At 42.2% G+C, this 142430-nt stretch overlaps 7 protein-coding genes across 8 annotated transcripts; 3 read left to right on the forward strand and 4 right to left on the reverse strand.

The window, feature by feature from the left end:
- Nucleotides 1-8583: 8583 nt before the first annotated feature.
- On the forward strand, nucleotides 8584-84394 carry LOC111221615 (low-density lipoprotein receptor-related protein 1-like). The gene is made up of 89 exons (XM_022745068.1): nucleotides 8584-8593; nucleotides 9272-9394; nucleotides 22101-22238; nucleotides 26150-26269; nucleotides 27028-27156; nucleotides 27270-27533; nucleotides 35752-35914; nucleotides 37038-37260; nucleotides 39361-39550; nucleotides 39681-39824; nucleotides 41001-41237; nucleotides 41777-41957; nucleotides 43064-43286; nucleotides 43791-43980; nucleotides 44128-44253; nucleotides 44994-45134; nucleotides 45599-45724; nucleotides 45817-45933; nucleotides 46061-46141; nucleotides 47142-47309; nucleotides 49245-49427; nucleotides 49523-49720; nucleotides 49877-50122; nucleotides 50936-51133; nucleotides 52520-52724; nucleotides 52879-53043; nucleotides 53158-53402; nucleotides 53573-53704; nucleotides 54606-54833; nucleotides 55875-56049; nucleotides 57961-58055; nucleotides 58159-58308; nucleotides 58493-58633; nucleotides 58863-58988; nucleotides 59128-59259; nucleotides 59442-59576; nucleotides 59926-60055; nucleotides 60188-60314; nucleotides 60401-60552; nucleotides 60710-60834; nucleotides 61036-61410; nucleotides 65601-65790; nucleotides 65888-66092; nucleotides 66308-66500; nucleotides 67772-67897; nucleotides 68183-68311; nucleotides 68400-68519; nucleotides 68623-68736; nucleotides 68833-68982; nucleotides 69263-69385; nucleotides 69496-69612; nucleotides 70054-70182; nucleotides 70331-70453; nucleotides 70578-70718; nucleotides 71070-71257; nucleotides 71365-71548; nucleotides 71630-71715; nucleotides 71828-71947; nucleotides 72143-72330; nucleotides 72559-72764; nucleotides 72857-73045; nucleotides 73157-73305; nucleotides 73400-73493; nucleotides 73599-73715; nucleotides 74164-74283; nucleotides 74886-75008; nucleotides 75346-75471; nucleotides 75605-75721; nucleotides 76445-76551; nucleotides 76643-76775; nucleotides 76908-77030; nucleotides 77144-77266; nucleotides 77465-77602; nucleotides 77704-77841; nucleotides 77958-78077; nucleotides 78192-78457; nucleotides 78542-78723; nucleotides 78848-78954; nucleotides 79076-79195; nucleotides 79355-79531; nucleotides 79672-79812; nucleotides 79929-80102; nucleotides 80257-80418; nucleotides 80580-80763; nucleotides 80888-80995; nucleotides 81099-81172; nucleotides 81347-81440; nucleotides 82392-82536; nucleotides 82644-84394. The coding sequence occupies exons 1-89, from the start codon at nucleotides 8584-8586 to the stop codon at nucleotides 82782-82784; spliced, it is 13581 nt and encodes a 4526-aa protein (XP_022600789.1). The 3' UTR covers nucleotides 82785-84394.
- On the reverse strand, nucleotides 62011-64068 carry LOC111221544 (delta-type opioid receptor-like). Its single transcript, XM_022744985.1, has one exon. The coding sequence runs from the start codon at nucleotides 63383-63385 to the stop codon at nucleotides 62342-62344; it is 1044 nt and encodes a 347-aa protein (XP_022600706.1). The 5' UTR covers nucleotides 63386-64068; the 3' UTR covers nucleotides 62011-62341.
- LOC111221543 lies at nucleotides 84375-88676 on the reverse strand. Of its 2 annotated transcripts, none has more exons than XM_022744984.1 (8): nucleotides 88621-88676; nucleotides 88257-88311; nucleotides 87999-88049; nucleotides 87084-87270; nucleotides 86736-86899; nucleotides 85438-86646; nucleotides 85104-85321; nucleotides 84375-85002 (listed from the first exon to the last, which is right to left on the reverse strand). In XM_022744984.1, exons 2-8 carry the CDS (start codon nucleotides 88293-88295, stop codon nucleotides 84933-84935), a joined length of 1938 nt encoding a protein of 645 aa, XP_022600705.1. In that variant the 5' UTR covers nucleotides 88296-88311; nucleotides 88621-88676; the 3' UTR covers nucleotides 84375-84932. The 2 variants fall into 2 exon arrangements, with proteins under 2 accessions (XP_022600705.1, XP_022600704.1); XM_022744983.1 differs by having other exon boundaries at nucleotides 87084-87291.
- Nucleotides 88677-89547: 871 nt separating this feature from the next.
- On the reverse strand, nucleotides 89548-108309 carry LOC111221941 (extended synaptotagmin-1-like). Its single transcript, XM_022745536.1, has 52 exons — nucleotides 107625-108309; nucleotides 106339-106380; nucleotides 105179-105313; nucleotides 104994-105067; nucleotides 104813-104885; nucleotides 104558-104647; nucleotides 104321-104376; nucleotides 104034-104154; nucleotides 103755-103931; nucleotides 103433-103515; nucleotides 103162-103210; nucleotides 102972-103061; nucleotides 102741-102836; nucleotides 102147-102218; nucleotides 101943-102029; nucleotides 101674-101823; nucleotides 101027-101140; nucleotides 100761-100937; nucleotides 100536-100621; nucleotides 100411-100459; nucleotides 100109-100198; nucleotides 99928-100023; nucleotides 99760-99831; nucleotides 99500-99586; nucleotides 99248-99394; nucleotides 98766-98872; nucleotides 98491-98668; nucleotides 98219-98395; nucleotides 98050-98132; nucleotides 97612-97660; nucleotides 97433-97522; nucleotides 97149-97244; nucleotides 96760-96831; nucleotides 96229-96315; nucleotides 95972-96118; nucleotides 95753-95889; nucleotides 95471-95597; nucleotides 95287-95381; nucleotides 95001-95142; nucleotides 93978-94154; nucleotides 93782-93864; nucleotides 93461-93509; nucleotides 93259-93348; nucleotides 92953-93048; nucleotides 92786-92857; nucleotides 92600-92686; nucleotides 92331-92477; nucleotides 92079-92227; nucleotides 91501-91632; nucleotides 91292-91394; nucleotides 90821-90870; nucleotides 89548-90324 (listed from the first exon to the last, which is right to left on the reverse strand). The coding sequence occupies exons 1-52, from the start codon at nucleotides 107985-107987 to the stop codon at nucleotides 90297-90299; spliced, it is 5526 nt and encodes a 1841-aa protein (XP_022601257.1). The 5' UTR covers nucleotides 107988-108309; the 3' UTR covers nucleotides 89548-90296.
- A 718-nt stretch (nucleotides 108310-109027) lies between these two features.
- Nucleotides 109028-113710, reverse strand: zc3h10 (zinc finger CCCH-type containing 10). The gene is made up of 4 exons (XM_022745538.1): nucleotides 113517-113710; nucleotides 113121-113269; nucleotides 111287-112582; nucleotides 109028-110007 (listed from the first exon to the last, which is right to left on the reverse strand). Exons 3-4 carry the CDS (start codon nucleotides 112433-112435, stop codon nucleotides 109495-109497), a joined length of 1662 nt encoding a protein of 553 aa, XP_022601259.1. The 5' UTR covers nucleotides 112436-112582; nucleotides 113121-113269; nucleotides 113517-113710; the 3' UTR covers nucleotides 109028-109494.
- A 66-nt stretch (nucleotides 113711-113776) lies between these two features.
- LOC111221944 (dnaJ homolog subfamily B member 9-like) lies at nucleotides 113777-115422 on the forward strand. The gene is made up of 3 exons (XM_022745540.1): nucleotides 113777-113879; nucleotides 114182-114431; nucleotides 114900-115422. Exons 2-3 carry the CDS (start codon nucleotides 114191-114193, stop codon nucleotides 115205-115207), a joined length of 549 nt encoding a protein of 182 aa, XP_022601261.1. The 5' UTR covers nucleotides 113777-113879; nucleotides 114182-114190; the 3' UTR covers nucleotides 115208-115422.
- Nucleotides 115423-115508: 86 nt separating this feature from the next.
- LOC111221943 (sorting nexin-6-like) lies at nucleotides 115509-121108 on the forward strand. Its single transcript, XM_022745539.1, has 14 exons — nucleotides 115509-115725; nucleotides 115923-116033; nucleotides 116183-116290; nucleotides 117059-117119; nucleotides 117246-117370; nucleotides 119042-119125; nucleotides 119213-119287; nucleotides 119395-119425; nucleotides 119635-119722; nucleotides 119856-119895; nucleotides 119987-120073; nucleotides 120210-120299; nucleotides 120508-120573; nucleotides 120724-121108. The coding sequence occupies exons 1-14, from the start codon at nucleotides 115720-115722 to the stop codon at nucleotides 120859-120861; spliced, it is 1110 nt and encodes a 369-aa protein (XP_022601260.1). The 5' UTR covers nucleotides 115509-115719; the 3' UTR covers nucleotides 120862-121108.
- Nucleotides 121109-142430: the final 21322 nt, after the last annotated feature.

The following is a 142430-nucleotide window of genomic DNA, read 5'->3' on the forward strand; positions in this document are numbered from 1 at the left end:
TTTAAAGCTTTAGACAAAGATACTGTCAGAGCAGTGAGAGTGAACCAAAACAGTAAAGCTGTGGCGGAGAAAAACCAAAACAATGAGCTGAAAGACACTTTAAAGCTCAGTAGAGCTAAGGGGAGCTGCAGAGATGGGTGATCATCAGCTGTGGGTTCATCACTTTGAGCGGCCTTCTTTCTCATACAGGTCATGTTGTCAATTGTCAATATAAAAATATTGGTTATAGCAGCTTTAAATTTGTCCAAACACACCAAATCCGAAACAATGAGGAAAAGTATTTTGTCTTCTAGCTGCTTTGGTTAACTTATTGTTAGTCTAAGTGTGAAGAAATCCAATTACTTTGGTTTTTATTACCATAGCTCACTTGAATTTTTGTGTGAAAAGCACTTTAATATCGAACCTGTGCACTTTTCTTTGGCATATAGTTAACAGAAGAAGCAACAGACATTGCAGTTACAGTGTTACAGCAGCAGCCATTATTATCTGTCTGGGAATTATCTATTTAAGAGATCATACTCCCTTGATAACCCAGCTGATAAATTTGTATCTGCATGAGTAAATATTTGTACAAGCGAGAGAGAGGAAAGGTGTATGTGCCTAAAGAAACTTAATTAGTGATGAAGCTGTTACTCCTGATCACCAATGTGTCACATATACTGGCCTTCTTCCTCAGGTGAAAGTGATTTCAGCAAAGTGTGTTCTTTAAGCTGCTGTGCCACAAAGACCTTTGTGAAATGTCCAGACACAGCTGACTTGTTTTTCCCCACTTTCACACATAAACCGTCTGAATGACACAGGACAATGAGCACTCATTCAGCCCACGTTTGAGCATTCAACACAACCCAGTGGTCATGATTAAAAACGTGGCACCGCCATATTCATATAAGGCTTGAGTTAGCCTCTAGTGAGTTCTGTACACGTCACTTCTGATACTCAGACATTGTGCAATTTTGTCAGATTGAAGGGTGTTCTCACTTTTGCAATGCTTTTATACTGGACATTCAAAGATTGTGCAACTTTATCTTAAGTATCCAATGTTCACTGATTCATGCTGAAGCCAGGCAGTGTCAGGGTCAGGTCGGCTGACGTGTGTTGACCTGTTCACACCAACAGCAAACATGGGTTTAACTCAGGCCTCTGTGTCAGTCTGAAAGGACTTCTTGTGTTGATGATTTGTGCATCAAGCTGTGACCCTCATTTGTCAGGTTGCTCTTACGTGTGGCACAATGGGGGCCGTGTGACATATTGCTGCTGCATAAGATCGAACCGATGAATTTATTCAGATCAATGAATGCACTGGATGAATCCCAAGCATCATATTACTTGCTGTGGAAAACATTGTTGAGCTTCAGCACCAGATAGAAATTGTCATTCCCTGTTTATAAAATGTTTCCCATCTTGGTTCCTCCGCCAGATAAGCTCCAGTCTATTTTCAGCATCTGCCCATACAACAGATGCGTTCATTCACATCCATTTAAGCTTCTGCTACAGGATTTTTCACTGACATCCTTTTTTTTCCAGGGACAAAAGTGTGATGCAGAAGACTTGTACCTATTGTAGATTAAATGTGAATTCATTCCCTGTAGAAAAATTGAAGCAAACAAACAGGCCCCATTCTTCCCCACAGTACTTCCTTATAAAGCACTGTATGCACTGTATCTAGTCCCCACAGCTTCATCGTGGTGAACTTTTCCAGACTGCGAAACTCTGACATTAGTGGTCATTATTCATGCAAGGACATTGATTTAGATGTGTTTCCAAATGTATAATCCTTAACACAAAGTACCCAACCCTAACCTTAACATAAGCCTAATTGTAACAGTAATCCTTCAAGCAGGCAGTCACCCTTCACTCGGGGGCGAAAACCTCCTCACATGGCCTGAAGTGGACCCACTGCTGTTATTTCTGCCTCCTGCTAGTGCAGATGAGAGATATTTTTAGGTCAATACTTGACAAACATTTAAAGGTGATATCACAACCAATAAACCTCTATGAATATCATTGTGAATATTGCACACCGTTTTCAGGCAGTCAGGCTTTTAGTGTGGAGGATTTCCCACACTCAACTGCATGTGTGTAGGCAGTGTGGACTCTCTGATTATGTGCATTGTGTGCTTCTGGGAAGAGAACGGGCGGCTGCTTGCTCTTCTATTATTAGCCGACACGCACCATAACTAAATGGAATATATTTTACAAATGTTACGGAACATTATTTGAATATGGTGAATGTGAATGTGTGTATCATCCTCTCTCCTATCATCTTACTTTCTACCAGAAAGTGAATAGGCTTTTTTTCCCCCCTAAATGTCAAACTATGCCTTTTAATAGAATTTAGGCTTATTGGAAATATAATGTGTAAAACATCTGTCATGGCAGCAAAGGTCAGGCTCGGATTTAAATCTGTATAACATTATGCACAGTAATCAGTGATGGGATGTCTTGTTCAGCATCACAAATTCATGGTAAGGAGCCCTATTCCTTAGCTGTAGGTGTCATTAGCAGTTAGAGGTGCTAAAGTTGTTTCAGCACATGGATAGTGAATGTGAAAGAACGTTCTAGAGATTCTAGTCTTGTTCCATGAAACTCATGCGTCACACTGAGACTTGGAACTTGTACTGGTCTTATGAAAAGGCACTAAAGAATTTCATATAATCTTCTTTAATATGTTTCCCTCAGTGGCATGCTAAGTAGGCTTAATTGTCATTTTTCTCCCCGTGCAGCTACGTACGGCGTGTGCTCTGGCGGTTGGTGTTGCAAAAGGGATTTGTCTAAACTGACTAACTTGATAATGGCGGATCGCACCTATGTGGTTTTCTGCTTCGTCCCCACTCCTCCGCCGAATTTGATTTAATCCATATGTGGAAGTGAAGGAGGTCGTAGTAGCCTCCTCTTCCCTCTGAGCTCCAACACTGAGTCTAGTACAAATAGCAGTCATGGTTGATTACCACTCCGGGGTTGCGACATGGTGAAATCTCAGTCAGACATCCAAATAGCTCTTAATTAAGTTCACATTTGATTACTCTGCTTTGCCTAATAGGTTCTGCCTCTCAATACCACAAAGGCTTGTGTAGACTAACTGAGTCTGACCTGTAAAATCCAAACAATCGCTGTTGTCCTGCATGACGGAGCTTCATTTTACTTGGCAGCTATCGCCAGACATGAGCACATTCCTGATGTTAATTCTCCTCAGTTCTAAGTGTATGCATAACACACACTTATGTAGACTTACAAGCACACAGACTGTCTTAGAAACTCACAAAGTGTCTCATAAAAATAAGATTCGTCCAGGAACAGCCAGGCGGGTACACAGGCAGACAGAAACATCCTCAAACTTTCACTCATGTTGCTATTTTTTTCCAAAATATTGATATAATAATGTGGATGAGTTCTATGAAAACATGATTATGCTTTGTCATGTTCTCTCTTTTGTCAATCCATATCTAAATTCTGTCTGAATCTTTGTTCTCTCATATCACCATTCAGTCACTAGTGAATAGACTTCCACAGCTCCTTCAAACTCTGCCGGAAAGGTTTATTTAAGAGGCACAGCTGGGGCCTCTTTTTCTCTGTTTTGTAACATGACAAATTGGAAAACTTTTTTTCCCTCCCTCTTCTTTCTTCTCACTCTCTTCCATTACAAAATCCCGAAGCGTTCGTGCCTGGGCTGTGGAGGAGGATGAGGAGGTGGCAGGCCGCAGCCAAACCAGCAAATATACTGTAGACTCTTCCCTCATTTTTGGCCCTTAGCAAACACCCCCCACCCCCCCTGTTCAGCCGAGAGGTCAGGAAAATAGACTCCTGCCCCTCGCTGTCTTTCTTCTTTACCGCCCTCTCTTCCTATACGTGCTTGTTCTGGCTGTTTGCTGTCTCATTACTTTCCAAACTCGGTCTCGATGAGTGCATTGTCTGCAGAGGGCTGTAATACCCCTGGACACGTAATATTAAAAACACATTTCCCACGTAATGTTTTTCATGTCTGAGTTGTTTGTCATCAGTTTCCGTCTGAATCGCAGATGTTTTGTTTTTTTCTGTTGCGTTCTGTCAAGATGTTTAGTCAAGTCAGTTAAAATGGTTCCGGTCCCTGGATCTCAGTAAAGTGTGTATCAAGGTTTGACCCAGTGGATGTCAATGTCGAGATAATTTACATACAATTCAAGCTGTTTATCTTGCCCTCATATAAACCTCCCTCTCCTGAATATTTGAAAACATAAAGGAGCTTTATCCCTTCCAGCAGCAGAGAATTTGGGACAGTAGGACCATCCTCACCCCTTCACAAACCCGTGAAGTGTTTTATTGGCGTGAGTACATGCTATCTTCGGTAGACTAAACTTGATGTTTTTTCTCCCAGCAGACATTGCAGTAGTCTCTGTAAGCATTTTGAATAATTCACTATGCAGGCACTTCAGCCAGCACACCCACCTGGTGCTTTTGTGTGGCCTGCCAGTTTTGTTATTCTCAATAGTTTTGGATGAATCAGCAGCACCAGTTACGATTATCCAAAAGCTAGAAATCATCACCTCCTCAGATCAGAGGGAATGTAGCCTGAGGAAGTTCATCCGGTCTGTGTGTAGTAAAGGAAAGCAGCTGCTTTCATGTTAAAGCATGAACTTTACGCAAGCACAAAATATTCTTATGAATATGTTGTATTTCTCCTCCTCCGTCCTTTTTGATCTGTAATAGTCATACTGACGTATGCACAGTGTGGATGTGAGTGACTTGAGTTCACTAAAGCCAAGGGAAAAGCCAGCTCAAGCATTTCACCGGTAGATTCCAGATTATGAACTCTTTGCTCTTTGAATTTATGAGCACTTTGTAACTGTTTTTGAAAGGTGCTATATATATAAAAGTTATTATTATTATCATTTTGAGCATGCTAGCATGTAGTGCTTAGCTCAAAGCACCGTTGCACCAAAGTTGAGCCCCACAGAGCTGCTAGCATGGTTGTCGACATTTAGCCTCGGTATACTGAGGCTGATAGATGGTTTGCAGACAGTTAACTGATCCCTGTTGGTCTGGTTTCTGGTGTGCCTCCACTCTGAGGACTGAGGGCTGGGTAAGTTACAAAACAGCAGATCTAGAACTGGTACAGATTGTCTTGTGCAGGGGAATTTGAATTGCGGCTGTCCGGTTGAAGGAACGTCTCCCTGCGCGGTACCTTACACGAGCCGGCTTTGAAGACTGGATTCCATACTGCTCAGGCCTCCTTTCAGCACCACTGTTGACACCACTTTAAGTCCGCCTTCAGCTCCACCACTGTTGAGTGGTGTGCGATGAGGCGGTAGTCTCAGTGTCTGCTGGAGCTTTGTAGTGCCCCGGTTGATCTCAGAGGGCAGACGGCCAACTTATTTATAGCTCTGATGTGGGTGTTGGAGGAAATGGGGCTGTGGCTGGGGGCGAGGCTTGTGTTTGCCTTAGTTGAGTACTCTTCTTCCCAACAACACTGAGCTCATCATGGAGCACTAGCAGACAGGGGTGGGGGCAGAGTGCAGTGGATGTGCAACCTTGCCCAAATGGCGGTGACCCAAAGCATTTTCATGCTGCCTCCACTTTGGTAAACACACAGACAGCTCATTGATAGCATGTGTGACATTCCTCCATCCCATCTCAGTATCCCAGCCCAGCTCAGTCTGTTCTCAGGTCCTCAGGCCTGTCCCCAGCTGTGAGAACCCCCCCCCCCCCCCCCCTTTCACCCCTTCACTTGAAGTTAACACCCACCTCTCCATTTGCTCTCATTGCTGCAGTTCATCTACTTTGTTCTCCTATGCCATCCTGCGTCATATCCATCTGTTTCCCCATTTTCTTTGCTTCATCCACTTCCTCACTGTATCATTTCCTTTTCAAACAAAAGACAAATACCTAAGAGATCTGTTGTAATGTGCACCACATCATAAAACCTTGAAAAGTCAGACAAAGCCTAAGTTATGTTTCGCTACAGTACAGATATCACCTGGATGTAGTATTTTTAACAAGATAAATCCAAAGCTAGCTAGATAAATCCAGCCAGGCAAGCTTAGCTGTGTTAACTGCAGGTCTGATTAAACCATAAACCGCTTTCAACATTTATCTTGTTTCATGGTCTGCCACAACCTGCAATACAGATAATGTTAAAGAGCAGGAGAGTCTCTTGTTACTCAGCAACATACATTCTCTGTCATTATCATCTGGGCTAGACTTAAATCACGCAACACAAAATCAATAAATGCAGATGCAAAAAATATATATATATACATGCACCCAGTGTCTGAACAGTAAAGTCCACTTACAAACTGCCTCCACACACTGTAAAGACAGAATACAGTTTTGTGATGCAGGTGTGGATATTTGTCAAACCTTTCATTTTATACCTAACAGCGCTGGCTGAGGAGTAACGGTACACGTTTGCGAATACAAACTCCAAGGCATCAAAAGACTGCAGAGCCGTTGAAGCTGACTATCAGCTGATCCAGCGATGATCTGGCCGTGCTGTCGTCATCAGAAAAGTGATGGCACTTTAGATGACGGCTGAGAGGAAAGGATGTCTCATTTCCTTTATTTTTCTTCCCTTGCTAATTTACCTCGCATCTCTCCTCACATCTCGTGTGGAAGACAGTAAGCACCCAGAGTCTGTAACTTGCCTCCCTGACCAAGCAGTGTGGTTTGTTGCTTCCTGGAATCTCTGTGTTTGAGTTTTATTTATTTTTTTACAAGTGAAAATCAGACAAGGGACATAAAACCAACAGTGGAAAATCATGTGCAGGGAGAGGATAAAAGGCCTAGAAGAGATTTTTCATTACCGTTGCCTAAATTGTATAAAACAGTATTCACAAAGTTGAACAGATATGCATTTACGTTCATTACTACTGCATATTTTTAAGTCTAGTTGTGATTGGATGACATGGGACTGACTTTAATGGCAGGTTTGAACATGGCCTTTGTCTACAGCTAGCTGAGGTGGCAGTACAGTAACTCTTCCTGCTGCATGGCTTCACCTTCAGCTAGCTAACCTCCTAACCCACTTCCCCTGTTCACTGATATCCTCCTGTCAGCATCTCGTGGTTAAGTCTGAGGCAGGTGTGCACTCCTCCCACAGCTATTATGAAAGCGAAATTAACAGCGCGTTGAGTTCAGAGCATGTCGGCGTCTAAATAAACAATAGACAATAGACAGATGCACCACAGCTACCTGCTTGCTTGCTATGGCTGGTGTTGATATGTCTAAACAAACAAACAAATACACAGGCGCGCACGCACCAAAGAAGAAGGATGAGGAGCAAAGAGGAAACGCTTTAACACAAGCCTGGTTGCATTTCATGAATAATTCAAAACCTTGTGACTTCTGAGACACACACACACACACACACACACACACACCGATCGCAGCGGTACAGGGAGGAGGATAAGTGAGGAGTGTGCGAATGTGTGCAGCAATATGTCAGGTTGAATTCATGGTATTTAGGTTGAGTTCCATTTCAAGATTCCTTTCACTGCTGAAGTTGGAGGCCAGCTTCAAATGTAAATACAGTCATCCTGTTTATCCTACTTCATCCCATCATCCACCCCTATTCTACCCCCCCCCCCACCCCACCACCCCCACCACACCCCCCTCGTCAAGCTGTATGCCTAAATATTCTAAAGGTTACACTTTCAACACTCGTCTACTCACCGCACTTCGTGAAATAACAATAAAAATGTAAATGATCAGTCGTATCAGAGGGCTGAGGGTCGGTGGAAGAATAACTGCTGATATTCCCGCGTAATGACGGGGATGAAAGAAAAGAATGGGAGTCGAGTCTTTATAAAAAGTATAAAAAAAAGTCCTTTTGTCGGATGTAGAGGGAGAACAAGGCGCAGAGAGAAACATGAACTCAGATGATACAAAATTAGTTCACTCACGTGTTAATATGTTATTAATGTGCCTTTGTAATGTTCAGTGTTGGCTAGTAACATGCTAAATAACATATTACAGTATTTCTTCTTTCATGAGTGCTGAAAAAAACATACTGCAAATCACTGCAAGTGTTGGTCAGAATGATAAGCAGGACTACAAAAACCAACTTCCTGTCCACCTGCATGCACCTGTCCTTTTCACCTTTTCACAAGTCTCCTGTGCCTCCTTTGCAGTGTGAAGTGTTAGGAACACAGCCTAACATTTGGTAGGTGGAAGCCTCCCTAATGGCACAAAAAGTAGCTTAAACTATACTAACCCACTCAAATCCATTTTTACCCACCCAGTTAAAGAACAAGTACCGCAGTCTGGCTACACTGCCTCCAAACCGTAGGCTGGCTGTGTGTTAAACCACAAGAAATAGTCCCATCTGTTTGACATTGCAGGAGTTACAGTTGTTGGAAAGCACCTATAGAGCTGTTCTAATAGAGAGTTATTACTCCTGCTGATGAGATGTTAATAAACCTGTAGTTTAGGGCTTGTTTATGTAACCAGCAGAATATGAATAATGAAGTCTATGTCTAAGTATCCACTGGTGTCCTTGCTTTTCTTTACTTTTCATTGACGTATGTTTAAACGGACAGTTTAGAGGCTCAGATCTGCTCTTCCATTTTCCACTCGAGTTTGTAAAACCCCAAGTTCTGAGTTGAAAATATAATGTACTCAGGTAAATCCAATTATTATTTTCTCTCTCTTAATTTTCTTGTCACTGTTTTTTTTTTTTCCTGACAGAAAGTGTGAAGTAAGACGAGTCACCACTCACCAGTAGCCTCCCCTGAACACCTCTGGGTGACTCAGCTTTGTTGCTTGTGTGGAAATGTGTGTGTTGTTCTGACTGGACTTGAATTACTGTGGGTTCGAATACACCCCCGCCACCCCCCACCCCACCCCCCTTGCCATTTGGCTGTGGATGGAGTGCGTCACCCCCACCCACCCCACCCCCACCCCCACCCTCTCTGGAAGGTTGGATTGAAGGGGAAATACATGATAGGGGGGAAATTCACTGAACAAGATGTTCTTTTATATCTTCCAGACGTGCTGCATCACTGCAAATGGCCTGGGAACACTGACCTGGATATTTAGGTGCAGCAGGTTTATGCAAAGCCTTTCCAGGCCTGCATGACCGTGTGTTTTGGTTTTTGTGTATCCATTCTCTATGCTCTCTATCAAGTCGCAAACTTTCCGGAACCTAATTAAGGCCAGTGAGGGCCACTATTGGCTCTGAGCACAACAGATCCCGCTTGCTAATGAGACCTCAGGAATAAAGATCAATGACACAAAAGGGTTTTTCTTTTTTCAGATATCTCTCCTTCATTATTTCACTTTTGTCTTTGTCTCTTTTCAGCTCCAAAGACCTGCAGCCCAAAGCAATTTGTGTGTAAAGACGGGGTGACGTGCATCTCTAAGGGCTGGCGCTGTGATCGGGAGAAGGACTGCCCCGACGGCTCTGATGAGGAGCCTGATGTTTGTAAGTCTGTCAGAGTTGAAATAGTCCAGTGTATTGTATCCAGATGTTGCAGGTTACCATCCTGTCTACCACGATTATGATTCTGTTACATCTGACTCCACAGCAGAATGAAGTTTGGCTGACGTTTAACCATTCAGGGGGGATAATTGAAGCCTAGAGGGAAAAAAAGCTTTTATTTATATATATATATATTACATTTATATATATATATATATATGTCTAGATCTGTGTATCATATAATCTGAAGTGCCCCTTGGCAAGTGGGGCTAGGACGCTTCTTTTAAACATCATGTAGTAGATTTTTTCACTCATTCAAGTCTTTAAATTCAGTGGAATAGGAAAAAGCTCTCACTGCTTATCTCCTCTGATATGAATGGAGGAGTGTTTAAGGCAGGTTCAGATAGGGAGCATTTTCCAAAACCAGTATCAATTTAAATGTTAGCCTTTGATTTCATTCATTACAAAAAATGCAAATTCATAGTTGGGTCATGTAACATCTTCAGCCTATCTGTGCAGAAGATGTTCTTTTAGTAATGTGTAAAATGTGTAAAGTGGTTAGAGTTGAACATTATTCAGCAGCTGCCAGTGTTTGAATTTGAATTTGAATTTTTAAAAGACTTTTTTTGCAATACCATGGCTGTGCTAATACTTTATTGTAGCGTTTGATCCCTCCATAGAGACTCTAAAGGCAGTCATCGGCTAACAGACTGAGATTGATGGGCAATTAGATTTATTTGGCTAACCACAGCCAGGCTGGAGAAAACAATGGGGTGTTTTATCAGCTAGCGAGAGAGGTCATTTTGACTTCAAACAGTCCTGTCATGCCTAATTAGGAGATTTACAAAGTTTGTCTTTCTTTGTTGAATGTGATTTCCTTTTGCATTCAGAGCCACAGAGGATGCAGTCATGAGACAAAACCAAACTGAAAGTAGCACTAAAAAAAAAACAAAAAAAAAAAAACAAAAAAAAACAAAAAAGAAAAACGGCTGTCTTAATTAGAGTTGAGATGCTTTGAGGCTGATTCCCTGGGAAGTGAATGAAAGCAGCAGTGTCTTTTTGGTCAAGCTCTTAGACTGAAACGCCTGTAGTTTTCTAAGAGGACAGAGGGCTCTGGGTGGGGGGGTGGAATGGGGGGACAGTTTGTGTGTGTACACGAGGCCGGGTGGTAGAGTGCTATAGCTGCAGACTAGATGCAGAGACTGTATGAGGGTAGGTCTGGAAGTCATTAGAGACTCGCCCAGAGCAATGCAGAAACCTGCTGTTTTTCACAACCTGCTCTTTCCCCTCTTCTCTTCTACGGGCCAGCCTCCTTCCGTGTCTGTATCTGGGACAAAAACACAGTGACTCCATCTTCTGTCTCATGCTACTCCCTCTAGCTTATGCCAGATCCTCTCAAAAACAACCAGTTATGGGACCTGTGCTCTAGAGGGACCTGTCTTTACACAGGGTCAGTGCAGTAAACCCGAGTCCAAGTCCAAGAGACAAAATAAATGCCAGTTTGATCTTAGCTTTTTTTTTTTTTTTTTTTTAGAATTCAGGTTTTTGAAGATTGACGAGATTGTTCTTGAGGAAAGTTGCCAAATGCATTACAAAGGTGGGAATAAAAACTTTTATCTGCTACTTTAGAGTTTGACCAAGCACAGAAGTCAGTCCAGAGGGTTAGATAATATATAAGGGTGGTTTTAATTGGAACTGTGGGATACTATTGGAGAGCTGTCCTTCATTAGATTTAACGGGTAAGTCTGGTGATATTCTGTAGTTTTCTCTTTGTCAACAAATCTCATGAAAAGATCAACACCAACAATGAATTCATTATAACAACCAGCATTGTCTGAGCAGCCAAAGCCTCTCACTCGGTGCCATAGAACTCTATGGTTTTTCAAACAAAAAACCTCTATGGTTGTCTCTTCATTATGATGGGAACATGGGAACTGCAAATAACAGTTACTAATGCATAAAAATCCAAAGTGTTACGAAATTATTTTTGAAATTAAAGAATATATTTGTGACCTTTTTTATAAAAAGGTCCTCTTTGGTAGGAGCCATTGGCCTTGGGGCTGCTTGTCACAGACAGGAAAGGAAATTTGAAAACAACTAAAAGATGGACAGATGCTTGGGATTTGCTGACAACTTAAGAATGACATCACCAGCCTTGTTCTATACAACTGCTGAGGCATCCTGGTGGACAACGCTTTGGGAGGCATGCCACGTAACCACCACATCTATCATTCAATTCCAACCTTTGTCGCATCTCTTTCCCCAAGTTTCCTATTGCTCTCTACTGTCAAATTATCCAATAAAAACAAGATGGCATTTGGAAACAAGTAAAAAAAAAAAAGAAAAAAGAAAAAAAAAGTAGTTTTTTTACAGATGTTGGGTGTCGAAGTTGTAGAGCGCTAAGTGAATCTCCACCCAGTTAAATGAGGTTGATTTGCATAGCTCATCATATGTATAGGCCCTATGTCCTACAGAAGAACTTGAAATCCACTTTTGTTACAAGGATGGAAAATGAACACTGATTGAAATGCCAAGCTGTCCAATGAAAACGTATCATACATATGTTTGTACACCACCCATATATTGAGTAACATTTGTAGTTTAATTGTTGTGATAAAGGCGCTTTTGCAGATGCTTCTGGTTTTGAAAGATGCATGAGAGAGGTTTATTTATTCACTCATGTGGATGGGGCTTCACAGTGGCCTTTGTTGGGGTGTTGGCTATTGCCAGTGAAGTCAGCCACTGTCCAGTGCAGCTGCTTTGCCCTGCTGTGTAACCCCCACAATGCTGTTCTTTGTACCCCGGCGTGCTGGGTCAGACTGGCATAGAGGGATGCTGAAAGAGTAAAACAAAAACAAAATGGTTGTCTGGGCATATGACCTTTATGTAGCACTTTGATCTGGATTCCTAATCAATGAACAATTGAAAGCCATGTAATGAAGATAAATACCCCTGTGCGTAGCCTTGGGGTAGGGTGTAGGCTCTTGTAGAGCTGCCTTCTCCCTGGGCTGTAGACTTTATTAGGGTTCCTGAAACATTCCCACATGCAGTGAGTGTGCCCTGGAAACACAGGAAGTGTGTAACGCTGCAATGACGTCCCCTGCCCCTGTCCTTTAATAAGGGCAGTTTTATAGACAGTTCCCACCTAGGCTGCAATTAGCCCTTTAGGAGATGAAGCACTTTTGTAACGGCCACTTTCAGAGTGGAAAACATAATCTTTTATGATGTAATGTACATCTCATTGCCTCCTGTCAAAAAAATGAAAGACTGCCTTGAGAATAAAATGTAATATAAAGTGTGTATTTGTTTTATCATTGATCTGTTTGCTCAGAAGTTAGACCCACAGCAGTCGTAATGAGCCATGAGGGGGTTTATTGTTTGGTGTGTATTTTTTCAGTGGTTTCATTTACCAGCCAGTTGACCCAAAGCCAGTGGTTACGCAGTGCAGATATGGAGGAAGTGATCTGTTTGATCCTGCTACTGTCTCCTTAAAGCAGCCACCACCCAGTCCAGATAGCCATCAACATGTCAAGGAAAACAACCCTTGCGCAACATGAAAGAGTCTGTCACCTGCCAGCACCTTGTTCCTGCAGGTGTGAGTGCGTGTGCAGATTTCAGTCTGCTCTCTCTCCTCTCTCTCTTTTACACTCGTTTTGTTTTTCTGTGCCTTTTTCAATCAAAGATGCTTTAAACTGTGTTCTTGAAATGGCGTTCCCCTAGTAGTCACTAACACACACACATAAACACAAATATCAGTGTGAGCATTACATCACACACCTTCAGAGGAGAGGGCTTGTCACCATGAGTGTGCAGTTCTCTGAAACTCATCAGCCCATGTGACATGAACGCCATATATTTTGGCAGAGAGTGGGGTTTGCACTAAATTGGCCACAAAATGTGATACATTGTAGTAAGTTATGTGTCAGATTATACTTTTATTGAATTAAAGAAGTAACAAATCCAGAATACTGAAGCCTTAAAAGTAAGAGGAACTATTTATAAAATGCAGTGATGCGCTCTAGAACTATTATTTTATTTACTGAAATGAGGAAATGTGTCCAGAATACTTTAAACCTGCATTCATGGATTTTTTTTGTCAGCTCAACAAGCTGTAAACATGAAAAATGACATATCTTATGAACGTGTTGAACGTGTTAGCCAGCAGTTGACTATTTACACACCCATAGATAGACAAACAAAAAACATCAACACTTATTAGAGTTTTGTTTCTTTCTGGTGAATTTAAGTCCAATATTCATTCTCCTTTTAGCTCTGTTTAGGTCTCCACCGACTCCTGAGGGACATATGAAGCCTATATCTGGCTCTTCAGCAGCTACATGCTTCATGTGCTTGTTAGCTGGCAAGTAGCTAGTCGCAAACTTTGCTGGGCAGGTACTCTACAGGTGCTTTACCAAAGGTTTTCCTTTGGAGCGCTCTGGTAGCCGAATGGTTACTGCGCACAAGTACACAGCGCCTGTGGTTTGATTCTGGATTCACTGCATGTTACACCCCCGTCTCTCTCCCCCATGTGTCCTGTCTGCCTCTATAATGGTGACTGTCAAATAAAGGCAAGAACCTCAGAAAAATAAGACAGTCCAACGGACACTGCACACTTCTGGGTTCCACGGACACCGACCAAGGAGGACGCCACTTCTCCAGATAAGGCACACAAAAGCCCGCTTGGCCTTTGCAAATGATCATCTGGACAAAGAAGAAGACTTCTGCTCTTCTGTTTTATGGTCAGATGAAACAAAAATTGAATTGTTTGGCCACAATGATGTATCCTTCATTTGGCGTAGAAAAGGAGAAGCCTTCAACCCTAAGAACACCATCCCCACTGTCAAACATGGTTCTGGGAACCTAATGCTTTGGGGGTGTTTTTCAGCCAATGCACCAGGGAACCTAATCACAGTAAACGGCACCATGAAAAAAGAGCAATACATCAAGATTCTCAACAACAACATCAGGCAGTCTGCAGAGAAACTTGGCCTTGGGCACCAGTGGACATTTCAGCACGCCAACGACCCAAAACACACAGCAAGAGTGGTGAAGAAATGGTTAGCGGACAAAAACATTAACGTTTTGCAGTGGCCCAGCCAGAGTCCTGACTTGAATCCAATTGAGAATCTGTGGAGGGAGCTAAAGATTAGGGTGATGGCAAGGAGACCCTCCAAGCTTGAAGAGTTCGGAGCTTCATCGCTAAAGATGAATGGGCAAAAATACCAGTGGAGACATGCAAAAAGCTGGGTCAGCAATTATAGGAAAGCGTGTTTATTGCTGTAATAGCCATAAAGGGCTTTTCTATGATTATTGAGAAGGGTATGAAATAATTTTGGACATGCCACTTTTTGTTCAAATGTAAATAAAAAGCTGAGAAATATTTTTTACACAATGATGCGTCTTGTACATCGTCTTATTATCTTCTGGAGAAAGCCTGTGTCATTTCGGCGGTCAAAAAAAACAGAGAAGTTTGAATAAAAGTAACTTTAAGTAAAAATTTGCCAGGGGTATGAATAATTTCGGGCTTGACTGTAGATATATATATATATATATATATTAGTCTATTTAAGGGTGTGGAGAGCCGGATGGGATCCACCAGTTAGCTGTTTTTAGATGAGGAGTTGAGGCCGGGGCAGAAGAGAGGGCAAAGCAGGCTGGCTCCTGAAGCAGGACAGGAGAGTCCGGCCTGTGTTCAGCCAAGAAAAGCGTGTCAGGGGTTTAAATTTTAAAAAGAGCATTATGTAATCTCAGCAGGGCTCTGCGCAGAAGGGGGTGGGGCAAGTCAGAGGCACCCTTTGTGGGGTGGGTGGGGGGGGGACTAGGAGCAAGCCTGGGACAAGAAGAGAGATAGAGCGGGGTTTATGATGTGGGAGAATGAAAGACACGAACAACAAAAAATATGAACATTTGGGTAATCGAAGCCCCCACCCATGCATCGTGAAGGTAGAGGCTGACAGATGTTGAACACCTGTCGTTGCCTCGTGGCTAATCTTTCTCTCTGTATGATGAACCACCTTCTGTCTGATTAGTAGCAGCAATAAATTACTACATCCCGTATGTGAGAGTGCATTATTGAAGACACAGCTTGTCTCCTGCATCGGTGGTTTGGTCTCCTCAGGTTTCTTGGCTCTTATGATGACGACCACTCTCATCCTCCGCTTCGACCCCCTCAGGCCTTTCCTGTCATTTGCATAGCTGTTTTTTTATGCGACAATTAGTTGTCTGTCCTTTGAATTAGCTTTCTAATGCCCTAACAAATGAAAATGACTTTCTGGAGAGCGGCTCGGTGCTTAATTTGTGACGATTAAAGTTAGTCTCTTGCTTTCTTCGTAAGAACTCTAAGCCAAAATAGACTAGGTGCCTTTCAGATATTTAGTTATTCTGGGGCAGCAGTATGGCTGCCTCTCCTCTTTTCTACAAGAAAAACTTGCACAGTACTAATAGTTTTAAGTTAATCCTCAGTCCATTGTGAGGAAATAATCGGCGAATGAATCAAATAAAGAGTATGTTCAGCCTCAGAAATAGAGTCACTACTTAAGAACTTTTTCCAGTAGGCAATAGGTCTATTTTTCTTCTCTCATCTGTGTGTTTGTAAGACAAAGGAGGAGAAAGAGACGGAGAGAGTGTGTGTCTGATTTACATGGTATGTGTGTGAGAGGTGCTATTGGAACTTTTTGTCATCTGTTCTTTTATGCATAAGCTTAAGGAAGCAGGTGTGTGTGTGTGTGTGTGTGTGTGTGTGTGAGATGAATGGCAGAATATATTTATATATTTATGTCTTTCACCAATGATTTCCTTTCTGTGTAACTTTACTTTTCCTCTTTCATAAGCAATACTGATGTAGGTTCAATCTATTTCTTATTTTGGGGTGTCTGGTGGTGTTGTCCTATATGAATCATGGAATTTACTTTGCTGATAGAGCTGTTTGCTCAGTGGTTTCTCTGCCCTCAGGAGCAGTGGCGCTGCTGTGTTTGGAGAAAGCTCAGTTTGTTGTGCTTTCGAGAGCTGGATTTAGCCTTCCTGCTTTGCTTGTCACCCTGCCAGCCACCCCAGAAGCCCCCCAGGAAGGAATGAAAATGTGGTGTTGATATCTTGGAAGGAAAGGGGTGAGCAGAGAGCCAAAAGACCAAAGATCCCACCATCAAGTGCAGGGTGCAGAGGGGTCACACAGTCTGCCACCAGAGTTAAAGCCAGAGAGATGCTTATAATTAATTTAATTTATGATGTGAATTTGTATATAATCACTGTCATACTGATACTGTGTGATGCCCTGGACAAAGGAAATACAGGTAGCTGAAAACAAACTCCTGTATTTGTGAGGCACCCACAGCTGCCACTGGAGTGGCAGGTTAATGTGTTGTTTTTCACCTGCAGAGTGTTTATAGGATAGCTGTCAGAAATAAACAGAGCTGCAGTGCAGGCACTGTTACCCTCAGCACTCTGCCGCTAGCTGTTGCTGCGCCTGCTCTCTTTGCTGCCCGTGAGCTTTCTGACAAGACTGTGTTGAGTAGCAACATCAAAACACAAACTCCCCATGTTAGCCGCTCTGTCCTCTCTTAACCTAAACGGAACTCTGCTGTTGTTGCCTCTTGTTTCCACTGCCGTGTCCTAGTTGTTTGGGGGTTTTGTTCCTTTGGCAGGGCAGACCATGGGGGGAGGTCAAGGGGTGCCTCGGGGGGCTGCTGGGTCAGGATTCAGGGGCTCCGTCCAAGAATGTGTCATGTGGGCCAAGAGCATCACAGAAAGGGCCCGGCCAGCCTGTGGGGACATCAGTGGTCAGAGAAGCCCAGTTTAGTGTGTCACTAAGAGCTGCCGGCAGTAAAGTGGTGCGCCGATATTTATTCATGAGGTATATTTATGGATCAACATATTAAATTATTCATCTGCATCTGGATGGTTGACGTCTGTGAAAAGTGTCAGGATTATTTTAATTATCGAATGCTTGACAGTAGAATGTGCTGTGTATCCACTATTGTTTCACATGCTGAAGCCTCTGCAGTATTTAAAATGAAACTGCAGGCAGTGGGTAGCCTCGTTGCTCTCTACAGTTGGCCTCATTCTGGCTCACATAAAGTCCCTTTTATGTTTTTGCTCTAGCACTGGCAGCATCTTGTTATTTGTTTGCGTGTTTGTTATTGGTTGAATGAGCATTGTGCCGACTAGCATATGGAAGGGAAGCATAAACTAGTGAATGGAAAATCCCCACAGCCTAACAAGCTTTGGGCTCAGGGACAGCCAGATCCAGACCCAGATCTTGACTCCTTCTCAGTCAGCTGGGCCTCCCTCTCCTACTGGAGAGGAAACACAGATGAAGAGACAGTTTCCACGATGAATAATTCTGCAAAAATGTTGCTGGTGAAAGAAAAGGCTCGAGAGTCTGAAAAGTGGGAGAAATCCGAGCAGATACAATTACTAAGGAGAATGTGTCTTTAAAATATTAATCCTGAAACAGCACATAATTAGAAAGAGTCACCCCCCCACCACCCCTCCCCTTTATCACTGTGCCCCTGTGGCCTTCACCATTTCCCCCAGCTCTCCCTCCATGTGGCCGTGCCGCAGTTCAGATCAGGCTTCGCACGTGACACTGCTTACAACACCGGGGCTCAGCCAAGCTTTGTAGGGGGGCCACAGCCGATTTGTGTGATCCAAACAATGGCCTTAGTTCTCTTGTCCCCCCACCTCGCTCACCACCCGCTCTGCCCTCACTCCCTCGGACTGGAAAAGTGCATGTGATATACCTCTGTGTGTAGCGGCTTAAAGGCTCCGCTCGTGCAAGGTGTCTGAAATCCAGCGTGCCGCAGTATTGTTTTGATAGATGCTCAAAGAAGAAAGGCTTTGTTTGGCTCTAGTGGCGACTGGGACTGGAGAAAAGTATTCGTCAGCTGCTACTCTACATTCAAAAAAATAGGTGGTTAACAACCTCTTTAATGCACTGCAGTTTTAGATTTGAAGTAGGGCTGCAGTTGTTGTTTGTACATCCTCAGGCAAATTTTTGAGTCAGACAGATCTATGGAAGAAGTGAAGAAATCTGTCCCAGTATCTGCTCACGTCATTGTGATGTTTGTAGCAGAGAAATGAAACCTTGGAACAACCTATGGTTCACCACAGGAAAAGAACAGTCAAATCACCAGCGTCGGTCTTCGACCTGCGGCACTCTCAGAAGGACAGCTTGAATGGGTTGATGACGGAGATAATTTTCCTTTTCCCTAGATGCTCTGATTGAGCTACAGAACAGAGCAGCTGAAGCTGTACCAGCCCAGCCTGTGTAGATCTTTCACCGAACCAGTTGACGACCTGCATAGAGGAATAGAGCAAATAGAAACTTGTCAAAGAAAAAAAAGGGTTTGGGCCTGCTAACCTGGCTCCCTCACAGTAGAGGAATGTTGAATAAAAGACCCTGTTTAATTCAAATTAGCAATGCCTTTTCCACTGCGGCCCCGCTGCCAGCTCGCACAAGAATGAAGCCTTGTGGGGCTCTGTCCACTTCCTGTGGATGAGGTGTTCCACTCGGTCTACTGTGTCTCCTCTCTGCTTTTTCTCACTTTCTCTCTCTCTCTCGCTCTCTCTTTCTCTCTCTCCCTCCCTCTCTTTGTCTCTTACAGTCTTCGTTTTCCACATATTCCTCTCACTCTCATACAGTTACTGTAAATGGGTCAACAGATGTTGGGAGGAAAATAATGGGAAGAGATAAAGAAGGAGAGGGAGTGATTTTGGAGGTGGGACAATGGGACAGTTTGACGTGCCACATAGGCAGAGAAAGATGAGCCCTGTAGAGGAGTGATAGGTTTCAAATAAAGTTCATGCGTGGGAAAAAGAAGGGGGAAAGAAAAGACAAAAAGCATCATGCTGCATCTTGGCTCTAGTTTTCAATTAATGAAAACTGACTAACAAGACAAATGATCTATCAATATATCTCTCAACTTCTTACTATGTCTTTTAGAGAAACATCCCATTATCTGCCACGACTCAAACACACAATGCAACAAATTGGTTTGGAACAGGCAAATATTTCACGATTCATAACTACAATCCAGCCATTGTGGTTGATCATCTTTATAAAGACATAAATGCTGTTAAACAAAATCTGCTGTGGTTAACATTATTGTGAATTAGCAAGGCAAAATTTGCAGTTTGGCAATACAGCACAAGGTTGTGGGCAACACATCGACTGGACAGAAGCTGTGCTGAGTCATTAGTCTTTTTGTGGATGAAAGTCTGGTCAGAGTCACGAGGCAGGAGACTTCATCCAAGAAAAAGAGTTCAGTAATAAGGTCATTAAGGAGAAAAGCCCTCTGTGCTAAGCAAATGGTTTTAGCAGTATATTCACTTGTATGGTGAGTTCAAGCTGCATAGATTTAGTGTCTTAGAAGAGGAGGAGGAGTTTTAGGCCATACGCATATTCACCCAAGATGGATATGTTTTCTTACTCAGTCCTACTACTATACCAGGCCTGCATGCCAGGACAGTGGCGGGCTTATTGTCAGTGTTTTGCCTCTGGGATGGATGTGTGTATGCTGTAGACGTAGTGAAGGTAGTCATTTGGCTAGGCCCAGCTAGGATAATGGTGTGTTTGTAGTTCCTGCTAGTTTTCCCCAGTGGCCATCTTATGCTGCCACAACGGTTCTTTGGATTTCTGCCTTGTGGTTTAGCCTGTTAGGTTGGCAAGAGGAAAAGATGAATGTAAATCCACGATGGATGAGAGGGGAAAGGCAGAAGAATTGGGAAACAAGGTAAAGGAACCAAAAAGCTAGCTTTAGGAAAGGAGGGGAACAGAATACCTGCCTTTATTGAAACAAATGGCTTCATTTTAGAATCTGAACTGTCACTGACACATGGAAATGAATTTGTCTTACAGAGACACTTGGTGAAAACAGACTGGTCTGACAACATGTTTCCCAACTTGAAAATCAGAAGAAAGTTTTTTGTTTTCCCCGACGTTTCACATGCATCTCTGATTAATTACTGCGAAGTGACAGTACGATGTGATTGATCAATCACTGTGCTGAGCCAGACACATCCTGACGTACATTGTCTCATTATCAGTGTAGTCACTGGGTGCTGCTCTCAACAACTTCCTCCCTCATTTAATGACCAGCCTTTGTTGTGTGATTACAGTGCATCTGCTCTTGTTCCCGAGGGTTCATGTTATATTTAATGAAAGTGCAACGAGACGTCAGATAGCTGGGGTGGTCTTTATTTCAGGCAGGGCTGTGAGACACCCTGGTGAAGAGGACGGAGGGATTACACCGGTTTGTTCACCTGTTGATCAGGAGCGGCTTTACCATCTTGAGCATCTTTGTAGGAATGTCCCTGTTGGGCCACTGTAATTAATTGTCTGATAATATTTAAGGTTTCTGTCTGTTATTATGCCTAACTAAGTTGGCCTATTGACTCTCAACAATGCTAAGCATGAAGGGTATTTCAAAATCAGTCTTAATCTGTTTTTAGTGTATTCATACAGTGTTTGCTGCACAGCCGCTGCAGGTTACCTCTGTCTTGTATCTGGGCGCAGGATGGTTTGTGATGAGACCCACCACAGTGCTGCCATCCACAGATATTAAGGAACAGATAGCTGGATGTGCACTCACATATCGAGACGGGAGAGAATCATTTCTGTGTTGCAGCGGTCTGACAAATATGTTGTCAGCCGCACACGTAGAGCCTGCTGTCTGTCAGAAAGTCTGTCATCCACTGACAGAATGAAAGGGCGGTATTTTATAAAGATTGATTTTTTTAAGCATTTCTGCCTTACTGAGCAGTTTGTAGTCAGGGCAAAATGGATGAAAGAGACAAAGAGAGAAGGCGTATGAAAAACAGCCCAGGGTAAACTCAATCGTAGGAACTCACGGCTGCACGGTACAGTAATATATGCGTCTTCATGGCCCCAAAGAAATCTGTTTGCAACAGGGTGTTAGGAGTGGCACAGCTGGAGCTGTGTTCACAGGGAAGGTGGTGCAGTAATATCCATTTTGCTCTGACATACTGTTTGTGTTTCTGCCTGCTGAGAGTGGTGCAAATCCGAGCAGAAAGAACAATTTTAGTGACTTTCATCGACAGAGTTGCAGACGGACCTCTGCGAAATTCACAGTAGCCTTTTTTTGGAAAAGCATTTTTACTTTGATATACAGCTCCATTCATGTACACATTAAATATACATCAAATAACAACCATCTATGTGAGTAAGGATGAAACTCTATCTGGGTTGTATTAATGGGTTGATTATAGAGCTGCAATGATAAGCTGAATCATTCATTTGTTTGACTGAAAATGAATCCGCAGCTATTTTGACAATTGATTCATTATTGAAGGATATTTTCAAGCAAAGGCAAAAAAGATGAATCCATAATGAACATAATCATTAGCATTAGTTGATTATTACCAATAATTTCACCCACATATATCTAGTCATCTTGTGTAATAACACACATGTCAAACGGCATGTATAATCAGTAGATCTGATAAATAACCAAATGAATAGTTAATCAAGGGGAAACAATAAAAGAACCTGAAGTTTCTCATGTAAAATTTCTGAGGCTTTCCATAAATTTTGAAAACTGAACAGCACAACTGACAAGTAGTTATTTATGTGTTGGAATGTTTCAGGAAAAAAAATAAGGGAAAGGAAAACTGCATTTGAAAATAGCACAAATTTGGTTCTTTTCCCTTTTCAGTTGACCGTATTCATGTTTGTTTGTTTTTTTTTTCTTAGGTCCCCACAGTACAGTGTCACGGTGCCCTCCCAATGAATACCAGTGTGGAGGAACAGAGCTCTGCATCCACATGAGCAAACTGTGCAACGGGGTTCCAGACTGCACTGACGGCTGGGATGAGGGCCCACACTGCAGAGGTATCACTGTCACATTCATCCATGTTTGACTCTCTGATCACTTGAGTGTAAAAGGGGCTTAATAATACAATTCCTGTCCTAGAGCATCCTGTCTGTGTGAAGTCTGACTGGATTTTCTACTGTACTATTCATTATCGTACAGTTCTCACCCCTGAAATCTTCACACTGTGAAATAACAGTGAAGTCACGGTAACAGATCGATTTATCACATTACGTGATAATATTGAACTGTGCTGTGTTCTGTGTTAAAACGGGCTGTATGTGTTGTTGTTTTTTTCTCCCATCAAGCCACAGCTCTCTGTGCTTTATGGAGACACAACCAACTGGATGTTTGCCATTCTGTATCTTTACCCTTTAACCTGTTTACTTGAAGCCAGACAGTCATGAATTCATTCTGTTCAATACACTTTTAAAATAGAGAAGTTGTCATTCTGAAACCCAGAAACTAGGAAGTCATTTATGATGAGCCGAAAGAATGTAATCTCCTATAAAAGAATGTGCTGATGAAATACGTTGTTGTGCAAAAGACCTAAATATCTTCACTGGATGGATGAATTACTCCAGTGCAGGGTGAGGGTCTAAAGGGAACTTCGGTCCGTCTGTTGTTTGACATGTCTGTGCAAAGGTTAGCCGAGGAGCACAAGTGATGATAGTTCATCAGATGGTGCCCATTGAGCTGCTTTGATTCTCAAAGTGGTCTGAATCCTGACACAAGACCCATAAATGTTAGAATATCCAGCAGAGATCATTACCACTGCAACATTGATATATACCCTGAAGTGTACGTTACACTTGAACAACCTTGATTGGTATTAATAGTAGATTTTCATTTGGCTTGATACATAAAAAAAACTGCCAGATACCAGCAGCTAAGAGAAGGAATCAAAAACAAAAGATTGAATTATTATTTATTCCAAGGCTTTGGGATTTTCTTTCTAAAATTAAGAGTTAAATATTAACCTGACCATCTCTTGCTCTCCTGAGGTGGGCACCTGTCTTTTCCATATCTGTTTTTTTTCCCATCTCTCCACTAAAAACCTCTCCCTTTTTAAAAATGAGCTTGAATTAAATATTTATTAAAGAAACACGGAGAGAGAGAGAGGCATTGGAAAGGACATCAAATTTTAATGCACTTTCAGGCTGGCTGGACTTTGAGGTGAGAGTGGTCTTCTGTATGCGAGTGTGTATGTGTGTGTGTGTGTGTGTGTGTGTATTCACCTCATAGTGAGGATGAAAATCTGCCCACATGTGTGGGACGTAGCAGCTTACTGGAGACAAAAACATGAGGCTCCACCAAGGTGGACCAATTATTTTAAGGCCAAGACTCTGTTTTAGTTAGAACTAAACTGAAATGTGTGTGTGTGTGTGTGTGTGTGTGTGTGTGTGTGTGTGTGTGTGTGTGTGTGTGTGTGTGTTCGTGTGTTCGTGTGCGTGTGAAACATAGATATCTCCCCACAACATCTTTTGTATTCCAGGGGCTGTCAAGTATCTCATTCAGGGTCATCCAATTGATATGAGTGGTTTGCATTCTGAGCCAACACAGAACATTTTATTTGCTCCAAAATAAATATTTTGTGGTATGTGCCATGGTAGGTTGTTTACATTGTTGCCTATGTTGGTTTTCTAAACACATCTCGGTTGTTTGGTGCTCAGACTTGTTTTGGAAAATTCCGGGCACGTCTGTAATTTGAACTGTGGTTGTCCCAGCAAGCCTCTGGAGAGCAGCAGGAAAACTTAGGACTTGTTGCCCGTCTGTAATATTCATAGCGTTGTATGGGGGTTGGCAGCAGTGCCTTATAGGTGTTTGGAACTCCTCTGGCTCGAGCTTAACTTAATGATTGATTTGGGAAATTCATTTGGTCAGTAGTGCAAAAAATATGTACAGTACAGCAACAGAACTGTGGGCCTTTCTTTCTTTCAGTTTGAAAGCGTGGCGCCTCGAAGGAGAGATTCTCGATCCCGCTCTGCTCCTCTCCCCCCCGGAGGTGTTGTGTTAGTGTGAATTGTCTGCCAGTGTTTCTGGGCAAAGTGAATCATTTGTGACCGATAGATCTCAGCCTAGCTTGACATGGCCGTGTCTGTTTGACTATGACTCACTGTGCCTTGATTTATATCTCACAGGATGTGCAGTGCACCGTTAAAAAGTCTGCTGAGATTCCATTATGCAGTCAGTCAGCTGACTGGAAGGTGTGATTGAAGCGTCTGTATGCAGCCTTGGAGATGGTCGGGGTTTGTTTGCCTTCCACTCAGAAGTTTTCTATCTAAAATTTATTTGACTTAAAGGACCAATCCGTCTTAACATCACATACATAACATAAAACTTCAGTGATATAAAAGACGAGAAAATGAATGTGACATTTTGATGTCAGTTACATAGAATCAAAGAACTGAAGTCTTTCTAGCCAGACTCATATTTTGTACTGACAATCAGCAGCTGCACACACAAAAATCACTTATAACAACCATATCAGCTGATGTAACGATTTGTGCAGCAATAAGCAGAAATTATAAATATTGCCGTTGTCATTTTATGTGAGATGAGCTTAAGATGTCTAGGAAGGCTTATTATAAAAAATCGCTTCACTAAAGTGGGCTGAGTTTTTCTTGGCGTCGGACTTCACTTTGCAGCTGTATTAACAATAATCACAACATTATACATTTCACTCATTATTATTTTCTGTCCGTTTATATTCAGTTGCCACACTTTAAATACATAAGTGCAACCTGAAATCGAATGTATCTGAACTTTTGGTAAAGTTTGGCCTGGTGAGGTTTTAAGACTGCATCTAGCTCCTGTTTCTCTTCAGCAATTCTGTGAATGGTATGATGATCTTCATGGGTTCATTTTTCATTCACAAATATCTCAAAGGTCAAGCAGGCACATCCGTGTTTGCCATTATTTTTACTCGGTATAATGAGGATAATGTAGAATGGTGGTTGTTTCCTGTAAAGGAAAGCCCTGCTTATGGGTGTGATGATGCATTAGATTGACAAGCTGTAATTTTCTTCAAAGCTTCTGAAGATTTCGCTTCTCAGATTCTTCTCAGTCATCCACTGGGCAGGGCCAACATTTGGTCTTCAGTAAACAAAGATTTATGGTGCAGCCCAGCTGGATGGGTTCTGAGAGCAGTAATGGATGTTCACTTGTGACCAAAACAAACATTTAATCATGAGCCAAAATCCCTCACCCGAGGCTAAATGTGAAAATGTTTTGTTTGTTAGTTCTGTATCTTTAGCACCATTGTACTGAGCTGTTGTTCTCTTACAATTTCCAACTCAGAACACATCGCTCTCACCAATGACTCATTCTGGTTGAATAGATGTTTTTTTGTTTTCAGGGCCGGCACTGTATCTGCGAGGCTTTCGGTTCCTAAAATGCTGACATGTAGTCTCACTACATTCGACCACACGTGCTGTAGATCACATCTCAATTTTTTTGCTGGATTGATGAGTAACTGAGCAGAATCTGAATCTTTTAACATGTGCCTCATTATCAGGAGCAGGCTGCAGAGAGTATTAGTTAAAAAATTTAGCCTCACACGTCAAGTATTTATGCCTCTCAGCCCCCCGCGGTGCTGTAAATATTCTCCACAAAATGAACAATGGCAGCTTCAGCAGCATCTGCTCCTGATACCTACAGGCATGCCATAAGCTTCTGTGTCTTCTGCCAGATATGAAGGAGGATGAGTGAAACCTGAGTGATCACAGTATGATCTGTGGCTTTATTGTGGTGTGTTGAATGGATTATTACATAATTATGCACAAATCTACCCCCCATTAGAACAGTATGCAGTGTTTTCAGCCCAATAACAATGTGGACAACAGGGGGAAATAATGAATAAACATCTCTCCCGTGCCCCCCCCCCCCCCCCCCCCCCCCCCCCCCCCCCCCCTTGTCTGTCTGTCTTCAGAGTATATCTCCAACTGCTCGCTCATGGGTTGTCAGGAAAACTGTGGAGTGACTCCAGGAGGGCCTGTTTGTTACTGTAAAGGTGGTTATGAGATCAGCTCGGATGGAAAGATGTGTAAAGGTGAGTTCCTCCTGCGGTTTAGTACATGCTGCGAGCATAGAATCAATAAGCCACGATGGAAGAATACCAGATGATTCATCTTTATGTTGGTATATCTTTGTATTTTATTCCTGCTTTAAAATGACAAACGGCTAGCAAATAACAGGATAAGAATTACCACTGGATGTGTGTAAAATGTAGTTTGCTATGCAGCATCAACAACAACAAACATAAGCTTACGTGGCGTACATGCTTTCCCCTCCAGTAAGTCCACATCAGTGCTGAAGTTCTTCCAGCATCCAAAGCTGCACCAGTGTTTACTCAGGTTTTTTCGAGAAACTAAACCAAGTGCAGAACACACAGTGGGTAGTTCAGGGGACGTGGGAGTGTGGGGCATTTTCTACAAAAGCCCGTTTGGAAACACTGAAATCTCAGGAGCCACTGAGGTTACAGAGGACTTACTGGAGTTGATGAGCAACACTTGCAAACCTCACTTATATAATGGTGTTTTTGTGCAACAAGCCAATAAAATATTACACCTTTTAATGAATCACAAATTCAACATGGCAAAAATAAACCAGAGATTAAATGCAGAGTCACATTGATGTATTTGTTAGTTAAAGAAAGTGAATACTCACAATCTTATACACTTCTACACGTTATCTGTGGAAGGGTTTATGTTTTTATTTTATCCTCTGTTTATGCTATTTCTGAACTGAAATTAGTTGTTTTTGTACTTTCACCAAGTAATAACACCGTCTGTGGTTTTTGTTATTCAGATTTTGATGAGTGCACTGTGTATGGGACCTGCAGTCAGTCCTGTACCAACACCGAAGGCTCCTACACCTGCTCCTGTGTGGAGGGCTACTTGTCCCAGCCAGACAACCGCTCTTGCAAGGCCAAGAATGGTGAGTACCAGCTGACAACAGCAGGACTGGATCACTGACTGAGGCTGTAGAGATGTTCTGTTCACGTTCCTCCTGTTTTACCCTCAGTTCTGTCCATCATGTTACATTTCCAGTGCCAGTAGACCGTCTGCCTGTCCTGTTGATTGCCAACTCCCAGAACATCCAAGCCACCTCCCTCAGTGGCACCACGGTCCACAGTCTGCTGTCCACCAGCACCAAACAAACCACAGCCATGGACTTCCTCTATGCTCAGGAGACAGTCTGCTGGATCCATGTAGGGGACTCCCCCTCATCCACACACCTCAAATGTGCCAAGATCCCCAACCTGAAGAGCTTCACAGAGGAGAGAGTCATCAACATCTCCCTCAGCCTGCACCGTGAGTACACCACAACACTTTGTATTATAAATCACACTTCAACCGCCATTCACTGAACAAGTAGCACTGCAGCTTAGAAGTCAGCACAGTATGATCTGCACAGGCCAGAGTACACAGCAAAATGACAGAGCCCAATTCTCCACACATAATACATAATACTAAACGCAAAGCAGCTGCCTCACACTGCGGCACGGCAAAATATTTGGGTGTGAATATCCTCATTTTTCAGGATTTTTTTTTTATTCCTGGAGGCCATACATAACATCAGTTGCCACTGCAAATTTCATTAGCCTAGGCGGCAAGTGCTGCAATAACAGCACAAAGGCCGGGGGCACCGTATATCACCTGTGGCTACGCAGCAATCTGTCAAACATCTCATCATTTTTTCAGGCTGAATCCTCCACTTTTGGTTGTGGAGTGGTTTTTGTACACACAGTGAAAAACACCCCCAGACTTTGAACCGTGCTCCAGAGAGAAAGAAAAAAAAAAAAAGCATTTTGAATTTTGATTTGTACATCACTCACACTGGATCGTGTCTGACAAGCAGTCACACTTTTTCTCTTGCTCCGTATGCAAAGGAGGATGATGAATTCTGTATTTCAGTTCAATATCACTCAGAAAAGTATGTTCCATGCTTCCATTATTCATGCAGGTCAGGCTGAAGTGAAACTGAGAAGTGATGCATACAGCAGCTGCATAAACTACTGCAGCAGAAGGACATTGATGCTATTAAATAAGCTGGTTACACATTTGTTTTGACACACACACACACACACACACACACACACACACACACACAATTAAAAGAACATGCCCAAACTGTATTTTCTAGAAATTGGCCTTTACATTTTGTGGTTAAGAACAGTAAAAACTACATTGAACCAGATGTTCTCAGGTCTGTTTTAAGTCCTGCTGCTATCTGATGTTTGGAATCCGACGTCATTCATTTTACAGCTCTAAATTTTAAGATAGGGGTAGTAAAGCCCAGCCATTGCACACAGATCCGGGCTGATCCTTAAATCAGAATAAATAGGTTTGTCTTATTTGCATCCTTTGTAGATGGTGATTTGGCTCGGCCTGTTGCTCTCAAATTTTCACTTTTGAAGTTGAATGTAAACAGGTGGAACAAAAAAAAAAAGAAATGCAGAGAAGTGCAGCCAAAAGTGAGCCGAGCATCAATAGCTGTGGAATAGATGTGTCCTTAGGTTCTCTATGCTTGTGCACAGATATTATGGTAACACATTAAAAGCAGCTGTGTTTTTCCATGGGTTAAGTTTCGTTTCAGAAAACACAGAACATTCTTTTGTCTTGGAAAAAAGTTGAAACTAAGTAAGAGGCGGAGATGTAAGTGGAAATGTAAGGAGCTTGATTGAAGGCAGACGTGTATACGTGCGTGCGCCTGATTGTAGACAACCTGCGGGTTTAAAGCTGCCACACCCACGATCTGCCTCCCTTTATCACTCCTTTGCTTCACGCCTTGTGTTCCCAGCCAAGTCACGGCCTGGCTTTTGGGCAGCTTGTTTTCAGTGAGTCAGAAGGAAAGCAGCAACAGAAACAACAACCTCATCCTGACAAAGCCAACGGGGACGTCTCATTGTACTCTGGTTCTGGGGAGTTGGTTGACAGATGGTTTGTTCTTTCTGCACTGTCATACTTATCTGCAAACATTAATTAAAGAACTCTTGCCTTGAATCAAAACAACGCTGCACTCACTCAGTCATTATCTTCATATTCTCTTCCCTGTGCTTCTCTGGTTCTCACCGCAATCCCTTAACTTCAATTCTGATCTCTACACGAAACTGAAAAACTGTGGTTGTATGGAATAATACAGCTCAGTTTTACGCCTCTTCTTTCTGTTCCTCTGTTCTTTACTCATAAACATTGCGACCGATCACATTCTGTCAGTGTGCAGCAGCTTGTCTCCATTCACGTCTTTTTTCCATGTGACTAAAGAACGCATTAACATGACAGAAATGACTTCCTCAATGCAGGCCATCAGAGAAAATGGAAAGACCGAATGATGACAGTCGGGCAGCTCTGTCTTCCACATGCGAGCACAATGTGGTGTAGCTGTCATTTGGAAATAATGTTCATTTCAAACCAGATGATATCAGACAAGCTCAGAACATTGAAAATTATGCATGAGGCATTTTAGCATCCTTCACAGTAATAAGATGAAGGAGGCTGATGCACCTCTCCGTCTATTTGGAGCCTCGTAAACACCAGATCTGTTATTATTAAATTATACAGTACATCTCTTAATCAATGAGGCTCATGCAGGAAACAAGATGATATAAGACCCATGTCAAAATCACTGAAATAGTACCACGATGATATAGAGATTTCCTATTAGGAAAAATGTGTTTGTGCTTAATAATTATGATTAGAGTCATTTTTAAAAAGAATGTCGTTGTCGCTATAACTGCGCAGCTGTAACTCAGCTCACATTGGACTTGGCAATTTTAGGACCAGAAGAATTTGCAGGAAATTCCAGCAGCTTCAGTTTGGTCCTCCACGCCTGCCCCCCCCACCACCACCACCCCCCCACACACACACACACACACACACACACACACACACACACACATTGCAGCGCTGATATGTGTGCATGTGTGCGCACACATACACACACGCATACACACACAAAATGGAGAACTAGCTGCAGGATCCTGACAGGATGTGCATGACAGATGATGACAGATTAGAGCTGTATTGCAGAAATAAAGGAGGCAATTGAGGGGCACTGCACTTCCTGTATCCAAGCGGCAATGTTACTATTTTCATGTCGGTGTGTGTATGAGTGAAATAAGAAAAAAGCCATAGAGATGCCATATGAAGGCATTTCAATTGTTAATGAGGCAAATCAAATTGACAGAGAAAATTAAACCAGGGTTGTTTCTGTTTTGCAGAATAAAAGCGACCATATTTAGTACAACAGGGTGGATATGATACAAAACATGGGAAAAAGTATACACCTATATATTTATGATGACTTAGACAGGTGGTGTCTGGAATATCTGCGTCCTCTGACCACCCAGCGGACCTCAAACAACATGCTCAGTGTCAGCAGAAAAAAAAAATACACAATACAAAGGGCAGATTTTTCTCATCTGTTCCAGTCCATAATGTAGAGCGACTGCCCAGACAGCAGAGTTGATCTGTTGGACAGGCTGCTGGCGTGCGAATGTGACAGAATAGGAGGAGCAGGTTTATGCTTACAGTCAACATGGAAGGAACCAGCAGCAACCAATGGCAAGGGGTGAACATACAGGAAATGATGCGCGTGGTTTGGGGTGACTCAATGACCGCGTTCAGTAATGTCCAACCAGTGAGTTGTTCAGGATGTGTCCACCCCCCCCAAGGTGTCGACCACCCCCCCCCCCCACCTTCCCATCAAACTCTCACTCTCCCCCAGTTTCTACTTTCAGAGTTCATGAAACATATACTTACTGTCATTCTATATTTGACATATATTTGCCTGTCTCTTGCCATTGCAACGATTGTGAAACACATGAAAGTGGTGATGTATCACCTCTGTGTGTGTTATTAGATTAAAATGTAATTTATTTTTCCACTAATTGTAGCTTTTATTTTAAAATCTTATCACTTTCAATAGCATACAACCCATTCTAAATGAGTTGTGCTTGTCAGACATCATTTATTGTAACCTGTGGTGAGGAATGCCTTATTGAAACAGGACGCAAACAACCTCTGAGTAAATCTAGTCCAGGTGTAAATCAGTTTGATCAGTTGTTTCGGGTGCTTAGAGCTCTCCCTATAGGGCGGAAACTTGGAAAAGAAATAAGGAAAGATTTACATTCAGTAAAAAGTAGACGCACAGGAGGAGGGATCCCAGAGCTGCCACTAAGCCTCCCTTCCCTGCTTGTACTGTAAGAGCTACAGTACCTGCCCCTACCCTTGCACAGTGAGCTGCAGTGTGCTGCTTAACACAGACACTGGCCTGAAATCTTCTTAAGAGGTCATGTGCTGTTAAAAGGCAAGCAAGTCAGCACATTTTCAAATCTTCTCTCCATTCAAAACACTTTAAACCTCTCTCTCTCTCTTCCTCTCACTCACTCACTCACTCTCTGTCTCTCTCTCTCTCTCTCTCTCTCTCTCTCTCTCTCTCTCTCTCTGTCTGTCTCTCTCTCCTCACATACATTAACCCTGAACCTTGTTTCATTTGCATTTCCCTTTGTCCTATGCCTATAGTGGGCCTCAACAAAACCACGTTTAGAACCAAAAAAAACAGTTTGTTTGTTCTTTTCATTTCATTTTGTCATACTCCCCCTCTGCCCGTGTTTTTCTGCTGTGACGCTTTCTCCAGATGGGAGTGTTGTGGGAGCGTTTTGGAGTGAGGGAGGTTGGCGAGGGGAAGTGGGGGTTGGGGTGTATGAGCACTTGGTGTTAAAGCTTCAGTCACAGTTTAAAAGTGACAGATCAGAGAAACCAAAGCCATATCAGCTCCATTAAAGGTAACGCTAGTGATATTACAACGCTATTGATCCCCTGTGTTATCAGCGTAGTACTAGCAGTGGGCGCCTGTGAAGATGTATGCCCCTCTCTTCTATTCTTACATATATTACTGGAGTAAAACTCTACCCAGAATTGCTCCATTTACCAATACATTATCTCGACATCCACTTGGCTGTTGTTTTTCTTAGACCAATAGGGAGCACAGAGATGAACAAGAAAACGTGTAGAAAACAAGTTGTTTAGAGAGAGGAGGGGAAAAAACGAAGAAGGCAGCCGGTTCTGTTTTTTCAATTATGCCGTGTTGTTTTGTATAGCATATTTTCAGCCAGTCAGAGCTGCAGTTAATGAATCCAGACTGTTTTCCCACCTCTGGGGAGCAGACAAAGGGGAGGGCCAGGAGGATGGTGCATGGAGGAGGAGAGAGGGAAGGAGAATGGGAGGAGATAGAAAAGTCTCCGGCTTTGCAGGAGCCATCTCTGTTTAGCAGAAGTGGAGGAAAATGGAGAGCAAGCGGTGTCAGAGAGCAGGGGACGGACATTTTTTTTCAGGGCTTTCAGCACACTTTTAGAATATTACACAATCTCCTCTTTTCTCCCCCATTGTTTATCCATTGCTTAATCAGTGAATCAGTGTGTTGTGGGGCAGCTGGAAGTGTTTAAACAGAGAACTCTGTGTTAAAAATTAAGAGCACCTTTGGGAATACGGCCCCTGATTCCCATAAACCTCAGAAATGCTGCAGCACAATGGCCAAGTTTCCCTAGTGGAAATCAGATCTCTTTCTCTCGCTCTCTCTCCCTTTTTCTTCTCTTCTCTGTCTTCTTTCTTTTTCTTTCTCACTTTTTCTTCCTCTCCTCTCTGTCCCTCTGCATTTTACTTTTATCCGTTTTCCACTTTTACCCGAACCCAAAATATTTGAAAGTGTGCCATTTCCCTCTCTTTGCTAGTCGTGCTCCTCAGAAAAAATGTGTCAGTTATTCTAAACACAGAGGGCTCCTCTGGAATTACAGCCAGATTTATTGGTCCATGGCTGGTAAGCTTTCAGTGTGCGCACTTTTATTGCTCTCTTATTCGCAGGAATCTGCTTCGTCATTTCCCCCACCCCGTTTATTCTTTTTTGGAGAAATCGATCCTCCTCTGCTTTCCCCAAAACAGCACAGTGACCTTATCACCCTAGTAAACATACCACCACATTAGACCTCCACCCGTAGCACTGAGCCCTGCATGATCAAGAACCCCTGCAGCACGACTTTAGTCCTATATCTGAGGTGTTTGTGTACGTGTGAGGACAGTTCTATGCAAGACAGAGCTCATTGCAGCTGTGAAAATACAAGTCTTGTCGTTTGTGAGGCCTTATCCCTTCTCTCTCTCTCTCTCTCTCTCTCTCTCACTCTCTCTCTCTCAATTTATCTCTCTCTCTCTCTCTCTCTCTCTCTCTCTCTCTCTCTATCTCTCTCTCACTCTCTCTCTCTCACTTTCTCTCTCTCTCTCTCTCTCTCTCTCTCTCTCTCTCTCTCTATCTCTCTCTCAATTTCTCTCTCTAGCTCGTATGCAGCTACTTTTCATTCTCCGTGCTAAGATTAATATTTAAAGGCACTACAGTCAGTTTTGGAAGAGGTATTCAGATCTTTTAAATAAGTAAAAGTAACAAAGTCACAGTGTAAAAATACTCAGATACAAGTAAAAACCTGCATGGAATGCATTCAAAATGTTACTTAATAATCTTTATTTTTATATTTGCATTGCAGCACATGATTACCACAGATTATTAGCTTCTGACTCTACAGTTCCTCTTAGCTCTACTCAGCAGTTTAATGTTCTGGCCACAACTTCCATGTTTTGGTTGAATGTCACTGTAGTTTTTGGCCACAGTGGGAAGCAGGTTTCTTTTTTCTTTTTTTTAACAACTTTAAATGAATGCTAATGTGTCCCTGTGTTGCTGGATGTGAAAACCAAGTAACTGTTTGTAACATACAATCTTGAAGGCGATAGTTGTGTTCATCTTGTTTCCACTTCCCCCAATTGGCCAAAAAGAAAAAATAACCATTTACTAGTGATGTATTGCACTATTAGCAAAATGTGTTGCTAATAGTACTTTTTGCTATGAGTTATATTATTGGATTGTAATTACTGATGCACTGTGTTAGCATAATTTTAATGTAGCTGGTCTAGATGGAGGGAACTGTAACTATTTCTATATAATGTTGGAAAGTTTGTTTGTTAATATTCTATATTGGTAGATTATCAGTTATTGGCTACCAGAAATTAACAACATATTCATGTTAAATATATTTATTTAATAAAAACCTCAATTAATATTAAAGTTACCCCCGGGGCACAGCCAATATTGACGCCTCCCTTACAGAGTTAGCCGCTCAATGCTGTCAATGCTCTGTGGCTCCTCTTGCTTGAAAAATCAGCTAGCAGACTTTGAGCAGTAGGCGCTGGCGCTTAATTAATCTTGTTCACTCCTGATTAGGAGCCAAGGGCCTCAGCTGGGTTTTGGTTGCCTGGTGACACCTTGGGTCACATGTCCCACAGTGACCAATACTAGCTGGTTGTCAGGTCCGTGGGTGGGTTTCACATCCAGGTGTGAAAGGTGAAGGATTCTGGGAGACAGAGTTGAAATGGCCCCCTTTGAACAAAAGAACTTGTGGTCTCCACCATTTGAATGGACTGAGGTCCAACAATAATAATGAATCATTTAAGTTCTCAGTATGCAAATTAACTAGTAACTGTAGCTGTCAAAAGGTAGTGGAGTGAAAAGAAAACAATTTCCTCTAAAATATAGTAAAGTAAAAAATATATAGTTAGAAAATAAAAGATATAAAGTACAAGTAGGATTATACTCAAGTACATGAATAAATATACTACAGGAAATTCATCATTCTGGACCTTTAATAACCTCACACCTCCTCTCCTTGCGCTTTAACAATAGTTTTCTTTCTCTGATCCTTGGCTCAGACTCAGCATGGTTGAGCTGGTGTTTGAGGAAAGGAAGGAAGAGGAGGGAAAGAGAGAACCAGGGAGAGGGGTACATTAATGTCTAATGTTATTCTTGTTCACTATTTTTCTCCTCTGTCAGACCCTCCCTCTGTGCTCTTGCACCACATTCAGAACAGTTCAGGGGTACTCTAGTTTTTCCTTCTCCAGCCTTGTCTATGTTGCAGGCTGTAAAAGTTCCAAGTTCCTACCTGTGTGGTGCGATGTACACGCATCCAGGTGTTTGATTTTCATTGATGGGTGGGGCGCTGGTCTTCCCTTTGAGCAGAGGCTCGGTAAAATAAACCCAGCAGAAACCACACACCCGTCGTCGCTTAGCTACAGCTACGGCAACATCACACTCCTCGAAGCAACAAACAGCCTGTCTCATATTCTGTCCGTCTTAGTGACTTTTGAATGACAGACACATTACCTTGATATGTAATAATTGGACTTGGCTGTAATCTCGTTTGTCAGTCAAGGAAACTGCCCCAAGTCCAAACCTAAGAATCTCGTCTGTGCGTCAGTGTGTATGTGAGTGTGGTTGAGACACAGAGAGCTGTTGAAGTAGCTGCTACACAGTATTGCTGACTAGTTTACTTATCACATGAGTATGAGTCAAACCTCTCACTCACCATCACACGCTCAAGTTCTGTGCCAAAAGAGTCAATTCATGTACTAGCAACACTGTTTTTGCTTTCCCTTGCACCTCCTGTGTCCTATCTTACCCCCTCCTCACCCCTCCTCCCACTTCTCCGTCCAGATGTGGAGCAGATGGCCATCGACTGGCTCACCGGAAACTTCTACTTTGTGGATGACGTGGACGACAGGATCTTCGTGTGTGACAAGGACGGGCAGACATGTGTCACCCTCCTGGACCAGGAGCTGTACAACCCTAAAGGCATCGCCCTGGACCCCACTATGGGGTCAGTTTGCAAATCTTACTTTTTGTTTTTCACATAAAGACACACAGATACAGAGACAGGTGTTCTATATGTATATGTGCTAGTTTTCTAAATGCGCTGTGTGTTTGGAGCTTGTGTGTTTGCACAAAAAAAAAAAAAAGAGAGAGACCATGATTGTGTGTATGTGTGTATGTGTGCACACATTTGCTCGTAGGTACATACATCATTTTCATCCCACGCAGTTTCCTCCGCTGTAATTGGTTCTTCCAGGAACAAGGTCAGGTAGAGTCGATGTAGCTGTGTTTTTGTTGTAGTCTGCACTGTCATTAGAGGAGGAAAAACACAGCAATAATAACAATATGACTGCAAAAATCATCCCTTGTTGTGCTGTTACATTAGTGACCACAGAGCTTTCCAGAAATCCCTCACTGACTGTTGAAATAAGTCAAATTGCCAGAAAACAGCATTGTTATATTTCTGTTTGGCTTCATCTACTGGGTACTGATTGTGGTATTGTTTTTGTATTGTTGTTTTTCCAGTTTGGTTAAGGCACATTTTTCAAAAAAAAAGAAAAAAAGAAAAAAAGATGTTGTTTGCTAAAACTTTTACAAGGACTGTGAGCATGATTTGTTATTTGAAGCTATCAATATGTCAGTTTTGTTTTGGCATCAGTGAAAAACTAAATAATGATAATGATCTGACCTTCTGTGTTTGGTTCTAATCAGGTTTACTGTAGAAATGTGTTCCTTCAGAATATTGCTGGTCTGTAAAGCTGCAAATATTCACAAAGAAACACAAAACATTTGGGGATGAAAATGCTATAGGAGAGTTACTGACTCCAAGTTGAGGACCTCAGATATCGTGATTTGTCAAACCAACAAACCTGAAGATATTCAGCTTTGTTTTTTTGACAAAATGACATAAACAATTAATCTTGCTTGCTGTTTGTCATCATAGATCTTTTCTACTTTTCTCCTTTTGAATACTGAAAAGGGCTGATCAATGAATTGTAGCAAAGCCATATGCGCTGAAAATGAAGCAGTTTGCCAATTCAGCTGATCCATCCATCCATCCATCCATCCATCCATCCATCCATCCATCCATCCATCCATCCTCACTCAGGTGTGATCCTTTGTTTCTGCAGGAAGGTGTTCTTCACAGACTATGGTCAGATCCCCAAGGTGGAGCGCTGTGACATGGATGGTCAGAACCGTACCAAGCTCGTGGACAGTAAGATTGTGTTCCCCCACGGCATCACGCTGGACCTTGTCAGCAGGCTCGTGTACTGGGCCGACGCCTATCTGGACTACATTGAGGTGGTGGACTATGAAGGCAAGAATCGACACACCATCATCCAAGGCCTGCTGGTGAGGACAGCTGTACCGGACACACCACACTCCTATTATCTTCCATTAGTAGAGAGGTCATCTCTCTTAGATTTACTGTGCTTGTGTATCCCATTCATAACACTCTAAAAACTCTAGTGTGCTTTAGAGTTCCCTATATATCTATAATACATCTTATCTTTCTCCTGTGTCCTGCTGTGATGTGTTCCTTGCCAGTGAGTTATGAGCACAGAGAAGATGGTGGACATTTGGTTTTTCATTAAAGCTGCTGATTAATAGCGTCTGATACTGAGGCTGTCGACGTTGCAGCGCTGGTGAAGCACAGTGGCTCTTAAACCTGTTACCATGGCTTTTACTGTGATCTGTGGAGAAGTAATGGCTTTCATTTACTCACTGAGCCTAAGGACACACACGCACACACATGCACACGCACACGCACACACAAACCTATTGCTTTGAGTGTGTGTGTAATAGGGGATTAATACATGCACATCCTTCAGGTCAAAGTGTGGTTATTGATGATTCTGAGTTTGGGCTGTTTTGTGTGGAGCATGTGTTTATTAAGGTCTCTGTAAGCTGCAAGGGAAACTCTTTTTTTATACAGAATACAGTTCAAAAGCTTAACTAAAGATGCTGAGGGTGTTGATTAGAGAAAAAGTGTCCCATCTCTGCCTATTGAGAGCCCCTAGATTCATCATATTTTGATGTACTCGTTTTCTGACGTTGGATTTTCACAGCCACTTGAAACCTTAAGTGTGTGAAATCAAGTAGCTCACATTTTTTTCTCATAGCTAGTGTTGGTCAGGTTTGTCTTGGCTAGATCTGCGAGTAAAGGTGACACAGAGCACCATCAATTTTCCTAACAGTATGATACTAATAGGTTTCCATCGAGTGTTTCACCTCAGCAGAGCATTGCCCTCCAGCCTTCGTTAATAACTCTGTGTATCTCTCTGGCTGGCTGTGTCTCTGTGTTTCTCTCAATGGCCCACTGAGCTTCTTACAGCATGCTGTGATAGACCACACTCCCATCTCAGGTTTTAATGCTGGTTCTTACACAGCCTGTTGGGACACTTGAGTCAGTGGCCTGCTCAGATCTGAAAGTCCTTACCTTGCTTTTCTTCCCGATTTTTCGTCAGATAGAAGCTAGTTTGTCCGTGACTTCTGTCTTTGGAGAGCTGTGGAATCTCTAGACACTTCATCACTTCACAATAACCACTTTCTACCATGGCAACGGAAAACACTCGTTTCTGAGTGAGTGGCTGTTGAAATTGTATATCAGGACACCTCCAAAAGAGTTACGATAAACAGTTTAACCACTGTTCTACATCGGTGCACATGGTTTATTAAACTGCAGGTTACCATGGCAACAATATTTCTCCTTCATGCTACGTTACCTGTTAAGACTCTTGCAAAATAAAACGAACCATTGGAAAAAACGACTAAAGAAAATGTTTAAGACGTGGAGGATAATTTGAACAATGCCTGTCTTGTTTTGTGGTCAGGTGCCACAGTGATTGTGACAATAGCCTCTGAACTGTCCTGATACAGAAGATAATGGAGTCAGTAAAATGCTGCTTCACATTGAATTGTGGCATTGTTTGAATCCATTATTATTGTTTACAAGCATGTTAACCACAGGAATGCTCACATTGCACAAGGCTGTGCAAAGTGATGCAGGAGAGTACAATACTGGAAATTGTTCTTGGTAGACATTTGCTCATCCAAAGTGATGAACAAAGACTTTTCACTGGATTTTATCACAAAAGCAGTACTGATGTGTTTCTGCCTAGACAGCCCTCATCACAGCATATACATCGTTTTAACAATCTGGAAGGAAAGGAAGGAATTAAGCACTTGCATATCTATTTTTTAGAGACAGATCTGTCCTATGGTCATCCATGGCAACAACTGACATCAGTGGTTGGACTGTAAGTCTTAGCCAGACTAAGTAGGAAGTACATTTATCTTCTAGCTGAAAGAAAGACCATGTCAAATCTTTTATAGACTGGGGAAGTCAAAGAAAATCAGGAACTGTGATTTTTTAGTTCCTTTGATCCAGTACTATCGCACTAATTTTTTCTGTTTTCACACGTTCTCTAATCTACCGTTTTTCTTTTTCAGATCGAGCACTTGTATGGGCTGACGGTGTTTGAAAACTATCTGTATGCCACCAACTCAGACAACGCCAACATGCAGCCTAAGACCAGCGTGATCAGGGTCAACCGCTTCAACAGCACAGACTACCAAGTAGTGACCAGGGTGGACAAGGGAGGAGCGCTGCATGTCTACCACCAGAGACGTCAGCCTCCGGGTAGGCTACATACACACACACACACACACACACACACGCACGCAAACACACACATTGATTTTTCATTCACAGCTGAATATTGTATTGATACTTGTGGTTTGACTGTATTTGCCACCTCATTGGTGTCCAGTGCGTAGCCATGCATGTGAGGTGGACCAGTTTGGGAAGGCTGGAGGTTGCTCTGACATCTGTCTGCTGGGAAACGGCCACAAGACCCGAACCTGCCGCTGTCGCTCTGGATTCAGCCTGGGCAGTGATGGCAAGTCCTGCAAAAGTGAGTAGGACTTCTAGTGTAATGAAACAATGATTATATTTTAGCAACTGCAAATCAACACACCTTCTTCTAAACTGTCTACAAAGAAACTCCAGTATTGTAAGTGTACTTGTCAAAAGACATTCACTGTTGCAGTGACTCCCAACCAGGGGGTACTTCTGCAGTTGCCAGGTGGTACGTGACAGGTAGCTTAATTCATTTGATAATTAAAACGTATTGAGTTGGCCATAACAGAGGCAAGTACAAAGGTCTAAATAGTTAATTAAAAGTAATTTGAACACTAATACGTTGAAATGAATTGACTGCTAAGAGTAAGCCAAATGGATAAATAAATGGGTAAAAGTAATGAATGAATGGTGAAATAGTTCGCAAAAAAAACAGATAAATGGAAGTAGTTTGCTGAAATAAATGGATTAGCAGTTGAAATGGTTATCTCAAAGTAATGGATAAATGGTTCATATAGCTAATAGATAGACAGTTGAAACAATTAGCAGAAAGTAACAGATAAATGTTCCAACTGCTAAATTAATGTAAATAGATAAAACTAAAACTAACTGGTTTGAATTTCCATTAAATATCTATTTTTTGTATGAAAATATTATTTTGTCAATATTGACTTTTATTCTATGTAGATGTTAATGTAAGTGTTTAATAACATCCAGATTAAAATCGATTCACATGTGCTAGATTCAGCACATCCACAGCTGATGTGTGCCTGCTCCAGCATTAACTGTAAGTATGAACAGGAAGGCCACAGTGATTCAGCTCTTTTGACCTAAAGCCAAGGGCAGCCTATGTACAAAATAGCTGAGCAACACCATAACTTAGTGTGGCTCTCTAGCTCTCCACTGACCTCCCCATTAAGCCGTCAGCCTGATTCAGCTTGTTCTGAGAAGTGTTTTAATATTCTATCAGCCATTAATAGCGTTATATTGATCTGCCACCTGAGAAAAGACTGTCCTTGAAAGCGACACAATTGATTTAACTACAGGCAATCTCTCCTCCTGTCCATCTGTCTCTCGATTGAAAATCACTTAATTTTCATTTAGGGCTTTTGCTGATCTCGCATGTTGTTTACTTGTCTAATCAATACACATTGTAGTTAATACACAATTACAAATATAAATGCAGGTCTAAGCTACGCTCTTTTGTCTATGTGTTCTTGTTTTGCTCCAGAACCCGAACATGAGCTCTTCCTGGTCTACGGTAAAGGTCGCCCAGGGGTCATCAGGGGCATGGACATGAATGCCAAGGTGCCAGATGAGTACATGATCCCCATCGAGAATCTGATGAACCCGAGAGCTCTGGACTTTCATGCTGAGAGCGAGTTCATTTACTTTGCCGACGCCACCAGCTACATCATCGGACGACAGAAGATTGACGGAACAGAGAGGGATACCATTCTGAAAGAAGGTGGGGCAGTGGCAGCTAATTTGAGAGACAAAAAATGCGCAGCGACTTTTTGATCATCTGACCACAGACTCAAAGCAGGAAACCTGTAACTCAAACTTTCTGCACTGTGTTTGACACTGAATTCACGCATGCAAACACACATTTACTGTAAATGGAAAGTACAAATTTTAGCACATGTTTTGGTTGTAAAAGACATTTTTTTTTTGCAGGTTTACAAGAGGTGACAAACAACCACAGGCTTTACAATTATTTCACAAGCTCAAAATCTTGTTAACATATTTTTTCTGTTTAATGTTCATTAATCCGAGCTATACTACTGAGATCAAGAATTTCATTGCACCGGACTCATTTCCAGTGTAACAAAATGACTGAAAACGTTGAAAGTCAACATGACAAAATGACTCAATAATAATAATAAGATATGCATCAATAGACAGCGATCCAGTATGAGATCAGATCTGAAAACACTTTGTTGTGAGTGAAATTAATATCTGTGCTGCAGAAACAGACTTCTCACCAGCAGTTTGCGTTTGTCTCAGGAATCCACACGGTGGAGGGCATAGCTGTGGACTGGATGGCTGACAACTTGTACTGGACAGATGACGGTCCTAAGAAAACCATCAGTGTGGCTCGGCTGGAAAAGGCTTCACAGACCCGCAAAACCCTCATTGAGGGAAAAATGACTCACCCTCGTGCCATTGTAGTGGATCCTCTACACGGGTAAGGTGGACAAAGAGGGAGCGAAATAGCTTGGTGTTTTGGTTCCAGAGAAAGAGAATGAAGATCAGTGAACAAGATCCAGAGTTGCACAGCTGAGGTAGAGGAAAAGGCGGCAGACAGGTGCAAGTTTTAGGCAGCCGTTGAAATGATGCTGACTTTGAGATGGCTGGTTAATGAAGTATGGTGCATGCATGTCTGGCTGCTCTGTGACTCGTATCTCTGTTAGCTCTCCTCCTGTCTCAGTTTCACTTTTATCTTGTGTCTGAGCTGTTCATTGGTTTTATTATTCACCACTAGTGAGGACTGTTTTTCCACCGTCTCTTGTCTGTGTCTCTTCACAGAGAGCTTTAATTTTACAGTTTACATCCAGGGTTTTTTTTTTTTTTTTTTTTACCATTATCACCCTGAAATGTAACATGCATTTTGACCAGACTTTTCACACACTATTAAAACAGATGCAGTATTTTGCATATTACAAGACAGATTTCCTCCACGAGCTTATTAACACACAGGCATATCTCTCTTTGTGCTCTTTCGAATAGCTCTTAATCTCGCTGTGTATGGACGTTTCTTATTGATATGACCTCCTAGGCTCGCTCGCTCTCTCTGAGAAACACATGCTCATAAACATGCACTCACTCTTTGGATTACTAGTGACAGGGTGATGTGTGTCCACACAATCCCCAGGGGAAAGGCACTCGCCTCCACTAATGCCTGCAATCAATCAGGCTGAGAGAGAAAAAGAAGAAGCAGGAGGAGGAGGAGGAGGAGGAGAAGAAGTTTGCAGCGAGGAAAGATAAGGAAAAGAGACAGATGGAAAATGGATGAAAAGTTAATGCTAATGTCAGTCATATTCCGACAGAATAATGTGTCTAGCTTTGCACAAAGTTGTAGACAGCCAGTGCTCACAGGCTGAGTGGAGATCAGTAGTGAAGATTGACAGGTCCTAAAGTACCTGGTGACAAACACTGGTTTGCCTGTGGGCAGAACAACTGAGAAACACTATGGAGCCGCAAAGATGACAAATGTTCTCCTTATTTGTCTTGCTATCACACGTGCGATAGCAAGATCACACACACGTAACAGTTCCCGTGTTTCTTCCTCAGGTGGATGTACTGGACAGACTGGGAGGAGGACCCTAAGGAGAGCAAGCGAGGCAAAATTGAGCGGGCTTGGATGGACGGCTCCAACAGGAACGTGTTCCTGACCAGCAAAACGGTGCTGTGGCCCAACGGCCTGAGTCTGGACATCCCGCAGGGCATCCTCTACTGGGTGGACGCCTACTACGACCGCATTGAGATGGTTTACCTTAACAGCTCGGAACGCAAGGTCAGCGCCCGCTATCATGAGAATTAATTTTACCGCAGTCTAGAGACAGAGCGGTTCAGTGGAATGAGAGCTGGAAATGACTCTTAGCAGCTGTGAGTGAACTAATAAGGCCTGAGTTTTAAAGCAGTAGACGACTGGGTGGGTGGTCTGTCACAATACAGTCTGTGGCTAAAATTTTTATTTAATATTTAATATTTTGTTTTCAGTGGCCCGTGTGTTGGTTATATTTTGGTTTGATGTTGGTGTTTCTGTTGTTTTAAAATGTATAATCCAGAAACTGGAATGTTATATAGTTGATATAGAATGAATGAGAAAATTTACACACATAGTCTGAATATCGCTGAAAAGGTTATTAGGGCCGCTATTGCTTAGACATTCAAGTGGCCTTCACCTAGTGTAGTGTTGGTATATCCTAACCAAAACCAGTGCAAGATTGCACCGCAGGTAGAAAACAGAAAAAAAGGTCCATCACGTCACATCTTGTTGCTTTTCTCACATCACCAGACGGTGTACGAAGGTCAGGAACTGAACCACGCCTTTGGTCTGTGCCACTACAAACACTTCTTGTTCTGGAACGAGTACCGTAGTGGCAGCATTTTCAAGCTGGACACCACCACTGGCACTGCCACTCTGTTGCGCAATGAGCGACCGCCCATCTTTGAAATCCGAATGTATGACGCTCAGCAGCAGCAAGGTAATGGGCAGCTCATCGCATAGAGTGGTCTTATCTATCCAGCCATCTATACACATGAATACAAAAGTTATGCTTGTCCAAAGATGCACAGGGAGCATATATAAACACTATTATAATCTCTGCACATTCTTGTTTGTTCATCTACAGGCCCTAATGCGTGTCGCGTGTACAATGGAGGCTGCAGCAGTCTGTGTCTGGCCATACCAGGAGGCAGACAGTGCGCCTGTGCAGAAGACCAAATATTAGACCCAGCTGACAACACCAGCTGCAAAGGTAGGTACAAAAATATGATTTTGTTTTGTAGGTGCGTGTGTGTGTGTGTGTGTGTGTGTGTGTGTGTGTGTGTGTGTGAGACTGAAGGGTATTTCTCATGGCACTCATTTTGTTCCATCACATAGACAAGGTTTTATTCCCGGTATGTTGGACAGGATGAGTCAAGCTGTGTGACAGTGACTGTGTTTTGTTAGAACTGTTCGCCATAAAATATTCAGAGCAAATGGAGACACACAAGGGGCGGCCACAATTAACAGCAGCATAATGTAATGCAGTGAAGCCTGGAATATTCGAGGTGTTTGTGTTATGTTGCCCTCCACCAAGCTGGTTAAAAGAAACGGTGGATTTTAAGATAAATACAATACGATAATACAAATAAAGCAACAAGACCACAAACTCAACAACAGCATCAACAGTTAGATTGAAATCTTTACAAAGGAATCTATTGCAGCATTGTTTATTATACGAGTGTTGCTGTTATTTTTTTCCCATCTCATGTATGTCTTGAATTTTATACAGCTACCGGTCAGCTCAGCTTCAGCCTAGTATGGGTGGGGGGGTGGGGGGGAGAATTTTGACTAAAGGATTTCTAGTTTTCATATAATAGCGCTTTTCCACAAACCTCCTTCATTTTCCTTCTGTTCCAAAGTTTTGAAACCCAAAACTGTATCCTTCTTTTTATGTCCTCAGTGATCCCTTTTTCACATTCTTTTTATTCTACTCTACTTCTCCCTCCACAGCCAACCCGTCTTACGTGCCCCCTCCTCAGTGCCAGCCTGGAGAGTTCGCTTGTAAGAACAACCGCTGCATCCAGGAGCGCTGGAAGTGTGACGGAGACAATGACTGTCTTGACAACAGCGATGAGGCTCCTGAGCTGTGCCGTGAGTTACTGCACGCACGCACACACACACACAGACAGACACTCACACGGTTTCACAACAGCTACCCCTCCTGCTGGTACTGAGTCAGATGACCTCTGGCAGTCTGAATTTGACAGTCTGGTGATGCCAGAATGAAATGAGAGCGCAGACTCTGAATCGTGTGAGTATGAGTGTTTATATGTGCTAATTGTGTGTATGTGCGAGTACACAGAGTGTGAGTGTGTGTGCGTGCAAGGAGGAATGTAGCAATGTCTGTGAATCTGGTCTGTCTGTGGTCAAAGTGCAGACTTGTTTCCATTCCTGACAAAACAAAAATCCAGTCCAGAGCAGCTAGAATATCTGCCCTCTCTTTCGCTCATTTGCATGTCACAACTCTCCACTCTTTCACCTTTCCACAACCCCCCCCTCCCACATGGCTTCTCATTTTCCTTCTTGACACTCAATGCGTCCTTTCTTCTCTCCAGACCAGCATACTTGCCCCACAGACAGATTTAAGTGCAAGAACAACCGTTGCATCCCTCTGCGCTGGCTGTGTGACGGGGACAACGACTGCGGCAACGACGAGGACGAATCCAACACCACCTGTTCAGGTACACAAACACACACGCTGCCATATGGAAATCTGACAGGTGCTTTTTTTTTTTTCCACATGTGATGTGAGCTCTGCCGTGTTGTCTTTTAGCTCGAACCTGCCCGCCTAATCAGTACTCGTGTGCGAGTGGGCGCTGCATCCCTCTTTCGTGGACATGCGACCTGGACGATGACTGCGGTGATCGGTCAGATGAACCTGCTTCCTGCGGTTGGTCAACTTATTCTCACACCACACAGTAGATGCAGTGTGATTTATGGCTGTTTGTAGAGGTTGGGTTGACATTTTAGTGTGCGGTTTTGTAACATGTAACAACATGTCTAAACTCTATCCACAGCCTACCCCACATGTTTCCCCCTCACCCAGTTTACCTGCAACAATGGACGCTGCATCAACATTAACTGGCGCTGTGATAATGGTTAGTGTGGGCTCTTTATTATCTCCTCTTCCTCTCCGGTGTAGCAACTCCTCGCTTCCCTTTTGTCACAGCCACCGGCCTCATATTGGCATACACTCTTCTTTTTGTCACCTTGTATGTTTGTGTGTTTTCACCTGTCTTCCCTGTCTTTTGTTGTTCTGTGTTATTGGTTTTGTTGTTCCGTGTTGTGCCGCTAGCCCACTCTGCTGTCTTCCCTTGGTTCTGTCTTTCAGAAAAGGATTGTGGGGACGGCTCTGATGAGTTGAATTGTCCAAACCTGACCGGTTAGTGCATAGATCAACATGCACCACAGCAGCCGTAACGCTAGTCTAGCTCTAGGGCTGGAAACAGAAACAGTTTAGTGCTGCTTTTTTGCTAACTGGACATGGCCACGGGCTGAGGCCAATACTGCTGCCATTCATTTAGTCTGCTGCACACAGGTTTGAAGCTAAATTAGATCAGATAAATTGTAAGTGCATTACTCAGTCAGCCAAATACATGGAAAGCTGAAAGCACAGTTACTGTGTTAGCAATCAAATTAATGAAACTCTATTTAATTCGATATAGATTTAATAGGCTGCCAGGTTCAATGATAAAAAGGAGTTTAACCACAGAATATTTTCTTTCCTTGATGACTATGAAATGAACTACTGTAAAATATGATAGCAGTTATACATTAGATTGCCCTTTAACATTAGTATGGGCATAAAAATGCTTATGATGCTCTGCTGCCAAGCTCAATGTATCAGCGCTGGGTACATTCCCTCGTGGTGCATGGTATGATCTATGCAGTTTCTGTCATTATTTTAACTCTCATCTCTCATATTCTATTTCATTTGTATTCCATAGTTTTCACTATCACTGTGTTAATTGTGAAAAAGGAAAAGCAATTACTTTCTGCATATTGAAACATATGTTGTTGTTTTTTCCCCCCCTTTGAGGCTATGGGCGCCTCATAATGAGAGAGAGTGGGTGTTGTTTGACTGTGTTTGTTTTTCAGATAATGACTGCGGGGACAACAGTGATGAGGCAGGCTGTAGTCACTCCTGCTCCAGTGCTCAGTTCAAGTGTAACAGCGGCCGCTGCATCCCAGATTACTGGACCTGTGATGGAGATAATGACTGTGGGGACTACAGCGACGAGACCCACGCAAACTGCACCAATCAGGGTCAGTGTCTTCACCTGCTGATCAGGTGGTATTTGCTACACTCCCTGACAGTTTGGAAACTCTTCTCCAGCAGCACATTATTGTATGAAAAAAAAAAAAAAGAAATAAAGGATTATAAGAAATTCTTATAGATTGTAAAACAATATTTTTTTTCCAATTTGCCAAGCAAGTTCATTTTAAAACTACAGTGGTCTCAAACCTTTTATTCATTTTTTTATTTGTTTTATTTATTTATCCTTTATTTATTCAGGTGAATCCCACTGAGACAGAAATCTCATTTTCAAGAGAGACCTGGATGTAGCCTACATAAAAAAACATCATAAAAAGAATTCATGAACAGATAGTCCAAAAAGAAATCATAATACAATTTAAATGACAATAAAATAAAATTACAAAATTGTAAAAAAGTAATACGCAAGGAAAATTTAAAACATAAAACACCAAGGTTATAAAACACAGCCATTTATCCAGTGAGTAAAACAAGTCTGATCTGTTAAAACTAATGCATTCTGTTTTGGGAAGGTTATAAATCTTGTTTCTAAAATGTGGATAACTTATAAAACGCTCCATTTTTTAAAGTGCTCTTTAGCTTATTCAGTGTGTCTGGAGTATTAAATCCAAATGCAGTCTTCACAAATTCAAAGTAACCCTATGTACATGGAATGTGTTGCCCATCATATGACTGGATTTGGTGCGTACCAACTGATCTAACACAGTATCAAAACATTTTTGATATCAGTATGGCATGAGTTGGGTTATCAAGTAAAAATGTCATGTTGCATTAATCTTGCATTTACATTTTCAGCCCACACAGGCTGGTTTCACCTTGACTTTGACTTCCCATCCACATTCATGCAGCAGACTATCAGGAAGACACCATACCCTGTAATCTAATACACTTCCTGGTATTGTTCAATTGTGCATTAAACTAAGAAAAGACTTATATCAGTAGCAGTTGCCACAGTTTGTGGCTAGATTACAGTCCGCCTTGATCTGAACCTGAATAAAATCAACAAAGAAAAGCACAGACGGAGTGTGTAGAAATACGAGTTGCTGCATCTGATAGGACTGCAGTTAATACCAACCATCCAACACACCCACTAATAATGCATGATGATGGATTTTTTCCAGATCCAAACTTGTGCAGCTGTGCACACCTGGACATTAAAATTCCAAAAGAGGCTGCACATGATGGATTGAGTACTCTGTATTGGATTCAAGGAGATATGGACCTTAGTAACCAAGAGTAACTTTTAGTAACAAGTCAATAGTAAAATCTTAAGCTAACATTAAAAGCCACTATTCACAAACAAATTGCCACTGGTACTTTTTTTATAGTACTCATGGAACACAGCTGTGACAGGTGGTTGTTATTATAATGAGTGGGTGCATCTTTACACCATTGTGTCATTTATTCCGTAAAGTGGAGTCTGTACAACAATCATAGCTAGTATTTACATTTCAATCAGCAGCTGTAATAGGTCCCTGGTCCCTATTAGTCACGCAGGCACCAGTCTAATGGGGACCACCACTGGCACCTAATGACTCTTGCTAGTCGTTTAAAGTGACTGATATAGCAACTGTCCTTTTGAAAATATCAACACATGATATAAATCTACCTACTTAAAATTATTTATTAGTAATTATGTTTCTATAACAGTGAAACAAACATAAAATGATTCACTGTCAGCTGGGGTTTATAACTAAAACAATGACCTTCTGAATGCATACTTGAATCTGTTCAGCCTTTCATGTTGCTAAGACTTGTTGCTACCCAGATTCCTAACAGACAGCTCATTAGTTTTTGTTTTCTTGTTTGTCTTTTGATGTTGCACATCGTCTCTGCTCAAGGCTGCGTGTCCTGATTTGATTAACGCAAGGCAATGACTCCAGACAATGTCATTATGGAGTCTCATGATGTCTTTCTCTCCACAGCCACGCGTCCTCCTGGGGGTTGTCACACGGATGAGTTTCAGTGTCGGATGGACGGCCTGTGCATCCCCTTGCGTTGGCGCTGTGACGGCGACACCGACTGCATGGACCTGAGCGATGAGAAGAACTGTGAGGGTGTAACACACATGTGCGATCCAGCTGTCAAGTTTGGCTGCAAAGACTCTGGTGAGGAGACCATACTTCAAATTAGGAAGTTTGGGAAGTACATGAAGTAAGCTTGAAGTAGTTATTTTTAAAGTAACCCTGCCTTCTGTCCGTAGCACGCTGTATCAGCAAGGCCTGGGTGTGCGATGGTGACAGTGACTGTGAGGACAACTCAGATGAGGACAATTGTGAGGCGCTGGTGTGTAAGCTCTCTCACCATGTGTGCGCCAACGACTCCACCATCTGTCTGCCTTCAGAGAAACTTTGTGATGGCAAAGATGACTGCCCAGATGGCTCTGATGAGAAGCTCTGTGGTAAGCAACAGCAGTACCCAGGCTGTGTTTCAGTACAGGGAGCACAGGAACAGCAAGAAAAATTCTGCATCTTAAATGATGGATTCAGCGGTTTGATAACAGTTCTTTGTAGTCTTCCCTTGCTTCAGTCCTCTTCTGATTTTCTGTGTTTTACAGACCTGTGTTCACTGGACAATGGCGACTGCAGCCATAACTGCACGGTGGCGCCTGGCGAGGGTGTGATCTGTTCCTGTCCACTGGGCATGGAGTTAGGACCTGACAACAAGACCTGTCAGATCCAGAGCTTCTGCGCCAAACACCTGAAGTGCAGTCAGCGCTGTGAACAGGACAAGTTCAGTGTGAAATGCTCATGTTACGAGGGCTGGGAACTGGAGCCTGACATGGAGAACTGCAAGAGTACAGGTGAGGGACAGAGGAAAAAATACAGGAGAGCTGAAGGGTAAGGGGGAGTCAAAAGACATCAGCAAAGAGGCTGAACATTTGATTGATGGTAGTTATTCTGTAAGGAAGGAAGTTAGATAGGTGATTGGGTTCTGGGCTTTGTCAGGGTTCAAGACTGCAGAATCAAGAGAAACTTATTTGGACAATAGACAGAGCAGTGGAGCCAGAGAAGACGTAGAGCTTAAATGCCATTCTCTAAGAAAACATCAAAAAGACCTGGACAATGGTTTCTAGGTGCCTTTATTATTTAATGAAAAGAATCTCAAATGTTAAAGTACAAAGCGAAGAGCAGAAATTCATTTTATTAAAGTCAGCGAGAGGGCAAGATGTGAAAAAACTGAAACCACTCAGTCACATTAAATCAGCTTTGAATTTTATCATCCACATAAAGAATAGAGTTCTCTTACTGCAGCAACTAGCCAATGAGAAAACAGGAATTTATGATTGTGGTCCTCACTGCCAGGTCTTAGATACTAGCCACCGACACCCCGTCATTCATCCTGCTGCCTCTCTGGCTGCCTGTTAGGTACAGATAACTCTTGTCTTATTTACACTGCGTTTTAATTACCCAGGATTAGAGCCACTTTCAACACAGCCCCTCTTTCATTGGACAAGTCAGCACACTGCAGCGGGACATGGCTGTGATGTTTTCCAGCAGAGCTGCTCTGCAGAAGTTTGAGTAACAATTCGACAGTGACCGGGCAACATGGTTTTAACCCTTTACCATCTGCTCGGTTCTCCTTTTTAAGTGATCTTTCCTCTTCATTTCCACAGATCCTTTCAAGCCCTTCATCATCTTCTCAAACCGCCACGAGATCCGCCGCATTGATCTGAATAAGGGAGAGTTCAGTGTGTTGGTACCGGGCCTAAGAAACACCATCGCTCTCGACTTCCATCTCAGCCAGAGCGCCCTCTATTGGACTGATGTGGTGGAAGATAAGATCTATCGTGGGAAGCTGTCCGAGAACGGAGGTGAGCGTTTGCAACACAGTTAATGTGCATGAAAGACTTTTTCTTAACATTTGCTGTGATTGTCTGCAGTAGGAGTACATTTATAGATGCACAATTTAGGTTTTGACAAAAAATTGAGGTACCCTAGATTTCTTTTGGAGCTTTCCGACACATCACATGGTCTTCATCAACAGATAGAAATCATGTTTACATCGGTGGACGTCAGGGGATTTACATTTCTGATTAAGACAACACCATTAAAGTCAAGATAAATATTTAGACATTGAATTTGTAACACAAGTGGCTTTTTGTTAAAATAAATAAAGAAATAAAGAAATAAAGCATAAACTATGCAGCGCACGTTAATGTCCTGGGTTTTATTGGATTCAAGGGACTTTTATGAGTCATAAAACTTTAATCTCTAAATACTGCATTGCACACTCGGGAAATATTGTAGTTCCTCTGAGATAAACCATTGGTACTCACTGCAATTTCAATGATGACAACTTTGTTGTGCCCAAAACCTTCATGAGACTGCCTCCCAGACAAGAATATTCAACATATAATATTGTAGCATGTAAAGCTACACTCTTGGTCCTGGTGCTCTGGCTTCTTGTGACCAGAAAATCAGATACGGCAAACAAACCCTATCATCAAGTGCAGCAGTAACAGTGAGCAGGTCCACACTGATGTCTGTCTGTGCATGTGGTTGCTGTGTGCAACATTTACAAGGCACAGCCAAAAGCCTGCGTTCAGCAAGTGTGTGTTTTCATTGCTCCAGACAGAATAATGACTCATCACAAATAATTAGACATGTCCTTCTGATTAGGGATCCAATGGAAAATGAAAGGCTTTGAAAGAGGCTGGAAAATGTCTCTTCAGCCCTGCGAGACAGCACATATTTAGATTATATAAGGCCCATTTGGGTATTGCAGTATCACACCCCCTGCTGTCCCACTACCGTATTTATTTATGCTTTTGTTTGTTGCACTAACATGTGTTTGCTCCTCAACATAACGTCTAGTCGTTTGATTAAAGGAATTACGGTTTGTGATGCAATGTTGGCTTTGAATCCAAATAGCTTGATTACATTTGCATAATTTGTAAATACTGAAGCAAAACGGATCATTGCTTCGGGTTACGGTACAATCTGAAATGTTGCCATCAGCAAATCCCGGTCTTCGAAGCCTTTATCCGTACATATTAAAATACTGTGTAAATTCATTAAGAAATTTAAGTGCTCTGCAGGGATGTTTATTTTATTGAGTAGCAAAATGAAATATGATTAGATCAGATGTCTCTAGCAGTTGGATGATACAAAATATAAACACAAAAGAAAGACAGATAATTGGATAGACAAAACAAGAAGTTTGACCATCTCTCCTGTCTTTCCGTCCGTCCTCGTAGCTTTAACCAGCTTTGATGTCGTAATCCAGTATGGGCTGGCTACCCCTGAGGGTCTGGCAGTGGACTGGATAGCAGGAAACATTTACTGGGTGGAAAGCAACCTGGATCAGATAGAGGTTGCCAAGTTGGACGGCACAATGAGGACCACACTGCTGGCTGGGGAGGTGGAGCACCCTAGAGCTATTGCCCTTGACCCCCGGGACGGGTAACGACCGCTCTGCTTCCTCTATCTCCTGCTCATATCAAACAAAGCTTATTTACAGCGATAAATGTTTTGCTACAGTAATTGTGAGGCTGGCACACTGATCATCTACCATTGCACCTTATTGTTTGAATGACTGTGTGTCATGGCGCTGCAGGATCCTCTTCTGGACAGACTGGGATGCCAGCTTGCCGAGGATTGAGGCTGCATCCATGAGCGGAGAAGGCAGGAAGACCATCCATAAGGAGACCGGCAATGGAGGCTGGCCGAATGGACTCACTGTGGATTATCTAGAGCGCCGCATCCTCTGGATCGATGCCAGGTCATACGGAGGGCACAGACATGAACACACTCACACCAACCTCTTTCTTTAATGCGCGCACTGTATCTTTTAGCTATCCCCAGAAATGTAACTGAAAATTTTGTTTGTTCACAGATCTGATGCCATTTATTCAGCCAAGTATGACGGCTCTGGGCTTATCGAGGTTCTGAGGGGACACGAGTATCTGTCACATCCCTTTGCCGTCACCATGTACGGTGGAGAGGTTTACTGGACAGACTGGAGGACCAACACTCTGGCCAAGGCAAACAAGTGGACCGGGAGCAATGTCACCGTAGTCCAGAGAACCAACACACAACCTTTTGACCTCCAAGTCTACCATCCATCCAGACAGCCACAAGGTAAGAGACACACAGATGCAACTGCAGCTTGAAATATTGGTACAGGAAAACTTGAAACAACCAGTTTGTTTGTTTGTTTGTTTTTACAGCTGCTATGTTCATTATATATTCATTATAAACACAGATAAGTACACACTCTGAATAATTTTTTCATATTCACGTCTCCCCAGCTCCTAACCCATGTGCAGCTAAAGATGGCAAGGAGCCCTGCTCTCATCTATGCCTCATCAACTACAATCAGACGTTCTCCTGTGCCTGTCCTCACCTAATGAAGCTGGGCCCTGACAAACGCACTTGCTATGGTAAGCATGAAGCTCCCTCACTTGTAAGTCGCTTTGGATAAAAGCGTCTGCCAAATGATTAAATTTATGTAATGTATGTAAATGGAAACATGAGCACACACCGTACATAGATGCAGCTACTATAGAAAACATACTCTTTGATTCCCCTCTTAGCTGCTTGTCTTGGCAAAACTCTAGTTGAATACCACAGTGTAATCCCTGTCCTTACAGACTTGTTTATTTCCATTTGTGTGTATGTGTGTGTGAAAGAGAGAGGGAGGATTAAACAATCTCGACTTTTTTTCACTTTGAGGTGCTATTGCTGTGACAGCTTTGGCGCGCATTGAGGTGTCTGTCCGTGAACAGTGGGCCTGTTTATTCGGTGTGTGAGTTTAGTATTCAGGGCGGCACTTTCTATTATCTTCAGGGGTAATGGAATGGAGAGCCCCATTCTGTCTGATGCAGGCATCAGCCACAAGCCTCCACAACCACCACCTAGTCTGGCCTGGCCAATACAGCCTGACACTGTCATTACTCTTCCTCTCTCCTTCTCTGTTTCCCTCTCTTCCTGTCTATCATTTAAGCTGTATGCAGTTAAATGACTGTTGAGACCAATGCAGTTGTAATATATCTGCAAAGACTGAATTCACTCTCGCTGTCACAGCGGTGCTGTTGAGTTAGCCAGCCAGACACAATCGTCAGAGTCAAAGATGCAATTGGATTAACTGTTTGTTCAAGTGGCAGGAATAATGTGCAGATGCACCCATCCGTGCCGCAGCCACCAATCCACAACTTGGGCATTAGTGTGCACTCATGTGTTTGACTTTTGACTTGAAGCTGCATTCCTGATTACTCCCACTGAATGCTGAAGCGTTGGAGATTTACTGAAGGATGCATGTCAACATCTCTCTCCCCTCTGCAGAGTCTCGTCAGTTCCTGCTGTACGCCCGTCAGATTGAGATCAGAGGAGTGGACATCGACAACCCATACTACAACTATATTATCTCCTTCACTGTGCCGGACATCGACAATGTGACTGTGGTGGACTATGACGCTCTGGAGCACCGTATTTACTGGTCAGACGTCCGCACTCAGACCATCAAGAGAGCTTTCATCAATGGCACTGGAGTTGAGACTGTGGTCTCTGCTGGTACGGAGAAGCAGAATACACACCATACTTCAAGCTCATTGTTTTCAGATTTTACAGATTTTTTCTTTTTGAAAAAAGGCAGATTTTATACATAATTTATGTTACTATTCCTCTAAAAGACACTGTGTATTGCAGTACAGTAAACAACCTTGTCTTGTAATGAGGACAATATGGAGTTGATTTCTACTGGTTATACCTCAGAGCAATTTATACAAAAAAAATAATTGAGTGATTTATCCATTTATCAATTTTCAGATTTCCATTTTCAGTGTAGACTTTCACTCAAGTTTTGCACTTAAATTCAAAACTAACCATGATGAATTACTGGATGTATTTGGAAAGACAGATAACATGATCCTAACTATACTGTATTGTGGTACAAAATTTTTGTATTTTTTTCTTGTGGCAAAGAAATGGGTACTGTAATTGACTGTTTGCTAAACCCCTCCTCCGAACAGCAATTATCCAATCAGAGCTCAGCAACTGTAAGTAGGCACTTGTCAATGCGGGCTAGTGTGCATGCAAAGAATTTAGTGGGTGGTGCCTTTTTTCCTGGGTCTGTAGCCTCTGTCTTTTACCATATCAAATGCTTATTTAAGACCTTTTTTGAGTTGTTCTCGATTTCAAACTCCTGGACCCAAAAAATCACCTGAGAATGAAGTTTTCAACCAAATTATGAGGTTAATGTTAATTAGTTACATCAGTTCAGATGATTAAATGAATGGCAGTAAACTAGAAATGAGCTTTTGTCTGCTGCTGTGTGAAATCAAAAAACGATTGTTTCACAAATTACCTTGAATTTGGAATATTAAATCCGCCACAGTTATCGTTGTAAACTAATGTGCTACATTAACACGGGGGGGAGGGGCTTAGCAAAGGGTGAATTTGAATGTCTTTTGTTGCAGTTCTTGCCTGTTTCTCTCTGATTTCAGGATTAGAAAATGATGCAAATGGCATTTCTGAATTTTTTGTTTTTGGTTGTTATATAACATGACTGTAGAAAACGCTGATTAATGGCTCTGTGTGTATTTTGTTTTTCAGATCTGCCCAACGCCCACGGTCTAGCAGTGGACTGGGTGTCCAGAAACCTGTTCTGGACCAGCTATGATGCCAATAAGAAACAGATTAATGTTGCCAGATTGGACGGCTCATTCAAAAATGCTGTTATCCAGGGCCTGGACAAACCACACTGCCTAGTGCTGCATCCAATACTAGGGTTGGTCGTATGCACAGACACACACGCACAGACTTGCGCAGTTTTCAAAAATTGCTCTCAGACACTGTCCTGATTTCACCTTTAACCTACGATACATAAACACAGAGGTGCACACACACAATCTTACACACTTAGGCAATGTCTGGTTGACAGCCCGCCCTTCTGTTTGCAGTCAGCGATGACAGGCAGAGTAGTTTGGTATAAATGGTCGCTGACCTCTGACTGTTTCTTCTCTCAGGAAGTCGTTCCAGTTTTTCTCCCCTCGTGTCATCGTTCTCCCGTGTCCCTCTCTTTCTCTCTCCTGCTCCACTTCTATTTTGAAAGACGGCTCCTGTGCTCGCAGAGACTCTCCATGAATTATTTAGAGCCAGTGTCTCTGTCGCTTTCTGTCGCTATTTCTGTTTTAGTGTTTATCTTCCTGCCTTGTTCAGCAAATGTCCATTTTTTTTTCCCCTTCAGTCGTCCCTCTCGAAACCTCTTCCCCTTCAGCTCCCCAACCTGGCCTCGGCCCCTCCTCTTACCGGCACAGCAGAGACACGCCATCTTTATTTATATATTTAGTTTTGTCCTACAGGAATATGTGTGCTTTTGAGTATTTGAGGTGGATGAAGAAGGATATTTTCTTAAGAAATGTCCCTGCCTTTTTGTGTACTCCTTCCTCTGTTTAAAAGACTTAGCCTACTTAAGCAGAGGAATGTTTCCGATCTGAGCATTGTTGGCATGGGGGAAAATGAGAAGCAGATGCGAGATCCATATGCTTGGGCTGTCCTCTCACTGCCCAGAATATGTTCAGGAGTGGGTGGGGGTAAAGACAGTCGGGGAGGGAGAAACTCCAATGTGTGTATATGTGGTAAAACACGACAATGTGGGAGTTTAAATGCTTCAGGAACTTTATTTAAAGGCATGTTAACAAACAAATGAAGGGTGTGGTGGATGTGGTAGGATTTAACAGGAAGTGGGTGATGAGGGCAGACGATAGATACCCTTTAAACACAGACTGCACCCATTCGAGACACGGTGACACACCATCATATTTTCCTGTATTCTCTGCATGTGTGTGTGTGTGTGTGTGTGTGTGTGTGTGTGTGTGTGTGTGTGTGTGTGTGTATGTGTGTTCAGTGACCAGTTTGAATAGAAAGGAAGTTGAAGGGAAGTGTTTATGTGAGTGTGTGCGTGGTGTGGGAGAGTCTGTGATGGGACGATGAGTCAGAGAGGACACTTTTCAGCTGCTGAACTGAATGTTCTGAGATAGATTTTCAGTGGATCCCTACCAGCTGCTTCACACACCTTCACCAGCCTCTGTTTGACTTGGTTAGGTCATAAATTGTAAAAATATTCCTATGAAGGTCATATACTGTATGGTATGATTTACAGACCAGTTGCTCCACAGACTCTACAGTATTTTGTTGTTACTGTTACTATCACTATTGTTTTACCCAACGAGGTAGTCTCATTGAAATCAAGATCATTTGCTCAAGTGAAAAAACATCCAACGTACATCCACATAACCAGCAAACAGACCGTGGCCTCGGGTAAACAAAACTATCCAGCAATCAGAAAGAGTCATAAGAAGCATTACATAATAAAGCTTCCAAGGCTGAGGAAAGAATCTAGCTCATGAGCTGCATGCAGTTCTTTCCATGCGACGGAAAGTTCAGTACAACAAATTGATTTCCTGAGATCATGAGATTATTTTACCTTTTTGTCAATAAGAAAGCCCCTACAATTTTGCCATACTTTGAGCAATGAGCTTTGGGTTGTGGAGCCTGTGAGTGCTATTAGGCGGCCTTATTGACTAAGTTTGCTCAGCAAGGAAAATTGTGGCGTGCTGCAATAAATCAAAAGTTCCCCCTCTCTCTTGCTCGTGTGTACTGTGATTTTGCTGATTCTCTCTCTGCCTGTCTCCTTCAGGAAACTCTACTGGACAGATGGGGACAACATCAGCATGGCCAACACAGACGGCAGCAACCGCAGTGTGCTCTTCACCAACCAGAAAGGCCCAGTCGGTGAGTGACGTGCTGTGCTTGCCTCCGCGTGTCTGCATGAGAGACAGCACTCCCTAGTGACGGGGCAGGTGGTTACACATCAGTGCTTTCTTTCGTTTTCCAGGTTTGTCCATTGACTTTGACACAGAGCAGCTTTACTGGATCAGCTCAGGAAACAGCACCGTCAACCGCTGCAAACTGGACGGCTCTGCGCTGGAGGTGCTCGAGGGGGTCAAGGGCAAGCTGACCAAGGCTACTGCTCTGGCCATCATGGGTATGTCTCCAGAAAATGTTCATTTCAGCCAGTGATGTATAGTAGATGAAAGTAGAGAGAATTAAGCCACGTATGATAACTCGACCGTGTTGCAGATTTATGTATGTGTCTTTAAATCTTGCTCCAAGTTAAAGTCCCAGTCCTTCTAGTGTTAGACCTTCCTGCTGTGTGTGGTATCCTTCAGGAGACAAGCTGTGGTGGGCCGACCAAGGAACTGACCAGATAGGAACCTGTGACAAGAAGGACGGAGGCAACTGGAAAGTCCTGAGGAACAGCACATCCCCCATGATGCACATGAAAATCTACAATGAAACTGTCCAGAAAGGTGCAGAGCTGGCTGCCACATGCCAGCTTTTTCTGAGCTTGTAGAGCATTTGTTTTAGTTAAATTACTTGGCGAAAAGAAGGGAAGGAAATCTGTCCTTGTCTCATTGAAGGTCTGTTTTGCTTGCTGGATGTAGCCTGTTTATCTACGCTAAAGCACATCTGTTTATGTCTCTGTAACTCCTCTTTGATTTGTTTTGTGTATTTGTTCCCGTGCTTTTCTGTTCCCAGGCACCAATCTCTGCAGTAATAACAATGGAGACTGTTCCCAGCTGTGTCTCCCCACCTCCCCAACCACCAGAGCCTGCATGTGCACAGCAGGATACAGCCTGCGCAGAGGGCAGCAGTCTTGTGAGGGTATGACATAGTCGTACATGTACTGTATCTTGATTGAAGCCAAATTTGGGTTGAAGAAACTGATGAAAATGATAAATTGTGTGATGCAGAACTAACTATTCAAAGTCTAAACACTGGGGATTTTATTTGTTTGCTGTAGGTGTTGGCTCTTTCCTGCTTTACTCTGTGCATGAGGGCATTCGTGGTATTCCTTTGGACCCATCAGACAAGTCTGATGCCCTTGTACCAGTGTCGGGCACATCCCTAGCTGTGGGCATAGATTTCCATGCTGGTAAGATTTTTTCTAACATGTTTTTTTTTTTTTTTACTCAAATAAGAAAGAAAGTCACAGGCATTAAGTTATTTTGTTGCTTTGATGTAGCTGAAATAATTCACTACTGCATTAAGTATGTGTTACTGTGTAATGTAAAGGTAAGTTCTGTTCAGTCCGACTCTTAATGTGTGTTTTCCCAGACAATGACACTATCTACTGGGTGGATATGGGCCTGAGCACCATCAGCAGGGCCAAGAGAGACCAGACCTGGAGAGAGGATGTGGTCACTAATGGCATCGGCAGAGTGGAAGGCATCGCTGTCGACTGGATAGCAGGTGAGAGACACCACAGACATATTAAAAAAACGCCATTGTCTATGCTCACAGTTACGGGATTCAAACAGTATCAAGTAAACATGCTGATAAACTGTGTTTCACATTGGCTGTCAGTGGCTCTACCACCCTTGCTCAGACTGTCTCTGTCTGTTACCATGCAACAGAACAGGAAAAGGAGATCATTTGAAAGCAAGGAGAAATGATTGCAGTATGAGAGATAACAAGGTCAATGTATCCCAGGTGTCAAAAAAAAAAAAAAAAAAAAAAAAAGACGTCAGTCAAGGTCCAATTCTGCATCAACAAACATGCAGCACATGCTCATCACTTCCTCCGCCTCTATCCCTCACAGGAAACATCTACTGGACAGACCAAGGTTTTGATGTGATTGAGGTAGCCAGATTGAATGGCTCCTTCCGCTATGTGGTGATCTCCCAGGGCCTGGACAAGCCTCGTGCCATCACTGTCCACCCTGAGAAAGGGTGAGAGGAAACGACACTGGGTGTAGCTCTAGTTACTATCTGCAGCTGTCTTTAGCATCTGCTTCTGTAATTTCTCTCCTTATTGATTACAGAGGAAGTTATCTCTGTGTTTTGCTGTGTTTATGTTTGCAGCTACCTGTTCTGGACAGAGTGGGGCCAGTATCCCCGTATCGAACGGTCTCGTTTGGATGGCTCTCAGAGGGCTGTCCTTGTCAATGTCAGCATCAGCTGGCCCAATGGAATCTCCATCGACTATGAGGTAAAGTATAACGGAACATTCTAGAATTCACATCACTGCGTCACAATGCAGAGAGTGAACAAACAGTACTGTGTGTGTGCATGCAGGATGGTCTCCTGTATTGGTGTGACGCAAGGACTGACAAGATTGAGCGCATCAACCTTGAAACTGGAGAAAACAGGGAGGTGGTGCTGGCCAACAACAACATGGACATGTTCTCTGTGTCGGTGTTTGAGAGCTACATTTACTGGAGTGACAGGTGAGATTTACCCCTCCTACTCAGTCTAACTTGTCCTCACTTTTGGAATATCTGTGATTGATATTTTCCTGCTTTCATTTGTAATATTTGTAATATTCCTCCGTAAATGTCTGCAAGCATCAGCCTCTGTTTGATGCTGTTTCTGTCTTCTTTGAAGGACACATGCTAACGGCTCCATAAAGAGAGGCAGCAAGGACAATGCCACAGACTCTGTGTCTCTGAGGACTGGCATTGGGGTGCAGCTCAAAGACATCAAGGTTTTCAACAGGGCCAGGCAGCAAGGTAAGCACTGGGGTGTTTGTTAAATATGTAAACCGTCATAAATCTGCTTCACATGCAAGAATTTAGCATTTTACAAGGGATTTGTATTTTGTGGAATAAATGGTAAATTAAGAACTTCTTAAATGTGTGTTTCCCCGCATTTAGGGATCTGAGAAAAGTGTATTTAATAATAACATCATGGATTTTTATCTCTGTTTACAGGAACAAACGTGTGCAAAGACAAAAATGGCGGCTGTCAGCAGCTCTGTCTTTACCGTGGCAACGGGCAGCGCACATGCGCTTGTGCACATGGCATGCTGGCTGAAGATGGCCGCAGCTGCCGTGACTATGATGGCTACCTGCTCTACTCAGAGCGCACTATACTAAAGAGTGTCCACCTGTCGGATGAAAACAACCTAAATGCACCCATAAAACCATTTGAAGACCCCGAGCACATGAAGAATGTCATTGCACTCACTTTTGATTACAGAGGAGGTGGAGGAAAGGGAGCTAACCGAATCTTCTTCAGTGACATCCACTTTGGCAACATCCAGCAGATCAGTGATGACGGATCTGACCGCAAGACTGTAGTAGAGAGTGAGTATTTCCACATCTTAAGCTTGTGTGAACCTTTTCTATTAGCTTCCCCTTGTTCCTCAACAATCAACCAAACACCCAGCTTTATTCACAGTTTACCTCCAGTGTATTCTCATGAACACGATATCTCAGTAACGCCTTGGGGGTATCTCTTCAAATTTGGCGCAAACATTCACTTGGACTGATTAGATTTTTGTGGTCAAAGTTCAAAGTCAAGGACACCTCATGAAACACATTTTTGTCCATAACTCACCAATTCATACGCTAATTATGACACAATTTAACGCAAATGTCTAATAGGATAAAATGATGAAGTGATGACATTTTATATCTAAATGGTCAATGGTCAACTTCACTGTGACATCATAATGTTCTGCAAATTATTCAGTGCTGTAACTGTGACCATATTTCCTGCAACTTGGCTGGTTGGCGGAGACATACAAGCATGAGGCGGTAATTCTTGTTTATCTGTGCTTTAGGAACAGAGTGTATATAAACACAAACAGGCCCAGAGACAGATGCAGTAGACATTCATTCACCTTATCTCAGCACAACAAATCACAGGTGCACTGTTAATGTTTTACCAAAGTGCCTTGACTTTAATCGGTTTTTACAAGGAATGCATGATTCAACATTGTTTGTCCCACTGTCCCTGTGGAGCAGCTCCTCCCAAGGCAAGCAGTTTGATCTTGTTCTATATCCAGGCTAACAGAGGGAAAGATGTTGCGAGTGCTGTTGTTTTGCCTTGTTCTTTCCTTGTGAGGGTATTTTATTCCGTCCATTTTATTCACATGAGTAATTCAGCAAGGCAACTCAGCTTGCACTTTTTTAAGTTATAAATCCCGGCCGTCAGGTTTTGCGTGTTTGTGTGTTTGTGTGTTTGTGTGACAGGTGTTCAGTTATATCAAGGTAGCTGCTGATAGTAATACTATCAGGCAGCAGCCATATCCACAGCCCCACCTTCTCTTTGCCCCCCCTTTTTAAACAGCCTTAGTAAGTCTTGTCTGAACTTTTGGGACATGAGCACGTAGAGGATGGGGTTCACCACTGTAGAGGAAGTCGCCATGAAGCGTGCAAACACACTGAAGGGGCCGTAACGGGGTGAGGTGCCAGTGGCCCCTGAAATTTCTTCCGCCAGTAAATTCAGCGTCAGGCCGTAGGACGGCAGCCAGCATAGGGTAAAAGCCAGCACCAGCATGGCTGAGGTCTGGGTCACTTTGTTCTGGTAGCGCTCTACTTGGGGGGCCCTGCCGGCCTGCTGACTCCCCCATAGGAACAGGTAGATCTTGCCATAGGCCACAGCAATGGTGATCAGTGGAAGTAAGAAGGCCATGAAAAAGTGAAATAATCCATAGATCAGCTGGTCTTTGTGGGACCGGAAAGCAAAGCATGTGTGTCCATCAGGGGCTTGTCGGGGGGTTCCCACACAGCGAAAAACCAGCTGGGGGACAGCCAGGCAGCAGGCCGGCACCCAGAGGAGTGCAGCAGTTATAGACACCCGGCGAGGGGAGAGGAGACTGTAAGCTCTGGTAGGCTGCACCACAGTCAGATAGCGAGACACAGCCAGCGCGGCCAGCGTGAAGACGCTGGCTGACGAGCAGGCCGATCCCAAGAAGCCCACCAGACGACACATGAAGTCCTCAAACGGCCACTCCTGCATGGCTATGGCAACAGTGTGGAAGGGAAGCGTGGAGAGCAAAAGCAGGTCGGCAGCGCTCAGAGCCAGCAGGAGGATGTCTGTCCCCGTGCCTGTCATGGAGCTGTGAGGGGAATGTCCAGCACCTCTCCTCCGCCTCCCACACAGGATCACCATCACCATAGTGTGCCCGACGACCCCCAGCACCAGAATCAGTGTATCTAATATTGGGACTAGGACCTGCTCCACCTTGCCCAGCCCAGTGTCACTGCCGTTCCCCGGCAGATCCTCTGAACCTGTACAGTTCCACAGCAGCATCGCGTCTTCAGTTGTGGACATGTCTTTCACTCATACCGTGACTGTAGGAACACAGTTGGCTTTTGGTTGGGTCAATATGCTCAAGCCAGTCATAAAACTACTGATAATACAAGTGGGAATGATTACTCACTGTGCGATGACAGCAGTGTACTCAGACATGACGACACACAGATTTCCAGTCATTTAACATCTACGTGTCGACGATTAAAATGAACCAATAAGAACTAAACATGATTGTTAAATACATACAGCGTACACACATTACATACGTTCATGTTCCTGCTGACAGTGTGAAAATGATATACCTCTCAGAAACTGTCCTTTAAAACACAACCAGCAAGTGACCCATTCCCATGTGCTGTATGTGACTCAAGCCGTTTTAACAATCCTCGAAATCTGCTCCACCTTTGATTGGGGGTGAGAGAGGGAACAAAATAACATCAGACACCTCCACTGAAGTCAAGTCAGTGCTGATTTCTTAGTTGCTGGAGTCCCTTCATCCCTCTCCACAGACTCCTGTTAAGAGCATCCGAGTGTTCGGAGCTAAATGCTGTAGATTGTGTGATTTCCTGTCACCTCCTGGCAGGCGGCTACTCCACACGACACCTTAATCAGGACCCCTTGCTCAGCGGCCCACAATCAGCCTTCCTCATGCCTCCGAGGAAGGGATCTACTTAGACACACAATGGTGGTGAATAACTCAACAGCTAGAGAGGATGAAACCGAGTAAACGACAGGTGAACTCTGGACTGATTATCACAGAGCAGGACTGACAGAGATGGGCTGGCCTGCTTTCTGTGGGAGGGCCAAATGAGGCCAAACATAGTTTTTTTTGTTGTTTTTTTTCCCAGGGTCCATTGTTTCTGTTCATTTTCTGAAAGGAGCTGTGCATTTTCTAGAAGCGCTGTGTCTGCAGATACACACGGTTTGGAGAACATATGCAGATATGGTATATACACAATGAGAGACAGAGTGAAGTAGTGTGTGTCTTCAGAAATCAGGGTAATTATTGACTGCCCGTCTGATAGCAAACATTGACCTGCTATCGCACCTACGGCAGATAACTGCAATAAAAAACTCAATGCCACTATAACCAGCTGAGCTCAACAGCTATAAATTCAACCTATCTGTATTATTGTAAACAACAAGCGAAAATGTACAGAACCCCAGATAGGCTTAGGTCAACGACAATGTGAAGATAAACAGATGTGAAAAGCAAGAATTTGAGTCAAGAGCGCTGCTGGCCAGAGATTTACAATTCATTAACAGCACTGAAGAAAGAAGAAATAGCAGTGGATGGATTTCTCTGGCGCTCGCTATCGATTTTTAGGGCATTGATTTATGATTGTGAGAAGCAGAGGGGAGTTGCTTTTGTGTTGCGTGCCCCCGCTAGGCTTTCCAGTCGCTTTTCTTCATTCAGAATCTCAGAGCACGCACTGGACAAATGTTGATTCATGTCCGAGGCATTTCACTGTAGGTGTAGTGTTAAGTGTCCCACCTGGTGGTGAATCTTGCTGATCCTCTGGACCGAGTGAGGTCATCTCCAGCCCCGGAAAAGGCTGCTGTGATCATTAGACCCTCACTGTTCCATTGCAGTAACAGTAACAATAAGGCAGCTATTACCAATTATTTGTCATGGGAGTGAACTGATGCATAGTTGTTTTTAAATTGACTGTGTGCATGTATTGTTTCTCAGCAACAGAACAGCTGTTCTTTATCTGCCGCTACAGAACTTTGTGTTCCTCCATCTTGGCTGCCCTCTCGTCTGTCCTCTGGCCTCTGTGCAGGCGAGGAGTGCACAACCTCTTACTCATTTCACGGCTATGGAGCAGAAAAATGACTTTTTACTTCTCATCTGTTGATGAGGTAGTGCAATGGAAAGTAATACACTAGCCAGTAACTGTTTTTGTGACCTTTTTAGTGAGCTATTTGTTGGATAAAAGCCTCGAATCACACGGTGTTCTTGGTCATTAATACCAAGCTGTCATGTCCATAGCCCTGACTCTGTGCTGCCACATAGCATTTGCCAGCACTGAGCTACTGCCAGACAGTCCACACTTGGCCTTTTAACACAGCACTGGGATTGACGTGCTTCTTTTCCTTCCCCTCTTTTATCTTCTGTCTTTTCCCTCATTCTGGTTTAATGTCTCCCTGTTCTTTTTCTTTACCCACTGTGATCTGTATTTATCTTTGTGTTTCTTTCCCCTCTTCTCTCAATTGCTCTGTTCTTTTTCAGATGTGGGCTCAGTGGAGGGTTTGGCGTACCACAGGGGCTGGGATATGCTGTATTGGACCAGCTATACAACCTCAACCATCACCCGCCACACTGTGGATCAGAGCCGCTGGGGGGCCGTTGACCGGCACACGGTGGTCACCATGTCGGGGGATGATCACCCAAGAGCCTTTGTCCTTGACGAGTGTCAGAGGTTAGAACTAAGTCGGTTATTCACATCCAATACTGCTCGCATGTTGTGCCAAAACTTTACACCTATTTACATCACTGATTATATCTCTCTCCTGCAGCCTCATGTTCTGGACCAACTGGAACGAGCAGTCTCCCAGCATCATGCGTGCCACACTGACTGGTGCCAATGTCCTTGTGATCATTGGCACGGACATCCGAACCCCTAACGGCCTGGCCATAGACCACCGTGCTGAAAAACTGTACTTCTCTGACGCCACGCTGGACAAGATAGAGCGCTGCGAGTATGACGGCAGCCGGCGCTATGTGAGTGACACAAACACTTAACATGCAGACACACACAGCGTACATCATGAAGCATTAAGGAAAATATTTATATATATTTATATATTTATATTATAATTGTATCACGGGATTGCCTAATAACAGCACCTCAGTGTGTTTATCCTTTCGAGTTTGTTCCAAGGCTGGAATTTCCTGAATGTATGAGGTCAGGGCTGCGTTTGTGCTTCCCCCTGCAGGTGGTACTGAAGAATGAGCCGGTCCATCCGTTTGGCCTGGCTGTGTACGGTGACTACATCTTCTGGACTGACTGGGTGAGGAGGGCTGTGCTCCGTGCTGACAAATACACAGGAGGAGACATGAAGGTGCTGCGTGCCGACATCCCTCAGCAGCCGATGGGTATCGTTGCGGTGGCCAACGACACCAACAGCTGTGAGTTTTTTTTACACACAGAGATGGATCCCAATGTTTGTGTAGAACTGTGTGATTGTGTATGTATGTATGTGATTTGGTAAATTTTATGTCAAAATCAATTGGAAAAAAATACTTAGGCAATAAAAAGCCTTGCCCATTTTTGCCTAATCCAGCAAATTAAATAGCTGCCAACTCAAGATACTTGTCTAATTGCCATTAATCAGTCCAACTGATTGATCTACAACATTGCACAATCACCAAATGCCACCAAAAATGAACTGATAAATTAAATAAAAATTAAATGGTTTGAAATGTATAGCAAAATCTCTGGCAGTTGACAAATTTATATAATTTCATATAGCACTAACATGCACCTAAACCATACATACAGCACATTGCTTCGACTAGTAAAACATAGTGTAGTGCAATATCAACAGCTCTTTTTATATTTACATGTTGAGCAGTCATTATTGAGGTAGAACCAGTATAACTTGGGGTGTTATGAAATTTCATTACTGTATACAATAGCTGTGATAACATCAACATACGTAGGGCATTACAAATCAAACTAGTTCGATAAAAGGTTTTAACACAAGCTGTTTTAGAGCAAGTATTTAAACACTCACTGGCACAACACACGTGAACTAAGATGTTTTTTCTGCCCCAACAGAGCAGTTAATGGGATGACAAAACTAATCTGGGAGTGACGCTGCACCAGATGAATTGCAGACACCTCCATTCATGAGCTCTATATTACCACAGGCACACACCCTCTAAATTGCTCTTCACTTTTCTCCATACGTCTTCACCTCTCTCTCCAAATCATCTTGTTCTACATCTCCCATTGTCTATATACTTTTAAATCAATGCAGCCCTGTGTTTTTTTCTCTTCCATATCGTCAGCCATCTTTTCCCTCAATTTGCCTCATTCAGTAAACTCTCTCGTGCTCCAATACCCACAGCGACCATACAAGCCGAGAGCCTGCGGTAAATAGCTGCAAATCCCATTTAGATTGAGTCACATTGAATTACGCATTCAGCGGAGAGCGGAGGCAAGGCCACATCAGGCAGGCGTGTTTGTCTGCTGATGGGGATGTGTGTGTAGGGGGAATGTGTTTGCTTGTGTGTCAGGAGGGTGGATGTGGGGTCAGAAATTCTCATTCACTCAAGTGTGTGTGTGTGTGTGTGTGTGTGTGTGTGTGTGTGTGTGTGTGTGTGTGTGTGTGTGTGTGTGTGTGTGTGTGTGTGTGTGTGTGTGTGTGTGTGCAACTTTCCTCATGTCTGCATAGGTGAGTTCTCTCTGTGCCGTGTTGACAATGGAGGATGTCAGGATCTGTGTCTGCTGACCTCAGAAGGAAGGGTCAACTGCAGTTGCCGTGGTGACAGGAAACTTTTGGAAGACAACACCTGCATAGGTAATGCAAGCAAGGGATTCATAAAAACAAATGTTAGGCTTAAAATTCTCATCATACAAAGATAAAAAATTCATCTTTTACACACTGTTTTATTCATTTTTTTTATCTGCTTATTTTACTGTGCAGAAGCTCTTTTACATGCAGACCGCAATGTAATAAAATAACAAGCAAAGACTGAGATCAGGACTTGAATGGATTTGAAAGAGCACTGAAAATGTTTCCATGCAGCATGCCTCAGGGGTGGGCAACTCTTGCTAAGTGCATTTTTCTGTCCTTGTCTCGCAGCCCTAAACACTACATGTAACAGCATTGATGAGTTTGAGTGCGGGAATGGAGACTGTGTTAACTACACCCTGACTTGTGATGGCATGGCCCACTGCAAGGACAAGTCTGACGAGAAACAGTCCTACTGTGGTGAGTGGAAGGTTTTTCTCTCGCAGTTTCAGCCATACTATTGCTGTTGACATTTTTAAGTTGAGTCCATATCGTATCCTGTTCTCAGCCAACCGTGTGTGTAAGAAGGGCTACAGACGGTGTGTGAATGGCCGCTGTGTGGGGCATAGCTCCTGGTGCAACGGGCAGGACGACTGTGGAGACAATTCTGATGAACTCTTCTGTAACAGTGAGTCGAGTAAACTTTATTTTTTTTTTCCGCCCGACGTCATTTTGATTTTTTAAAAATTGCGTTCTGCCTAAATACTGCGTCTCGTTTTCCTGTGTGTCAGCCACACTGTGCTCGGCCGATCAGTTCCAGTGCAGAGATGGAGGCTGCATCTCCAACTCCAGCAAGTGCAACCAGAAAGTGGACTGTGAGGATGCCAGTGACGAGATGAACTGCAGTGAGTTCAGCAAAAATTAGGAAAAAACCTATAATAAGAAAGGCCAACACTGTCTCTCAGGCTGTGGTAAAAAGTAGTTCTGCTCTCTCTGTTCAGCTGCCACGGACTGTTCCAGTTACTTCCATCTGGGAGTGAAGGGAATGACATTTCAGAAGTGTGAGTTCACCACCCTCTGCTATGCCCCTTCATGGCAATGCGATGGCGCTAATGACTGTGGAGACTTCTCTGATGAAAGAAATTGCCCAGGTATTTTAAGAGCCTCTGAAATACACATATTTTCTCACAGCTGAATGTACACGCAGTATTCCAGGAACAAGTGAAATCATTTTTTCACAGATGGATTAGAGCAAGAAGTCCAATTTGGATTACTCTAAATGGAATAGAAACAAAAACAATGAACGTTTTCATCCGTTAAATTGTGGTTTGGGAGGAAATTCTCCGCAAAGTAAATTATTTTTCTCTTCATGCTGGCTTAGCTCCCTGATGTTTTCTTGTTTAACTTACCACTTGTCTGTCACCGTGCCAGGGAGCGGGAAAACAAAGTGTCCGACGCCCTTCTTTGCCTGTCCTAGTGGACGTTGTATCCCTATGAGCTGGACTTGTGACAAGGAGAATGACTGCGAGAACGGTGCAGACGAGGCTCACTGCGGTATGTTTAGATACTGTACCAGAGCCTAAACAATCTGAAACGCTACAGACCGTTACTTTGTTTTGGTAATTTGTATTTTGCACTTTAAACATTTCTTTCTGGTCCTCCAGATAAGTTTTGCTCAGCCTCCCAGTTTGAGTGTGGGAACCACCGCTGCATTCCCAACCGCTGGGTGTGTGACGGAGCCGACGACTGTGGTGACAGCAGTGATGAGGACAGCAAGTGCAGTGAGTGTTGGGAACGAAACTGTAGTGAATACCGATACAAGAAGCAGACATAGTGCTAACAAGTCTAGAACCGCAACTCTTTTGACAGCAGTAGGTTCTGTGAGAATCTGGTTTGAATTCTTAAACCAGATTTAGTTTAGCAGATTAGCAAGTGCTTTAATCTTTTTGCATTTAATCAATTTTGCATGATACTTGTCATGATGATTACTTCACATTGCTCTGTTGCAATATGGACTGAAACACTGGCATGCATGCAAAGAATTAAGGTTTTAATAATAGTTTCAAACCATTATGATTATATTATTAACAATAATGTAACAGTTCCCATTCTGCCTCTGAAATAAAGATACAGTCATTGATCATCAGTGGTTAAACATTATATTTACAAATAGGGCAATAAAAGGCATTAAAATCACCTTCAATAACCTCTTTCCGTCACAGAGACCAAAACCTGCAGTCCTGAGGCGTTCCAGTGTCCTGGATCACATATGTGTATCCCTCAACGCTGGAAGTGTGACGGGGACAAAGACTGCCCTGATGGAGCTGACGAGAGTGTCAAAGCTGGCTGTGGTGAGTGCAGGCAGGGGCAAGAAGTGGTCAAAATAATACATAAACTATATATAAAATAGATACATGAAATAAATAAATCCATGCAGCACCTGGTGGACCATGAAACCTGTTTATCGCACTTACTCATCAAATATTTTTTATGTCTCAGTGTTCAACAACACATGCAGCAGCAATGAGTTCATGTGCCAGAACCGACAGTGTATCCCCAAGCACTTTGTGTGTGACCATGACAACGACTGCAGCGATGGCTCCGATGAGTCCCAGGAGTGTGGTGAGTGGACCCATGACCTCTTATTCCTCATGGGGCGATTTAAAAAGCTTTCTCCTCCTCACTTGTGCTTTTAACAACAGCGAGCCTAACTGTCCTTCACCCCGCTGCTGTTTTCTCGCCGCAGAATATCCAACATGTGGAACCAATGAGTTCCGCTGTGCCAACGGACGCTGCCTCATCCAGAGTTCATGGGAGTGCGATGGAGACTTCGACTGCCACGACCACTCAGACGAAGCACCTAAGAACCCACGTTGCACTGACTCAGGTTAAATTCACACTGCCGCTCCAGAGACACTATTTTTTATGTGCTTATCTTACTAATCGACATGGACCAAAGTAGCCAGATGTCTAATTTTCATCTATAGCCTCGGAGCATGTCGATGCAGCCAAAACAAAGGACACTGTTATAGCACTAACAGCACAGAAAGCAAACATGGGCAGCAAACAAGTCACATCCAGTATAATTAAATGTGTTAATGAACATAAAAGTGAATATGACATTAATATTTGTTATTATCTTTTTGACAAACTAAATGCCTAAATGACTAAAAGCTGCACTGGTTGACTTTTTCCTCTTCATTTGTTTCCCACTTCATTCCTTTCTGTAATGGAACAGAGAAGAAATGCAACGACACTGCGTATGCCTGCAATAATGGAAACTGTGTCGATGAGGCGTTGCTCTGTGACCATAAGGACGACTGTGGTGATGGCTCTGATGAGCTGAACTGCTTTATTAACGAGTGCCTGAACAGCAAACTGAGCGGCTGCTCTCAGCTCTGTGAAGACCTGAAAATAGGCTTTAAGGTAAGTGAACACCGTGAAATTCTGACTTTGAGTTCTCTAGTCATGAGCGTGTAATATAAACAGCGTTCATTGTTGCTTTACCTGCTCTGTACTGTGCCTCCTCACAGTGTAGATGCCACCCTGGCTTCCGTCTGAAGGATGATGGGAAGACTTGTGTCGACATAGATGAGTGCACAACCACCTATCCCTGCACGCAGCGTTGCATCAACACACACGGCAGCTTTCACTGTCTGTGTGTGGAAGGTTTCAGCCTTAGTCCTGAAAACCCCACCATATGCAAATCCACCTCAGGTAAGAAACATGACAGATTAATAACATTCAGCCAAGTGTTTAAGGCAAATCCACTCACATATGATGTTTCCCTCCCTGCAGATGAAGAACCCTTCCTGATCTTTGCTAACCGCTATTACCTGAGGAAGCTCAACTTGGATGGATCCAATTACACACTGCTCAAACAGGTGAGGCCTGCAGATACAGTATGTTTTTTTGAAGTGCCGGGAAAGTCTTGCAAACCCTCCTGCAGGAGTTTATCGCTGGCCCCGGACTGACGTAGCTCCTGTGCTTTGACAGGGCTTGAACAATGCTGTAGCTCTGGACTTTGACTACCGCCAGCAGATGATTTATTGGACAGATGTGACCACCCAGGGCAGCATGATCCGACGCATGCACATCAACGGCAGCGATGTTCAGGTCGGTGTAGCAGCATCTTGTTTAAGGAAGACAGGGGGCAGTGCTTATAATACCTGCCTGGCTTTCCTTCTCATAAATTATTATGATATATGTTATGTTATGTTATATATGTTCCTTATTTGTACACATGTATGGGAACTAAATTCACTGTGAAGCACAGATTCAGTAAGTATATACTGCTTTCTCATTTGTTAGGTCCTTCATCGCACATCACTCAGCAACCCAGATGGTCTGGCAGTCGACTGGGTGGGAGGAAACCTGTACTGGTGTGATAAGGGACGGGACACTATCGAGGTGTCAAAGCTGAATGGAGCGTACCGGACAGTTCTGGTCAACAGCGGCCTGAGGGAGCCACGTGCTGTGGCTGTGGACGTACGCTATGGGTAAGAGTGACACGACACAACTTTAGAAGATCTGGGTCGACTGAAAGTTAGAAAGTTGAACTGCCTACTTCATTGTCAGTTAGGTACAGAAAATGTGTGTTAGACTGACTTTTAAATTCTGCACATGAATGATTTCGTAATTTGTTTGAGACCTCTGGAGCCTAGTGGATGTTAAATTCTGATGTGTTGGGACCAATAACCGTAACTAATACAGCACATCTCTGACAGGTATTTATACTGGTCAGATTGGGGTGACAGCCCCCACATAGGGAGGATCGGGATGGATGGCACCAACAGGAGTGTCATCGTGGAGGATAAGATCACATGGCCCAATGGTCTCACGCTGGACTTTGTTAATGACCGTATCTACTGGGCTGATGCTCGGGAGGATTACATCGCATTTGCCAGCCTGGATGGAACCAGCAGACACACAGGTGACACACACATACAGACACAGAGGAGTGTGTTTGTAGACTTATCCAGTTGTAGCTACCAACTTATTTGTTTTTGTACCGTGCCCCTGCAGTTCTGACTCAGGATATCCCCCACATCTTTGCCATGACACTGTTTGAGGAGTACATCTACTGGACAGACTGGGAGACAAAGTCCATCAACAGAGCTCATAAGACTCTGGGAATCAACAAGACCATGCTGATCAGCACCTTACACAGGCCGATGGATATCCACATTTACCACCCGTACCGCCAGCCTGAAGGTAAAAACAAGACACCCGTCATTCATTACCACATGTAAATATTCATCTGTGTCCTGGTCCCTGTCTGATCTGCCCTTAATTCTACCTATGCACATTTCCCTTTTTATTTAGTGGCTGACCACCCATGCCAACTCAACAATGGAGGCTGCAGTAACCTGTGTTTGCTCTCACCTGGAGGGGGCTACAAGTGCGCTTGCCCCACTAACTTTTACCTAGCAGCTGATGGCAGACAGTGCTTGTCCAACTGCACTGCAAGTCAGGTGTGCTATCTCGAAGTTATCATTCTCAACATTAACCTGTATTGACACGTTATTAATTTGAAAAAATAAATCATTCTCTCTTCTGTCCCTCCAGTTTGTTTGCAAAAATGACAAGTGCATTCCATTTTGGTGGAAGTGTGATACTGAAGATGACTGTGGGGACCGCTCGGACGAGCCTGCAGACTGCCGTGAGTGATGAGTGTGCACTGGATAGTCATTTCCTGTTGATTCAATGACGTAGTATTTAGTTTTGTTTGTTCTGGTTAATAATGCGCTTTGTTTTCTCACTGTAGCTGAGTTTAAATGCAGACCAGGCCAGTTCCAATGTGGCACCGGCATCTGCACCAACCCAGCCTATATCTGCGACGGAGACAATGACTGCCAGGACAACTCTGACGAGGCCAACTGCGGTACACACACCTTCATATACCTACAGATTTGAAATCTTTTTACGCCTCCTTGTTGTCTGTCCATCCGTCCGTATGTCCGTCTGTCCCATTCTTGTGAACGTGATATCTCAGGAATGTTTCGAGGGAATTTCTTCAAATTTGGTAGAAACATTCATTTGGACTCAAAGATGATTATATATGATAACTCATGAATTCTTACGCAAATTATGTATGGTGTAAAATTATGACTTCACAACTTCAACTTCACTGTCATCATAATTTTCTGCAAAAACACGTCTGGCCATTTTGTCAATGCTGTAACTCAGGAAGGGAGATTGTGACCATATTTCCTGCATCTTGGCTGGGTGGGGGAGGCATACAACTGCGAGTCGGTAATTCTAGTTCTCAGCTGGATCCATAATAACCCATATCTTCTGTTAACCATTATTTGTCATCTTTCTGCTTCTAGATATCCATGTGTGCCTGCCCAGTCAGTTTAAATGTACCCACCCCAGTCGCTGCATCCCTGGCATCTTCCGTTGCAATGGACAGGACAACTGTGGAGAGGGAGAGGATGAGAAAGACTGTCGTAAGTCTCCCAGTTTTTTGCCCTGCTAGTGGCAGAGCCTAAGGATGGTACTGGTCACTACAGTGTGCCCATCTGTTCATTTACCAGAACAACACTTTGGTCCAGAAAAAGTTAGCTCTATCATTTGTAGCCGGACTAAAACTTGGCCCCAGAGGATGAACCCTACTGACTGTAGTGACCCCTTGACCTTTCCTCCGTCGCTTCCCATAGGCCACGCTTTCCACTTATACATACTGTATTTCAAAATCTAATGAGCACATAGGAAATTGCTAAAGACTTTCATGCTCCCTAGAGCCCTATTTTGACCTTTCCTTTAGCTACGCCCTGAAGCTAAATGATGTTGCATAATGTAATTGCCATGACATTTGCTGAGCACGTTCATCCTCCACAGAGGGAGATTACATGTTCTATTCCTTTGTGCCATTCTGAGGTCAAAATTTACATTTTAGCACATTTAACTGCAAGTACATGTAAATGTATTATGTGATGAATATTGTAGTCTCAAGGTGCCACAATAGGACATTGTAGTGATTTTAATTCGTGAAATTTGTGATTAGATATTATTTTTCATGTAGTGTCTAATCTGTCTGTCTCCTGTGCAGCGGAAGTGACATGCGCCCCTAACCAGTTCCAGTGTGCCATCACCAAGCGCTGTATCCCACGGGTGTGGGTGTGTGACAGGGACAATGACTGTGTGGATGGATCTGACGAGCCCGCCAACTGCAGTAAGACATGGCTTATTATTACTGCGCCAAACAACGCCTTTACTTAAGAAATGAGTCTCCATCAGAGCCTGAGCATGGTCCACTGGGAAGCTGTGAATATCATTAATAGATAAAAACTAAACCTAGGAAGTATTGCACTGGGGTTTGGAATTTAAAAAGCAAACCTGACATCATACAGCTCCAACAGGAGGAGAGCGTTGATTTTCACACAATATTAATAATAACACTTTAATCTACTTATTATCCGTTAATTATTTTTGCAGAACGAGAGTGAATAAGCTCGTCTTCTCATGTCCAGTATTCAGATGTCTAAACCTTGAGCTCCTCTCTGTTGCAGCCCAGATGACGTGCGGCGTAGATGAGTTCCGCTGTAAGGACTCGGGGCGCTGCATCCCGGCACGCTGGAAGTGTGACGGAGAGGATGACTGCGGAGACGCTTCCGATGAACCCAAGGAGGAGTGTGGTAAGGAGAGAGTGGTAGTCGGAGGGGGAGAACGAAAAAGTTAGTGATCACTGAGAAGATATCTGGTGCCAAAAAAAAAAAAAAAACAGAGCTACAGCCATGTTTGTACTTAGTATGTCTGTTCGGTGCGCAGATGAGCGGACATGCGAGCCGTACCAGTTCCGCTGTAAGAACAACCGCTGTGTGCCTGGCCGCTGGCAGTGTGACTACGACAACGACTGTGGTGACAACTCTGATGAAGACAAGTGTGGTAGGCTTCTCCTGTTTTTCCTATTTTGCGGAGGGATGCTGCTCGCTCACACGGTCACAACCACAGCCTGTATGAAAACAGTGATTCAAAATATAATATGAGCTCTACTGTGAGTAGACTTCAGATGCAACATGTTATAGCGGTAAGCAGTGTATCACCTCTCACTGTGTATGTGTATGTGTGTGTGTGTGTTATATTAACTCAACTACACTCATGGTTGAGACTTCAATTTCTTTTTAGTTAACTAGTTCTGTGGCCATTTGCACATCTCACATCATCTCATGTCTATTTTGCATTTCACACTGGCCTGTTGCTGTGAGCCAGAGGTAGGTGTTTTCACAGTTTCACCTCAACCATTCACAACCTCAGCTACCCAGTCCTTTGTGTGCCCCCCGGCTTTTCTTTTGTTCTGAGCTTTTTCCTTCCTTTTCGATCCCACTAGCTCCTCTAGCTCCTCCGCTACATACAGTGCAGAATGCTGTACCATCCCCACCTCTGTTACCCCATGAGTCAACCTTGTGATTTGAAAAACCAGCTTCATTTTATTGATGTACGTCTGGCTCTCGACAGACAATCCCGTGTTGTTTTAGCAGTCAGCTCTATTCCCACCTTTTCTCTTCTCTTTTCCTTTCCTTACGCCTTTCCTTGCTCCTTGCCTCTACTCTCTGCTCCTCCTTGATTATCATCTCTCCCCCTCCTAAGCTGTCTTCTCTTCGTCCTCAGTGCCTCGTCAGTGTTCAGAGAGCGAGTTTTCTTGCACCAATGGCCGTTGCATTGCTGGGCGCTGGAAGTGCGATGGGGACCATGACTGTGCCGATGGTTCAGATGAGGTATCACTTAACCATTTCCTTCCTGATTTCATTTGTTCTTTAAAAGCGGACATAGTAGGGGTATTAATGTAAGACAATTATCTTTTGTCAGAACGGCTGTGATGTGAAGTGTGACAGTGATCAGTTCCAGTGCAAAAATGGCCACTGCATCCCCATTCGCTGGCGCTGTGATGCTGATACCGACTGCATGGATGGCAGTGATGAGGAGAAATGTGACAGTGGCGGTAAGAAACGCGCAGTTGTTTTCTCCTGGATGTTTAGGCGAACGTAATGCTGACAAATGTGGATGCATACAGCGGCTGAGGTGATGTATCATTCATCCCTCTCTCCTCCTTTTTGCCACCTCCGTGTTTCAGTGGGTAGATACTGCCCCCTGGACGAGTTCCAGTGCAACAACACTCTCTGTAAACCCCTGGGCTGGAAGTGTGACGGTGAGGACGACTGTGGAGACAACTCTGACGAGAACCCAGAGGAGTGTGGTGAGAATCACTGCGTTTTCACATGACAACAGCATTCCTGGAGACCCTTTGACACCCTGCTTATAAAGAGTCTTCTCTCCACCTGTAACGTTTCTCTTCTCCCCGTTCCATAGTTAAATTCCAGTGTCCGCCCACGAGGCAGTTTCGCTGTCATAACGACCGTGTGTGTCTGCCATTATCAAAACGCTGTGATGGAGTCAACAACTGTGGGGACAACAGTGATGAAGTGAACTGCTGTGAGTTTCTTTAATCTTTTTTAAAGTTGAAAATGATTAAATAGACAGACAGAGATGGAAATTATTTAGTGGCTTGCTGTAAAGTCATATTGACAATATAAAGAGCACATTTGATTTAAATTGGGATTGCATTTGGGATGAGTTTTGCACATGATAATCAAGGTAATGACTAACTCTGTGACTGTACTCCTTCACAAGTGACTCCTTCCACACCAACGTGTCAGAAGGATGAGTTCCAGTGCTCCAGTGGCCGTTGCATCAGCTCTGTCCTGCGCTGCAACTACTTCAACGACTGCGAGGACTACGGTTCTGATGAAATGAACTGCAATAAGAAAGGTGTGTTGTGTCATGGTATATTTGTCATACTGTGTAAGTGCACACTCTCATTCTGCATAGTTATCAGTGTGACTGCATGCTCCCTGTTTCCTCACGTCTAGACACGGTGCTGAACGACTGTCGCAGCAACAGGACGGTGTGTGGAGATGGAGACGAAGCCCACTGTGTGGTGAATGGCACCGACTCTTTCTGCTCCTGCAAACCCGGCTTCCAGCCCAAAGGACGTAACAGATGTGAAGGTACAGTTTTCTCTGCCCTGGCGTCATTTTTCTCATATTATGTTATGGCTACAGTTTTCTCCAAGACTCTAAACTTTGTGTAACATGCACCATGTGGCCCGTGGGGCGTTGCACAGATAAGAACGAGTGCAAGCAGTTTGGAGCGTGTTCCCACATCTGCAACAACACGAAGGGTTCCTACAAGTGCAGCTGCCACAAGTACTTCACCAGAATCAATGACACCTGCAAGGCTGATGGTGAGTACTGAACTTTGCTAACCTGCTTTAATCTTTTCACATCTGTGCTCTACTACGATGACGTATTTGTACTTCTTCTTCTGGACTGACTTAATTCCCTGTGCACCCCCCCAGCTCCAAGACAAGTGCTCTACATCGCTGATGACAATGAGATCCGCAGCCTGGACCCCTCCATGCCAAACTGGCGTTATGAGCAGATCTTCCAGGGCGATGCCAATGTGCGCATTGATGCCATGGACCTGCACGTCAAGACGAGCCGCATTTACTGGACAAATTGGCACACGGGGCGCATTTCTTGCTATGATTTGCCTCCTTCCTCATCCTCCCCTAATAGCAACCGTAACCGACGCCAAAGTGACTCCAGGGTCACCAACCTGGAGGTAAGTCTGTATATGTTTGCTTTTGTATATGTATAATGTACAATATAAACGGGATGGGTAACATTTCCTGGTCTTTGTGTTCAGATCCCTGATCTGAAGATGCCCCGGGGCATTGCTGTGGACTGGGTGGCAGGGAACTTGTACTGGACTGACTCTGGTAGAGACGTCATCGAGGTGGCCCAGATAAGTGGAGGACGCCATCGCAAAACCCTCATCTCCGGCATGATCGATGAGCCTTACGCCATTGTGGTCGACCCCCAGAGAGGGTGAGTGGGGGTTTGGAGACTGGGGGTGCACTTAAAAAGGAGAAACAAACTCACAAGAATGCAAATGCAGATGTCATCATGATAACAGCAGTGATGAATGGAGCTTTTACATTTTATCCATTAGGAAAATGTACTGGGCAGACTGGGGGAATCACCCCAAGATTGAAACAGCTGCTATGGATGGAACCATGAGAGAGACGCTGGTAGAGGAAAACATCCAGTGGCCAACTGGTAAAACACACACACTTATACACAAACACCTCCTCCTGTCCTCAATCATCTGTTCTATACTGAATACAAAGTGTGGGTTTCTCATCTATACTTTTACTAATACTCTTCTCTGTGTGCACAGGTCTGGCCGTGGACTACTTCAACGAGCGTCTGTACTGGGCCGACGCTAAACTCTCCGTGATCTGCAGCGTGAGGCTGAACGGCAGCGATGCAGTTGTGGCTGCAAACAGCATTAAGAACAGTTGAGTGGCACATGCTCACAGTGGCACAGCTCGTGTCGCAATCCATACTAATGATTAGTCTTCATCAGTTAGGGCTCAGTTGCAATTTTATGTGGTTGGACAATGCAAGATACCGTCAGAGAAACTTCATGCAACATGTCTTCTCTGTTTCTACACAGAACTCCATCACCCCTTCAGCATCGATGTGTTTGAAGACTACGTCTATGGTGTCACCTACATTAACAACTACGTCTTCCGAGTGAATAAATTTGGCAAAGGCCCCATTGAGAACCTGACGACTGGAATGAACCACGCCACAGATATAGTTTTGTACCACCGCTACAAACAACCTGAGAGTGAGTAGAAAAAAAAGTAATAAAACTCTTAACAGCAGCAGTGCTCACGAAAAAAACAAAAGACAGTGAGGAAGACAGGGCTGAAGCAGGTCGTTAGTTATCCTAACTTTTAATACTGGTTCTCTGTCTGCCCTTGTCAGTGACAAATCCCTGCGACAGGAAGAAATGTGAATGGCTGTGTCTGCTGAGCCCCAGCGGACCGGTCTGCACTTGTCCCAATGGGCGCACGCTGGATAACGGCACGTGTGTGGAGCTGCCCACCCCCACGCTCTCTCCTATCTGTGAGTGAACAGACGGACACTGATACACACACACTGCCACATACAGATGACAAATGGCCACTGAAATCTAAAACCTTCCTCATGACTGAAAATCTTCCTCTCAACGTTCTCTACAGCTCCTCCCAGTGGTCCCTGCTTGGTCCAGTGTTTGAACGGTGGCAGCTGTTTCCTAAATGCCCACAAGCAGCCAAAATGTCGCTGTCAGCCTAATTATGGAGGAGATCGATGTGAGATTGACCAGTGCAGAGACTACTGCAAGAATGGAGGCACATGCACGCCTTCCCCTACAGGTAAGATCTGGACATCACAACCTGGTTATGGCATTTTGTGTCTTTCTTCCACTGGTCATTAAATAAAGCAATGCAGGTGGACAATCTTTATGTTTTTGTCGGCCCCATAATTTGATACATTCTTTTTCTCTTTCTTCTTCCCTTCATGTATCAGGCTCTCCCACTTGTCGATGCCTGACAGGCTTTACAGGGCCAAACTGTAACCTGCACACATGTAAGGATTATTGTAAGAATGGAGGCAACTGTACAGTCAGTGCTGGAAACCAGCCAACCTGCCGATGCCCCCTTGACTTCCTGGGTGACCAGTGTCAGTACAGTGAGTGTTCCCATTATTGTATCTGTTTAAAAATGTTCAAATACAGTACATCTACTGACGAATGAAGAACACTGCAATAAAGTCAGATTTGAGTATCTGGAACAGATTGTAGTATGGTTGGTAAGCAGTCCACTTACGTGTGTGTGTGTGTGTGTGAGCAGGAAGCTGTGAAGGCCACTGCCTGAACAAAGGTACATGTCTACAGAGTGAGGATGGCTCCCAGCTATGCCGCTGTCTGCCCCAGTACACTGGCAGCACATGTGAAATTGACAAGTGTCACTATTGTCGTGATGGCGAGTGTATCCCCAGCAACAGCTTCTCTTCCACAGGGGACTTTACCTGCCGGTGAGAACACTCACAGACACATGATTTACTCAGCATCAAAAACACACAAGAAAAACAAACGCACACAGGCAGAGATGTCTCATCTCTCTCTTTGTTGCTCACGGTGTTTTTCTGTCTTCGATAGCTGCACAAATGGCAGAGTCCAGCCCAGCTGTTACACATGTGATACAAATGAGTACTGTGCAAATGGCCAGTGCTCTATAGACCCCATCACTCGCCTTCCAGAGTGCAGGTGAGGAACAGGCCGTGTTCATTTGTAATTGTTTTCATTTGAGCCTAAATATCTCCAGTGTATCATTGCTTAAATACTTATCTCTCTTCTCATATGTGTGCAGATGCTCACCAGGTTGGGCGGGGCATCGCTGTGAGTCCGTTGCTAACAATGATGGTGCCTCAAGTACAGGCGGACGTAAGTTGACACCTCTACAATGACATTAATGATCAAGTTTGTTGAATTTGATATGATGATTTGAGGATGACTTAGTCAAAATTCACAATGCAACATTTTTACACACGTATATATATATATATATATATATATATATGTGTGTGTGTGTGTGTGTGTGTGTGTGTGTGTATGTAGGCACAGCCTCCATAGTGATCCCTGTGCTACTACTGTTGCTGCTGGTTCTGCTGGTTGGAGGAGCGTTGTTCTGGTACAGGAGAAGGATGAGAGGGTGAGTAACAGCCCAACAGACTCAGACAGTGCCGACCTCGTTTTGCTTTTGTATTCTCTCTTTCCCTCCCTCTTTCTCTTCCTTCTTTCCTTTCTTCGGTCTGCACTTTTCCCCTCCTATCTGTAATGGCATCTCCTCTGCTCCTCAGGTCTAGCCGGCCCGGCAAAACCGGCTCCAGACGCTTGCGGTAACGGTTGCCAGGGTTACACTTTTCCCTCCATACCTTCATTCAATTCTGCACCCTGATGCTCTCTCTTTCTCTGTCTTTCCCTCGCTCATGAGTCTTGGTTGCTGTGCAGTGTTTGGTCCTGTGGTGAATGTCGCGCCATTTTCTCTGATGTTCATGGGAGCTGTAGTTCATCACTCTCCTACAGTATTTCTCCTTCTTTTAAATTAATTGCCCTCTTCTGAGCAGCTCCAGAGCAGATCTATTGAAAAGATGCATTGAATAGATCTGTCAGTGCTGTAGATCTTTCATACTGTTGTCCATCATGTTGTACTGTACTGTATTGTGCTGTGGTTTGTATTGTTGTAGTGTCTCTCACAGTTGAGACATGGACAGCGCAACAGCATTCTTCCAAGCTCAGATTGGAAAATGCAATGTGAAAAATCCAGCATTTACTCAGAGGTAGATAACATAGTCGATGGAGATATTCACAGCATATTCTAGGATCTATTGTGGGTTTATTGAGGTCTGAAAGGATAGTCTGTACATTAACAGTCCCATGTCCAGGTCCACTGTGTCTGGATCTGTCCTGGGCTACATGAATGCTGGGTTTGTGTAGGTGCCTGTGCTGTGGCTTAGTTCCCTCAGCCTGGATAGTGGCAAGAGTCATGCGATGCCTCTTCCCCCCCTTCGTAATGTGGCTGTGTCCCTGCTTGCCCTGTTTAGGCTCCTATAACTCTGAATAAGAAACGAAGGTGTGACTGTTCCTTTAATATTTTGTGTAGGGCCAAGGGCTTCCAGCACCAAAGGATGACCAATGGGGCCATGAATGTTGAGATTGGAAACCCCGCCTACAAGATCTATGAGGGCGAGCCTGATGATGACGCCGGGGAGCTGCTAGATGCAGACTTCACGCTGGACCCTGACAAGGTAGAGAAAAATGCATGTATACATGCATATATGTATAAGTACATACACATGCCATAACCTCCTCTACATAACATAATACCTAATGGATTATTATTGATCCTTTCCAGCCCACTAACTTCACAAACCCAGTATATGCCACTCTGTACATGGGAGGTCACAACAGCCGCAACTCTCTGGCCAGCACAGATGAGAAGAAGGAGTTGCTATCACGTGGAGATGAGGAGCCCCTCGTGGACCCACTGGCATAGACTGTCCATCAGCCCGGATCATGCTATTCCAAACACACCCCTCTTCTTGCCTTTTAAAGAAAAATGAAACAAAAAAAATTGATAAAAAGTGAGAGAGAAAATTGATAAAAAGTGTGAACACTGTATAAAATGTACAAAAATGAAGGACTACTTTTGTATGTGATTGCAGTATTATATTTTGTTCTTTTGAGATTCCTCTGGTCAAAAATGAATAACATTTTCTATGAGAGATTTTTAATTTACACTTTGTCCCTTACCCTTTACCTAAATAGCCACTACCTCTGTGCAAAATGAAATGGAAACAAGAAAATCAGAAGAAAAGATGCTATCATTGGAGCAATTTTAATTTTTTATTTTTGTATGAATTGTATAGAAAAGAAAAAAACATTGTTCCATTTCACCAGTGCCAACTGTTTGTTGTTTGTGTTGACTTTGAGCGGGAAAGGCAAAACTCAAAGTTCTCTAAATCGGTACATATGTTGTCTTGCTGGGTTTCTTGGCAAGGTGGTGAGACAGATTTGTGATAGCACCATTTGTGTATAGCACATGTAAAATGTCAGAACCAGATGGCAACTACAGTATTTCCACATAATTTTTTCTCAGAGAACAATGTTCATGAAATGATTGTGTTGTCTTCCTTGCACAGAATATCATGTTTTACGGTATAGTGTATACTGTAGGCTTTATACCGTAAGATGTAAAGCAGGTATGTTTGTTTTTATCACATTGTATGACAGTTGGAGTTCATGTGTTGCTGTAGTGAGAGGATGAGAGGCGTTTAAATGTGTGATTACGGAGGTGGAGAATGAGGAAGTTGGTCATGGGTTAAACATTCCAGGCAAAGTGGTGGATGGAGATCACAGTTGTGAAGAGATGCTAAGGATGAATGCCTTTATGGGTGGGCAGTTGGCTGTGCGTACAGCTGGCTAATAACGGGAGGGCCATAGCAGATACAAGACTTTACTGGATAGTGTTATGTCTGCACCATTTAGCTGTTTGTTTTGAGGATCTTCCTCCACAAGGAAAGGGAGGCTGCAATTATGGTAAAATGGGAGGGAAAACGTAACTGAGATAGGTCTTTTGCTTGTCTATTTCTCCAGTTTCTCCAGTTTTTTTTTTTTTTGTTGTTGTAAAAACCAGATAGTGTCCATCTGGCTTTGTGAATAGACTTTTTACCTTTAGAGGATTAAAGTCTGTATGTTCACAGTTTTGTAATGGCTTAATCTTAATTGCATTATGTTCATTTGGTCCTCAGCATTTCTCTGTTTTTAATGAGCTCTTTTCTGATCTCTCACTCTTTGCCCTGCTGCTGCTAATGCTACCATTCTGGTCGCTCTGACACGTCCTTACACTCAGCCTCTGTCCCAAAAATGCTGCTTCTGTCAGACATGTGTCAGCCATATCTTAATGCATGTGAAAAGTAACACCGATCTTTAATGTAACTACAATAACAAGTTTTTATTTTGCTTACCTGTCAGCAAGTGTTATTTTATGCTGTTGTATATGTTTTGTCTTTAATTGAGAGAAGTACAATCATTTTACCTAAAGAACATTTTTGCAAAATCATACATGCATTTTTTTTGATTAGTCTTTTTTTTTTTTTTTTTAATGAAAAATGACACATAGCTTTTATAGTACACGATGCATGGAGGCTCAGACTTTCTTCTGGAAAGAGAATAATGTTTAATTTTTGCTGGAGTACTTTACAAACTAAATAACAGATATTGTTATAAATAAAATTTTAAAAATTGTACAGAAAACAAGCCAGTGTGTTTTGTGTTATGTTTACAACCTGTGAAGAATATAATGAGTCTGTGGACAGTAGGTTGGTTTAATCATTTATTAAGTAAACACTAAATCTTGTGTACTGTGAACTTAAGATTGCATTTATGTTTCATTCTTACACTGTTAAAAACTGAAAAACTTTAAATCAGAAAAACGGAAGAAAGTAAAGTAAATACTGTCCAGTGCACCTCAAAGCAACCCTTTATGATAATATAATTAAAAAGAGAAGAAACAGCATACAGTATAATAATGCATGCATTCTAGTAATTTCTTGTTTTAAATAATCAACTTAGTTTTTGAACTTCTTGCATGTAAAATTAAACTTGTGACTACAACTCTCCAAAGCCACTTTGTATCTAGTCTTCACTTGATGCCTTTAGCCTTCAGCTCCTCTCTCACTCTGCTCAGGTAGTGAGGGTCAGGATAACCAAAACTGTGGAAGAGCAGTAAGTACAAGGGTTAATGTAAATATTTCAGTAGACTTAACACTGAAAAAGATTATATACTAAAAGAGAAGAGATTTGCCAACCGTACTTTTCTGGTCCACCATTAATGGAGGTTTTATGGTGAATGTCGTTCCATGTCACCTGGTTGTCCAACCCAGATGTTCTGGATGTCCCAATAGTGAAAATGAGCTTCTGGTCAAATGCTGTCTTCAACAGTTTCAGCACCTCTCGGCCCTCGCTGTTGTCTGGCAGATATGCTGTTCTGTGAATAGCACTGTAGTACTGTCCAGGTTTGGGATGTTTTTTCTGTGACAGAAGAATGAAGTGTAAACATAATTAACGTTATAAAATCAACATAGAAGTATATAATATGAATACACAATTGACCCAATCTGTTCAAATATTTAAATTAATGCATTTACCGTCTGTTTCCCTGATGGAATATTATAGTTGATGACTATAGTGCCGCAGTGTGAGAATCCAGGGAGGGACATGGTATTTGTTGACGATGACATGTTTCCATTTGGCTGGTCTCCCTCTATCTTACCGAAGACATCTTTGCACAAAGGACAGATGGGTCCCATGCTTTTCATCGCTTGTCCCAGGCATTCCTCACAAAATCCATGTTTACACTTCAGACTTTTCTTATTGGTGAATGTATCCATGCATATAGGACAGGTTTTGTCTTCATTGTCTGTTGCTGCCCCTCCTGTGGCTGCTTCAGAGTTGTTCATGCTGTTTCCTGGCTTTCCGTCCGACACAGGTCCACTGGCGGCCCCCTCTGACTGATAATCACTGTTCTTCAGCGAGCTGTTGAACCAACTGGCACCGAGGTGTTGGGTGAAACCCAGGGGTGATGTTGTAATCTTCTGGCACAGATGAAGAAGAGCTCTGACCGCATGGCTCTCCATTGATGCGTTTCCTCCAGCGCTTCTGTAGCGAGCTCTGATGTCCACTTTTCCTTGACTGCTGCCTGAGGTCTGAAAATCCACATCAAACTTCATTTTGATCTTAGCTATTTTCTCACTGAAAGAGGTTGTGATCAGCTTCCAGTGGCTCTCCTCCATGGTTAGTCCTGCATCGATGAGAGGGTCCTTGATGCGCATGTGAATTGTTAGTGGTGTGTCTTGAGACGCCCATGTAGACTCTCCAACAAAACGACTGGTATTTGTAAAGGTTTTCTGTGTTGTATTTAAGGACTTACAGATGGCCACTTGACTTTGGTTTGGCCCACATACGATCATTTCTTCAGAGGACAGAGTAAGCAAAAGCTTGTTCTCGTTCTTCTGGATGATTTTCAGTGCGTCCCTCCAATCTTCCTTATCTACAAACTTGAGAGGAATAGTTGTGCCATTGGATTCAGCTAAGGACTTCTGGACAAGGCTGGTGAAGTCAGAGAGAGCTTTGTGTGGGTCTCCATCTTTCTGGTTCTGTGGTTTAAGTGTTACCATCACTTCTGCTGCAATGTCAACTCCATTCTCTTTCTCTATACGTTTCATTTCCTCCTTGTAGATGTGGCTTACGTACAAGAAATGGCTAACTGGGAGAGAACAAGTGCATGTCTCCTCTCCAGCTGTAGAACCTGCTGCTGAACTGCTGAAACGACTGTGTTCCCCCAGTTGCACTTGTTCCTGGATGAAATAACAATGTACTTGTTTAGTAAAAAGCATTATTTTTTAAAAAGTCATTCATTCCTAGTGATTTATTACACAGTACATACATTCTGTGGGTATGACACAAAAGAAGAAGGGAAGTTCATTGAAGCATAATCTGGTTTTTGTGTCTCCACCTCTGGCGGTGTCAGAAAAATAGATTTCACTGTGACTGTTTTCCCATCTCTGCTGGTCAGTGTTTGTCCGCATAGTTTCTGAAGCTGATTCAGGGCTTAAAAAGAAGATGAACACAAATGAACTTTCCTCCAAAAGAAGAGGAAAATAAGAACAAATCTAATTGCAGAAACCAATATTAATACAGAATTATGCTTAAAATGTATTGTATTTGAGTTACCACAAAGTATTAGTACTGGTTGTGAGATTTTAACTTAAAAATTCAAACAGTGATACTGTACCTGAAGCAGGTTTTATCTTCATCACAGCGTTCCCATCCTCTGAGGCATGTACTACATTGAACTCAACTGGGATTCCGCTTTTGTTGGACCAAGTTTGAAGAATTCTTGTTAGTTCCACTTTATATTTCTGTGGAAGATTATCCCCTGACCACTTGACAGAGGCAGAGACTTGAACTTCATCCTCATTCTGCAGTGAAATCATCAGATCCTATAAACATGACACCATTAGAGCCACTGTGTTATCAAGCAAGGTGGCACAAAATACTCCCCAGTCTTCATCTTAACAGGTTTACTGGGAAAATAACTTGTTCTAGAGCATTTTATAATTGTAAAAATAATAAATAGAAAATGAATGAGATCACTGGATCAGTGTGAATCAAATTAGAAAAAAGACAACTGATTACTTTCCATACATGTTCCCCGCTCCAATAGACTTCATATAAAGTAGATATTGCAAGTTGTGTCTATGTATTTGAAGTCATGTTTTTAAGTGAGCAAAAATTGCTTTAATTGTATTTGTTTTATATAGTGGTAATAATAATAATAAAAATAATAATAACCCTGCAGCTCAAAGTGACTTACAACAATTAAATTACTTGCACCAAGTGCTTCACATAAAAAGTACACATACAATGAACATAAAAAAACACGCCATATATAACTGTCTGTGATGATCTATCCTGGGAACTTGTGCCTGTTCATACTTTCATTTTCACATTCACACAAAAACAGAGGCCTGCTGGAACTTGAGCTGGATTTTTCTATCTACTTGTTTTTAGTTCCTTAGGTATCTGCTCATGTCTCCTGAAAAAATGATCACAGTCTGTCCGTTTCTACACTGTGCTTGTTTTAAAAACAAAAAACTGTTATTCAACACGTACACATATACACTTATCCAAAAAAAAAAAAACCCACCTTAGGAGGCTCATTACGAGATCCTGGAGGTTGCTGCATTTCATTCCCATCCTTGATGAGGGAAGATATTTAAATAAAGAAAATAATAAAAAAAATAATAAAATAAAATTAACATAAAAATAGTTAATAGTATTGGTCCTACTGAAGACAGTCAATGTGAATATTCATTCATTATTAATACCAAAGCTCCTTTAACATTTGTTTTTCATACTGGTACAATGTTCAGTTTGCAGACTTGGCTGTTTTACAGCTACTCACCACGTCCATGGGCTCTTCTGCGTCATTGTCTGCTGACATTTTGAAAGTCTTCTTCCTTTAATACACAGCAAACATTTGTGATATACTAATACAGTACATGGCAGCAGCAGTGTTTGTTGTGTTCACGCTGAAATTCTTTATTTGGTGTATTTGTGTAAAAACAAAGAACTGCTCTCATTACGTTTAAAGGATTTTACTTCGCTCGAATACACTTTACAGCAGACTAATGCAAAAACTTCTACAGGTTGTATCGTGGACACACATCTCAACAAAACCTGACACAACGTTATGTCGTAAATTGTATGTCTAACGTTTGAACGAACATACATTAGGTAAAAATGAATTTGGGACGCGTGTGACTTACCTTCACTTGAGTTTCTGCTTTAAACGCAGCTTCTTCCTGGTAAATGAAAGTGAAAGTGCTGCAGCTCGATGCAACGCCACCGCTGCTGACGTCACTATCATTAATGAGGGCAGTCATTAGCATCATGGCTTTAAAATAAACATATCTGAAAGATATGTGAAAGATAAACTGACAGTCACTGGTGGTATGTAACATAGAATATAAAGTACATTTACTAAGATATTGTTTTTGAGTGCAGTTTTGAGGTACTTCAATTTTATGCCTCCTTATACTTGCCCTCCACTACATTTCAGAGGCAAATGTACATTTTACTCCACTCCATTTATGTGAGAAGTGTAGTTACTTTAGATTGAGATTAATATAAAATATAATCATCAAATTCAGATGTATTATTATAGATTAAACCACTCAGCACGATATAAAGTAGTTAACTGACTTGGATGATGTTGCATAATGAGTAGTTTTGATTTCTTAACTTTTAACTTGTAAAACTCCTGTAATTCTGCTCAGGCAAAATTTTGAAAGCAGGAGTATTTCTACACCATGGAATTGGTACTTTTACTTAACAAGTAAAAGATCTGAGAACTTCTTCCCCAACTGTTGATGCAAAAAGCTAGAAAACTTCTGACCTTTGTGGTCTTTTTACCCTTTAAGATTATCATGTCATGGACATTTTCCTAATCTCCTGTTTGATGTTCCTCTGTATCATTAACATTTGCATTTGGAGTTAAAGTTCTGCACAATTAATAACTGTTCATATGCAGTGTATCTATATCAATTAAATATAAAGCATCCAGAAAATATGGCTCTCATACAAATATAATCAAAAGCACAATACAAATGTGATAGAAATATATATATATCATTACCATGAATAAAAATGTTTTAGTCCAATCTCCAAAGATGGTTACAAACAAAAACAAAAAGTCAGATGTGCAAAATCTGTTTATTTTTCAACTTTCAACGCACAGTATCCGACCTGATCCATAATCTTTGCAAATATACACAAAATCAAATATACCAAGATTTAATTCTAGCATAGGTGTAACAGATAAATGTCTCATATAAAAGAAAATCTTATAAAAATTATTTTCAAAAGCAAACAATTGTAAAAAGTGCTGTGAAATATAAAATAACTTCAATTTGAGCCTGTCATACCACAGATCCAAAATACTGAAATGGCATTAGCATTCATGAGCAATACATAAAAAACTCACGTCTTAAAATGTTACTGCTCTTCCAACAAGATATTCTCAGATATAAAATATTCCTGCAGCAATAAAAGAGCAAAAAGAGCAAAAACAAAATATGACTTCATTCTTTCTCGGCTCGCACAGCTTCCACTTGCTCCACTCAATCATAAAACTATTATTTCTTCTTATAGCAAAGTATCCTTCAGTCAAAACTAACTTGCACTTTATCTTTGTCAACTCATCTGCTTCAGCCTACTTATCTTTGGTGAGAGTATTGATGCATGTGAATATACAGTGCAGTCCACTTCTATAGTATATGATAATGCACAAAGAGCTGGGTGGGTGCAGGTAAATGCTGCCACAGTGGCACTGTATGCAAGGGTGGCAAGGAGAAGGCATCAGTGTGAGTTGCAGCAATGGCACAATGCCAAGTTGATTGATGACCTCATCATCATTGTAGAATGTCACCAGCAAGCAGAACGACTACTCAGCTTCATCTTTCAGAGTGAACCTGGAATAAAGAGAGGGAGAGTAATTTAATGAAAACCAAGTAATGATGATTGTCAAACGATGAAGAAAACAAATGCACAGTTACGTGATATTCCACTCAAAGTGTTTGATTGAAACTCTTCAAACCATTCCTGCAGCATAATCCATTTCTCTGCTGAATATGTGAAAAGAACCACAGTTCAACAGGCTATACAGGCTGCTGATAATCTGGAACATACTGATCATATGGTCAGAGAGCAGTAAAGGTTACAGTAGAGGTTTGAGAAGTTTTGATGTTTTTTCCACCATGACAACTTCCTATGATTGGAATGAATTCAAGCTGACTAGACCTTCTGTTTCTTTGTCAGTGAGGAAATGACAGTCACCTATCACATCAACAGAGCGCAGAGTGTTGGATGCTTACTATTTTTTACTGAATATACTAAATTGTTTTGGGTGGAATATCACTTTAACAAACTTAAATGCAGTCTGAAGAAGGTTCAATCAGTTCTGCTCACCATTCTGTGACCCCAGAAATCAGGTCAACTTGAGCCAACTCGATCTGCACCTAAAGAACAGGAATGACACGTTAACATCTGAATAAGCAATGTTTCTGTATGTAATTCTGTATGCACTGCAAGAAGCACTCATGGAGCTTAAGAGTGAAAGAATCTTGAGATATACTTGAAGTGTGTCTTTCAAAACAGTCCTGCTATAAATGAAGGCCACCACTCAAACTAACACTCATAGACAGCCTCACCTGGACAAGTGTGGATTTAATCAAATTTTCTTAATCAGGTGAGTTCTGGATTGGTCACATGAGACATTATTTTGATACTCTTCAGGTCACTCGTGTATTTACTTATTATATCGTTGGCTCGTCAGTATGTGTGGGATGCAGTACATTTTAAAAATCTGAAATTTGAGGTCCTCCCGTGTGCCCTGTGCCATGACGGACAGGTGTAATTACTGTAAAGTCTCAGACTGACCTGTCCAATGATGTCACGGCTCCTGAACGAAGCCGAGTTATTCTTCACTGATACACTGAGGCGCCTGAATTTCGTCTCCTCCATAGGCAGATCATACTCAAACCTTAAAGAAAATGCAGCAGATGTTTAGATGTGAACATTAAACTAGAGATCTTAAAACAAAAACCTGCACAGGATTATAGAAACAATGCAATAAGTCAATTGATTACCTCTCATTGTATTCTGGTTTGTGGTCTCTTTTCTTCACAGCTGTCTTCCTCTTAGTGGCTTTGCTTTTGTCTGGCAGCAGCATGAGGGAGACATAGCTGTCTACACCGTCCTTACTTTGAGACAACAGACCTCTGTGCACAGACAAACAAAGTATCTTACATCATTTTATATGTTAAAGTTTTAGGATATTAAAATCCCCAGCACATTACAGCTGTATAATAGCTCTTTGTAAATACACTGCAATGTGTAAAGTTTTCATTTGAGGAATCATCAACAATGTCTTCACTTTGTAGTTGATAGTTTCATAGGTTTTTAAAGCATTTTTCAATATTACTATAAACAGACATTCCACTGTTTTAAATTAAGAGAATCACAAACTGCGGTTTCTACAGGAGTTGGGAAATGTGCAAAATGAAGTCAGCAAGATCTGACCTTCTTCAGTAGAACCATTAGACCTGTCTAAATATTCTACAAGTATCCCTTAACCTGGCCTTAAATAATCACTATTATATCTATATCATTGGTGTGAACACAGTCTCACTGAAAGTGTTGTGGCGCACTATTTGAAGAAGCACACCTGCAAGCGTGGACGACAACGATGAGCTTTCTCTCCTGCGAGGCATACGACAGAGACAGCTTCACCTGCCCATTACCAGATCCACAGCTAGAGGCAGCACAGGGCAGAGTCCCTTCACTGATCATATCCACCATTTTGGAATCCAGAATCTATTGAAAACAAATTCAGAATAGCATCAAAGATATCTTTGTTTATTAGCAAAAATACAACATTTTAACACTTGTGTAAGCGCAGATGTTTTTGCCTTCTCACCTTGAGTTCAGCCCTCAGCAGGATTTGACTCTCAGGCGAGGCTCCATCCAGATGAAACCATTGGTCCAGGACCAGCTGTGGCTCTGCAAGGAGCTCCTTGACAGTGACCACCAGTGATCCCATTGGCTGGTCCCAGCCACTGGACAACTGTAATGCCAGAGAGAGAGAGGATGAAAATGTCACTCCAACATTACTGCAAATGCAACCTGTAACCACAAATGGATGCAACAGCAAACAAATAAACAAATAAATGTAAATAAATGCCTTACCTTTACTACAAGCATCTGATGTTTAGGGTCATGGACCAGGAAGTAGAAAGACTCATTCCACTGAGGACTGGTGCTGCGGTCACACAGCTTTAGAGAGATAATGAAGATGTAAGACAGAGTCATTACAATTATAACTTACTCATTAGACATTAGAGTATGGAGAACTGTGCACTCTGTGATTCTCACATTGGTTTTGTATGTTGTTTCACCCAGGACAAGCTCAGCTCCTGCTTTGGGTTCCTTTCCACTTTTCTTCAACTGATAAAGCAAAGAGAGGCATTCAAGTGTTATTATACGAGGAATCATTTTCGTTAACTATTGCACAGTATGTAAAGAAACTGCAGGTGACTTACAGGTAATGAATGCGCTCTCTCTATATTGACAAAGAGCAGAGCAGCAGAGGGGACAGCTTTGTTCTGATAAGACTGCAGAGATTGAAGCTGCAGTACCTGTGACACAGAGCACAGCAAATTAGGCCTGACAATAATGTTGCAATAAGAACAAAGTGACCTGCATGTTGGAATGTGACTTGACGGCCTCATCTGGGAGGCTGCGTTCTTGGGTAAACTACAATAATCCATGTTTAAAGAATGTCTGAATAAAAAGAATGGGACTAAAGCCGGTGGGTGAAAAAGCTGCAAATATGGATAAGGACCAACCTGGTCAAGCCTGACTGAATCTGACACTGTAGGAACCCATTCCAGTATCAAGTGAACCTGCCCAGACTTCACATCATTCAGAGTGTACCACTGCAACAGAAACAAACTCAGTTAAAAAAGCAAGGCAACGCCCTCTATATAAGGAAATGAGAGAGTTCACAGATCACATGGCACAACCTCTGACAATGAGTTCTTGACTAACCTGATCTGTGTACTGCGATCTGATGACCTCACTTAGCTTAACACTGAATCTGTGAACATGAAAACAGGTACATTTGTAAAAAGGAGCTAAAACTAAGGGGTATATCAACATTATACAATGAAAACAGCAGAAAAGCAAGTAAACTTGATTTTTTAAACAAGCATATGTCCCAGCTTGTAGGATTGTAGCATTTCAGTAAAAATGATATTAAGTCAAGTGTATCTCTGTTGTGCACACTGCACAGGACTCTGCACTTTTTAATCTTAATTACTATTATGAGTTACTGATTAACCAACATTGAGAAGTATACAGGACACACACCTGCCAAGGAAGTCATCAGCATCTATATCCTTATCGAATGCTTCAAACTTGATCTCCTGGACGCTAGGCCCACTCAAAACCAGCTGGTAAAAACAAACAAATAGCCACATTTGTAAAACAACAAACAAACAAAAAAGTACTGTACATACAATGAAATCCAGATATGTACAGTAGTTTCACCTAGAGGACTTCATACCTCATACATTTCATTCCATGTTGGGTTGAGATTCTCTTTGATGACATGACTCTTAAATGTCATCCCACCTATGTTGATTTTAACATAGGGGTCACTCTTGCCCTTCACCATGCCACCCATCAGGTTGTCCTTGGCAACCAGATTCTTGGCCTCCAGCAGATGAATCCTCAGCAGCCCCTGCAGGGTGAACATTGTAAGTGATTTAAAACATACAGGAAGTCTATGGGCAGCTGGTAGTTTAAGTACATTATATTACTACAGCTAATTCAGAACTCTGCTGCTAGACTTTTAACGAAAAGAAGGAGAGAGCATATAACGCCTGTACTGGCTACACCTCATTGGCTCCCTGTATCTTTTAGAATCGATTTTAAAGTCCTTTTACTTATATACAAAGCTCCTAATGGTTTGGCGCCATCTTACATCACTGACTGTCCGTCATTTTATGTCTCTCCACGAGCCCTTAGATCATCTACAGCAGGGCTTCTAAATGTTCCGAAAGTCCGCCAAAATAAAACTGGGGAAGAATGTGTTTTTCTTGTTTTTTTCATGAAGTAAAGGTCCCTCCTTCAAACCAGACTTGTGTGCACTGTGTAAATGATACAATGCTTGGCACATGTTCAGTTTTATTTTGAGCCTCCTGTCTGGAGGGGGTGATTTGAGCTTCCTCTGCAGTTCCTCAGCATCACTCAACATTATATTTTAAGATAAGAAGAAGTGTCACAGTCACACTGTTTGGAAAAAAGGCATGAGGGGTTATTCAGAAAATCCACATGATCGGCTGAGACCCAGTAGCATCAGCTCACTAAACTATTCACCATCACATGATTGATAGAGCTTTGACATTTTTAGATTTTATACTTTCGAAATCATTTTTGAACAATATTTAAATCAACGCTCCCCCTTGAAATAATGAAAATATCGGAAAATTCAAACTATGAAGACTATGATGGGAAACAAATCTCATTAGGTGCTGGGTGGAAGCTTAACTTCCACTCTGCTGATCAAGGAGTAATCTAAACCCACCTCTTTACCAAAGTCCCTGCTGGGGGTGGTCTGTGGTGGAAGAAGTTCACCAGGTTCAGGGTCTTCTGTGACCTCTGCTGGCCCCAGGGTTTCAGCAGGGAGACCAGTCACTGTGGAGTGGGCAAGGTTGTCTAGACCAATACTACATTCATGCACACAGACACACAAACACACACAGAGCAGAAATTTAAACATGTTCACTGTTTGGTTTCTTTGAATTTATGGCTCTTTGAAGTACTAAGGAAGGGAAAATAAGACGTTTTATTTTCTGCAATATGGAGCTCACCCCTCTGTTGGTTTTTGCTGTGGTTCAAAGTCTCTTCTAATAGCTGTGTCTGACAGTGAAGGATGCTCCTCTGCATCTGTTGGTTCCTCCACCATCTGAACAAAATAACATTGAGGTTATGATGAAGAAAAGAGGCCGAACATAAAAAAAACAACAAAAAAAACAATTTCATGATGCAACTCACTGCAGCAGCAGGGAATGTATCAGATGTAGTGTGAATGGCAGCTGATTCAGCAGGAGTAGCCTTTTCAGGAGCGGCATGTGTTTCTGCTTGTTCAGGTTGTGTAGGCTGCTTGGATACTGCAACAGGCCTGAATACACACACTGCTGTCACAAAACACTGCAGCCACACTGCTGATTGGACTTAAAGTTTCAAATGTGTATTTATTGCTAACATTTCCTTATATTTGAATTACACTCAGCGGCATTACTGGTGTGCATCATCACATCAACCAAAAACACTCACTCATGTGTTGGGAGCTCTGATATTTCTTCCTCTTCCTTAGCTGCTTTGAATGTCTTATCAGTGGTGGTGACCATCTCTACCTTCTTTGAACCAGTTGCGCAAGGCTGTGGAGCTTCAGTCATCCTTGAGTTAAGGATCTGTCAACAACAAATTTCCAGTTGGTTACTTTGTGTATCGGAGACAATGGCACTAATCCCCCGTGTGTGTATATTCTCGTACCTTGAGTTCAGCCCTCAGCAGGATCTCACTTTCAGGTAATGCTCCATCCAGATGCTTCCACTGGTCCAAGACCAGCTGCGGCCCAGAGAGCAGCTCTCTAACAGGAACTACTAGAGATCCCATTGGCTGGTCCCACGCACTTGACAACTACAGGGGTCAGGGCACATTTATGATCTCAGTTATTGTTTGTAATGTCTTGCAGCAGGTTTTAGATTAGATTAATATTATTAGTAATGTGAGACACAAAGTACATTCACCTTCACTATGAGCATCTCTTGAGTGGGGTCCCGAACCAAAAAGTAGAATGCCTCATTCCACTGAGGTGATCTGGAGCGATCACACACCTTCAGAAAGAAAAAGAGGAAAATTGTGGTAATGGTAGATCTATATAACAAAATTATACATTTGCTGCACTTTTAAATTGTTTCTTCCTCACAGTTTAAATTGATTTTGAACAGATAATGAGACTATTGGCACTATTGTCAAGATTGTTGTCTTTTTTGATATTGTCACTAGGGGGTGCCAAAGGTGTAATTTTTCTGATTGTAAAGACAGTTGTTATGGACATTTATCCGATAAAATTGTTAATCATTTACCAACACACTTGACTGGTTTCTAGGAAACTGTGATGGTACATTTTATTGAATAAATGACCAACAGATTAATCGAAAAAAAAAAAAAAAACCATCAACCAATATAATAATGATGAAAATAATAACAAGATGCAGCCCTACACAGACAGCCCAAGTGTTTGTGTTTGTTTCATGTCTTTATCATCTGCGTCATACCTTGGTTTTGTAGGTTGTGTTACCAAATACAAGCTCGGCCCCAGCCTTGGGCTCTTTTCCACTTTTCTTAAACTGGACACAGAAAGACACATAACATTCATAACATTAAATAGGGTGATATCCAATTTGCTTTTCTTTAAAAAAATCAAATATTCATAAAATCCAACAACAGTGATTGCTACTCAGCTAACAACATTTTTATTTTATTTTATTTGTTTTGGTAAGTGATTATTTACAAAAACAATATCTTGAGAAGCAGAAGTAGCTTTTCCACCTGTATATCAGTAGAGTATCTCTTTATCAACACATGCTTTGAAAACCCTAGTCTATCTATAACTCAACACACTAATTATGGTGGCTTTCAGTGTACAAAATTACAGAGGACTCACAGGCAAGGAGTGTGCTCTGTCCACATAAACAAAGAGCAGGGCTGCAGTGGGAACAGCTTTGTTCTGGTAAGACTGGAGAGACTGCAGCTCCATCACCTGCAGCAGAGAATCAAATTAAAAATACATTACAGTGACTCAGCACTGATGTGCACAGTGAGTCAACTGTGCAGGGGTTGTTATTTGGAATAGTACAGAGAAGAATAGGCAACACAAATAATCAAGATTAAACATATGTGCATGAATAAGGGAAGAAGCTTAAACAAATCATAAAAAATTGCACTAACTTGGTCGAGGGTGTCATTACAGGACACTGTTGGAACCCACTCCAATATCAGGCGCACACGTCCAGACTTCACGTCATTCAGGGTGTACCACTGAAACAGAGACGTACCATTACTGAATCACAGCCTGTGATTACACCAGGGGAACACATATTTACATACAGTGATCGTGGAATACTCACCTGGTCTGTGTACTGGGAGCGGATGATGTCTGCCACACTGATTTTCAATCTGTTCACAATGCATAAGAAAATGCAGATTTTAGACAATAACATGTGGCCAATGCACAATCTGTGAAGTGCAGCCTCACCACTAAATGATTTAAAATTGAATGATAAGCCTTTTCACAAATGGACAAAGACACTAAATGTAAAGTATTAATATTTTCTGACAGTGTTAAAGTCTATGTTTTCAACTACAATCTGTTTGGAAACACAAAATGCAGATTTTCATTTATTCAAAATCTTCTTATACACAGCACATCATAATACAGTATGCCAATTTTTTATTTGTATGGTCAAATAATGACGTATTTATCATATACCATGCTGAGGCAATAAAGGCTTGGAGATTAGGAGAATAATTGCAGGACAGCTAGAAACCTCCACATTAGCCCTCACCTGCCCAGGAAGTCATCTTTGTCCATGTCTTTGTCATACAGCTCTACTTGCATCTCCTGTCCTGACTGAGGCCTCAGCACCACCTGTGGGGAACACAGAACAGTTGACTGTCATCTCTATTTGAAATCATGCTTAGGGGAATTCAAATTGTACAGTCACCTCTACACACCTCATACATCTCATTCCAGACAGGGTTGAGATTCTCCTTGATCACGTTACTCTTAAACGCGAACTCTCCAACATTGATTTTGGCATAGGGGTCACTCTTGCCCTTGACCATACCACCCATCTTGTTATCTTTGGCAACCAGACTCTCTGCCTCCAACAGGATGATTCTCAGCAGCCCCTACAGGAAGAGATCATATTACTTTATCGATCGATTTTATCTATCACATGTGATGCTTGTATCTGGTACTGTAGATCACTGATTTGCAATATTACCTCACTGGCAAAGCTGAGGTCTGGAGAAGTATGAGGAGGTTGTGCTATAGCAGGGCTTGGTGATTCTTCCACCTTCTCTTCAATCACATCAGCTGCCGTTTCCTTTACGTCAACATCATCATGCAAAGTCACTGAAGAGACAAGGGTCTCCACAGGAGGAGTGTCCACTGAACTTGATCTAAAGGCACAAAAGGTAGCAATGAGGGGAAATTTAAAAGACAATGGAGAAATGGAAAATTCTGTGTAAGGACAGACTTTTGAATGAGCTATCTCACCTCAGCACTGTCTCTGTCTCTGGTTTTGGCTGAGCAGGGGAGGGGTCTGACGCTGAGATGACCTTAGCCTTATTAGTGGCACCAGGACATTTGCTTGGAATCAGCATCTGCAGTTGAGTTGATATTATTGTTTCACTTGGTTAACCAGCTTTTTAGAAGTCAAGATTATAAGTATCAACATCAACAGAACAAGAACAAAAGCCAAAGGAAAGACAGGAAACAAACTGTTGCGAGTGTGAGATACAGAGACATACAGAAAAGAAAGAAACAGACAAAGAAATAATGATATTACAGTTATTAGAGTAACATATACAGACAGAAAAAGAAACAGTGAAAATAAGACAGAGACATTGGAGATAGAGAGAGGATCATACAGTGAAAATGATAAAGGGATGGAGAAAACGAAACTTAAGGACACATGCTTAATATTTTGAATAAGACATACAGAGAAAATGAAACATCGACAGACACAATCCTCCCACCTTAAGTTCAGCTCTCAGAAGAACCTGACTCTCAGGTGAGGCTCCATCCAGATGGAACCACTGGTCCAGGACCAGCTCTGGTTCAGACAGCAGCTCTCTGATAGGAACCACTAGCGAACCAATGGGCAGGGTCCAGCTGTGGGAGAACTGGAAAAACCCAGCAGCGGGTGTTAACAGAGGGTGGGAGTATTTGTATATCAACTATCAACATTACACTGTTTGCATCCACAGTGCTGCCTGAAGCCAGCCTACCTTAAGTACAAGAATATCTTCTCTGGGGTCTCGAACCAGGTAGCAGAATGCCTCATTCCACTGAGGTGATGTTGTGCGATCACACACCTTCAGAACAGACGCAAGAGTCGGTCAATTTTGCTGACAGATATTATGTCATTCAGAATAGTCCAATACCCACTACAGCAAACTTTAAAAACAGTATTATCTGAATGAGGTTTGCAGTTTCCCTTTGGGATTAATTAAGTTCGTACTCTCTCTATCAATCTTTTGGGTCTTACTGTAGTTTTTCGGGATGTTTGTCCAAGAGTAATCTCTGCTCCCACTTTTGGTTCTTTTCCACTCTTCTTCACCTGCAGAGAGACAGAAGGCAATGATGTTCCTTGGGAGTTCAACTGTTAACCACTAACGTTTCACATTATCCTTCACAGTAGCATCAAAGGACTCACTGGTAAGCCATCTGCTTGCTCGATATACACAAACAGTAGGCCTGCGGAGGGAACCGCCTTGTTCTGGTAGGACTGTCTGGAATAGAACTGGAGAACCTAAGGACACAGGAAAGAATGGGCGAATATGAATCAAGTTTACCAAAGCGTCCATTAATCCATGACTCAATCTGAAAATACTGACCTGGTCCAATCTGTCTGACTCTGAGGCTGTTGGAACCCATTCCAGAACCAGGTGAACTCGACCAGACTTCACATCACTGAGATTGTACCACTGAGAAATAAAGAGAAGTCATATATATATATATGTACACACAAGAGAAACACCAACATGAAAATTTCCTTCATTAAGTAATTCCAAATGTTTCTGACCAAACTTTGGTTACTTTTGGATTTAATATCCATTTGCTTTATTGCTGTTCCTCAATTCTAACCATACTCCTAAAACCTAAAAATGCAGCAATGTGTTTGGCTGAAGTATCCCACCTGATCAGTGTACTGAGAATCAATGATGTCCTTCAGACTGATCTTCAGCCTGTATGTCAAGAAATGTGAGATTAGAATGTGTCTTCTTGGATCTAATTATCTTGTGACAAATTATATACAGCTACCTGCCCATGAAGTCATCCTTCATGTCCATGTCTTTATCAAACACCTCCACAAACAGCTCCTGGCCTGGCAGTTGGGTTAGAATCACCTGAAGGGTGAACAAATCACACATTTCAGAGGACTCTTTCAAACCAATTATACAAGATATTTATAAAAACATGCAAACTTCAACCATGTTTTACAATTTCACCGCAATAGCCATAAAGTTTCAATGACTTGTTATTTACCTCATACATCTCATTCCATGTGGGGTTAAGATTGCTCTTGATAACATGACTTGTGAACATTTCACCTCCGATGTTGATCTTGACATAGGGGTCACTCTTGCCTTTCACCATGCCTCCCATTAGGTTGTCTTTCGGAACAAGATTCTGGCCTGCCAGAAGATGAATTCTAAGCAGTCCCTGGAAAAAATACAAACTTTAAAATGAGTATGCGCAATAGGCTCAAACCTTTTGAAATAAAAATACATAACTGCATTGTCCTCCATTACCTCTGTGGCAAAGCTGGGATGAGGGGAGGTCTGTTGGGCCAGCTTTTTGGACAGTCCAGCCCCCATATTAGATGACACATCAGATGAAATACGTTCTTCATCTAACCACAGAACCTATGTTACAGCAGAAAAAATGAGAGACAAAATGTGACCAAAATTAAATTTTCAGTTGAGTTCTTCTACATTGTGCTTGTTTTTTTCAGTACATTTACTAACCATCAAATGACCAGTATGTAGGATTTAGGGGGATGTATTGGCAGAATTGTCACATTTATGTTTTCATTAGTGTATAATCACCTGAAACTAAGAATTGTTGTGTTTTCCTTAGCTTAGAATGAACCCATCATATCTACTTAGTGGGCAGGTCCTCTTCCACAGAGCCTGCCATGTTGGACCACCATGTTTCTACAATAGCCCAGATCAGACAAATCAAATGATGGTTTAAAGAGAGTCTTTCATGTTTTTATATTACCTAAAAGGCCACCGTAGGTTCTTCTACATGCTTGGAAATGGAGGGCTAAGGGGAGGGGCATTCAGTTGGTTGCAATCTGCAACCTCACCACTAGATGCCACTAAATCCTCCACACTGGTCCTTTAATTTGTTTAATGCAGAGCAGGATTAGTGAATGTGTATATTTGCCATTTACCCTGAGAACTGTATTGATATAGATGCGACTGGCAGATCCAGAATTGTCCAACTGGAACCACTGGTCCAGAGAGAGATTGGAATTGGACAGCAGACGGGACAAAGGGATAGTCAGGCTGCCCAAAGTCTGTACACGATCAGCATCCTTCACCTAGTTCATTTAAAATGGAGGGAAGTTTAAATAAGAATATGACAATTTTGTTTTGTTTCATCAAAATGCCATACTTAAAAGTTTGATGAAGACTAGCAAATGAGCTTATGAGCTGTCACCTGAATGTCTATGTCCTGTTTGAGTGGATCATGAATGAAGAAGGTGAAAGCTTCCTCCCACTCTGGATTAACAGTTGTGTAACAAGTCTAAAGGCAAGAATAAACAGTAAGAGTGATTTCAATTAGAAGTCCCACATGCATATAAAATAGAAATAAATTAAACATAATCTACAGTATCATAATGGTCTTTCTCAGTAGATATACCTTGCTCTCTCTAGTGACATCCTGCACAGACAACTGCACCATGGGATTGGGCTCTTTATTTCCCTTCTTCATCTAAAAGATGCACAGCAATAGACAAATATTAATACACAGTAAGGCATGTGAACAATGACATTTTGTAACCAAGTACTGAGCAATAATAGACTTATCTGCCATTCCGACAACATGTGGTTCATGTGATGAATAGTGTGTATAAGGCTACCATAGCAACAGCACAAATATATGAAAGGAAGCACCATGCTGCATGGTACAATCAGGAAGTATAAATCTGCACCAGAGAAACCACAAAGACTACGCTTCATTCCAAAGATTCTGACATTGCTTTTCCCTTTTGTTGTATGATATGACAGCAGAAATTAGCTTAGTAGGAAATGTGTGTTTAAGAGCCTTGGATAAAGTTAGCCACACTCGTCCACACTACAATGGTGTGAAAAAGGTTAAGAGGCCAAGGCAACAACAATGAGGAATGCGTGACAGATGGCAGTTACAGCTCTGCCTCAGTTTAACCACAGACAGGAAGCAGCTCTGAGCCGAGTACAAATGTGGGTAGAGAGGGTAGAGATAAACTTGACTCACAGGAAGTGCCTCAGCCTTGTCCAGATACACAACCAAGATGGCTGAAGAAGGTGGATCAGCATTCTTACTAGTCACACTTTCATTCCTCTTTAGGATCTGGGAGAGAATTGAAAACAGATTTTTTTTTCACTGCGATTGTCTGACACAAAGATAGAGTGCTGAAGGGCACACAAAAATCCACTGTAGTGTAGAATCTCAAAAGAGCAATAAGCGGAAATGAGTGACTCAAACCTGCTCCAGTCGATCAGTGCTAGGCAGCAAGGCCAACCACTCCAGTCTGAAATGAACCCGTCCTGACGGAGTGTCTTTCAAAGTGAACCACTGGGAAGATAGCCACAGACATACAATTGCAATCCAAAGATTAAACATGTGATTGTACAACTGACTGTTATGACTGAGATGACAACAGCTTTTTACTTACATCATCAACAACTACGGATTTCTTCACAATGCCCAAATCCAATTTGGTCCTACATGGAAGAGGAATGTAAGGCAGAATTACTAAAAGAAAAGATGTATCGATGAAAATAAAAGGATCATAGCATAGATGTCTATAACTTTAAGAGTCCAATTATTTGTTTTAAAAAAATGATAGTGTACTTTTTCCCATTGGTCATGAAAGGTGGCAGGTGAAAGACAACAATGAGAGGTTCAATATAGGCACACAGGAGACATGAACTATGCATATGTACCTGCCCAGGAAATCATCCTGGTCTGGGTCTTTGTCATATACCTCCACCTCCAACTCTTGACCAGGCACTTCATGGACTATAACCTGATGTACCAGACACACATAAGGACATGAAGACTGACAGAAGGATTTGTATGGAAGCTGGCTGTGGCCTCGTGGATGAAAATGAACATTCTCAGCACTGTAATAGTCAAATCCCTCAAATATAGAACAGAGTGAAATGATACATGATATCCATGAAAAGGAATATTCCAACACCTGTACACATAGAGTAATGATGACACACATTTCAGACTTTCCATGAAACTCTCTATTCTCCTTACCTCATACATTTCTCCCCACTTGGGAGAGTCTGTGTTGTCAAAGTGTTTGGAGGTGAAGGTCTGTGGGCCAACCCTCAATATGGCATAGGGGTCAGACCAGCCAGTCATGACCCCTTTCACATAGCTGTCCTTTGCGGCTAGATTCTTTGCCTCCAGTAGGTGGATGCGTACCACACCCTAAAAAAGAAAAGGACGGTGTAGATAGGTAGGTAGGTATGATGTACTGGTGTTTACTGAAATGTCAATATCTTCATCTGCAGGTGCATATTCAGGCTTTACCCTGGGCAAAGGAGAACGTAGCTGGGCCACATGCAGGCCAGGAACCAGTGGAACAACCAGGCGGTTTGGCAAAACCAAGAATGAGGCAATGGCATCCATGATCATGCTGTCTGACATTACACTGAGACAAAGGAGGGAGTAATTTCAGGGAAATCATACTACTGCGCTGCTTAAATAATTTATTGTTCAGTCCACACAGTCATAATATATTGAGAGGTTGTTTTATTATAATGTTGTGGCTATTACTAATGTGTAAACCAAAGTAAAGTTATTTCAGCATGACTCACTTGAGTCCAGGGATGTCCAACAAATTAGTCATTCCAGTCCAATTGATGTCTAGTTTCTGGGAAGAGATAATAGACAATAGGAGAATGTACTTTATGCAGAAAATCAATCAGGATTGATGAGAAATCAATAGCAAGAACAGCACATGAGGCTAAACTCAGATATATGATAGTCACAGGAATCAGGGTTGAGGGCAATTTAAGAAAAGGACAAATAGAGGTGAATGCAGATGGACGTACGGGCCTCTGGATGAAAAACATGGTGACCGCACCGACTATGGGCACATCTCCAATCAGAGGCTCCAGAATCACCCGCATCATCCCATGTAGCTTAAGACAGAGAAACAGGAAGGATGCTTATGAAATGAAATGATGTTAAATGCTAACGCAATGGCAGATTTTCTGTGTGTTTCAGCAAACATTTAGAAGCTTTAGAAATGTTGTTGCTCAGTGACTTAACCACATAATATTTTTAAGCTTGATAAGAATCCACACCTGTATTCCTTTGACTCCGGCTTTGCAGAAGTATCTTTTCACCTCAACATTGATCTCTACATTACCAACATAGCTGAGGATTAAAAGAAGCAAAGTGTCACCTACAATAATGCCTTTTGAAAGGTGTAACACTGAAGTGACAGCAACTCACAAACCCCAAAAACAATGGACAAACATTTACCTGATATATAGATCTAGCAGGACTTGTCCCTTGTCATTCTCTGTGTGTGCCTTGATCCCTACAACCTTCATGGCCTGGAGCAAACAGAGAGCACATTTGTTTGCATAAAATAAACAACATGCATCATTTGTGTGAATCTTTACAGAATTCATAGTGTCGTATAGTTAAAGTATCAATGCCATCACCTTGTCACCCATGTCCACTTTTGTGAAGCTGAGGGTCTGGAGGTGGGTGCTTGAGGCTCGGATAGATGGAGCGATGGTTTCCACCAGCAGCTTCTCGAGGTATTGGCCGACAAAAGGCCACACCTGCTGCAGCACCTGGCCGGGCCATTAAGAGCACAAGGTTATGAGCTGCTTGGTAGATTACATATGATGTACATCCCTGCAGTATTCAACCAGAGACTACTGCTTTGAGTAAACTTTGTAATTTTAGCCATGTACATTGCAACAAAACTATCTGTCAGATGCCTTGGTGTCCATAAGCAAGAACAGAGGAATGACAGGGACAGCTGCAGCCAGTTGAGTCTACTCAGCTGTTAGTCTTCTTATTTGGGTCCTTGAATGAATGCATGCCATGCTCTGCATGTATTCACTTTTTACAAAATATTAATATTGCTTCATTAACTTTCCAAGTCTTCATTCCTACAGCGAAGGAACAAAAAGCAGAGGCAGTGTTTGGTTGTGCGCTTGTGTGACCGTAGAAAAGAAAAACTGCATTTGTTCCAGTCTAGCATAAGTAGAGAGTGAGTCATCAGCCGCCTGCTTCTGTGGAGGATAGAGCTTGAGCAACAGGGGAATCTGGTGACCACCCCTCCAGTAAAAAGTCTCAAACCTCTGCTTTGTCTGCTCTCAGACGCTCGGATCTCGTGGTCCTGTTAGCATGAATACTTTTATTTCTGTATATCTATATTAGTGGCCCGTGTCTCTCTCGGCTAGAAGAGAAAGTTGGAGGGGGGACAATAGCTGCAGTTTTATTTTGTTTGGGGGGGGGGGGCACTGGGTAGCTCCGCCCCCGTCCTGTGAGCTTGTCTGCAATGAAATGGAAATGTTGAGAGGGTTGCCTGGCACTGGGCCTGCTCTCTGCAGTACAGACAGTGTGGCTACACTAATGGGGGTGGGGTCTTTTCTGGAACATGGCAGCAACAGCAACAGCGCTACCATCTATCAGCTAGCACCAGCTATTAACCTAGCATACATTACAAAGTGTCAATCAGCACAACAGCTGGGCTACTGAACAGACAGGCATGTGTGTCTGCTGTTGGCTTAACAAAGGAGGAATAAACAGCATCTTTGTGTAAACTCATATGGTGAAAAGATGAAGAGAAATAGGAAAGCACTTTTACCTTATTCAGCCACTCAACCTTTTCAACATCTGGAAAGTTGACCTAACGGAAAAAAATACAATGAGGGTGCATACTGTAATTAGATTTTGTACAGAGCATGATAAACTCAAAACAGAACAGGGAAATGATTCAGCCATAGCTGATGCATGTCTGAAAATGTCATCAATAGCACTGTTGATATCATACCAGTGCTTTTTGCAGCAGGCTTTAGACTGAGCAAATATTTCCAAAAGAAAAAAGGAAAGCAGATAAGTTCAGCAACTGTCCATTCAAAGATCACTTTGAATGATATAGCTGGCTAATACATGATTTATTTTTGCATTAAGGATTCTTTTGCAGTGTAAGTGACTGAAATGTCTTCTCCATTTATATTTAAAAGGATTCTGTCAGAGAAAATCCTGACACAGTGTGCATGCTGGAGAGCAGCACTGGAAAGCAATATGGAGAAGCACGCAAGCAATCACTGAAATCGCTCCCTGAAACAAGTATGCACAGGAAAATAATTTGGGTGTGGCCAGATTTACTGAGTTAAAATAGACCCGTGTGAGTTTCAGCATTTCCATGTTTGGTACATATAATATCAGGCTGGATGACTTGCAAATCAAGACCTACAAATTTTAGTCACCTTTAGTTAATAGTGCACAAATGATTAGAGGGTTTAAGTGTTGCTGCAGTGGTTACAGAGCAGTCAGGATTGCCCCACTATGCTTTTACTGTAGTCTCAAAATACAAACACACACACACACAACCACATACACACACAGCAAACCTGGCCACTGTATTAGCGGAAATGATAGGGAACATAACATAAACACAAAGGAACTTCTGCACAACTGTTCGCACGCATGTTTCACTGAGGACCTGAACTCCATCAGGAGCATTAAAGGAAGCAGTTTAAGAAAAAATGAAAAAAGAAACACTGACCTAAAGAATAGTGTCTACAGGGAAAGCATTTGAGGAAAACATTTCCCTTAACCCTTTCTGATACAGACCCCAAATTATAGGTTTTTCGAAGTGGAAAGTTTAAGACTATTATGTGATTCCAGAGCAGCTAAGAATAGCAATTATTGGGCTGGTCTACTGGAAACCAAATCTTTGTCACACCCTGCAAGTCCCTGTAGGAACATAATGATTTTAGGGTGCACTGCTAGGTTTTGCCTTGCTTTACGTAATGTGAGGTTACTCTAGGTCAAGGTGGGTTCAGAGGGATGGTAGTGTCCAGGGGTATGGTTAAAGATTTTTGATATCAAAAGAGACTCCCTGACAGGTGTGTGGCTATGTCTTACCCACGCAGGGAGGTCTCGCTTGATTTTGGACACCTTCATGGATGTGTACTCCTGCTCGTTGTCGAGCAGCTGTATGGCTGACTTCAGGCGCGCCTCCTTGGCTTCTCGGGCATGCTTCCATCCCGTGTAGACCATCATCCCGAACACCAACAGACTGGTGCTGACCCGGTAGTAACCGGCCAGGTAGACGGGCAGCAAGGCACCCAGACATTTCCCAAATGTCCAGAGCACCGCGACCGCACTTATCCCCTTAGGCTCAGGGGTTTGCGTGGCGACGGTACTCTCTGGTTTCTTCTCGGTGTCGCCTGTGCTCAGACACTCGGTGCCCTTGGGTTCACTCGGTTCCGACTTGTCGTTTTCCATAATGGTATATCCCGAAACTAAGATACAATCACTAATAGGTTATTGTTTGATTTAAAAAAAAAAGTGCGTTTAAAAAAAAAAGCGTGTTAAATGGACTCAATTGTCACTCTAACGTTACATTTCTAACGTCAGCTTCCTACCGTTTGAACAAACGCACTGCAGCACTTAGCTTTCACTCTCGCTAGCTTAGTTAACTATTCTCCCGTGTCGCATCTTCTTTAATGATATTTACGCATATTTATTATCGCTGAGGTGGAGCAGCTTCCACTGACTAAGCAAAGGCCTTGAAGAGTGGTCGACAGCAAGTTCTGCCCCTCACTCCGTCCCGTTATCTGAATGAAAACACGCCCACTGGAACAAAAAAAAGCATCTTTGACTCTTTCGCTGCTGCGGTAAGACAGTCATCCAGTTTATTGAAATTACCGCCATTACTGCGGCATTACGTTATTCAAAAGCAAAACTTTCCTCGGCATTATGCGTGTTTCTTCAAATTTCACTGTCTGATTAAAAAAAAAAAAAAAAAGTAAGTTTACCTGTCTGATGAAGCACAGGAAAGCTTAATTTCGAGGAGAAAATATTGTGATACAGCCATGTGGTACATGGCTTCGTGTCAAATAGTTTACCCAGCAGCACTTCTAGACAATACTTTCTGCAGCTCCAGTTTATTTTAAAACAGCAGACTGGGCACTCTCCTCAATCCCTAAATCCGGTATGAGTGCACACGCCCTGGGACGAAATGATTGCTTATGACAGACCAACACCAAATACTTCCATTTGTTTGAAGAGCCACACGGATATGAGACTACTGAAGAAACGGGGCATTATATTCAAGTTTAAACAGTGTGACTCCACCCAAACAACTCAAGCAATGGGATGGTAACATGAGCATCTGCCACTGTCAAAAGTCATGACTTATCTTGCCTGTATGAACTATGAATATATGATCCTGAATAGAAGACAGTAGCTGTAAACAAAGTGACACATAACACAAAGTTCATTTTTGAGTGGTTGTTATTCTTTTTTTTTTTTTCTTTTTTTTTTTAAATGTGTAGTACCAAAGTTAATTTGCACAGAGCAAACCACAAAAATATAAACACAAACTGTTTCCAAAGTCTTCATATCCCAACAAGGATGGCACAGCAGTCTTGCAGAAGTGGTTCAAACACTATGGATGAACTCACATATTTTGAGTTTGTTGCCATTTTTGGTGTCCATGTTTGAGGAGATACCTTTGGTACACAGACCTTTGCCAGAGTTTACAGGTCACTCAGCCTGTATGGAAAAATGTCTTTGTAATGTTGCCACAGAACACAGAGTGAGAGAGGCTGTACAGAGAAGTCTTTATTCTGCCCTCTGGTGGAGAAGCACAAGTGTCTATACCTCAACTCTTGTGTTATGTCATCAGTCGAGTCTCATACAAATAAAAAGGAGACCATCTATGCTCAAAATCCCCACTGAGGATGCTACAGTCTGACTTGTGGGTACTACAGTTTTGACCATGAATCAGTTAGTGAGGCAGAGTTGTGATCCTCATGCTTTGACTGGCAATGGGGTACGACACCATCGGGGTGGTGGCATGACTCATGGTAATACCAGGCAGAGGCTGCGTCATAGACACTGCCACTGGTGCCACAGATACAGCCACCGGTGCCATAGAAACTGGAGGTGCCATTCCTTGGGCAATGGTCTGTGCAAGGGCAGCAGAGAGGGGGGTGATCTCAGGGTTTAGGTGGGGTGGAGGAGCAGTAGGTGGGGCCGCATTAGTTGGGGGCGCTGCAGGGGCACCGGTGGGAGCTACCAGGTCTTGCTGTGTAACAGGCCGAGGCTGCAGTCCAGCGCTGCTCAGGGTGGTGTGAGTCTGGGCGATGCTATGATTGTAGGAACTTACTGCACCCACAGGGGGCGCCAGACTCTGCTCAGTGGGTGCAGGAGTGGAAGACAGCGTCATCACCTTGGCCTGGCTTCGGAACTGGGCGTTCTGCTCCAGAAGAACCTCATTTGTGGCAATGAGATTTGAAACCTGAGAAACACAAGAAATTGATTAGAAAAGAAAAAAATGTCTGTGTGCCAGACTCCAAAATGGTAAACAACCTGAAACCTTTGAAAGCACATTAAATAAACTATAGCTACTTCAAGTAAAAAAAATAAATGACTATTTACTGATAGCCAACAATTCTTAAAATTTTTTATGAATAGTTGCTGTCCACTGTCATGCAGCTTTTGCTGTCATTGATTCTACACATTTTTGCAGAATTTTGCAACAGTCTTTGAGAGCAGAGAGAGCCTGAGTCTTATAATGCTACAGAATGTCTCTTTTTCTCTTTTTAAAATGGAAATGTATTCCCTGGTGTTTTAGTCAGGTGACTGAAGGGAAAACCCATTCAAGCCAGATGTTTCTTGAATTCAAACAGATCTGATAACTGTTCTCCCTTCCTGTTTAGGCACATTACTGCTCCAAAATAAATCCATCAGAAGGGATACGATGTCTGTATAAAATAAAAATGTTCTTCTGTTGTCAATATGTATTTGATCATCCTCCAGTCAGAAACTCCACGGTGGGCAAATATCATCCAACCTCGACATTTCCTCCAATAAATTTGAATAAGTTTCATGCATTCATTACAGCAATAATCTCTCAGCTGCCTCTTCACATTAACTCTACAAACTTTGTTTTATGTGCAAATAAAACTTTCTCATAGTCCTGAGAATCACTGTTTGGTCCATATTAAACTCTTAGTTTGTTTAGAAGCTGCTATCACTATGAAATGTTGAATTGATATGCATTTTAAATACAGGGACCAACACTAGTCAATAACTAAATATAAGTAATCAATGTTTTCTTATGCTCATACTCATGAGAGTGAAAAACTCAAGTGACAACCTAGTGCTTAATCGACCTTTCACATGATACTCATGTGAAAAGACCATATTAGTGTACCAAGTAACAGTTCCATTTGGCAGTATACTGCAATCTGATTCAACAGCTGCCATTGCTGAGCTGATAAAATTCAATTATTTGTTACAACTTTGTTAACACATTGTATTGCATAACATTATACTGTTAAATGTACCTGTCATTTTGCACACAGTCATATCTGATATTAGTTGTTAAAAAGACAAAACATACTAGAAAATAAATACAAACGTGTTTACATTTGTCTGTATTATAAGTGCTATGTGTTCATTAGGGAAAGGCTAACTAGTCCTGTATGATTTTAAGGATTTCTCAGAGATCTAAAAAATGTTATTTTGTTTAAGTTCCAAATAACGCTTGGTTTTTCCCCATCTCTCATTCTAACCTGCTTCTTCAACTCTTCCACTCTCTTCCTCAGCAGAGAGTTTTCTTCCTCCAGGAACCTGTACTCCAGAGGACGTGACGGCAAGGTGGCTTGAATTCCTAGCTCATAGTGTCCACCTCCGCTCCCATCTGCCAGACGCAGTCCCTCCAGCCGCCGCCTCTTCAACTGTAGAGCAGTGTGGTCCATCGAGGCTTCCAGGGAACCAGCATCAAACAGCCCATTCTCAAGTAGAGGATCATACACTGAGCACGCGCTCCTGTCATAACGTCGCTGTCCTGAAGAACTTATCGACAGGCAACCACTCATTCCACCTCCACCTACTCCCCCTATTCCTGAGATACCTGGATCTCTGCAACCACCCAAGCTGGGACAGCCTATCCCCATTATATTACTCCCACCTCCACTTCCCACAAGTCCCTGTATTCCTCCACAGGTACCTCCTCCGCCAACACCCATCCCTCCCCCAGGATTCACCATTCCACTGGCACCTGGCCCTATAACACCACCCACTCCAACCCTGGAAGGCTCATATTCGTAGTCTTTTTTGACATGGCGAAATTTACATTTGTTGCCCCTCTGGCACTCTCCCGTCAGGAAGTCTCTGCAGATAGGGACCTCCCCACGGCTATGGGGGAGATCCATGGGGGACAGGCCAAGTCGAGCTGCAACCTTCCCTCTCAATCTGAGGGGTAACTCGCCTGTTTTCTTGTAGTGGTCCTCGTCCTCTTTAGATCCATGGACAAAGCGGCAGTTGGAGCGCATACACTCCTTATTCTGATGATCATGACAAAAGATGAACTCATTCTTTTGCACTCCTAAATCCGGCACCTCATTAAAGTCTGGGTGTCTAAAGCGGCAGCGTTTCCCTCTCTTGCAGACATTGCGTATGAAGTCCCTGCAGACACCGTCCAACGCCAGTCCTGAACCCTGTCCCCCACCTCCACCGTTCCCACAACTGTTGCCGTTTCCAAGTGCCCCTCCTCCCCCCATGCTCCCAGAGCCAGAGATGTTTCCTCCAACACTTCCTCCTGAACCCCCTCTGCCCTCTGCTGAGCCCCCCACCAAACCAGACCCAGGTCCTCCTTCCTCACCCAGACTACCACTGCTGCCACCACCACCTGACAGGTAGGAACTGTCCCGGTCAGGCATGGCGCTCGGCCCAGCTCAAGGAGAAAATTGCACTCATCTCATGTATATGAGGGGGGGCTGACGTGACCTGGCAAACAGTCACTTACACAGGTAAAGAAATCATGAATTGTTTTTGCCTTTGAGTAGTGAAGTCTGCTCTTCAAAGGTCTGCAAGAGAAAAAAAAACAAAGCCAAGTTGAAATATGTGTTATTGAAATAGGAGTTTATATATGTGTGTTATTGTGTAAGCTTACATGATGTTGAAGTGCTGTGTGTATCTGTTTACTGCAATTGTGATGATTGTGTAAGGATGTGAGAGTTGGTAAATAAGTAGCGCTGGTGTTGTTAAATAGAGAATGAGCATCAGTCAATTTCAAATCACGTTTTTTCCCAATGTCTGGTGAACAATATTGCCAAAGCATCAGGTAAAGTACAATTTGTGTGTGTTCCATGTGTACAATAAGCCAAGTAAAGATGTTTATCACATTCAGTGATGCTGTTTTAATTATGTGTTCTTCAGGTTGCAGTCACATATTGTGCATTAAAGTATGCTGCATGTCTCTCCTGATATAAACTGGAGCTTTTCACTCATATCTGGCCCTGTGAAGTTTGGAATGAACAAATCAAACTTCTTAAAGTATTACACTCTGATAACATTATTATTTGTCACATTTTAAGAGGACGTGCATCTCTGCCTCTACCTCACCTGTCTTGCAGTGTCAACAGACTCTTCGCTCTTTTGGTAGTCAGGACTCCTGTGGACACACTGTGTCTGTATTTGGTCAGGATCTAGCTCGGCTTTGTATCTTGGGTTCTTGGGTTTGTAGTGCCTGAAATCCCAGCGTCTTGGGGTCTCTATGATTTACCAAGAATAAACGACCAGAAAAGGTTTTGGTAAAACAACACGAATTAAGCATTGCATTCACACCACACGATACTGAAATAAACACAAATGGTGACAGATGGTAAATAAAGAAACACCCGGACATATCATATTTCTGAATAAGTCTAAAACGTTGCAACGAGACCGTCGGGCTCTCTGGCTAGCTAATATTAGCTAACGATCGTTACATAGCTCGGCTAAATTCTAATGTTGTCTTACCAAGCATAAGCCAGGAGTAGGTTCCAGCTGAGCGGCTCCCATATAGAAACGACTCACTCTGATTCACTGAAACCTATACAGGTATTTCTGCCAACAACAGAAACCAGGCCTGTATTATTTTGGTAATTCCTCTAGGCCTCGGTGCTGTTTACCAAATTTCTCGATCTCTTTCACTACCAACGAAGAAGACGACCCTCTTCTTCTCCTTTTTCCTCGATCTGCTGTCTGCTGCTCTCTAGTGGTGAAAGTGGTGAATGACACCCAAGTATGCTGTAAGTTTGTTGTCATTTTCTTTTTATACAAGGAAATAATAAATACACGTTGTAAATGTGGATGTATTAGCGACAGTATCGCCAAAACAAGGTAAGTTAACACCGAGAATGGCCACGAACGAGGTCACATTTACTTTGATGCGCCTTTGCCACGTTTTTGTACGTAGTTTGGCTGAAATAGGCGTAACATCTTTAGTTAACTAAATTCTGTGTACCTGTGGTAGAAACAGAAGCCTAGCTCTAGCCCTGCTGAGTGTTGTTACTGCTGATGTGTAGAGCAGTCACTGGATAGTTTTATGTACATATGGAGATAAGCTGTTAAACCGCAAGGTAGCTGCCGCACAGACAAGATAAACTGTTTTGTGTAAGTTTGAGTTCCTCATCTGTGCCCAGACGCTCAACATGGCAGTGGTGCAAGGTCTTCTCCACTGGATGCAAGCCTGCGTGGTCCTGCTGCTCTGCTTATCTGAAGCCGTGCCCGCTGCCTCAGAGACCAACAGAAATTACTACGATACCCTCAGTATTGAGTCAACAGCAACTGACAGCCAGATAAAAAAGGCTTTCCGCAAACTGGCCATAAAGCACCACCCCGATAAGAACAAGAGCGCCGACGCAGAGAAGACTTTCAGAGAGATTGCTGAAGGTAAAACACGCCTGCAACACACTGTACTTTCCTGTGTAATCTATATTGTATATGTAATCTACACAATGAAATCATTTGCAATTTTCACTTTCAAAATTGATAATTTCTTTATTCTATTAATATGGCTCCATTAATACCCCCAGTTGCCATTTTCTTTAGTACCTTAGCTAATACTGATGCAGTCTAATACAACAGCCCTGCAATAAATCCTACCTTCATGAGGGCTTTATAATGTTCAGTGTTTTTTAGACTGCTTTAGCAGTGTAGTGTAATTTGTGGTGGTGGTGGTGTTATATTGGTTTTCCCAATATTTAGTCTACTCCTGATATAAATGTGGTGGCAAATATTAGAAACACGTTATACAGCCACACAATACAAAACTGAACATTGTAACCATGGTTGTTTTAGCTAGGTGTACCTAATGAACTCACACCTGAGTGTACATTCACTGTCTCACTCCTCCTCTAGCCTACACCGTGCTTTCCAACAAGGAGAAGAGGAGGCTCTATGATAGTGTGGGCCATGAGGCTTTTCTAAAAAACGAGGTCTCTGTTGATGCTGAGGATGAGGATGAGACAAGCTTCCACTTCAGTTTCCCAGACTTCTTCCATGACTTCGATGATAGTCCCTTTGTGGAGGAGCCACACTTCCACTGGAGCTTTCATCAGGATTGGGAGGATGAGGATGATCCATATGACTATTACAGTTTCGATGACTCTGGCTTCAACTTTTATTTTGGGGATGGGGATGAAAATGAGGAGGAGCACCACTACTAGATATCTAATTTCTTTGTCCTGTATAATGCACAACTATTATGTTTTAATATATTGTCTTTTATTGATAACAAAGTCTCCATATTAAATTGTTTACTTATGCCTTGTACTGTGCGTCTTTTATGGCATCACTTGTAAGTTCAGCGGTTGTTTACAGGCTTGTGAGGTTGTAAGGCTGACAGCTGGGTAACTGATTGGACCGTTATGCTACTTTTCCTATGTGGGTGTGTCGAAGGTACAGAGTTACTGGCTAACACACCATTTACTCATCTTTTTCCCTGAGCCAGCACTTTAGATTTGGCACTGTTTTACTCCATTTCTCTCAGGACCAGTGTGCACTTTGACCCAGAGGATATCCTGTGCCTTCTCAGCAGTTGGAGTGTGAGCGCACTAAAGCCTACATAAGACAAAAGAGCTTTGCAGCTTTATGCACTTTTATCGAGATAAAAGGAGATTTAAGATTTCTTCAAAGCAGATAAAAGACAGACTGGAAACATTAACTTACAATCTTGACAATGATGGTAAGTATGTCTGAAAATGTTGTTGTTTTTGACAACCTCTGAGTATCATGTGACTTTTACTCCAGGCAGGCATCCGTATATACAGTATGCACAGTTACAGTTTTTTCTTCCCTTTAAATTTAGTTTACATAATAATGTGAATTTACTCCCAGCTATTGTATTCATAATATTAACAGCGACATTTTTTTTTATTACAGCAAGAGGTACAAGAAGTGACACCTTCTCTGAGTGTCCATGGTCATAACATCAAGGTAACAGAGGCGCTGAAAGACGGGGACACACTTACATTTCTGATTGTTTCTCAAAAGGTGAGAAAAAGATTCATTTACTTGTTATTTGTTGCAGGTATTGAAAACATTAGATCTAGATTAATACCGCAAACCACAAGGATAGGTCAGTTGGCATGCTTGAACTGATATTACAAACTGCTCAAACTGCTCTCTCCTGTGTGTGCCAGCTGTCTGGGACAGGGGAGTACCATGTGGTCCGGACCTATGAGGATTTTGAATGGCTGCAGCAGCACCTGTTTTCTGAGGAGGACGTGCCTGGGTTACAGGGAGTCATAGTCAGTACTTTAATACATCTGCACTCAGTTCTTTATTCGACTTGACTGGACACACAGTTAATGGGTCAACTAAATTAGTTGTTGGTTGTCTTGGTGGCTCAGTCAGTGATCTATTGTTCTTTGTTTTCAAGATTGAACTGCCTTCTTTACAAGTTGAAAGTGATAACTGAAAATTATAACTTAAAATTATGCAGTCTTGAAACACAGTGCTTTTGTGACTGAGAAAATCACAAACCACAATGTTTACCACATACACTCACTTAAACAGCGGTTTGAAAATGTGCTACTGCCGTCCAAATTCTGGGGAACAGTTTGTTGCTTTTCAGACACTTCCTCTTTTTTCCTACTTTATTCATGCTTTTCAGATCTTAGTGCTGCCATCCTGCCAGCTTCCCCAGAACTGTAGAAAATGAAGCAGAAGCTTTTACTTCAGATCATTTTTTTTTTTTTTTTAAAGAAAATGCAGCAGATTCATATGAGGAAGTATTTTACTTCCTTTACACGGTGACACGAGAGTTTATGTGTAGCAGGGCAGAGTTTGTGATGTATTACACAAGCACACACTGTGTGATATCAAAGATCCTTAAGGTTCATATTGTGTCCATGCTGTACCTCCAAGCACAGCATATTTCAAAAAACCATTAACCTATTTAGGTCTCCAGTGCCAAGCACCTAATGAAAGAAAGTTTTGACTAAACAATAGAATAAATCATACTTTGAAAAACAACATGGGCTTTAATAGAGTTGTACTCCCTTTTTTCCTTCAAGTTTCCTCCTGTTCCGGCAAAGGCTCAGGTGAATGCATCTGCCAAGGTCATGAAACAGCTTGGTGAGTATATATACAGTATATATATATATATAAATACAATAAATGAAATTTCAGTGTCAGTTCTGTTGTACAGTGTTGAGTGAGTTATTCAGTGTTGTGGTGAAAATGTTGAATGCTTCCCTGCAGGTTTCCTTGGCTTGGGAGAGTGGCAGCCGTACTGTAAAGCATTGGAGACTTTCCTCCGGCAGGTTGCTTCACACAGCATCCTCAACAAAAATAAAGCTGTGGAGATCTTCCTCACTAGCACAGATGTAAGTGGACACAGATAAACAGCTTTTTACTTCTATTATCCTTTCTTTTCTTTCTTTTTTTTTTTTTTACAATTAGCACCAGTAAAAAGAAAGAATTTATGTGAATTTATGTTATGTGCAATGTGATTTTATGAGAGGGAAGGGTAGTAAATGGTTAAACGTTCACCGACATTGTTTCAGAAGAGGGAATGAAGAGATTCATGTGACCAATATGGCACTCTCCAGATATATGGAGGAGTGAAGGCCAATTATCTGCACCTGCACTTCACCCCAAATGAGATGGTCTGCAGTGTAGAATCATAGTGAGTTTCTGCCTGTAGCCCACACACCAAACCTTCATAAGGTTCTTCTGAAGTTGCCCTAAGAAATGTGCCCTGTGACTGTGTGTAACCTCAAAGTTAACCTCACAGTACAGTAGATGTCTCCGGGACCACATTTTGCCTTGATGACACACACCCACCTTAAAACAGACCCTCACACAGACTCAAAAGGTGGAAACAATGCTGGCCTACTGTCACAGCTGGTTGCATGTGACTGGCGGGCTGCAGGTTTTGGGATTCTGAGCAAAACATACACAGACTCTGTCCGCAAAAAATCTGGCAAAATGAAAAACCATGGAAAATGATGGCCACAGCTGGAAGAACCGTTTAAATGGGCTCGCTTTCACTGTTGGACTGTGGCACACAGTTGTAAAAGTACTTTTGTCTGTAGATAAAAAAAAAAATGGAAGAACAAAACAAGCTGGTGAAGTGTCACAAAATCAGTGCTTTGAAATTTTCAAAAGGGACCAGGTGGTGAAGTGAACTCCACAAAAGAAATAAGAGTACAAGCTCTCAGCCTGCCGGGTTTGAATAACACCAAAGAGTAAACAAGACCTCACAGTCTCGGTGCTTGAGTCAAAAAAAATGCACTTTCCAAACAACTTTGTTTTAGAAGAATATTATTAATGTTCCTGTTGTCACACTATAGCCCTTAACAAGGGAAGGTTCATTTACATACAAATGATATCAGTTTAGCATATTTTTGATAGGAAAAACTTTGTCTTTACTAAGCCATTCGTCATTTCAACTCTGCATTACAAATTTATTATGAATACAGGTATGCATTGATCTGTATGTATTCAAGAAGACACACACACACACACACACACACACACACACACACACACACACACACACACACACACACATATACACTGAGTAATCCTGCCTCTTTGCTGTGTTTAAGTCAGAGTTTATGTCACTGTTGGACATGTTTCAAGTCCTGATGATGATACAGTTCTTTCCTGTCTGACTGCATCAGCCTCATCAAGTCTGGAATGCTGTGTATCAAGCATTAGCAGTCTCTTAGTGGCACAGGCCAAAAATGTCTTTGGATGTTCCGAGAGTGTGTGTGTGTGTGTGTGTGTGTGTGTGTGTGTGTGTGTGTGTGTGTGCGTGCGCGTGCGTGCATGTAATCACACACTTTGTAACACTAATAAACACTTTATATCTGGTGTGATGAAGCTGAGGCAATATTTTCTCTGACTTTCACATTGCATTGTGTCTCAAAGACAGTGTATCCGTCTGTAAGTCCTCCACTCATGTTTGGATGATTTCATATACTGTGCATACTGCGCTTAAACAGTATTAACTTGAAAAAGTTGGAGCTTATTGGTGTGTTTGTGTGCAGCCTCCAGGCAGACAAAGAGTAAGGAAAAACATTTTCAACCGGCTGAGTCAAGCTGTGGAAGGGATGAGGAAAGAAGGCCATAAGGTACACAACTGGGACTCATGCAGACAGAATTTACAGCCTCTACACCTGTATGTGAAGTTTTAATGCAGTAATGGCTTGCGTTCGCAGGATGTGGATGAGTTCTTCCAAACTGAACGTGACCAGAACCTCCTCCTAACTGGCTACACAAAGAACGCAGCCGAGGTTGTTGTTTGTCTTTATGAGTGTTCGTCTTCTGTCCTTTTACCTTCGCCCATACGACCAGATACACATTGTCCTGTTTGACTTTTGAACTTTCATTTTCCTTGCAGAGATTCCTGGATGTGGTGCTGACCCAGCAGAGTAAGAAACATGCTACATTTGTAAAAGTCCCCTGTGAGAACAGACAGAGAGATCATTGGTTGTAATTCACTGGTGTCATTTTTGTGTTCAAACTCAACACTTAATATGGGATGTGGATTCATGTATTAATGTTCTGCCACTTGACTATACCACATCCATCGGTGCCAAGTCTGATGTTACTGTGTGTGTCATGTTGTGGTTGTTTGCAGAAATAGCAGTGGCCTGTGGGCACTTCTCAGCTGCTCTGCATCTCTGTGTGGAAGCAGGGGAGGATCCTGACAAACAGGATTTTTCTAGGTTAGACCATATTTGTATTGGTCACACACCCATATCACATGTTCTTCAAGTTAATGCCTCTTAACGTTGCATACAAGTTGTAATAAGTTGGTTTGATTATACAAATTATAAAAACACCTTTTTTTCTTCACAGGATCTGTGTGAAACTATCTGAAGTCTTTGAATCTATGAAGGTAAGTTGTTTGTCCTTTTTAACAGAAATAGATTCACATCGTGATGGACCATCACTAATCATCTGCAGATAATTTGCTTGTTTGTGGACAGAAAAATATGATGAGTGTTGCTGAGAACAATGTGAGCACTCTTGGGCTGGGCCTAGACCTGGAGTCACGCTACCAGGAGGCAGAGAAGGTGTGTTTTGTAGTTCTAAAGGTATTTTATGTTAATCATATGTACAGTGTCTCTCCATGTACCTTGAATCCCGGTCGTCTATTGAAATAAAGACTGAAAGACTAATAATGTAACATGATTATTATGTCCAATGCAGGAAATGCTGTTCAGGAGAACCTGTAAGCTAGTGGAGGTAGAGACTGCCAGGAGGAACGCAGAGAAGGCCAAACCTGTGAAGAAGACTGCTGTGAGTGTCTGCGCCCGAGTACAGCGTGCACATGCTGTTATGTGACCAGCAGGTGTCAGTAACGCTCTGCCGATAAGATTCAGTAGTAAGGGCTAGACAGCTAAGACGAAAGATGACGAGAAGACATTCGATGCAAGTATAATCTGTATATTAAGTCTGATTAAGACCAAGTATGTAATAATGATGACATGCGCTCCACATTCATCAGATGGAGGAGGTGAAGAAAGCGGCAGAGACGGAGTTCGATCACATTTGTGATGTCGCTAAAAAGGAGGTAAAACATCCAATTTAAAAACTGGATTCCCTGTTTCCACCTGGCTTACCTGCCTCCCCACTCCCCACCTCAAGCTTATTGTGCGGCATCCTGTTTGTTGACATGCCCTTTACTGTGTGTGTTTACATGCATGTGATGTGTTTCTTCCAGATTGTGCGGTTTGAGGGCGTCCGTGTGGAGATGTTGCAGCAGGCTCTGGTTCAGTGGTGTGAAAAGCAGCTCCTTACAGCCAAAGAAAGTGCTGACCAGTTCAACCAGCATCTGCAAGCCTTCAGAGGGATGGCCTAGTGACCTCACTAGCAACTTCCTAATGAAGCATCCTCAATATGTCTAAACATAGCATGGGGTAACCCAAACATGTCCTTCACCCTGTTGTGCTGTAGCCTGATGCATTATTGGACTCAGTTATATCCAGAATGAATGAAGAAATGTAAGTGAAACAGAAAGAAAACCTTCCTCATAATTAAAACGCATCCTTATAGATTGTATTCACACTTGTGCACACTCAAATAAACAAACACCTACTTTTCCTCAATCTCTCCTCACTCATACTCTTTCGTTTCGAAATGATCGTTTGGAGATCGTAGCAGGGGTATGTCATCTGCTAAGGCTATTGTATGTGTGTGTGTGTGTGTGTGTGTGTGTGTGTGTGTGTGTGTGTGTGTGTGAGTGTACATGTTCTATACTACACTCATACTCATTTGTGCTGAGAACGTATTGTGCTGCTCTGTAGCCACTACATCAGCCGGGGTCACACAAAATAAAGTGTGATGAATTGATTCCCAAAGTACCTGCTTGCCTTTGTGTGTGTTTCTTACTCCTGGATCATTAATCAGTGTGTTTGGCTGCTCCTGCAAGGACATGGCAACAAGGGCACTGTGCTGGCTTATTGTTTGGCTTTTGAAAGCATCTTGGCTTTGTGAATACCATAATAATGTTAATAATCTGCCTTACAATCATTCTATTTTCCTTTAAGCGAGATCTGGCATTAAAACTATGACACACTTAAAAGAGATTTTCTGCACATAAGCACAATGTCGTCCTCCCCTTCCCTGTCTGCTGAAGACTGTAGGTCCATATCTCAGCACCGCTGCGTGCTTCATCTCATCTGTTCCGGCCTGTAATCTCTCCATTGGGTGAATAAGGAGGAATGGTTCCCATTTGAGCGAATGAGTCAGAGAGAGATAGATGACTGGTCTCGTAAGAAGAGAGGATAGAGAGGAGGTTGGGCTCATTTGACAATGAAGGAGTAGGTAAATGGCAGTACATACATTGCCAAGAGCATGTTTATAATCCACCCAAACAGAATGAACTGGTGAGAGAAATTGTGTTATAGTTGTTGGTTAGAATGTAAATCTACTTGCTCTTTGGATGACTCCCCTATTTCTCTGATGGTTCTGTAACCTGATATAATTCCTGTACCTGATTTCTTGTGTGTACTGCTCCTCCCGAGCCTCAGATAAGATCCCACAATGCTTTTTTATTTAACGTATTTAATCTCTCTTTAATCTTTTTGTAGAGGTGGTCTCGGTCACAGAGCAATACACATACACAGTGTAGAGGCTATAAAGAGACTAAGGGTCTCAAGCAACGTTAGCGGCTCTGAGGCTGTATTTAGGCACAGTGGTGCTCAAAGTTAAATGCAAATGTCAGGCTCTTTTGAGATAAAGTGTGTGTTTTACAAGACACCTGGCCAAAAATGCTAACATGCCTCTTATAAGCAGGTATGATGCATACCATATTATCCACCCTATTTTAATGTGTTAACATGCCAGTGTTTGTGCACCTGAGGTAAATGGAAACATCATTAATTTTGAAAGTGTTTAGTCATAAACCAAAGAAGAGCCTTTTTCTCCACACTCCCAAACGTATCACCTAATTCCTTGGAAAAGCAAAATTTGTGTTCATATCGAATCACCTGCTAGTCGTCACTGAAATTCCAGTCTGTCTGTTTACACTCCATTTTATGTTTTGGAGATAGTAACAAAAAGACATTCACTCTCTCTTACAGTACACACATTTATTGATCATTAAATCTAGCAATTACACCATGCAAGTTTTGTACTTCATCTTTGTGGTTTATTGGTTTTAATGAGGCGCAGTAAAAGTTAAATGTAAGAGGTTTATGGACCATTTTTATGATTCTGTGGTTTTACCTCTTCTTTTTTTTTCTACCTCTATTCAAAAGCTTCTATGTACCTGAGAAAAACACTGTGGACACTGTGAGAGGTGGGGGATGATGAACAAAATGCATTATGCTGCACTTACACTAAGAAATACAAATGTAAAACTCTAGGATTCTATATATTGTATCATTATCCTTTCTGCTATTATTCAAAGCTGCTGCTTGTCACTGCATTATACCAGATCAACTTCACAACAGAGAAGCCGCATTTCTAGTGCTTTCATTGTGGTGCTACAGAAGCTAACTAGCGCGCATGGTGAGTGCATATGGGCAAACACACACACACACACACACACACACACACACACACACACTAATGAGAGCCCATCTCAACTGCTGAGAGTATGACCCAGATCAAGGACAGGAAGATCATGGCAATGCTCTGTTTGTGTGTAAGTGTCTATATGTGTGTGTGTGTGTGTGTGTGTGTGTGTGTGTGTGTGTGTGTGTGTGTGTGTGCGTGTGTGTGTGTGCGCACGCGCCCATGCCACTGAAAACATGCACTTATAGCTGATCCGCTAAAGTAGCTCATTACTGGTGGAAAGGCAGCACTCAGCACACCGCCCTATGGCCTGACAAGGACCGGTTTGTCAAGTGCAACGTTAAGGCAATAGCTTGTCTGAACAGACAGTGTGACAAGGCCTTTTGACTCAGCCATCCCAATGAAGCTGCACCGCACCAGTTTGATGACTTTGACAGTATGTCTCTTAGTCGGTCAGATGACAAAAGAAATGCGGAGCCAGATTACATGTGATTAGCAGCTTTAATCAGTGTTTACACAGGAGGTGTTTTATTGTTGCTTGTTGATTCTCTGGTGTCTTGAGTCATAAATCTCCACTGGGTGATTTACATTTCTCTGTGAGAAAAGCATGAATGAATCTTGGGTAACAGAAGTCACAATAATTGAAGAGGGCATGTTATATCTTGACAAAAAAAGTGAGAATAAAACAATGCATTACAGGATATTTTATTGGAGACAGATAATTCATCTTCTCCAAAAAAAAGCATCTGACTAACTATCAAAGAGTTTAATGCAAAATAAATTCAACATAGGCTACATGAGATATTACAATTTTTGTAATTTGATTAATACAGCAACTGTATGTGATGGCAGTAATAAATCAGAAATTCTCTTTTGTCTCTCTGTGACTAGTCCCTGGATCCCCCCCTTCAGAGATCCACATTTCTTTTCTCCATCTTCACAGCCATCTCTGATATCTTTGAGAATCTGTGACTCCTGGGAAGCTGCAAGAACAAAATTTGACTACAGAATGCTAATATGAAAGTTTCTCCTTTCCGCACTTCCCAATCGAGACTTGGCATCCCTGTCAATTACACCAGCCTTAAAATAAAATAAAAAAAGCAAAAATAAAAAACACACTCTGAGAGCCTTAATCCTGGATTCACTTGGTGAACACATGGTGCTCATGTCATGAGGTGCAAGGCTTGGTTGTGCTCTATCACAAATTAGTGAGCATGCTGCAGCTGAGTCGAGTCAACCCAAGGTTGTTGGCACCTCATTAAATCTAATCACTGCCGTACACAGATTATGACTCATTAAAAGTTTGTAGGATGGAGAATGAGACAGGAGGAGAGGCAGAGAAAGAGACGAATGCCATAATGCAGATGCCCTAACCATCTGTAGCATATACAGCTTCATCAGGCACATTCCATTCTGACTGTGCAGCACAGCACAAGGAAGGCATAACAAAACAGAACCTCTCAGCTCTAAAATCAAACCTGATGGCAGCACTCCACCGATGATTTGGATAGTGGATAGTATCAATTTTCCCCCCTTGCAATGGATTACAGCATTGCAAAGCATTAGACTTGCTAATTTAGTCAATTTCTCTGTTCACTACTGAATGGAGCCATAAATATTAATACTTCCACACTCCCCTCCTGGCTGCTTGTCATGCGTTCAAGGGATTGCGGGTGATATTGTTAATTAGGTTTGCAGGAAAAATGTCAGTGGAGAACCTATGGACAGGCTGAGGTGATGACTTTCCTGTCATTCTTAATGCACAGCAGAGGTGTCTGAATACACTGTAACATGGAAAACACAAATAGGAGACGTGCAGAGGGCAGGAAAAATTGCACCTCGTCACGATGGTTCATTTTTGTTTTCATTTAAAAGACTCAAACTAAATATTAAAGAAGGAAACACATCACAAATTATCATGGAGATATAGTTTTGTCATGTAAGATACAGTACAGTGATTATCAACAAGAACACAGTGAATCACTCTCTCTCTCTCTCTGTCTTTCTCTCTCTCTCTCTCTCTCTCACACACACACAAATACCAATTCACCCATTAGAGTAAAATCAATTATTCATCAATTCTTTCCACCACAGCTTTGACCAGAGGAGCAGGCTCTTCACTCCAGAGGTCATTTTGTCACATGTGTTCAACATGTGGCCTTTTCCAGTCTCTGTCAACAACAATGTGTCCCACAGCACACTCTGTGCTGCATGGGATGACATGTGCTTACTATAAAAAAACTACTACTGTAGTAACAGTTGTATTGTGTATAGAACATGGCAGCAATGAAAGAATGTGAAACCTGGTACATTTCCTGTTTTCCATAACTGCAAAGAAAGTTCAGCATTTTGAAAAATCAGTTAGATCTAAGACGATCTGATCTCTAAATCTTTTTTTTTTTTTTGTTATTATACTTGACCTGAAAAAGGACGGTGTAATGATAGCAGGAGAGGTCTGTGTCAGCTTTTCTACTGAAGAATAATTTTTTTTTTTCAGTTTGGTTAATTTGTTTTTGTAGATTATATAGTATGTTAGAACTATCATGAAAGAGTTTTCTAGGAAAATCTATTGATCACCAGAGGAAAGAGGTTCTTTTATCCCCATCAGCTACTTTACTGTGTCCCTGGAGCTGCGCAGGATTCACGGTTTTGTTCAAGGACACCGCAGCAGGGTGATATTTGCTGCCAAAGGGGCTCATACCGGGGCCTTCTACAGCGGTTGAAGGACAGGCTCTTTGCTCACTGCGCCGCGTTCATTTTCCAAATAAACATACAAGGGCAAAGGAAACAGATGGAAAGTCATCCCAGGCCCGACAGCAAACATAGGCTAAACATCTGTTGCAGGGATGTATCCAAGCCCACTCTGGAGCTCAAGACAAGTTTGGCCTCACCTTTCCTGCTGTTGTTTCCTCTGACTCAGACTTGGAAAAGAGATACAGATGGGATCACAAATGCCCCCTGGATACTGCTATTAAATTTCACTTTGCGATAATGCATGCTAAAGTCTCATTAAATCCCAGTCAGAGATAATGCATGGTAAACTCCCATTACAGTTTGATTAGAAGGTGCGGGGCCTGCCGTCGTGCTGATTGTGTTTTTAATCAGATGCTTCCTCCTGCTGCAGAGCAAACAAGAGCTAAGAGGAGAAAAAGGAGGGAACAAAGCAAAACAAGCTGAGCAAGCACTAACAATTGCCTTTCTCTCTAAGGACAGAGTGAAATCGTTGTGTATTGTTTTTGGCATAATGAAAGTATATGAGAGTGGATTTTAAATGGAATTGTTTTTCAGTGTTATTACTATGTGACTGTAGAAATTAGTACTTTGGTGGAAAGAAACCAATGTACAAGCACAAAGGGGCTTTCATCAGTTTAATGCATTTCTGTTTAAGTACATTTAAACTTTAAAAGGAAAATTGAATCATTTGTATTTCTTACACTCATTCGGGCTCTCAGGTGCATTCTTGTTCCACAACACCACATTGATCATTTAAATAACATCGTTTTATATTAAACTAGTTACTCATTTTGTCCAGTAGGCCCAACAGTCTGTATTTGCATGCCATCTAATATGATACAAGATGATATTATTTAAACAGATTATGGGAATGTGTTTTAGAGGATGAGTGGCATGTTTTACAATTGCCTGTAATGAATACAGCTATGCCTTGGATACACTAACCGCCATCAAACTTAACATTCACTGATAATGTCGACATATACACCTTAAGCCATGCAGTGTGTTGGTTACAATGTCATGAAGAAAGGTCACACAACTTTGCATGCATGCATATGTAGATGGAGGGATGGAGTTACATTTATCTGCACCAATAAAAACTGAGTCTGCCCCTTTATCATAAAGAGAAAAGCAAGAGAGTTGCTGCACTGTATGGATTCTGAATTTTGCCCAAAGACACTTCAACACTTGTACTTCCTTGGTCAGTGTACCAAAGGAGAGTGTGGACAAACTTTTTGAGTTTGTCTTTTGCAGAGTTGACTTGCATGTTGCCAGCACCCACAGAGTGTGTTGGCAGTTTGTGTACAGTTGTGCCTGATATTCATATTTAAAATAACTAGTGTTTTTCCACACAGATGGTACAAGGCTTTTTAAAGTATCATGGAGAGGACCAGAGGAGTCAGCAGCTGTCTCTGTGCTTCCTGCTTGTTCAGACTCTGTGATTTATCATTGCCTCCACCCCTATTATTGGAGTACACCCTGCTCAGCAAAGTCAAATCAAGTGTATTCACATTGCCCAATATCCCATTCAGTGTCTAATTGGGCACATTACCAATGGCTTCTATCTTAACTCAAGCTCTCTAAAAAGACAAAGAAAAACAACAAACACAAAGACCTCTAGCACCTAATTGGAAAAGGAGAAAAGAAAACATGGTAGAAAAGCTCAGGAGCAGCAATTCAAGGACAGCTAGGGGTACAATAGGAGCCAGAGGGGGATAGAAATTACAGGGGGAAAAAAAATAAATTGACAAAATGAAAAACAGAATCCAAATATAGGAATACAGTGGGTTACATTTAGGCATATCAAGACTAACACTATAAGGCAAAACTGAAAGAACTGCATGAAAAGGTCAAATAACAGTTCTTTATGTCATTCAGAGTTCATGTTGAGGTAGATTGGGTGGGAGGGTTAGAGGGCGTGGACAAAGAAGGTAGCTGTTTTGAACAGTTCAGGAGAGAAGGGCAACAAAATCAGAATCTATGTTACAGGGAGGTATAGGGTCCAACTTTTCTCAATTGGAGTGGAAAATGTCATTGGCTGGAGCAGGGCTATAGTAAAATAGCTATATGCCTGGCTTGAGCTGCACTATAGAGTGTGATTAATCCCCTTGAATTTAGAAAGTTATGCAGACTCCTAAGACAGCGAGAAAAAAAAGTTTTTTTGCTGGATTTGAAAATCACTAAGTGGGCAGCTTCCTTGACAGCAGGTGGGAGTTTATACAAAAGAAAAAGAACAGTGAAGAAAAAGGCTCTTTCTTCAGAGGATTTCTTTCCAACTCTTGGAAATGAAGCAGTCTGTCTGCTGAGATCTTAAAGCATGTGAACAAACATAGGTGGTTATAAGGTTTGTTAAGTATGGCAGAGCAAGACAATCTACTATTTTATGTATATGATTTAGTGTTGTGTGAATGGAAAGCCGATACTGGGAGACTAAAACTTGAGAGATATGGTCAAATGTATTGTATGTGTCATTAGAATTCACTCTGTGGTATTTTGAACAAACTCGACTTTTGTCATAAAGGTTAGGGCATACTAAACCAGAGAAAAGGACATTACAGTACAGCCTGGAAGTTAGGCATCCTAAAGTCTCTGAGGCGGAGTCTGTACCCAGCACTGTGTCCTGAACTGTCCATGTCCTGTGTCTGGACAAAGGTTTCTGTGCCTGAGCAGTGATTCTTCTTTCTGTCTCATTCAGCTGAGCCTAGGAGAGACAGAGGGCTTTGTAAGTGGAGCTGATAAAAAAGAATTTTTGCTGATTACAGCAGTTACAGGAGAAGTGTAGCTGACACAAAGAGCTATTCATTCATCTCATTAGGTCTGTTTTTGACCATAACTTTTACCCCTCTCCATGGCGCAAACACAAACACACGGTAAGGACACGCAGAAGCAAGGCATGCACTCTCCCAGGGAATGTATGTTCATGAGCAAAGATACTTAAAAGAACATCTCAATGGATCAAGATGTGACATTTAGTATGGCACATGGTAAACTATTATTGAGAGCATTACCATACAAAGCATGCGGAGAGAGGGAACAAAGTCATTAAAAGTGAAGAGCACAGTAGTACATTTTTAACAAGCTTTACCAGCCACACTTCTGTTTTCTCTCCACCATTACACGTGTCTGGTGATGAGTGTGTGTATGACAGACCGTTCTATCTCTGCCTTTTTCATAGTGTGAACCAATTAGAGGCTGATTGGAGGAAAATGAACAGTACAGGTGGAAGAAAGGAGGGGGGGAATTAGGGGAGCGGTTGTTAGCAGGCACAAAGGGAGGAGAAGGGAAGTGACAAGGATGGAATATAACTTAAACAAAAGAACAGCCAAGAAAAACACACACACACCTTTTTTGAAAAGGGGAAATTAATTGGACAGCCTTTAACGAATCAAGATCTTTCTTTCTACGTGGCTGCAGTGTTATTAATCAAAGTCGGACAGCTGAGTGAATTATTCTCAGGGAGTGATGAATGATGAGGGAGAGTGTGTCCAGTCTTGACTGAATGGTCTTTCTCTGTGCTGATAGTAAGCCTTCCTCCACTCAGAGGGTTACAGAACACTGGGGAATACAACAACAGCCCTTCTACATGAGTCAGATTTGAATTACTTATGGGAGCCATCATTGCTACACCCACGAGCACAAGATAAATGATGATAGATGTTTACTATGATAATGTACTGCATTGACGTATTCTCAGGTGGTGAATGACTGGCATTGTATGCTCTTTTTTAATGTTTTTTTTTTTAAAGGAGGCTTCTTAACTGAAAAATAATTATCTTTTATCCATGTTAGCATTAACATTGGGCTTTCAGTGTGCTGTCTGTAGGTCAGTGGGACCACCACTTTGGTCTAGACTGAAATATTTTTATCCAGTGTCAAATCATCAGGTCAATTTTCAATTTGTCCAATATATTTGGACCAAATACCTGCATAACTAAAGAAGATTTAGAAGACTTCAGAAGATTCACAGACAGTGTAGCATTAGCAGAGCAGCAGCAACAGCTGTGGCCTTTGTCTGTCTACACAGGGAGGAGTCCAGGCACAGTATTGAGTATTGAGTATTGAGCACAATAGACAATCAATCAATCAATAGTCGCAATATAGCAAATAGCACTGCTTTTTTAAAACATGTTTGACATCTTCAAACAATGTAAAAACAACAAAAAATATGTTGTTTTGTTTGTTAATTGTGTACATAAACTAGCAAGAATAACTCAAGAAACCCATAGACCCAAAGTGTCACTGTCACTTTCAGTGACACCATAACAGTCCTCCACCTCATCATCTCAAACCATGATACGCAGAAATGCACACAAAGCTCCCTAATCTGCTGTGTGTAACCAGTGATGAATATGAATGAGGATATGAATATAGATGAGAAAAAAAATGAATATTGATGAAGGTAGTTTCTCCGCCCTCTGAGTGATGGTGTGGGGGCACTGAGTGGAACCAATCAATCACCATAGAGTAACCACATGATTGGCAGGCAGGTCGATCACTTGTTTCAGTATATACAGTACCACCTCTGTGTGTGTATGTGTGGGTGTGTGTGTGTGTGTGTGTGTGTGTGTGTGTGTGTGTGTAAATGTGTGTATATTGAGTCATTGACATAAAAGCACAGCGGTTTCAGCTGTTGTTCAACTGATCTTTGCAGTGCACTTTACTGTAACCTTGCACTGATTTGTCTGCTGCCTCAGTAATTAATAAGCGTACTGCTACTTGTACTGGTCCATTTGAAGCTGTGGTAAACAAAATGTAATGAATGCATCCAACTTGACAAACTAATGGCATCACTACAGCATGCTTTTTTGGGATGATGAATCACATTCAAAACAAGCACATGTATTTTCCTTAATGGTTTCATTGTCATTAAACTGATTAAGCCAACTCCAGAGCTTAATGAGGCGTGCCAGTCAGGTGGCAGATGAATTGATGGAAGTTATGTGATGAGGTCAGAGGTCAAAATTTCTTATTGACCTAATGATTGAATAACCCTAAAGCACCATGTCAGTGATAGTGAATACCTGACACTGCTTTGATCTTTTCAGTATCACGCTGCACGCCGTCCCCGCAGCTTTAACTTCCCTTTGAAATGAAAAGCTTCCTACAGGCTGTAACCTCTCAGTGCATCATTACAGGGCTAATGCAGCGTCTCCTGTTCCTACAGCTGTGGGATCATTTGCCACCTCTTTACCTTGTACTTCTCCCCATTTACCCCAGGCCTCCCATTCCCAGTAATGAGTCAAGAACCTCCAATGGCTGCATGGATCACATTGTTCCCCCTCCATCTGTGGGATATCGACTGTGCAGTCCTTGATCCCTGCAAGAGAGAAGTGAGTCTTAGTCAGAGCTGAAGTGTCTGCATGGACACCTAGACATTATTCCATTACTGTAGAGTCACAGTGAGGTCAAGGGCTTTTTCTTTAGGGGACAGGTACATATCTGTTCCTAGTTGAGGCCGATTTCACTGATGCTGACCTGATGCTTGAGGAGGATGAGGAGGTTTTACAACATTTCAACTTGTTAAATCTTGCTTGTTTAATCTGTACAAAAGCCAGAGTGTAAAAACAACAATTTGTGGTTCAACTATGGAGTCACTGTGCCTGACTGAAAAAATACCCCTGCACTTAACGTCTTGTCGAGAAAGTAATGTTTAAGATACAGGGTAATATAAACTTTAAGAAAATATAGGTTTATGATGAGATGGAGAGCAAGAGTTGCGAAATTATGTGTAAAACTGCAATCTAAAAATCATCTTCCCCACTGTAATACAATAAACTCTCATTGTCATGCTCTGTGCTCAGACTATAACAATGTTATGTGTTACAGCTTTCTAGTGCAGGGGTAAGGAACAGTTTATGTGAAGTAGCTTCTGAAAACAGCCTGTAGCTGAATGTGAGCTTCATGTATCAGCTCCATAGAAGATATGAGTAAATGGATATGAAAGCTTACAATCATGTTTTCTGCAAGTGGAGAGAAATAAGTATAGTTTCCCTTATTAATATGGTGCATGTTTAAACACATTTACTCACTTTTCTATTGTTTCCCTCTCTCTCTCTGATCTGACATGGACACCTTATGATGCACGCAGTGATTACACCCACCAACATCTGAAATAAGGCCCAGTGCACATACTGTCAAATATACATCACTGCCATCAAACTTCCCACAAACTCCCCCGCTGTCACTTCCTGGAGCCGCTGTGACAAGGACTGTATCGACAGTGGCAGGAATCCATGTGACGTGTGATGGTGGAAATTGTGACAGGTATCCATGGTGGCAATGCAGAGGGGTGTGACAGGCCTAGACAGGACTGTCTACCCTGTGTCATGAGATAGTATGTCAGCCCTGTGTATGACATTCCCCCAGGGGCACAGTTGTGTGAAAGAGACACCAAAACCACCAATGTCCCTGGTAAAGCCTATCGAGTGTGAAGACAATAGAGAGAAGCCGCAAATTATGAATGAATAGTTAATTAGATGCCATTGTGTATATAATTGGTGGATAATTCGCGGCCACCCCAAAATAAAATGTTACATGATCATCTCTGGAGGGAACATAATCGGCTTATATGCATGAATCTCTTTTGTACAAACCCTCTCTGAGGGCTTTTAGCCTGCAAGAGGTGGCATTGCTCTGGGGTTGCACATTTGTATCTCTTTTCTGCTTTACAATACACACTCAGCATGCAACAAATGCCCACAATGAGTCTGTGTCATGGGCTTAACCCGACATTGCAGACAGAATGTCCTAAATGAGATCATGGACCAAATTTTTTAATTGGTAAATGGGCTCTAAATTCAGACTTGAGTGTAAGCTGATAGAGAAGTATAGATATTTTTAAAGCCCTATGAATCAGAGGTTTTTTTTTTCCCCTCTTCCTGCACTGTAGAGCCAATTAGTCAGATGGATGTGCAGTGTTATCTCCACTCTGGCTCATCTCCACTACGCAGGCACACAGCCCCTGTAAACTACTGTGGTCGAATAGGCCCAGATAGAATCAGTTATAAAGAACAACCATGCTGATATTTCTGCCATCACAGCAGCTAAAGAGGAAAAAGTTACGGTTACCGCCATGTGGTGCTATATATACTTTCATCTAATCGTATCACTTAGTATCATTCAGAATTGGAACATTATTGAATAGGCAATCAACTACTTCTATAGACTCTACACTCTTTTATGCTGTTGTAAAAATGACATAATTTTTACCTGCTAACTCAACTGCAGAGTTTAGATGATACAGTATTTCACATAACACACGAGTTGTCTTATTTTTTCAGTCTGTTCATCACACGCTCCATAAGGAGAATGTCTTAGAAACCATATCTTAAAGGCGTACTCCAGTGATTTAGTATTACAGGTTTATGTAGCCGGGGGGAACCGCAAGAGAAAGATTATAAAACAAATGGTTGAAAGTGATGCAGCAAAAACCTGACTTTTAGTCCCTCGCTGTGAGTTCAGACAGAACCAGAGGCGAATTTTGGAGTCAGCATGATTGCATACAGAGTCAAATGAAAGGTGTGTGAGTAAGTGCGAATTTGCTCAGGGTGGCACAAACTGAGGGGAAGAGCTGACAATATTTCAACCTGAGAAAACCTGCACTTATCCCAGGGCTTTATATAGTAAATATATAGCAATGGGGTGAATGAATGAATTGGTCTTGATTTAAAAAAAAAAAATGAAATAGCTGTAATTAATAGATTTGGCCAGTTCAAAACTAGTCAAAATGCTGTTATTGGCCAGTCGCTCTGCAAGCTTCACTTTCTTGTTACATTTCTTTTGATTGGTTCAGTTGAGGTGGCTACAGTCTCTGGGAATCACAAATCGAAAACGCCAATGATGTGGAATGAATGAGTGACAGGAGAATGGCTGCGAGTAAACAGACGTGGTCATTAAAACTGGCTGCAGGCTGTGGTTTTGGAATAAAAAACAGAAGCTGCATCTATTTCTTATACATTATTGTCAGCGGTTCACTGCCTGCACAGCAGGAGCACCATTGCACAATATAGTCTATGTATAGTCTATGTGGGTTGGTTTTGGCTGAGTTTATGGTGGAGCGTGGTGTTTTCTTCTTTATACTATTTAAGGAGTACTGAACTTGTTTAGTATGTTAATGTGTTTATTGCTCGGAGATTTATTTCATATGAGATTTTCCTTAAAGACCGGCACTGCTTAGAACTATTTGATTTAAGGTTTCAGGGTTTCATTTTGTCATTTCTCAGCAATTAGAGTTGATATACACAGACCTAATTTACACAAGAGATGTTAGGAAAATTTTGTTTGTTAATAATGTGGCATTAAGAGCCTTATTAGTCCATTTGACAATAGAATGTTAAATGTTAAATACAGTTTATTCAGGCGTATCAGCTTTAATTTTGAGCTGATTTGTACTTTCATAACAAAGCAGAGCGTGTTGCTTCACTTGGTGATTCAGATATCCTGAAGAGTTTTGATTAATTTAACCCTCTCGCTCTATTCTTTTCTTCATAAGCATCACACTTTGTGCAAGACCACACTGAAATAATCTCTTTCAAAATAGCGAAAGAGGTGAAAGAGTGGAAACAGACAGCTGGTCTCATCTGAGATTTTTTCACACCAGATATTATATCAATCATGCAATCCATTGATTTACAGTTACTATGTTTACTTTATTTGACTGATAATCCCACTGAACGGTCCCAGAGGTTGGGTTTGCTCACAAAAAACATCCTGCAGGGAGGTCAGAGTTCACTGCCATGTTCTTGAGCATTGTTGACATGGTTTGACATAATTAGTCTGATTCCCTTGCTTTGTCTTTGCTCTCCAAACCCCATCCACCACTCAGTGTGAAGCACTGTGTCTGCGTGTGGCTGGGACAGATGTCCACTTCCAGAGAAGACGCCCCGTCAAAGCCTGGGAACTTGTGTGAAGGCTCGCCTAGCTTGGGCTCACTCTGGTGTTCACACATATCCAATGCCTTCAGTCGGAGGGGTTGGGCGCTCACCCGTGGGACTGTGAGTGGGGGTTGGTGTGCCTGGTGACGATGCTTCTCCCTCTGCTCTCTACCAGATCCCATTGATGTCCTAAAGAGTCCAGGTTAGAGGTCAACCCTTACAGAGGTGGCAGGGTCAAACTTCATCTCATGAATATGGAAGAACACTGGGCTCAGGGGACCATCTGGTCGGCTCTATTGGAACCTAAACAAATGAGCCTGCTGAGAGGGTGCCGTATTAGTGTAATTGCTGTGGATTTCCCAGGCCTAAAAAACTGTGTCAGTAGTCGCTGGGTCCCCCCTTTGCAACCGGCATCTGCAGGTGGTTTAGACTAAACTGAAACTACACAAACATCAGACTCATAATTCAAACATCTAGGGAAATACCCTGCTAGTTTAGTATTACGTTTTAGTAGGCTATTACTAAATTCACTTATACTTAAGTCCCTGCTGTGTTGACAGTGACATTGAAACTGATCCTGCGTCTTTTATCATGAAACATAATTTTCATTGAAGGAATACAATCATGATATTGTCAGGATCTTATATTGTATTTTTTGTTGTTGTAAACATTCAATTGGTAGAGTTTCACTGTTGGTTTTGATGGTGCTGTTGGGTATTACCACAAGAAATGTTTTTCGGATGAGTCCGGTTGCATTTCATCCTTAGTTACTTCAGTCACCCGTCTCAGCTGTTGGATATCTAAATAGAGGCAATAAAAAACAAAAAACAAAAAAAACATGGTTCATCTGAGTGGCCATTTATAACACGGAAGGTACTAAAAACAGAGGCACTTAAATTAACATATTGTAAGCACACTAAATTTAAGAGGTCAAAGCAAGCCTTTAAGACATAGCATATTTAACAGAGGTGGATAGAGATGATGGTATAGTATAATTATTGTGTGACGATGTCCACACAACAGAATTCTGTATTCAAGTGCAGGCTGACACCTTTTGTGCAAGATGGCAGTTTTAGACACAATTATGATAGAAAGAGCAAAGACCTTTCTATAGGCTATGGATGTGTAAGAAATGGAATCAAGCCCAGCTGTATGGTGACCCTGATAAGAATCTCATCCTGTTTTTAACACTGTGAGGGGTCTTTGTGACGACTTTCCATCATTTACACCTCCCAGGAGTGAACAGTCACAGTGCAACGCCTGTGTGTCAGTGGCTCTGTACATATATGTTTATCTGAAGTGTATTTCTTTTTTTTTTCTTTTCTTTTTTTTGAGTGCAGTGAACAATGCAGCTGTTCTTTTATACAGCCCTCTGATAAAGGTGACCTGCAGTCAATGAAAGCAGAAGCACCAGCCTGCAGATTTCAAAGGGAGATTGAGAGGGTTTGGATATCTCATCTGACAGCACTGTCTGAAAGCATGTTGGTGGAAGACATACAAACATAAGTCCACTAGAACGAAGGAGGCATAAGAGGACGCGTAGTTATGTAGGCTTTTTTTTTATTGTGTCCTTGAATCTGATTTTTTGTGAGCCAGATTCATGTTATAGGATATTTTTCACTGTCTCAGATCATGTCACTCATGTCTTCTCTTTCATTGACCAAAACAAATGTAAAAGTATATCAATTCTGAGCCATTTAACAGTTATGGTCATTATCAATTAATCTGCAGATTTTTTTATTTTTATTAATTGATCAATTGTTTGGCCTATAAAATGATGAAATGGTGTGTTAAAAAGAAATACCCATCACAGTTTGTTGAAGCCCAAGGCTTTTTTTGTCTGCCCAACAGTTCAAAACCCAAAGTTATTGAACTTACTAAAATAAAAAAAACTACAAGAAAGAGCAAATATTTACATTTCAGTAATGTCTGAATCAGAATTGTTGCCATTTTATTTTTGCTTGATCGACTACTTGAATATTGACCCATTCTTTCAGCTGTATATTAGAAATGACCTTATTTATGAGTTTATCCATAATTAGTCCACAAAACAATTTATTTAGTAATTTTGATATCACGTAGAGTTGTATTTAGATACACAAACACCTAAAAGAAAAAGAAATACACCTGCAAAGACTGTATATGTTACATAGATGTGTATGAGCGTGGGGCGAGAGATGAGAGTTTATGTTCAGAGGGGGTGAGCCTGGAGCTTGCCTGTCAGGCTGAGTGGCACTAAAGACTCGGAGCATGAATAAATCACCACAGTTTGACCCATTTAAATACCAAATGGAACCATACTCTCCAGTGGGGACTACAGGCGTGCTTGAACACACTGGCTCATTTCCATGATGGAAGCGAGATGCCACCGGTAGACAGTGGGACTGTAGGAGAACAGTATTATGCAGCATTCTTAAAAGTACTTCTGGCATGACTACATTGCCTTTGACTCTGGGTCAAATGAACAGAGATGTCTCTGACTGTTGCCTGAGATGGATGATAGCACAGTAATCTAATGATACTGTAACCCTGATGTGAACTCAACACTTCACAGCTGCAGTGGCTGAAGGGAAATTCTCAGTCATGCCTTTCTTCTTATTCAGCTTCCCTGCAGTAAAACCCAGACTGCTTCTGTCTCCAACTGGTCAGCAGCTACTCAGAAGCAAAGTCATCATAAACTAGCGGGCTGATGGCTAATGGCAGCCTCCGTTCACTTAACTCCACAGTGCGTAAACCACTTCCTGTATGTATGCCGACTAGAGCACTTTGAAATTGGAAAGAGCATTAATTTTTCAGTTAAACATGTTGGCTGACATTCTTTGATTTTTACACTAAGATTACTCTCCACACCCTCTGGAGGAACCAACATATTCAAAACTAACAATCATCTGTATGTGCCTGACCTCTGACCCTGACGGTCTCATTCACGGCATGTGACTCCAATCACACCACAGTGTAAATCTCTAAGGAGTTGGCCGTAAGTTAACCATGGTAGGTATACAGCTGTAGTTTCACTGAGCTGGTCTCCACCTGCTGGCACCACTGCCATCTGTATGGCTGTCCCAGAGTGCGTGTCATTTCTTGTCTGAGAAGCTGGTTAATATTTAAATTTCATGTTTGTCTAGATGTGATTAGTGAGAAGAACCACAGTGCTGGGAGGGAGGAAATTGGGTAACAGAGCTGTGGCAGGCAGGGTGGGGATAAGTCACGAGGTTGTCACTGATATGAACCTGGGACTAATTAATTTGAATCTCTACCTGTGCTGTACTTCCTTCTATTTGGTGGAGACAGCAGTGGATTGACTCTGTGTTTGCTATGGAAGCACCACACCTGAAAAGGCCATTTAGTTGATTGTTGGACATACCCCTGAAATGAACTGTGACACCTGGTGACAGCCTGCTCTTGGGCTCCTATTTCAGGTGGCATTCTCCTCTCTTTCCGCTTCCCCTGCCTGTTACTATTTTCAAAATCCCCTTCACTGCGGGAAACAACAACAACCTGCAAGCTAGCAACCTACACGCTGAAAATGGCAAGATTTAATGTGCAATCACACAGTCGACAATTTTTGCTGTTTTTTGTTGCATTTTATTTGCTCTACGTACAAATGTGCCATGAAAACAAGTTCCCCTCTCCGTCACTACTTTTGATTGGTTTCAAGAAATGCAAAGAGTGTGTATGCCCCCCCCCCCAATAGCAGAATGATAGTGGGTGCAGCAAAGACCATTCTCCCGTGCTGACACAGCACTGTGGAGATTTGGCTATGCAAGACTAGTGTTATCACACAAGGAATGTTACATCCTAAGAGTGATGATTAACTAGAATCACCCAGCAGCTGGTGTGAGACGATATCTGACAACAAGTAAACTCCTTGTGACAACATTGACAGAGGAAATCAGTTTTGCTGGAGCTGATGGCACAAAAAAGACTGCAGCAGAGAACGCCCTCAGAGTCTGCATAATGGTAGTCTCGTCAGTGATGGACAGCGTGGTTACACAGCAGGGAACAGAAAAAAAAAAAACACACATGCACAAGTGCACGTTTCAGTGGTTTTAATTGTGTGCTGTGGTTAAACAAGCATTATGCATCGTCTCAAATGACACCAAAGGAGAAAGCCATGGCTGAATCAAGAGGGATGGCAGCCTCACATTGACCAGTGAGCAGTAATCTTTTCAGCTGATTGAAGCAAAGTAATGGCACAGAGCAAACAGTACCGTCGCCACTGAGGGAGCTAACACAATCAGGGAAGTCTTCGACCTTTAACTGAGCAAAGTTTGTTGGGTTCAGACCTCAGGTGAAGTGGCCAAGACGCAATACATAGGAACATTGACAGTCGAGAGGAAGCTGATAAATATGGTACACGTATGAGGCAGAATCATTGAAGAGCGACCACTATAGAGATAGGACTAAAAGGCCTAGCACCATTATTAGAGCTGAGAACTTAAAGTTGAATTCTTTGTACATTTTCCAACCTTCTTCCCCTCTGCAGTGCTGAGTGGTTTACAGTAAAGATGGCAGAGTTGCATGAAAGCCTGCCACACGTTTGAATAAGACAATGCAAAACTGAATGTCGAGGTTAGAGAGGCAGGGCCACGTTGTTTGTTTACTTGAAATGATATTTACTAATTATTCAAATGTAATGAGGCTCAGAAGTGTTGCGGCCCTGCTTCACTGTGTCTCTTTGAAGAGCAGTTTTTATTGATTTAACCTAATGAAGCTCTTTTTTTTTAAAATCCCAAATGCTTTCCAATTACTGCAATAAGTCCTGCAGCTGCAATTAGATCCGAAGCTGATAGAGTGCTGTGGGGTCGTGCGGGGATCTCCTGCAGAGGTGGAGCTCAACACATTCCAGCACATTATAACAGAACATTTGGGTTTAAGTTTATACGGTTATAAGTGGAGGCATCTTTGTGTCACAATGATGATCACACACAATGATGGCAGCTAAGGGAAGCCTAATATTGATCTAAGAATGAACAGCTTGTCTTGTGTGTCAGGCAGTGTTTCTATAATAGTCTACTCTGCATGTGAGAAAGTTTTTTTTAAAAACTCCACTTAGAGTTAAAAGACTTTTTCAGTTATAATCTCGGTCCTGTCCTTGACACCCTCAACACGCCCCCTCTCTATCTCCAGTTCTCTCTCTCTCTAGAATCAGCGTGATTTATAAGGGTTAATAGCCGCCCACTTTCTTCACGCTCTTTAACTCTCCATCTATTGACATTAGCCAGCCAGGAAATTGAGCTAAATTATCCCATTCACCAGGTGACTTTAACAGTCCACAGGATTTACCCTCTAAGGGAGACTCTTGTACATTGTAACATTTGTGCAGTGCACATGCAGAGAAACTGACAGATCTTATCCCACTCACAACTGCTTATGCACATCGCAATTTAATTATGCAATCATTATCATCGTGTTAGAGAAATAATTCATTACGAGAGACCTCTTTCTCTTCCTACAGAATACTGTGGTACAGTGGGTACAGTGTAAATAACCCACAATCTAAACCAGCCTCTCAAGATAAGGTGAAAAACAGGGAAAAGGCAGACAAAGAAGTATTTCACAGACAACAGACTAGCAAATGAGGCAACCCAACCCCCATCTCCCCCCTCACCCAAATACTACCCTCACAGAACAGACTGGTAAACCACTTCATCAGCTCCCATCACATCAGTCCTGCCATATATGGACAAAACTGGGCGAGGCAGAAGGGATAGAAAATTCCATCACTCCCTTCACTTCTCCTCCCAACGCAAATCCTCTTCCCCTGGTCCTAATCACTCCACTATGTTTTTATTCACCTTACTTCTTACCAAGTGGGGCAACCGAGCCTGTCATTTAACCCAAAGCCTTGTGCTCACTGGGGTTTTTTTTTTTTTTTCTTGCAGAAAAGTAGTGGCAGGCCGTAGGGATAAAGTGCTTTGGTGTGGTGAGGGAGAAAAAAAAGTGCTGTGTGTGGTTACTGCATCTTTTGACAGCATCTGATCCTCATGACAGGAAATGTGCAGTGCTTCTTTGAAAATCTTGGGTATTTTCAAGATGAAGCACCCAGTGCAGCACAACAAAAAGGTGGAGTGTTTTGAACAAGAAAAGGTGCTGGGTAAAGCGCTTTTATAGAGACAGCTGCTTCAGCTCCACACACACTCTACTGAAAATGTCTGAAGAAGGAGCTGATGCTCTAAACAGACCTAGTGGGCATAAGGCCTAACATTATTTTCAGGATTATTTCCTCCCCCCATCTCAGCTGCCCATGCACACGCTAGCAGCACCGCCACTATCTCTACAACCAGCATCAGTTAAAAGACACATTCTGACTCCAAGTCTCAGACAGAGCATGTAGCTAACAAAGAGCAGTTGTCTTTGTTCAGCTGGCACAGGAGAGGGAGGGGTGAACAAGGAGGGACGAGGATGGAGGATGGGGAGAGAGACACCCACTTTCCTTTTCTCAGTATACACACAAAAAAGAGCCGAGACGCAAAATTGCCTCTACACACACAGTGTACACAGTGCTACCTGTCAAGACCCAGAGCCCTGAGCTGCATGTTTTTAAACACTACTTTGCTTACTCAGTTGGGTCTAATGACTATTACACTTATTATAATGATAACAGTAAAGTATATAATATAACTCAGTGTATATATTATTGAGTTTAAGCATACAGCATCTTAAAGGATGAGTTCAGCTTAAAGCAATGCTTGCAAATGGTCTTGCTTTTAAACAGTGTGCCAAGTGCTTTAGCCTAATGCTACTACCAGCGTGGCAACATGCCAACATGCTGATTTTAAGCAGGCATAACATATTCGCCATCTTGGTTGCTATTTCAGCCTGGCCCAAATTGGTTGACCAAACGACTGACCGCCAGACAACGTTGCCATCCCGTGCCATACAAACGGCAACGTCTGAAAATGTCAGAGGTCACTTCATTTGCTTCTTCCCAATATTAAGAATAAAGACATACTGTGTTGTTGGGACCTTACACAAAACTCAACAAGCAGAGCAAATTTATTACATTATTGACTCAGAACCTTTCTATCTTCATCACACAGTGACACAGTCTGTATGGTTCCATGATCTCAACATACTGTTGATTATTAATTAAAGATGAGCGACAGATGGTAAAGACATCTTTAAGTCTGTGCTGTATTACTTTGCAATGGATTGCATAGAAAAGAGTTTTAAAAAGAGTTTACTCAAGAACATTTTTCCCCAACTGTTTCTAAAATGTGAAGTTTTAAAAAACAAACTGGACTTCTTTGTCGACTTCTGGCAGTTAAAGCAGTTTTCTTCTCTTCCTCTGCAAAACATCAGTGATGGAGACGATGCTGATGAAACATGGAAATTAAATATTCATGTTTTCTTATTTTGTTGGGATGAACTAAATGGAAGAAAAAAACCTTGGCTGGTTAATGTTCTTGTTTTTCTGAGGGGGAACATAAGAAGGATGATAAATAAAATTGATTAACAAGAGGCTATTGTTCTACTATTCTATTCTATCACAAGACAGCACACCCAAGAACAATTACCTTTATTAATTTATTTTTGCATAAAGCAAATTAGTACAAACAGCTACCTCACAAAGTCACACACACACACACACGCACACACACACACATTCTTCAGAAACTATTTTAATTTTCCATTGGGCCAAAACAAATCAAGCACGGCCTGTGTTTGACAAACCCAAATGAAAGTCAATCCCCCAGAGCCTCTGCTAAATTGCTTTGCTCAGGAGCAATTATAAAGGGATCTGTTGATTTTGTTGTTAAGTGTCTCTGATTGGCTGCGGAGTGGCAGGCTCTAATGTGGA

This window comes from Seriola dumerili, unplaced genomic scaffold, assembly GCF_002260705.1.
Source record: "Seriola dumerili isolate Sdu_G_001 unplaced genomic scaffold, Sdu_1.0 BDQW01000088.1, whole genome shotgun sequence".
NCBI lineage: Eukaryota > Metazoa > Chordata > Actinopteri > Carangiformes > Carangidae > Seriola > Seriola dumerili.

Excerpts from the sequence above, each read along its gene's own strand:
- LOC111221615 (XM_022745068.1), top strand. Across the intron at positions 41,238-41,776 it reads GGATACCATTCTGAAAGAAG|GAATCCACACGGTGGAGGGC; the intron begins GTGGGGCAGTGG and ends CGTTTGTCTCAG. Across the intron at positions 58,989-59,127 it reads AGGGCAGCAGTCTTGTGAGG|GTGTTGGCTCTTTCCTGCTT; the intron begins GTATGACATAGT and ends TGTTTGCTGTAG.
- LOC111221544 (XM_022744985.1), bottom strand. The coding sequence starts at position 63,385 with ATGTCCACAACTGAAGACGCGATGCTGCTGTGGAACTGTACAGGTTCA.
- LOC111221543 (XM_022744983.1), bottom strand. The coding sequence starts at position 88,295 with ATGTCAGCAGACAATGACGCAGAAGAGCCCATGGACGTG. Across the intron at positions 85,322-85,437 it reads TTCCATCAGGGAAACAGACG|AAAAAACATCCCAAACCTGG; the intron begins GTAAATGCATTA and ends CTTCTGTCACAG. Across the intron at positions 85,003-85,103 it reads ATTAATGGTGGACCAGAAAA|TTTTGGTTATCCTGACCCTC; the intron begins GTACGGTTGGCA and ends GCTCTTCCACAG.
- LOC111221941 (XM_022745536.1), bottom strand. The coding sequence starts at position 107,987 with ATGGAAAACGACAAGTCGGAACCGAGTGAACCCAAGGGCACCGAGTGT. Across the intron at positions 96,119-96,228 it reads AAGAGATGCTCATAGTGAAG|TTGTCAAGTGCGTGGGACCA; the intron begins GTGAATGTACTT and ends TGACCCCTGTAG. Across the intron at positions 93,049-93,258 it reads ATTCAGTCAGGCTTGACCAG|GTACTGCAGCTTCAATCTCT; the intron begins GTTGGTCCTTAT and ends TCTGTGTCACAG.
- zc3h10 (XM_022745538.1), bottom strand. The coding sequence starts at position 112,435 with ATGCCTGACCGGGACAGTTCCTACCTGTCAGGTGGTGGTGGCAGCAGT. Across the intron at positions 110,008-111,286 it reads TGGAAGAGTTGAAGAAGCAG|GTTTCAAATCTCATTGCCAC; the intron begins GTTAGAATGAGA and ends TGTGTTTCTCAG.
- LOC111221944 (XM_022745540.1), top strand. The coding sequence starts at position 114,191 with ATGGCAGTGGTGCAAGGTCTTCTCCACTGGATGCAAGCCTGCGTGGTC. Across the intron at positions 114,432-114,899 it reads TTTCAGAGAGATTGCTGAAG|CCTACACCGTGCTTTCCAAC; the intron begins GTAAAACACGCC and ends CTCCTCCTCTAG.
- LOC111221943 (XM_022745539.1), top strand. Across the intron at positions 119,723-119,855 it reads GACAAACAGGATTTTTCTAG|GATCTGTGTGAAACTATCTG; the intron begins GTTAGACCATAT and ends TTTTCTTCACAG. Across the intron at positions 120,300-120,507 it reads AACCTGTGAAGAAGACTGCT|ATGGAGGAGGTGAAGAAAGC; the intron begins GTGAGTGTCTGC and ends CACATTCATCAG.